Genomic DNA, 144179 nt, shown 5'->3' on the forward strand with positions numbered 1-144179 from the left:
AGGCCCGGCATGGCCAAGCGTGTTAAGGCGTGCGACTCGTAATCTGAGGGTCGCGGGTTCGCATCCCGGTCGTGCCAATCATGCTCGCCCTTTCAGCCGTGGGGGCGTTATAATGTTACGGTCAATCCCACTATTCGTTGGTAAAAGAGTAGCCCAAGAGTTGGCGGTGAGTGGTGATGACTAGTTGCCTTCCCTCTAGTCTTACACTGCTAAATTAGGGACGGCTAGCACAGATAGCCCTCGAGTAGCTTTGTGCGAAATTCCAAAACAAACAAACAAACAAACCTATTACTAAATAAAAAATATCAAAGAACGGATACTAAAACGTAAATCACTCTGTGCTGAAACAACAGAAGACATAAGTTTAGTTTCGGAAGAAATGACGCACGTAGATGAGATGGCGGCACGTGTTTTCTAAAGTAAATAACAGTACATCATGGGATAAGCTTCAGCGATTAGTTGTAATGTTTTGTTTTATTTTGCAAAAATTGTAGAAACAAACAATTTTCACATCCACAATGTCCCCTCAGATACTTTCTGCATAACCATTATTATCATAAAAGTACTACTGGAGAGAACAACCGACACCAAGATTCACTATCCATCCCAACAGTTGTATTAGAAAGAGTGGTCTCAATATTTGAACCCAGAATTAAGTTGAGTATGGTTAATGACAAAAGACATTATGGAAATTTATTAATTAGCTTAAATAAAACTTAAGTCTAGAGAAAATATTTTGTTTTGAATTTTATTGTTATCTCAAACAATACAAATATTATTCAATGATATCTGGTATATGGATTTTTGGAAAACCCTAAATAATAATTTGCTCAATACTGAAAGAAGCTCATTTAAAATGTATGTATTTATTCTTAGGAAAAAAAGAGTTGTAATTTGAGAAGAAACTATGAAAATGTATATTGTTAATGCTTGGAAGGGAATGTTATATGGTTGCCAAGTTCGGACAATAATAATGGAGTTGTATTGGAAATATTGATTAGTATCATACATTTTACTGCTATCTTGGAAGCTTGTTATTAATATGTTGACAATTGTAATATATAAAGGTTCTCGTATGTTAGAAATACATACAGGAAAATACATTAAGATTATTAGATACTTCAACCCATAATATAAGATTTAAACGAATTCGTATTTAATTACTGAATTGCTTTCTAATATAAAAGTTTTGATATTTGACACTACAAGTATTCCATTATAGTTTAGAAATAATGTAGTTTTAATACTATTTATTTATATCCAAAACACTTTGGCACCGGTTTTGGTACAGACTCTCTTCCCATCTATAAACTCCTTAAGATTCTGTTTCTAATAATACTCAATTCAAGTAACATCTGTTCTTTCCATCGACTTTCGTGCTCTATTCATCCTTATATTTCCTTCTTATTTTCTACATTCTTCTATTAGACCAGTGTGACAATAATTTAAGCTTTTCTATTTCATCAACCCGTTCTTGATTTTTTATAATTGACGACATCGTTCCAAGCCCTTTATAGACTACTCAAGAATTGTGCTCTAATAACTAGGTGTTATTCTTGGATCACTTTACGGCTACAACATTTTTGTAAATTATAAAACTTTCATTGATTTTTTGCAGTTGACCAATGTGTGTATACATTATAAATATATCGCAATACTTCGAAAAGCATTCAAAAGTAGTTGAAAGTCTTCTGCTTGCATACGTCAGTATGAGGAGAAAGTTGTTTGTTTAATATCTAGTAACCAACGTCAAAAAGGCTTTACATGATTGGACGGTTACGTTGGTGACTACAGTACAATTGTAGCAACTTTTGCTCACTTCTTGCATATCCTTTATCCTTTTCACAGCGGTCTGGCATGGATAGATGGTTAGGGTAGTCGACTAGCATAGTGAGGGTCGCGGTTACGAATTCCCATCATACTAAACATGTTCATCCTTCATTCTTTGGTGTTTTCACCAAGTATCCCAAGCATGGCGGTGAGTAGTGATGACCACTGCCATCCCTGTAATCTTACGTTGGTACATTAGGAACGAGTAGCGTACATAGCCCTCAAGTAGCTGTGGTCAAATTTCAAAACAAAGAAACAGATCTTTCCTTATGTGTATGTGAGAGGTATGCAAGAATTATAATAACAATATTACCTGTGCGTATATTGAAGAAGACAAGGCAAGACAGAATGTATTTTAAAAGTGTCAGATCTATATTTACAAAATTTCAACTTGAATTTTCGAAAATGATGGTATTATCTATACTTGGCAAAAAGAAATTTAAGAGTACCAGCGCCTTCACAGAAAAAGTAGCAGTAAAAATTAAAGGATTGGACAAAATATCAAGCTGAGGAATGTGCTGCTTATCAGTAAGGAAGGACTAAGGGCAAAGAATCAGTCACACACACCATATAAAAGTTAATGTGAGCCTTTCTTATTGCTACATTTTTTAGGAGTTTTATCAGTATATTTGTTATTTCTATTTGTATATATTATTTTACTGTGTGGTGGTCTATGAATGTGGACAGAACTGCCAGTGATCATCCATACAGTTCTTCTCCGTTATTAACATTGTTTTAGCTAACTTTGTCTCCTCTTCTCTGGAAAGAGTGTTCTGATTTTGTAACATCTCACACCATCTGGGTCTGGTGTAGAATTTCTCTTTCTTGCTTGAAGAATTCTCTCTCTTGTTCACCTGAGCTATCTGATATTTCCAAATTTATGTGTGTCAGCTCTCTCTTATAGTCTGTCATTAACTTTTAAAGAGTATTTTTCAGTTGGTTTTAAATCAGTTCATCATATCTGAAATCTGAATCTCATATAAAGGTATTGAGGAAATAATCAGTTGTTTTAAGCTTCGAATTTATCTTTGCTTACTTAATTCAGAATATCATTTTATGATTTATGGTGGTAGATTGTTACTGTTTATTGGTATGATTCAAATATTTGTTTCTCTATTTAAGAGTGAGAGAGAAAAAAGTTGATTAAAAATAGTCTGTTACGTGTAAATTAGCTTATTATCTTTTCTACCCAAACAAGTTGTGATTCCCACTTAATTATCGGGTGCCACACCAAGTAAGTTACACACGTGTGTTTATAAATTATATTTTCCTGTGATACATCAACTACGTTACATACGTCTTTTTTAACTGTATTTTCCTCTGCGCACACCAACTATGTTACATACCAGCCTGAACGTAAAAGAATCTGATTTCTTGCCATATAATTCTACGTATAGTATGTAATTCTATTCAGCGTCGGTTTATATCTATAATTTTGACTGAAGTTGTATTTACAATGTATGTGTCTAAAACAAAGGCTGTAATGTAATATTAATAAAAAACACATGACAATTAATGTTGTAACAAACTTTCACATTTTATTTTTTATGGACAAAGTTTTCGAAATTGTAATATTTAGAATGTGATTCCTGTAGTTAATGTAATTTTCGAAACGATTTTATGAATATTTCAGAATGGATAAGATAACATTTCCACTATAACGATACTGAATTTCAATAAAACATAGGATTAAGAGTAGAAATAATTTCTAATCAACTATTTAGGATCATTTAAAATATACTTTTATAGATTTTGTAAATTTGTTAGTGCCTTTCTAAGAATATTTACTATTACTTGTTGAAGATTGGTGATTCTTTGAGGCTATTTTGTACCTCTTTTTTTTAATTCCCCACATATTTTCTTATAGTTTTGTATATAAAAATTTTGTGTATAAGTATATATAGAACGAGCTTTACGTTTCCTGTACTTCATTATCCTGTAAAACAACTTCTTCCTACTCTTACCCCAATCTAATTATTCTTGGTAAAACCCTTATCCTTTTACTCATGTCAGTTTTCTAACTTAATTTTTTTTATTTTTAACCTGGTAACCAGTTAGTTCAAGAAAAATGTATTGCTTAAGGAAGATGTACTTCATTTTCAGATATGAGTTTTGAGTAATTTTAACACTCTCTCATAACATTAGTCATTCTCTTCTTAGCACCAATTGTCTACTGACCCATTTCCTCAGAAAATTCGATTTTTCAATTTTTTAAAAGAAATTTATTTGTTATTTTGCCTGAAGTTTTCTCTCTTATGTCTGATACATTCAAGATTACATCGCATAGGTTATGAGATGATACAATATTTACTAAATTTATGGTGTTTTAGGAGAAATTTCTGCGTAATTACTTACCGAAATTTCTGAATTGAATACGAGAACTTTAGACTTTATAGCTACCTCCTACTATCTGATTTTTGTTTCATTTCAGTCAGAAAGGAGAAAACTTAAAAACCTATCTGTATCAATACTAATCTTAAACATATTGTTTTCAGAATTTTTTTATTTGATCTATAAAGTCATATGTTTAAGAATTGTCATGACAGTTTCCCTTAGACAGATTACATCTGTTTTCTCTATCCCTCTGTTCAACCTTTTCTAGGATATTAATTCCGGCAACCTTTTATGCTTCTAAAGGCGCATGAATATACCCATCAAGGGGGTAAATTTTTATCCGAGTTATCTATCAACCCGATATATCCTGTCAAGTTCAAAAGATCTCAGGAAACGATTTAAGATGCTCTGTATCATTAATGTGATGTTCTTTACACAACTTTACTTTTCTAAATATGTTCTGTAAGTTATAATTTATCTAAAGTTGATATTCGGTTGTCCACTAGACATTTTTTCACACTAATTTTTTATTATCGGAAGCTCATTTGATTATTTTAGTCTCACTGTTTTTTGTTAAGTTTTACACGTTACAGTATCAATATATTATTTATTTACTTTAGAAATATTATATACAGTCAATAATCAAGTTGAAGTTAAACAGTACGTCTAAGAGCATAAATATAACATGTAAAAAAAGGCCACTAGGATACTAGACCACACATTAGTTTAGGACTTGACTAATAAGCATAAAGGATATTAGTGTAAATGTTTTCCAGTTTTGTCTATTCAATGAAAGTGCAAAATATTATGGGACCCTCGAGAAAAGTAATAAATTTAAACAAAATGTATTTGTAATAATATATGTACATTATGTTGATAAGGGTCTGAGTAAGTACGGGTTACTCTGGCACTTATGTTATATTTATACATACAGTTATGTGTACTGCAAACCAAAGCAAAGTAGGGAGAACAAGGTCAACTGAACCTGACCCTCCTGTGTATTCAAATACCCAAATAACGATAAATAGAGAATAAAACGAGTAAAGCGTCTTAACCACCTGGGCAAGCCAGACCATTAATATAAGAAACTTTTCTTAGGAACACTTATTAGTAACAGGATAAACTATAATTTTTTTCTAAAACCTTTAGAAATAAAGTCACAATTAGGTATTTTCTTCACCTTAACTTTGTTAGTTATCATGTGCGTAAAATGAAACAAAGAATTTGAAACTCCAAGTTTCAAACAACGTATTTATACTCCATATACAGGTCATTGTTTATCGTATTAAACATTTTCGTAGCAAATACTATTTTTATTGAGTAAAACAATCGGAAGAATTACCATTAACGGTTAAACCGTACATGAAATGTATTTCATAAAGTAAATAATCATCATTATAATCAGTAAAAACACTGAACGTTTGTTTGTTATTAAATACATCACTGCACGATACTGAGCTGTGTCCATCGCAAATATCTCAAAAGCGAATTTACTGATGAAAACTGTTTAGGACTATCTTCATCATATATGCAGCATCTGTTCAACGTGCATACTAATTCATTCCTATTTCAATTTTTTTCAAAATAATTTTTTGTCGTATGTTTAGAAGTCTATCTACTATTGTTTCTATGTTTCAGTAAGCGCTTGACTCGTAAAATGAGGATCACGGGTTCGGGTTCCTGTTACACCAAACATGCACGTCCTTTCAGCCGTAGGTGCATCATAATTATACGGTTAGTCCCATTATTCGTTGGTAAAATAGTGGCTCAAGAGTTGGCAGTGGGTGATGATGACCAGCTGTCTTCCCTATTACATTAGGGATGGCTAGCGCAGAGAGCCCTCGTGTAGCTTTTCGCGATAAAACACATGTTTATCGTTATGCACAATTAATTTTTCCCAGTCTCAGTGGCTACAGTTTATCAAATGAAAAACTTGTTTACTTTTGAATGTATGACATGCCACCTTGCAGCCGTAATGATTTTTTTTATTGTTTGATACGTGAGTTTACACATATAATATTTACTTTTGGCATAAATAAACGATACGTCGCATTATAACAGTATCCATTTCCAGCAGGAAAATATTAAATTAAACTGTTTTTAACGACACAGAAGGCAATATGTCTCAAAATATCCAAAAATGTAATTTGAAAACGTTTAGTAGTTAATACTCGAATAATGTTTTTTAAATTTACATGTTAAACAACAAACCTCGCAAAATCAATTATTCTTGCTTTTTTGAATGAAATGTTGAACTTTTCAAAATTGTTTCCGATTATAATAATTATCACTTTGTTTCATGTCTCTTGAGGAAATTATTTAGGACAATGAAAGTTTAACGGTTGTTGAATCAAAACGACAATAGTAGTTATGGTGGCCAAATTTTATAAAGCTTCTAAGCCTCCCACTCAGCAATTGGTATCTGTTAAATATGAATATATTAAGTGAAAATAATTTTTGGGCTTATTGTATGTGTTGCCATCTAGTGGCAATTGAAATAACATTTTGAGGAACGATATCGAAACGTCAGAATTCGATATTTCCGAAGGCGCAACATTGATATTAGCCCATAATTTAGCTTCGTGCTTTTTCAAAAAAGAAACAGATGTTTCTGGAAAAATATTACTATTTCACAAAATATATGGGTATTAATTATGTATGGTAATGTGGACAACAATTAAAATATATTTTACAACAATCATAATGGCATAAATTGATACAAATATTCAATTCGAACTTTAATCAAGTGTCGAGTCGAAATACATAAATTTCGCTAATGGGTATTAAAATTATTAGCAGTACTAATGACTATTTCTTTGAAAATGTTTTGGATTTTAGTTTTAACTTTTTGATATTTGACTTAAGACAGATAATGATGTGGTTCCTAAGAAAAAAAGTCAGGATGGTCTTTATATCTGGCTAAACTCTATCGTGTAAATCTTAAACACATTATTTAGACATTTGATAGACAATGAATAAAATACTAAATTGAAAATAATGCGAAACTTATAAATATAAGACTGCGCTGAAGACTGGATGAGGCGATTCCTTTTATTTGTTTTTGTTTGTTTTTGAATTTCGCACAAAGCTACTCGAGGGCTATCTGTGCTAGCCGTCCCTAATTTAGCAGTGTAAGACCAGAGGGAAGGCAGCTAGTCATCACCACCCACCGCCAACTCTTGGGCTACTCTTTTACCAACGAATAGTGGGATTGACCGTCACATTATAACGCCCCCACGGCTGAAAGGGCGAACATGTTTGGCGCGAAGGGGATGCGAACCAGCGACCCTCAGATTACGAGTCGCACGCCTTACGCGCTTCGCCATCTTAAACTCAAACTAACCTGGCAGGGGTTTAGTTTAGAGAGAGAGAAATCAGAAGAAATCTCTCTTCATCTGGGGTGTTCAGGAACGTTGTGGTTCCTCTTCGTCCTCTTTCGTGGAAGGTTATTTAATTTAGCTTTTCTTTTATTAAATAATTTTTTAAACTCTTTTTTGGGTGAAGGAGTAAAGTTTAGTATTATTCGTGAATGAGGCACAGGTAGCACTGGAGAAAACGGCCACATCTCGTCCCGAAAGGCAGATGCCGTTAGTTTGTTTCTGTTTTCTGCTTTTAAATAGTATTTGTGCGATATTTCCGTTAGTCTATTTCTTAGTGTTGGTAAGTTGTTGATTTGATGTATATAATTTACTGGAGTGAATGATGGTAGAATGAATGCAGATCTTAGTATTTTGTTTTGTTGAACTTGGATTTTCTGGAGTGTGTTATTTGACATATTATATGTGATTTGACATCCATACTCTATTAGTGGACGGATGTAAGCCTTGTATATTTGGATAATGGTGTTTGGTGAGCATTTCGAGTGTTTACTGGTTAGAGTCATTAAGTGTGAAATCTGTTTTCTAATTGATGAGTGTATATTGTTAACATGCTTTTTCCATGTTAGTTTTGTGTCGAAAGTGATGCCAAGGAATGTGATGTTTTTGCTCATGTTAATGGGCGTATTTCCGAGTGATAATTTTATTTTTTCTAGATTTTTTCTTTGTTTTTTTAATTTCCTATAGAAGGTGATTGCTTGTGTTTTGGTTGGATTTAAAACTACTCTCCACTTGTTACTCCAGGTCGAGACGTTGTTCAGTGATACTTGCACGCAAGTCATGGCCATCACTGGGTTTCTGGAGGTGCTCCAGATAGCGATGTCGTCTGCGTATTGTGAATTATGCGTGTATGTTAAATTGGGGAAAGGTATGTCACTGACGAAAATAATATATAGAAGTAGAGAAAGGACTGATCCTTGGGGCACTCCTGCAGTTATATTGAATGATTTTGATATAGTTTTGTTGACTTTTACTTGTGCTGTTCTATCTGTTAGAAAATTTGATACCCATTTAACTATGTTTTTGTATTTGATGGCATTGTGCCAAACGCTGTCAAATGCTTTTTGACATCTAGGAATACACCAATGGTTACTTGGTTGTTGTTAAAAGCTTTATAGACTGATTCAGTGAGTCGTGTGAGGTGATCTGTTGTTTGCCTGTTTTTCCTAGAGGCATTTTGGGATTCTGGAAGGATGTTATTTGACTCACAAAAGTGGAGAAGACGGTTGGAGATGTGATGGTTTTTTCCAAGTGTCAAGGTAATATCCAGTTGTTAGTGAAATGTTCATGATGTTTGTTAGGTGTTGTAATAGGAGAGTAGAGCTTTTTTTCAGAATAATGTTTGGAATTTGGTCATGTCCGGGGGAAGTATTTTTCAAGTTTTTAATATTAATTTTTAGTTCAGTTATGGTTACTTTTCTATTAATTGAACTTGAGTATGCTTTCAGTGTCTCGCCAGGGAACCGTGGTGAGAATGAAGCTTGGTTTGTATTTATGAAGTTGTTGACATGATGTTGGTGTTGTGTGTCAAAGTCGACTGAATTTAGGTTGCTGAAGGCGGATTCGTAGTAGTCAGCTAATAGGTCAGCTTTCTCTACGTCCGTCCTTGCGATTTTATTGTTGTGTGTGATATGTTGTAGCATGTGATTTGTGTTTTTGTCTGAAGAAATACTCTTGAATTTTTTTCAAAATTCTTTTGAATTGTTCTTGATTTTTCTAAGTTTTTACAGCAGTTTTGCCAATTAGTTTCTTTTGCTATTTTAATTTCTTGTTTAATTTTTGCATTTGTTCTATTGATCTGTGTTTTGATAGATGGATCACGTGTAATGTAGTGTGTTCGTCTTAATTGCCTGCGTTTGATTATAAGTGCATGAATTTCGGGTGTTAAAGTCCATTGATTATGTGATTGCTTTCTCCTTGTTTTAGGGATTGTATTTTTTATGGCTTTGTGTATGGCTTCTGTAACTTGATTTACATAGTTGTCTAGTTCTGTTTTGTTGTTAGCATGTTCAATTGGGTGGGGTAATTATGAGTCTAGTGTAGCATTGAAAGTGAGCCAATCTGTTTTGGTATAAGTGTATGCTGAGGGAGTCACGTACGCCACGGCAGGGTGGCGCGGGTGAATCATACAGGAAATGGGGAAGTGGTCAATCGTGATTTCATCATGTATTCTGAAATTAGAGATTCTGTTTACTGTGTCCTTGGGTGCTATGATGACATCAAGTACGTCATATGAGCCGTTGGCGGCTGAAAAGTGTATAGGTGTTTGGTCGTTTATTAGGTGCATTTTGTTACTGGAAAGAAAATTTTTTATACACAACCTTCTGCGTGTGTTTCTGTTTCCCCTTAGTTCTGTATGCGGAGAATTAAACTCCCCAATTATAATTGGTTTGGGTTTACGGTTAACACATTTTTGTCGCTTGGCCATGCCAGGCCTTATTCCTTTTATATAAAAAAAATGAATATATTATATTAAAACGATTTCGAATTAGGAATTCAGCAAGGAACGTGAGAAATACAGTAAATTGGAAGTCGCAGTGGAATGGCATGTATCACAACTACATTGTAATATTGTTTTGGCATTACATATTTGGTACGATGCTAGATAACATTCTGGATTTTTACAAAGGGAATAGAAGAGTTCTTTCAGAGGCAAGATCAGAGCATATAGATGTGTTAAGAGAGTGATTAAGTATTTTCAAGAGGAGTATATCTATTATGCTTGATGAATCAACGAGGAGAACCTGAACCAATCAGAGATCTGCAGAAAGTCGTAACCCTTTTGTGTCCAGTATCATAAAAGAATTTCATAAAACGATTTGAGATGCTCTATATAATTCATGTGATGTTCCTTTCACAACTTTACACTTCTGAATTTGATATTCTGTTGTCTACTAGATAACTGTCTACTTATCACACGAAACATTTTCTTGTTACAATCATTTTTTGAACATTATACTTCTAAAGAAATGTTACTATACTCAATTTTCCATATCTGAATATAACTATTTTTTCACATTAATTTTCCTCGTATCAGAAGCTGATTTTACTAGTTTTAATTAATCTCATTGTTTTCAGTCTTGCGCTTGAAAGTGCTGGTATATTATTTATTTATTTTAGAAATATTATAAAGAGTCAAATTTTAAGTTTGAGTATCAAAAGGTACTTCTGAGAGGATATGATGCTTAAAATCAGGTGTTGAGATATCCGCGACTGGCGTAGCACAGATAGCCAATCGTTCAGCTATGAGTTCAATTACAAAAAAAAAAACGTTCAGTGTTTTTGCTATGTATGGTAGATATTTACTTTACTTTAATAAACACCAGTTGGGTTAATAGAATTTCATTACTCATCTTTATCTAGAATCAGAATCTTCCAAATATATTCTAATTATATTGTTGAACTTCTATTTTCATTTATATACCAACTGTCTTCCTAAAATGAATCCTTAACATTATGTTTTTAGCACTGACATTACAATATTATCTTGATACGAAAATATTGCTTTAACTTAAGGGAACTGTGAATTTAATGTCGATAATTTCTTTAAGTATGAACACATAACATTGTTTGACAAAAACATATAGGAAAACTAAATATATTAATATTTAATTATATGGAATAATCACAGTATTAACCAGACTAAATTTATAATTGTTACTGTAATTTTTGAAACTCACACTCATTTTCATAGGGAACAAATGTGAAGTAATAAAAAATCCAAGCATTTGTTCATGAGCTTTTTTTTTCAGATCTCACAATTTCGTCTAATAGTAACAATTTTTTATTTTTGTAATATAATATAACTTCAGTTACTTAGGCCAGTGGTTCCCAATTTATTTTAGCCTGAGGCTTCTTTACTGTGAAGAAAGAAACGTTCGAGGTCTTTATCCTATTAAAATACGTATAAAATGTGATTTTAAAGTGTCACCCATACTACTCTAGCATAGCGATTGAGAAACTGCTGTAATAAAAAGAATACCTTCTCTTTTCGACAGAATGTATCATTTGATTAACATAACATTATTTTATCGGCTTATTGTCTATTTAGAGTTAAAATTAATTCAGCATTTTTGTTTTTGGGCCTCCTCTTTGGGCGAACCTCCAGGAAAACACGGCTTTCACTTTAAGAAACAATGTCTTTCATATTGGATAATTTGTAGCAAAATAAAAATATTTTTTCTGTCACAATTGGTCTTGTTAAAATTCTTTTAAAATGATTGGTTATTACATTTCTCAGTCATTGAAAATACTACAGTAACTTGGTTCTCGAAATAACACAGTTATTTCATTTTTGAAGCTGGTATTAAAATAAGTCAGTTAATAAATATCAATATTACTATAGACTTTTTTATTTATATTGTATCTAAGTTAAGGACTAAGTCGGCTGCTTACTAAATATACTTGATTCATACCAAGTCTAAGATTAAAATGTGATGTGAAAACTAAGCTCAGAAACTGCACATTGATAATCAAAAGCAAATTTATTGAAATTTAGCAGTGTTACCATATTTACAATTTGATATGCTTTAAGTATAAATTTCAAGTTCAATATCTTTCTCTTATCACGTTTTTTTCTTATACAAACATTTCCTTTTAGCTTTATGCTCAGCATTAGAAAATGGAATATACAGATTGGTGATATGGCGCTGCTACTTAACCAACAAAAAATAAATAATTAGGCCCTTCCATGAACAATTGTATGACATATCTTTATTAAAAAACTGAAACATATGTATGTCCTAATTCCCATGCAATTTTTTCCTTTAGTAAATCACGTTCGTGATTTACGGATGGGTGATAGCCGAGAACATTTATGCCTGTTTTTGTTGTTTACACAGGTAAATACTGTATACTGAAACCTAATTATTAATTCTGAAATAATGTGTACGTGCCAATGAACTGGTGTCTTGGAAAACATCCAATTCAAACAAGGGCGTAGAAACGTTATAAAAGTCTTGATTTCAGACTGATGTATAACTTATTGAAATATGGAAACTCTAGACTAAACTTCTTTCTTCCACACTGGTATACCAAAATTTATATTTCAGTACACCGTCTTGATCTCCACTTCTGTTCCTTTTTGGTACCCCATCACCAGAGGCAGATTACAAATACTGCCAGATAGGTAAGAGAGAGAATATATGAGAAATTAGTTAAATGTTTTATAAGATATGATATCTTGACTCTATCTCACTTTAAATGTCACACTCGACTTCTTTCAATAACGGGAAAAAATTATTACTTTCCTACTGTTTCTATTACGTACTAAGTACTGTTTAATCACACCCATTGCATTATTTTAGACATGAAACATTTGTTCGCTAGGAATAAAAGCTAAAGTAAATAACACTGGTTTACAAAAAAAATATTTTTTGTCTGAGGCAAGAATGTGAATAGGTGTTTTTTACTAATTTGGGTGTGCTGAATTCAAATTTATAAACAGTTTTGCTCTATCACCTCTAGTTTTCTGGCTTTTAAATAGCCTCATTTTAGTATATACAGAGTATATACGTGCTTATTTCAACAGTTGCAGCAGCTTATTACAGATAAAACAGGATAGATAAAGAACATTGACGGAATAAATATACTTGGATGACACAATGTACACAATTCATAGTACCGCAGACAGTTAGAAGTGTGTTTTCTTAGATGATCTGGTGTATTTTGCCTCCGGGATGTCTTGCAAGAGCATCCAGCAGAAGTCTCCCATCATGCTGGGGTTCCACTTGCCTTGGTAGTTGCTCTCCATCTTCGTAATGTCTTGGTGGAATCTTTCTCCGTGCCCATCACTCACTGCTCCAAGGTTTGGAGGGAAGAAGTTGAGGTGGGAATGGAGAAAATGAATTTTGAGTGACATTCGGCATCCCATATCCTCATAAGTCTTTAGCAACTTCTCAATACAGGCTTGGTAATTTGGTACGCGTGCGTTACCAAGGAAGCCACTACAGACTGACTTAAATGCTTCCCATGCTCTCAGTTCCTTTAAGGCAAGAAGCTCCTCAAAATCAGTATCTTTCAGCACTTCTCGGATTTGAGGTCCGACAAAGATGCCCTCTTTGAGCTTAGCAGCACTGAGACCTGGGAACACAGTAGACAAGTGTTGGAAGGCAGCACCATTTTTGTCCATGGCCTTCACGAAATTCTTCATCAAACCAAGCTTGATGTGAAGAGGAGGAAGAAGCACCTTCTTCATGTCAACCAGAGGATTCTCCTTGACGCTGTGTTCGCCAGGAATGAAAGTGCTTCTAGACCCCCCAGTCTTTCTGCTTGTAATGCTGGGATACAGCTCGACTATCCCAGAGACAGAGAAAGCAACAGTACTTTGTGAAGCCCGCTTGCATACCCATAAGAAGACCAATGACCTTGAGGTCCCCACACAGACTCCACTGGTACTGGTTGTACTTAACAGCTTCTAAAAGAAGCTCCATATTGTCATAGGACTCCTTTAGATGGACAGAGTGTGCAGTGGGAATGCTGGGATATTTATTCCCGTTGTGCAGAAGCACAGCCTTGAGACTTCGCTTGGAAGAGTTTATGAAAAGACGCCAGTCTGAAGGATTATGTGGCAAACCAAGGAAAGTGAACAAGCCAGGTACATTTGTGCAGTAGCACAACTTGTTTTCCATGTCGAAAACGAAGCAAGGTCTTTGTTCCGATTCCTGAAACTGGTGATCCTTACATCTTCCTGGACTAGGTTCCACTGTTTAAGCCGAGAAGCCAAGAGCTTTGACTGCTGTTTTGACAGATACAAATCACGAGCAAGGTCATTCATGTCTTCTTGCGTGATCCAGTGTGGCTCGTTGCCACTTGTTCCTGAATAAGAAGAGTCAATATCTTCAGAAGAGATTGACTTGGCAGAATCTTCCCTTGGAGGCATTTCTTCATCTGATGAGGAAAGAAGACAAAAATAACAATCATCTGCATGGCTTCGTGGCTCTCTCCAAACCATCGGGACTGCAAAGTTGAAAGTCGCTTTCTTGCCATTAAACCAAGCAGTTAGTCCATTGTAGCAGGGTTTACAACAGATGTGTGGAGCCCAAGATTTGTCCTGATCACCAATTTTACAGTCAAAATAATGAAAGTAGGCAGTTCTGAGGAGGGAAGTGATGGTTCGACGCTGTGCAACTGTCGTGAAGTCCCCACACACGTAGCGGAAAGAATTGGCCTTGTTGAGGCATCCTCGGTGTTTTGACGAGCTTGAAGCCATTGGAGAATCTGAAAAAAAACAAAGTAAAATTAAATCATATGTAAGGCAATAATAATTATGTGCGTCGTTGGAAATTGTAATACAAATATATACCCAAAAGATTGTGTAACACAATTGTCGAGTGACACCAACCTCCTGCGCTGACTGCCAGTGCACTACTGGCTGTTGATTGATACGTGTTGGCTACGCTTAACTGCCAAAATCCGTCTTGATATATAGCTATATATATATATAATGTAATGCTATCACTTACATTTATTGCATAATAACTAAAAAAGAAGACATAAGTCACACAATATTAGAAATTAACCCTGAATGCATATACGCCTTTATGTACAGTATGTGTACAAAATGTACAGTATGCATATCTAAAAAACTAGAGGTGATGAGTAAAAACGGATTTCAAATATGAATTCAGCATCCCCAAATTAGGTTAAAACAGCTAATTTGTGCTTGCCTCAATTTCTTTGTAAACCAGTGTAATAATTAAGAATCGTGAAAACTTTTTTGTTGATCACGGTTGTAAGATTTAAGAAATTCTTTAAACAGTATTGTTTTCAGTTAAAGTCGGAAAAGAATTATTTTTATTTTTAAATAATTATTCTCATTTAGAATTTGAATATTCATATAGTATTTTTAGTTTTACATTATTGTGGAATATCTGATGTTTATAAGTGTTTACTCTAAGTTTGGATTTATTTTGTGTATTTATCAGAAATTCATGATGCTTTTCAGTGACTAAGTGGGAATCCATAGGTTTATACGATCAAAATAATTGTTCCATAACCCATGATGGAGTCACTGATGAAACCTATTACGTAGCTTTGAGCGTAAACACACAGCACACAGAAAAAATATTGATGACAGTACTCCTCTCGTAAAATCTGATTTTTGAAAATAATGAAAGAAAACAACAAAATATCTACCCATGTGTTTTGAGAATCTAATGTTTATTGTAACTGTTTCCAGGTTGACGGTTTTTAAGTGAGGAGCGCCTGTCTTTCTTTAGCTCATGAATTGTTTGTTTGTTTTTTTGAAATTTCGCGCAAAGCTACAAGAGGACTATCTGCCCTGTCGTTCCTAATTTCGCAATGTACGACTGGAGAGAAGGCAGCTAGTCATTACCACCTACCACCAACTCTTGGGCTACTCTTTTACCAACGAATAGTGGGATAGGCCGTCACATTATAACGCTTTCACGGCTGATAGGGCGAGCATGTTTAGAGCAACGGGGATTCGATCCTGCGACTGTCAGATTATGAGTTGAACGCCATAGCCTACCTCGTCATGCCATGCCAGCTAATAAATAGGTTTAATGGATTTGGTAATGAGAAGGCTTAAATTAGCGATTTATCGCCAACAGTTTAGTATGAACTTTAGAAACCAAACCAATTGTTTTGATTTGTAGATAATCCTTTGAAATAATAGCGCTCACAAAGTTTGTTTTGGAATTTTGCACAAAGCTACTCGAGGGCTATCTGTGCTAGCCGTCCCTAATTTAGCAGTGTAAGACTAGAGTGTAAGCAGCTAGTCATCATCACCCACCGCCAACTCTTGGGCTACAATTTTACCAACGAAAAGTGGGATTGACCGTCACATTATAACGCCCCCACGGCTGAAAGGGCGAGCATGTTTGGCTCGACCGGGATGCGAACCTGCGACCCTCAGATTACGAGTCGCACGCCTTAACACGCTTGACCATGCCGGGCCCGCTCACAAAGATATGTGTGAAGTTAAATGATCTTGTTGTGTAACGTATTGATGACGCGACACTTAGAATGGATAAAATGTTCAAATACAACTAAGAATAAACATATTTACTTATCGCCTATTTCTAATCAACTAATGCCACTGATATACGATGGTTTTTATAGTAATTCCTGTACGTTTAAACCGAAAATGATAAGAATTTCACAAAACGTTATAGGTAATTTCAAATCAGGTCGCATTCTATTATTCTTAAACTGCTGACAATCACTGGTTAAATATATTCCTATACCAATCGTGACATGAAAGTTTTAATGAACGTTCTTTAACACACGAGAAATATAACAGTTTGTATATAAACGATTAACAGACCACGTGATGTGTCATTTCTGGGTTGTATTTTTTCGTACATGTACCTTATGTGTTTCGTTTTTCATTTTAACATTTTTTATTCGCCGATATGAAACAAGAGGTTGAGAAATGAGCCAATTTTTTTTGTAAAGAAACAAAGATAATACTTTAAAGAATTCTTGAAAAAGCGTTTTACGCGTATTTTGGAACGAAACTTCGGGATAAAAAATAATGGGCTCCGCCTGACTTTTGCACCGCTTGTGTTGAACAGTTGTGATAATGCATTAAAGGTAATAAAACATCGTTGCCTTTTATATGTGTATAAACGGCTGGTATGGGCTGAGAAAATTTTTTTACGTACAACAACGAACAACGTTTCGACCTTCTTCAGTCACCGCCAGGTTCACAAAGAAAGAAAGAGGTAACTGACTGCGCTAATTTAAAGAGCCTTACTTGTACAACAACTCAAGCCTAAAATGATCCAATATACGAGTATCATATGTTAATATGATATATTAATAAATATATCCAACATCTAAGCGCGCCCTCTGCATTCCTACACTAAATTTCACAACCCCCTTCAAACATGTGGTCAGCTATCGGTCAGTTATTGGAATTAGAATCTCCTAAAACTCGTGCAGATGACTACTATTTTGCTGATGTAGCATGCAAGGCTACACAACTGTTGCTCTGGACCCGATATATCCAGAGACTCTGGATACAGTTTCATCTTATTTTTATATTTAATTATATCTAAGTAAGAGTTTCCTCTTTCTATTTTGTAAAATATTCTTATGTTATAAAAAGTATTATTTTCGAAATCTGTGTAGCTGAATAATTTAAACCAAAATAAATTTTATGAAGCTTATATTGTCAGGTATTTTTAATTATGCATAATGTTTTTGTTATCTTTTTTCAGTATGTTTGTAAATCTATTTATATTTGTGGATTTCGTTCAATTTAGGCTTTTATATCTGGTTTGTTCATATTGCACATAACTCATTATATGATTATCATTATTTTTTCCATATTAGTCATAAATTTGGAAACTAGTAGAAGTTTTGCCAAATTTCAAGAATCCATTAAAAAAAAACGTGTTACTCCGATAAGGCCCTCTCTCATCATTCCTGATCAAACCCCTTCTGACCTCATTTCTCAGACTTCACTTAATAACCAATCAGATACAGGAAAACGTTTGGCCAAAGGAAGGTGTACTTTCAGCTCGCAGAATAGCTTGACATAATTTTAAATATTTTTCTTTACAATAGTTTTCTTTCTTAATTTCTTTTGTCATCCTTATCGGGCTACTGCGTTGGGGCGCTGGACTTGTAATCAGAGGGTCGCGGGTTCGATTTTCCATCAAATCAAACATTCTCGCCCTTTCAGTCGTGGTGTTGCTATTATATTACTGGAAATACCATTATTCATTGGTAAACGTGTATCCCAAGCAGGGAGATGTGGATGGTGATGACTAGGGACCTTACCTCCAGTCCTTTACTGCCAAAGTACAGAGGGCTAATGCAGTCAGTGCTCGAGTAACTTCGCGCGAAATTAAAACAAAAACAAACAAACAATACTTCTCTAAACGTCAATTGTCTCCCAATCCATATTTTTAGAAATTTTAACTTCTCCATCATTATTCAAAGAATTAAACCACTGTTTATTATTTCTGCTTCCTGTCCCATACACGGCATCTTCATGATTACTTTTAGTAAATTTTGAAGTTTATCAATACGTATTTAAACTATAATACACTCTGTAAAAAATTTCTGGGTTATTATCTCTTCGATTTTTCTAATTCTAGTATTTTTACTTTATATCTTATAGCTACTACCCTTGTATCTGAGGTAAACTTCGTGTTTTTCCCCTTTAACACGGGAAAATAGAGAACAAAAATTTATCATTACCAAAACGAATTTCAAATACAGTATTTTCATACTTGTCCACTCACTATAAAGTTTCACATTTTTAAGACTACTCATTATATTTGATGTTACACATCTATATCTGTTTCTTCTAATGCTGTCTTAAACCTTTCCCAGAATATTAACTTTGTCATCTATTTGTTTTTATATATCTGAAAAATACTTGGATATTTCCACCAAGAAAGATAAAAGAAAGGGATAAGTTGAAAAACTGTGGCCAATGCATAGCCGACCCAGGACATTTTCCTTCTTCCGATCTTGACTGAAGCAAGACGACCAATGAGCAACAAAAGGGCAGTGGAGAACTAAGGTTAAGTGATTCCGGGGTTAGTAGAGAGCTAAGCAAATCGGTATAAATAGTACAGTTCATGAAATGCATAGCTTCTATGTGATCTGGGGCAAGAGAAATGTCATAAACCTTGGTAGTGAACACATAAACTATAGAGAGGATTCTGTGTGTAATCACTGATCCACAACAAACTATGACAGAGTTCACACAGTCACCGGATTTTGAACTAGCTGTATGAATGGGAACAAAATGATAGTTCAAAAGATGTATAGAATATACAATTCAGTACTTCCAATCAGGTGTATCTACCTTTTTATATGACTCAAAGAAAGATCAAATTCGGGGATGGTAATTAGCCATGGTGGGATGAGCTGATCAGTGGACATAGCAATGCTATCCAAGGAGAGACTAAATTCATCCAACTGCACTTGGATACGAAGGTCAAAAGGAACAGAAGCATACCATCTATTCTGAAATAAAGCATGGCCCGCTGTTAAAGGAAAACAGAACTCCAGGTGGGATGCTGTGGTGTGAATCGTAGTTTTTAAGCATACAGTAAAGACAGTTGCGAACAGCAGAAGTGGAGGAGGTATAGTGTACAAACTGTGCAAAAGCCTCATGTGTAGGGCCGATGCTCCTAGTGGTAGAAAGGGTCCAAGATGATCAAGGCCGAGGTCCTGGCAGAGCCATCGAACAGAGACCTATAGTCTATAATAAATATATTTTTAGTATAGAAAATCAATCTCTCCTTAAGAAGTGGAAGAGATGACATGAAGAATGTTCATTGCCCTTGAATACTTGAAATGTAGCTGCTTGGTGTGTGGAATAAAGGTGAGCTCACAATCAAAGATAAGATTCAATAATTTCGTCTCAGCGACCACAGGAAATACAACAACCCTCGCTAGTACAGCGGTATGTCTATGGATTTACAACGCTAATATCAAGGGGTTCTATTCCCCTCGGTGGGCTCAGCAGATAGCCTGATGTGGCTTTGCTATAAGAAAAACATAAACAAAAACAAATCCCTCTCTGAAAGAATTCAAATTTTCATAGATGGATATATCCCCAATCCCCTAGTATTTCAAGAGGAATTTGGTATTTTGTGATGAAAATGTTTCTACCAACACATCTCCAGAGCATAACTTCTTTGCTGACTTGAAGGAGCTAGCAAGCCATTTGAATCTCCTTTGAAGTAAACGTAGAAACTGAAGCTGATCTTGATTTGCTTATAAAATAGAGTCGTTCATGCATGTTCGTTTTCCGATAATTGTTTTTTTTTCATTTTTATTTTATTTTTCAGGTATGGGGTATCCATAATAAAGGGTATATATTTCAGTGCCCACTGACGACATTCACCATGGATTTTTTACTGGGGTCGCTATACTGTGACAAACAAGAACAGTGCAGGAATGTCAGGGTATCGTGAGCACTATACCGATACACCAGCATCACAGAAAATATCCACAACACCCGTTGAAAACGACCAACACTGGTACTCGGTCGATCCTAGTCCAAATGTATAAGCAGATTGACCGTGTGAGGGCCATCCCAAGACTTCACGTCTAAAAAATTCAATGTCAAAGTGGTGTGTTGGTGTTTGACCCTTCAACCACCAGGATCCTCTCCTCCCCATTTACGATTCGCAACGCACAGCAAACACATGGCTGGATGTTTAGATCTCAGAGGAGGTAAACTGAAAGTTTACCACCTACAGAAATCAACCTCGAGGTGTAGTACTTATGGCAGACATTGATTTTATAAGTGCTAGTCACAAGTAAACAAACGTTAATTAGCTGTTTTAAGTTTTTAATTAAATTTGTCTAAAACGTACGCACAGTTAAGCACAGCACAGATAACCCACTGTGCAGATTAGTGATAAGTAATCCCACGTAAAGTAGTAATTTAATACTCTGTTCACTAGTTTATAATAATGTCATTGATAATGTCATTGAGACAAGCTGAACTAATACAATGTCATTATTCTGTTTGAACAAGAATCATAATTCTTCATAAGTGCCATTTGAAATCGTTTTCTTTGTTCTTGAAATCGAACTTATTAATTACTATACTTTTATATTTACACATTCGAATCCTGAAAATTAAGGTTCTTTTACTGAAATTGTAATTTTAATATTTATATAAAAATGTTGTTGGTTTCAATTAAACGCTCTTTTTGCAGGGTTGCAAATTATTAATATAGTGTTTGTGTAACTAGTTATAAATATAATTTGTTATTTCATGAAAGATTTGCTCGAGCCTGTTTGCATTATATTTTAACTGACAGACAAGCATCGAGCCTGGCATGTACCATTAAGTTCCTCTGGTAGTTACACTTGGGTTTAAGAATTCCATTGTCTCGCTTCTCTTTCGGCAGTCACTGGCGTCACATTTAAATAGAAATATGAGGTTTAAAACTTTTCGATTTCTAAATGGGAACATGTTTGTTTTTTCACCAACCGGACATATTCTGTATTTGCAAAAGAGAAATAGTACCATTTCCTTCTCGCATAAGTTTTGTTAATCAAGAGTACTAAATTGATGAAAAAAATAATGATTTATAGGATGAATCCAAAACCATCTCAGTACGTTTCAAATAGACCAAAGTCAGATGTAGACTGGATACAGTCAAGACTGTCTCACTATGTCTCGGAAATGACGTGGTCAAATGAGGAAGTCGGATTGGATTTCGGGTGCGGTTCAGGTCATGTCACTAAAGATGTTCTTTTATCATGCTGTCCACATTTGACAAAGATTATAGCACTAGACATCCAGCCAGTTGTCATAGAGTACGCCAAGCAGACATACAATCATGAAAACATTGAATACATGGCATTGGATATAATGGAAAGGTAGAGTAAAAATTATTATTGGAGTATATAACTTAAGTAGATTTACACTGATGTAAATGTTTCGTATAAACCTTGTAGATTTGTCATTGATATTTTCCGTTAGGAAATGTGGATGTATTTTATATTATATAATTTATTTACTTAAATAAAATAAACCATTCTTAAGAACCAAGAATAGAACTTTGAATATAAGAGAACAAAGTATAAAAATCAGATTGAACTATTAAACATTGCTCAAAGTGATTTTGATTCTTCGTTCTCTTAAACTCAAAGTTTTTTACTTGGTTCTCGAAAAATGCTTTATTTATATTTAAGTAACTAAACGTTTCATGTACTGTATAATAAGCAGGGATATTTATCTCTTTTGATAAAGGATATTTAAATAATTGTAATCAACAGTTGCGTATAAATTTTATAAACATCACTAGTGTTGGGTTTTAAAATAATGATCTTCAATTTGGTATAAAAGGAGATTATTGTTAATGAATAAAAAGTCAGAAATACATAATTATTTAATATTCAAATTTTCCAATTTTAACAGCGCTTTAACAAATAGCATCCACTAATAACATTTTTTAAAATACAAATAACACAACGTTTTTTACTTTATATCATGATTGATGAAACACGAAGGTTCCTTTAAGTTACACATCAATCACTTTAGAAATTTAAAAGTTCAATTCAAAGCAATTTTGAGAAACTTACTATTCAGGATAAGTTAAATATAAACTGTAGATAATGTATTATCTACTTTCAGGACTCCTCAGAAATGGGACAAAATGTTTCACAAGATATTTTCATTTTTTTCGTTTCATTTCGTCAAAGACTGTCGAAAATTTTTAAACACAGTTCATTGTTTATTGAAACCCGGAGGATATTTACTTGTACTAGGCGTGGCTTCCACTCCTCTATTTTACGTTTGGTCAGAGATGTCAACAATGGAACAATGGCAAGATTATTTTAAGGTAAAAGTTTATCGTATGATTCACAATTACAAGAAATTACGTGTTCTTTTATGTAGTTAATAGATCTCTCCTATTATTCGATAAAATCTATCAAAGAACATGGATACAAAGAAACTTAATTTGTCTATGCCCAGAAGACAAACATTTAGTTATAGTATTCAGTGACGCATGTGGATGAGATAGTGCACGTGTTTTCTGAACTAAATACCATACCATCATAGGATTACATTCACATTTACTTCTAACGTTTATGCACGAATAGTGGAAACAATCGAGAGTCAAGCCCACAACCTTATCACTATAAGTCCATGCAGAGGGTCATTAGCCCACAGTGTCTCCACAAATACTTGGTGCGTTACCTTTATTATCCTAAAGGTACTACTATCCTAGACAACTACCGACAACAAAATTCATGTAAGCAGTATATGGTATACCAGAAAATAAAGATAAATAAATTATTATTTAATATACGAAAAAAGATCAAAACAAAATATATAAATATGAATTGTAAGATTTTAAATTACTTATAATTGATATTACGCACATCATTTGTCATTATTATTTATGAGTGTGTTATTACAGATTTCGGAACTGAACCTGTTTTTGAATAACAGAACATTTCCTGAAGAGTTCTCCCAAGTTAACCCTTTTGGACTTTTATATATGGGGCATTTTGAAAATAAATGTCTACCATAAGAAAGCAAGGGATCATAATGCTGTGTTATTGATCGAAACATTTGTACAGAAAAATGTGGTCTCAGAATTTTAACACGGAATCAGATTGATTATGGCTAATGACGAAAGACGTGTAGACGTTTATTAATTACCTTATCTAAAACTTAAGACTTATATACGTCTTATTTTGTGTTTATTAAACTACTTTCCCTGAAATAATTTCATATTATATTTAAACATTAGAGAAGTTTAGCACTGGTCATCGTAGAAACGCTCTTCCCTCTTCTTATGAAGACCCATCTCAGTATTTATCAGTGTACAGCCCAGTAATGTCACTTCAATCACAATTTGTTATTCCTAACTATTTAAATTTTTATTGACTGGTATATAATAGTTTAAGGGTAATCTTGATATGCCTCTTTCTTGTTTCTGTTGACTGAGTTTATTTATTTCAGGCTACATGAAAATAGTGAAGCAGAGTATTCAGGTAAGTTGGGATGCGCCATGTGTTTCACATTCTGTAACTTAAGGAATACATTGTGAAACCGATTGTCTTAATGTTTAGATTCATCTTTGAAATAAAATGTATACAATGATGTATTGAGATGTTATTATGTACTTGTATTTAGTTATTGAAATTAAAGTGATCTACATAGCTCATTTTTTCTTTCAGACAAATACAGTTCTAAGTGTCTAAACAAATTTATTATAAATTTTATTTTAAACCTTCATGTTTAAATAGGATTATTGTTCACTATATATTATTTTCGTCCACAGAATGTCGAAAAACATATTCCGGCTACTCACATGTGGAAGAACCCTTGTGGTGAATTCGTTAAATTGGCAAAAGAGTGTGGCTTTCACCCCATTACCATTAGTTCAGGTTCTGCATTTCATGTTTACGGATCAAAAAAACAATTACTGGGTAACTGCTGTTCATTAACATGGATTTAGTGTGTTAACAGTTTTAATAACATATCAATACAAATGTTTTCATTCAATTGACTTTTTTGTACATATATATATTTGTGTTTTTATTTCTCAACATATAACCCAGCTTAAAGTACATTTGTTCTTTAATTATTATCTAATATTTTGCTGCATTATTAACTGTTTTAATTATAATTGTATTGACAAGTAGGTAAAGTACAGATATTATATATGTTATAATGTTTTCTGGTGTTGCCAACTCTTATCTTCTTGTACGTCTTGTACAGATTTTCCAAACAAGAGCAATTTACATTATAAAGCAAAAATTTATGATCATATACATAAAATGTTGTTAAAATATTTGCATAGATAATTAATCCTGTGATTTATAAAAATATATCTAGTAGTATGATGGATGATAATTTTATTGTAAGATATATCTTAAGATATTTTTGGCTAGAGAGTGTTTGATATATTATATGTAAGACACCCTAGTAAATATAGACGTTAGTAAACGTTACAGAAGAAATAATTTAATATCGTTACATGGACTGGACTTCATTTTTAGCAAATAATATAACAGAATCCCTCCACCTTATAGAATGTATTAAAATTGATGTTGAGAGTGAAAATATTTTGATGAAAAAATTTAAAAAACTCCTACTTCAAGCAATTAACAATGAAATAATTAACAGAAGATCAAGGGGCAACAGAAGAATAATTGAAACAAAGATATTTAATAGATGAAAAAGAATTAAAACAAGTAATTATGATTGGAACAATGACTAGTGAACCTATTGTAAATATACCGAAGGGTTAAAACTATAAGGTTGAAGATATAATGGGAAACTTGAGGATATACAAAGAAATCAATGATAGAATGAAACCTTTAGAAATATAAAGATAAATCCAGCTTAACGTCGGGATTTCCTTAAGATTTCCAATTTAAAAGAGCATTTAGTATTAAGCATGAAATGAGAGAACCATGTAGTATACTTATTTTTACTATTGTTCTGTCATCTATTATATCAAGACGTTTCTCAATAGCTATGGCTGCAAAAATCATGTTTCAAAATTTATTTAGACAGTACAAGAAACCTTACAAACCTAGATATCAGACTACGTATGTTAAGGAATTATTATGAAGTACATGACAGTTACTACCCTCGAAGTGTTCAGAAGAAGTGAAATTCTTATTGTAGGGCACCTGCTTTAGCGTATATAATAAGTTTTGCTGTTAAAACTCTTAAGACCACGATAAACAAACAAACTATAAAATTTGAGTTAAAAGTGGTAGAACATTTTAAGACAATTAAATGTATGATCAGTATTTTCACATCAAAGAACAAGATGTAGAAAGTCCAATGTTACACATTCATAATAATTTCTGGAAATAACCGTGGGAATGCTGAAGCATTTATCCAGAAGCCCACGTATAAATGAAATATGGAAACTCAGTGAAAAGTGGTTAAGAAACGATAATGAAGACAATTAACCTAAAGTACTAGATAGAACAGTCAATAATGATAAAGAACTAATGTGTCCAGCACTCAACTGAAAAATGAAAACGTGCATAATTACTATAATGGCAATAACACTCACTTCAAGTATCCTAGAGAGAAACGTTACTGGACACAATGGTGTTCATTATATTTGAAAGGTAACTTATATCAGAAATAGGAATATACTTGTAGACAGAATAAGGAACTGCAGGTTATATGTCTATAGTGCCCATATTCCGAAGCACATTTTAATTTCACAAACCTTTGAATGAGTGGACAGTTAGGTGTTAGAATGTTATTGATTAAAATAACTGAGTAAAAGAACCTTGGATAGCAACAAAGAAATGATAAGCACAAAGTTCCACTATAGAAACCACTATGATAATGTAAACGATATGACGTCATATATTTATCTTAACATCTACGCTTGTTTCAGCATTTATTTTGACGTATATTCTTGTCGGTGTGTTGCACAAGTCCCGCCGGTTTTTGGATTCTATAAAAGATTTTTGAGAGTAAGAATCAATAATATATGTTTTATGAAAATAAAGGCGAGTTTTCTAACATTGTTAGAATCCTCTAAAGATAAAATTTACTGTGAGAAAAAATATATCATTAGACCATTTCATCAAATGAATTGAAACATATGCTGTTCCTAACCAGGAAACAAAACCTATGAAGGAAACTCGTCGGTGAACGCTTTTCAATTTGAACTGTGCGAATGAAACTACACTCAAATCAAGGTTGGAACTTAGAATAAACCTTCTTTGTAAAAATGTGTTAATTCTTGAAATCCAAAATTACAACACAACATTCCTGCTTTGATGACATGATGCATACATGTGACTATGCACTTAACTCAATTAACCAATTATGAGATTGAACATTAGAAGATACTGAATCGAAATCTTTCAGTGATGTCTTTAACTTATTGCGTAGCAGTCACGACAACATCACTTATGTTTGTATCGAATGTAATATGCATTTGGATTTTCTGTACACGTTTCTCAGAAACGGTAGCCAGAGATCAAATTAAAGGTTTTTATGAGTTTAACGCCATTGATACTAGATTACATAGAGGTGACATGGTATGGTAAAAGTCCGACTGAAAGAAATAACAAACCCTAAAGCTAATAAAAAATTAAAAAGTTTCTTATGCCATACTGCAAATCATCATTGAAATGGTTTAGAAAATACATAAAGAGAAACAGGTAGATAAAGCTGAAAGTCATTCACCATGATTCTGTCAGGACATACATTAGTAAGAAAATAACCAACTCGATAACTTCAAAAAGGAATACATGATTTGAAACTAGACCTAATAAGATGCATACTTCTGAAGAGACAACTTCCTTGGGATCATCGAGGGTCATTACTAGCAGATTCACTGAACTATCAAACTAGAGACAACTCCCCAATGGCGAGAGTAAAAGGGACAAGAAATGGTCGTATCTGCATAATATAACTTCGTGAAAGAAAACCACTAAAAATCTTCGTGAATGTACAGTTCTGTGTATTGGTTGTGTATGAGGCATATTTAGATTTTACAATCCAAGAAGGGAAAATGTTGTAAGGTTTATAATCTAATATTTTTATTTAGATTTTTTGAGGGTCCATGACTTACTGTTCACAAATTTAGTGAAGGCAAATAATCTAGAAATTTCCTAAGTATGTAGATATATTAGAGGTTGGTATATATATGTTATTAAACATAATAAATCAGTTACTTAATGGTAATTCAGAGAGTTTATAAGTACAGTGAGAGTTATTGCATTTATTAGTGATATTCAAATAACAGACTTTGCGTGCATTCTTTTATTGCAAAACCACACTGGGCTATCTACTATTTTTAGTGTATTTAACTGAAGGATTATAGTAAAATATGTTTAGTTAGATTTAAATCAATGTAGTCTACAAAAACGTCATTTAGTAACTATTTATTAGTCATTGTTAGGTGAACTGTCCTTGATACTAGTTTTAACAAATAATCTAAATTAACTACTAACTACAAAAACTTTACAATAATATAAAGTTGGTTTCATTTTAACTTACCGTGTTTTCATATTTAATTACTTCTTTACTTCTAGAATTCTATGAAACAATTTTGCCTGAAGAAATAGTCAAACAGATACCGAACAGATTATTGGAAAAGTTCTGGGAAGATTCTTGGTTACTATTTCTTAAACATGGTGTTTATTGTGAATTTAATGGTACCGTTTTCTGCTATTACACGAACTTTGAAATGTACCTACAATCAAAAAATTAGAGTTCTTTAAAAAGAATTAATATTTAACATCCTCAACAGTATAAATAGAAAAACTGAATATTAAAATTTATGTACTAATGGATTCTATTCTAATGGATAACTTTATTACATAAAAATTAGAACATACTTAACCAGAAAAGTCATAATATTATCTAAGGTTATATATGCTTTTTTTTCTCAACTACCCAGCTAGTACAGCAGTATGTCTACGGATTTACAACGTTCGCTTCAGGCGTTCGATTACCCTCGGTGTGCTCAGCAGATACCATGATGTGGCGTTGCTATAAGAAAACACACAAACCTATGTTTTTATATATCTTTCGCTACTTGTGATTGGATGTCTGTTTCAAAACTCCTCTGAAACGAGTTTAAGGCATAATCTATATTGTACTCAAGGTTCGTGTTGAGTGATTTTGTCTACAGTGTAGAAAAGCATGGCATACTACTTCGAGTTAATTTTATTGCAGCTACCAAAATATTGAATATTTAACCAGAGATAACGAAATATTTACTTTTGTAAATGAGTCAGAAAATGATCCCCCTAAAAAAAAAAACAGCCTTTAAAATTCTTACAAACTAACCAATTGAAACGTTAAAATCGATTAAATTCTTATGTACTGTTATGTATATAAAAGATTGAATGTTTTAAGCACATTCATAATTTCGAAATTAAAAACAAACACAATATAAAATAATATAAAACTTGTATAAAACTAAATGTCATGAAACACTGTCTGAACAAGGATCGATAATATTCGGAAGTATTTATTCGAGTATTATTTAGTTGTAAATGTAATTTACTAAATAAGGTTTTGATACCCGTGATTAACAGAGAACAGATAGTTCATTGTTTAACTTGGTGCTTAACAAAAAGAGAAGCCTTCTTTCTAAAATGATGAAAAATAGTTTTGGAGACATTCTCCATAATACCAGTATAGCAATATTCACTAGTAAACAGTCAAATAAAAACAATGCGTTTAAAGAAGGATCACACAGTATTGTTAAAATTTCCAAATAGCTATTTATAAATAGAATAAAATATTGTTATTGTTTGTGTGTTCGTAAATAAGCAGAAAACTACAAATTGGAGTACCTATTCTGTGCCTACAAGAGATGTTGAAACACGATTAGAAGCGTTGAAAGACCGCGGATTTTCCGCTGTGCAACTAGCAGGCTAAAATAATGTAAAGAGCTATGGAAAAACGATCTTAGTAATAAGAAGCAAACACAGTAAACAAGATAACAAGATATCCTAAAACAGTTTTACCGGAGTACTTTTTAAATGAAATAACTGTACTGCACGAATTTAGAATGTTATATTTCTTATATATTTATATCCTGTTAAAATCAATCAAGAGAGATAGAATTATAAAGTAAATTTATTACTGAGTGCACCAAGTATTCTACAAAGTATATTTCACTTATGTGAAATGTTTATTGTGTAATTTCTCTCGCAATATCTTCACGTTTATCTTCATAACGAAAATTTTAGTAACAGCTATCTTCTGTTGCAATGTTAGGAAGTAATTTTGAATCTGTAATAGAGTTTGAAAATATTCTCAACAAACATTTGGTGTATAACATATTTTAATAAAATGAGAATATCAAAATATTAGTATTAAAATATTAGAATATTAGTAGGGCTAATTTGTTTTATTAAAATAAATGCATAAACTTATCCCAGTACCTGTTAATGAAGGTAAACAAATGAGAAAAGTTAAATTCGAAACACAAGACATACTTGAGATATGAAATGTGGCTTTATATTTTATCTACTGTTATTAATATTTTCTTCATACTTGGGCTTTATATTAGTGATTACTCTTAGAATTAAAACACAGGCACTAATTGGCTACATCGCTGGGAGGGAAGAGTCTATGCAGTAGTAGAGCTATGAAGTAGAACCACAAGACCTGTTGTTTGACTGCCATGATGATTGACAGACGAAAGTTATCTACTGCCAAAGAGCGTCTTACAAATAGATGTCACATGATATTACTGCTAGGTAGATGGTGTTTCTATAAACACAATTTAATAGTATAGTGGGTTCGACATCAAAAGTTTCAACATGTCTCAGCATGTGATTATCTCTTCAACATTATTGTGTATATTTATTTGTACGCATTAAACATTTACAAGTGAAACCATTGTTTTAATGTGATCACAATTATAGTATGGTGTATTACATATGAAGGTTTTATCAAACCTAAAATCTTAATTTATCCATTATTGGAATAAGGAAAGTATCATATTCAATAATGTACATCATATAATGATACAATTTCCCACTAAAGTATGTATAAAAACTTCACTTATTTATTAGTTCTATAGCTTCATTACATCTTTGTAGTTCATTTGTTCTACAGTTTATTTCTATGATCAATATGTAATATTTGTTCTTCATTAAAAGGACAATCAAGTAAATTTCATATTTAGCTTTATTTGTTGAATTGTTTCGCAAAAGTTTAAATAAGCTTCGCAAATAACTATGTTTAATCATTACTACTGTAGAAAAAGAGAACTTCTTTCCTTTCTGAAGATATTTTAGCAATATCTGTTTAAATCTTCCTTTTTGCCGACATAAAGCTTATATGTACACTTGGAGCCCAATACACTAATTATCGAATATGTTTACACACCACTAGATAAGTAGTATTCTGCTATATGTTTGTCATTAAATAATTACTAAATATTTAATGACTAGTGTCATTAACACTTAAATACTCCGGACCCCTTCAACCCATTGCTGACAGGTCCCGGTTGATTTCATGTTAACTAAAGCTTGGTTCTTGTGCACGACCTAGTGACTCAATGGCCGAAGGCGAAAACAAGCAATATTTAATTTTTATAAAACTGACAGACAAAAAGAAAAATTCGAATATGTTAGAATTATTGTTTAAGATATTTTAATTTAGTTGTATGAGTAACATCGAAAATTTTAACATGCAATTCAAGTGGTATTAATGTCGTTACTGCAGGATTTTCTAGAGTTCTCTGGTAGCTGTTAAGTTATCTGACCTAGACTTCTGAGACAAGATATAATAAATTATATAAAACTCTAAAAATTAATTTTATTTGTGTGCTTTTATCAGTAAATCCTTCCTAAAATGACTTGATACACTATTTTGGCCCTATGTTGTTAATTTTGTCGAATTATTCGTGGGAAACACTTAACAAACACTTACCAAATTATTTATAAATTAGTAGTGGAGTTACCCATCTTTGCCTGAGTTATCGAAAAGCAACAACCTATTTCTCTATTTCCCCGTTTCATATCTTGATAGGTAAGAAAATATTTTATGAATTTGCGAAAAGAAAAACAAACCAAAAACAACAACCTTAGGTTTCATATTTGAAAATAAGCTAAGAAACTGTTTTAATTCATGGCTTCCTTATGAAATATGTTTTTATTCTTTCTTCCCTTGTAATGATAAATAGGCACTTATGGAAAATATTTCTATTATCTTATAGTTATACATGAATGTGTACCAGTTCTGACGAACAGGAAAAGTGTAGCTCTGTTACCTCTAACATTCTCATCTTACCTCCTCAAATATTGAAACTTCAAACCAAAACATATATGTAATATTATGTTAAATTTGCACTAACGTAATCTTAATACTGCACTTTATAATGTATCAAAAAAAAATCCATTTTCAGAAGAAACGTTTCTTATATTAATGACCTGGCTTGTCCAGGTGATTAGGGTGCTTGACGCGTAATCTGAAGGTCAAGGGTTTAAATTCCCGCTACATTAAACATGCACTTTCTTTCAGCTGTGAGGGCGTTGTAAGTGGACGGTCAATCCCACTATTCATTGGGAAATGAGTACACCAAAAGTTGGCGGTGGGTGATGATGACTAGCTTCCTTCCCTCCAGTCTAACACTCTTAAGTTGGGGATGGCTTGCGCAAGCAACCTTCGTGTAGCTTTGAGCGAAATTAAAAAAAAACAAACGAAGAAACTTATATTAATCTTTATGCATAATTCCTTTTTGCTAGTTTCAGTGGCTACAACTGATTAAAAAATATGTTTACTTTTGACTTTATAATTTTGAACTTTAGAGCCGTTACAATTACTTTTCATTATATGATATACCAGTTTCCAGCTGTAATGATTTTTGTTGTTGTTTGATATGTCAGTTTACAGATTTAATTTTTACTTTTGACTTAAATAAACGATACATCACTTTATAATAGTCTCCATTTTTATCAGTAAGATATAGAATTGAATTGCTCCTTACGACACACTCGGTAATATGTCTCATAATCTCCAAAACTAATTTGAAAACGTTTAGTAGTTAATATTCACATAATGTTTTTAGCTTTAGATGTTAAAGAACAAACCACACAGTATCAGTAGTTTGGTTACTTCTTTTGATTCATTCGGAAACAGAAATTAACGTCCAAGAATGTTATTAATCATGCTGTTTTGAATTAAATGTTGCATTTCCAATAACTTTTTAGATTATAATAATTGTTACTTTGTTTCATGTCTTTTGATTAAATGAAGTATTATAATGTAAAAGTCGGGTGTCGATATTTGCGATGGCGCAATATAGATAGTAGTGGCCGATAATGTAGTTTCATGCTTTACGCAAAAACAAACCTTACTAGAAGAACATTAGTATGACGTAAAATATATGGGAATTAATTATGTATTGTACTAGTGTTGTCAACAATTAAAATATATTTTACAACGATCACAATGGAATAAATTTATACAAGTATTAGACACGCACTTTATTAAGTGTCGAGTCGAAATAGTTAAATTTCCCTTTTTGGTATTAAAATCATCTGGTGTACTAATGATTATTTCTTTGAAAATATTTTGAAATTTCCTTTTAAAGATACATACACATTCATGCAATTTTTACCTCAGAAACCTAGTGATGTTGTTCCGAAGAGACAAGTCAGGATGACATTTAGTTCTAGCTAAACTGTATCGTATAAATCATAAACCATTGTTTAGACCTAGTCATTATCCACCGCTTGTACAGAGGTGGGTTTACGGATTTACAACGATAAAATCAGGGTTTCGATTCCCTTCGTAAAGAGTTGTGAAATAGTTTACGGTGGGTACTAATGACTAGCTGGCTTCCGTCTTTTGTTACACTGCTAAAGTATTTTTTATATATTTTTTATATTTTAACGATTATATAATCTAGACAGAAACCAACTCATTAAAGAAAATAGTAACTTCAAAACTTTACTACGAGTTGTTGAAATTCCTGGAACAAAGAATTGTTATGTCGTTATGTTTTGATCAGTTTATTACAACAAGTAATATTTTCCATGTGAATGCTCACAGAATGTTTTCAGTTATCTAACTGAAGTTTCCATACGTTTACCATGAGCTCTGAGTTAGGCTTTTTATCTGTATCAAATTAAAGAAATTTTCGAGTGGTTCACTGATAAGTCTGAAGGCTCATGCGCAAAAACCCAGTGTTTGGTACTTAAATAAAAGAAATAAATACACTGATGAAAATATGGATGTTAAAAGTAAACTGATGCTTTTAATTTAGTTTTAACGATAACGAAAAACATTAGATACTCATGTGTTTCAGATTTTGTTTTCTTTACTATTGACTATTTTCATTCCTCGATGGTTGGACAACAGAGAGTACATATAATACATATAAATACACCAGGATTAATTTGATGTGTGTTTTAGTAACTGCTGATTTTTCAACAAGGTATTCTGATTTCTTTTTTGTTTGTGCATGGAGTTTTTCTCCTGCTACGTAACATAGTTTAGTGTTATCTGATTTTAAGAAAACAAATAATAATGTCTTGTCTCCAGCATATTAACAAGCAATATGAAATAGTTTGATACATATGATTTTGTACGCTTTTTCATATAATAGAGTAACAGGTTAATATAAACTTTAAAAAATCAAATGTTTTTCAATCCGCTTTTGTCCGTGTGGTATACAATTTTCTTCACCTTCGGATTATTTCTATATCCGACTAAATACAAAGGTTCCAATGCAATATAAAAAAACAACAACAGAAAATAATTTATGTTGTAATTAGGGTTAACATTATATTATATAGACAAAATTTTCGAAATAATGGTATAAAAATATGAAACATGTAGTGAAACTATCTTGTTGCTGTAATGCAATTTTTCAAACGATTTTTGTAATTTTTAAGAATGGATAAAATAAGATTTCCACTATAACGATACTCATTTCCAATAAAACATAGGGTTAAAAGTAGAAGTATTCCAATCATTTGATATTTACTTTTATAGGTTTTGTAGCCGTTTTTTTAATAAATTTGTAATAATATTTACTCTTAGTTGATGAAGGTTGGGTGATTCTTTTACGTTATTTGCAATTGTTTTTAATTACTCACATAATTTCTCATAGAACTGTAGTTTTGTATGCATATTATAGTGAAATTAAATAATTATATATAAATGAAGATAAATAAACAAACAAATCATGAGGAAGGACTTCATTAAAAACAGTATAACCATAAAATTTTCAAGCCACAAAAGAAAATCATTAACATGAATATTTTTAAAAATAGGCTGCACATTTAAAAAAAAAAAGCTACAACGTGGGATTATAAAATGTATCCTAGATTTTGGTGGTGACTGCGGATGTAGGAACCACATTGCTGTGGGAATATGTATCATTAATGCTATTAATATTGGATAATTATTATTTTTCTGGTGATTTATTATACAATCGTTACCTTAATGGGTCACCTTGTTAAGACAGATTAGTTGCTATCATGAAACCAAAAATTTTTATTTAGTAAAACTAAAGTTTTAGTATATACATTACTGGTATTTATTCTGATAAAAATTTGATTATTTATCAACGTAAACAAATAATTTGTGTACATGTGGTTTTAGTAAGATTCTTAAAGTAGTGTTATTGACTATTTGACAGAATCTAGCAAAGTTTCAGTCAAGATAGTTATAAATTGATTATTTTGTTTAGATCAGGCGCTGACTCTAAAACTTCATACTTTTTGTAAATAGTAATACGTTTCTGCATTATTTCTGTAAATTATATTAGAGGCTGTCCTTTACTTGTTGATTACACTAAAGATTCTAACATCTGTTACTGTTTTAGCTCATTTTTTCTCAGTGCCTGATATTGTCTGCAAAGATTAATTTGTATTGTATTTACACGTGCATCTATCATATGGGCAACTATACAATTAACAGAAATTAGCAAATGATAACATTTCTCTTACAGGCATGGGAAAATTTGATGTAAAGGAGTTTTGTAGTACCGTAAAGAAAAATCTAGTACGATGCCGCTTGGTTGTTTCCTTTCAATTCAAAATAGGTGTAATACCAAAAGAAATACATTGTAAGACTTGCCAAAATATTGACCTTAGGTACTGTTTCAAAACGAAAACCCCTATTAGCTTGACCTAGAAAGTAAAGTAACACAAGCTTATCACACACATAAAAAACAACCAATTAACAGTTACACTGAGTTATTTTGCCATCTTTTCAAAAGTAGATCGCAAAATGAATATATATTACTCACTTCTAATTAGACATACATAATTTAAACAAGTTTAACAACATGCTATTGTTGAACAGCTAGTAAAACAACATTATTACGTTGTCAACCAGTATACCCTTTTGAAAATATTACTCTTTTATTCACTAATCCCAATACGACAGTAAGAAATCACTGATTAACAATCGTTTAAATTCATAGCATGGCTTACTATTATTAAATAAATGAAATGAATATTCGCTGTGTTTTTTTAATAGATATGATTATTAACTCGCCTCTTCTATCAGTTTCACAGAGGGGGCTTACAATCCTAATATCGGGATTTCTATTCTTACGTAGCACACAAAGAGCCTAATGTGACTTTACTCTAAAAGAGATTTTTCTCCAAAAATATACATATATATTGTTTTAAATCAGTTCATTAAATTGTGAATATATAAAAATTATCTGACATTTATAGTAAAATAATGCTTTTATTTGTATTTATTCCCCTAATATTTGTTGGGCTGGCCTAGCCAGGATGGTTAAAGCGTAAGGCGAGGGTCGCGAGTTCGAAACTTACTCGCACCAAATATCCTCGCCATTTAAGCTGTGCAGGCGTTATAATGTGATATTCAATCCGAATATTCAGTGGTAAAAGAGTAACACAAGCGTTGGCGGTGGGTGGTGATGACTATCTGCCTTCCCTTTAGTCTTACACTGCTAACTTAGGGAGAGCTAGCGCAGATTGCCCTAGTGTAGCTTTGTGCGAAATTCAAAACAATCAAACATAATTTTCATTTGTTTTTAATTCTATGCTATACTTTTACATACATTTTAGGTTGCTATTTTTTCGATCTCGATCCTGGTTGATGTTGAAATATTTTGTAATGTTCCTGTATTTTTCTTGTAACTTTTCCTTCTATGATACCATTATAAAATAAATATTTCTCTCGTGTAGCCTGGATTTCTTTCGTCTAATGGTAAATAGGCTTAAAAATAAAATTGTTGACTTGTATTATCAGCGAAAAATAATTATAATAATTTTATGTCAAATTTCTGAAGTAAACTTTCTGTTACTTTAACGCTTTCATGTAGAAAGACAACTTATTAAAAAATATGCCCAGTTAATAAATATAATTTTGATAACATTCTTTGTGAACTAGATCAAAGCCTATTCTCAACACAAAGTGAATTACAGTTCCAGGAAGCTGGTTAGAAATTTTAAAAATCGATTTGTTAAATTACAAAGATTTTGTTTGGGAATTTCGCACAAAGCTACTCGAGGGCTATCTGTGCTAGCCGTCCCTAATTTAGCAGTGTAAGACTCGAGGGAAGGCACCTAGTCATCACCACCCACCGCCAACTCTTGGGCTACTCTTTACCAACGAATAGGGGGATTGACCGTCACCTTATACACCCCCACGGCTGGGAGGGCGAGCATGTTTAGCGCGTCGCGGGCTCGAACCCGCGACCCTCGGATTACGAGTCGCACGCCTTACGCGTTAGGCCATGCCGGGCCAAATTACAAAGAGAAAAAAAACATACTAGTATTTTTATGTGATATTGTATTTTTCAGGACTGCGTACTTTTACCTTTTTTTTTGCTGTTGAAGGCCCGGCATGGTCAAGCGTGTTAAGGCGTGCGACTCGTAATCTGAGGGTCACGGGTTCGCATCCGCGTCGCCCCAAACATGCTCGCCTTCCCAGCCGTGGGGGCGTTATAATGTGACGGTCAATCCCACTATTCGTTGGTAAAAGAGTAGCCCAAGAGTTGGCGGTGGGTGGTGATGACTAGTTGCCTTCCCTCTAGTCTTACACTGCTAAATTAGGGACGGCTAGCACAGATAGCTCTCGAGTAGCTTTGTGCGAAATTCCAAAACAAACAAACAAACAAACAAAAATGTTACTGTTGAAATTCTGGTTGCATTCAGAGTTATTTTCCATATAAATGAGTTTTTAAAATGTCAAAGTATTTATGCTAAAAAATATTTGATTATTAGTTGATGCGTTAGAGGTATGAGAAAACAGAATTTGTTATCTATGTTTTTGACGAATATTTTCCATGAAATGAAAATAAACCAACTAATAATATACTGTAATGTTCAAAATAAACATGCTAAAACTACATCAAAATCAACTTATTCAAGTATAACAATACTTAGCAATAGATTCAACATTTAACAAAACACAAATAATAAGCACGAGCATAACCAGATCCAAGTTTAAAACTTACCTTGTAGCGAAGTTAATAACCTCAAGAAACAAGCCAGTCCCTACCCTATTTAAATGTGAACCATCTATTTATAAACGCTCTCTTTTTCTATTAAACTGATCCCACAAGTACAACCGGCCAATATGTTAATCCTTAAATACTAACCTAAGCCTAGTATTTATGCTTAGTGATCTACTTATAACTTCATCCCCATAGTTAATTCTGGACAGCATCTTTAACAAAATTACGTTAAAACATTTTACTTGAAAAACTGATTAATTAAAAAAAACAACTGAAAAACTTGTATCGATTATTTAGCTCCTCTGACCGACGTTTCTCCAAATCGTATCTTTGATAGGCCCCTTTATTATATCTTCTGTTTTGTCAGTTATATCCTCCCTGTGTAACACATTGTGATTCTTTTCTTCCAATTTACCCCACATATTATTCTATCCACATCACCTATCAAAGAAACACCTGTAACTTTCTTATGATCCTTTCCTCCAATAGTTCGTGATCAAGGGCTGAAACTTATAACTTAACAGAATAGGCTTAGCTATTATCGATTTGCTACAACTAAAATTCATAGTTATAGTAAACAATAAAATGAATTATTAAATAAACGACAAACACAACCTCAAAAAATGAAACGCTGTCTCGCAATAACTTTAAAGAAACTGTTTTAAACATTCTTTTCTGTATTTTACTTATCTTCTGAACACTCAAAACTTCCCATTCTATGTTTAGTTTTTAATATATTTCTTTCTGGAATAATTTTGAAAATACAATCAAGAGTTTATAGTTACTATTCCTTAGCGCTAAACTTCTAACTTATGGATCGTTTTTTCATCTAAAGGCTGAAAACTACAAATTGTGAACTTTAAGAACGTATACCACTCTTCTCAGGAACCTCATACGTTTTTTAAATTAAAAACACCAGTTTTTCATCACGTATTTCAACATCATTTTAATATTGCCCACCCTCTGATACCTTTATGTAGTCTATTGTTTTCTAAATATAAACAAACGACAAATAATATTTTTTCATGCTGCATGCGTATATGAATATTTTGGCATACACATTCTCAGAAAATTATAAGAAATTAAACTTTTGTCGGAAAGAAAGCTACAATAATATTACTCTAAACTCCATTCGGACAGCTGAATCAATTTCGTAATGCCAATACTTACCTTAAAATCTCTGTAATCTTTTCGTCAGATCAAGCCAAAAGCAGGCCATCCAAATACTCAAAGTATGTTGACGTAATCTGATTTATTGTTGATTTTATTTCTTTTGAATAGTCTCACAAAACGATTCAAGAGCTATTGGCATTTTTGAACGGACAATCTACAATGAGAGCAGTCAATAAACAGCATTTACTGCCAATTTTGGTTTACTGTTGTTTGAGTACATAATGAAATTTGTCCTTATTGTTATATCATACCCAGGACCCAAAAGTGTGGACCACAATGTTTTTATTTTTTTTTACGTTGGTAGAAGAAGGCAGACTAGAAAAGATCCACGAGAATCACTCGTCCCTCTTATGTTGTCCCAAATATTCAACACCTTGGTGGTGGATTCAGGATTACAGGTATCGTTTCATGATATATGCTTGAATTTTCGTTCCTTTAGATGAATATCTCAGCATAATTTATGATTAATTGTATCGAGCGATCGGGACGGCTTATTTTTGTAGAGAATGTAATATGCCTTTGAATTTTCTGTACACGAATCTGAGAAAGGGTAGCTAGAGATCAAATCAAAGGTTTCTTAACGCTATTAATACTGGATTTCAAAGAGATGAGATGATATGGTAAAATTTTTGCTCCAAGAAAAGACAAACTCCAAAGCTAAGAAAAAATTGGAAAGTTTCTTGTGTTGTACTGAAAATAATCATTTAAATAGTTTAGAAAATACAGAAGCACAGAAGGTAGATAAAGCCAAAGTTTATCCACGATGATTCTGTTAGGAAACATTTTAGTGAGAAAATAGCAAACTGGATAACTTCAAAAAAGAATATATCATTGCAAACTTTACCTGCTAAAGTGCCCGGAGTTCTGTAGAGACTACTTCCTGTGGATCATCAAGGGTCAGTACTTGCAGATTCACTGAGTTATGAAACTAGAGAGAACTCCCTAATGGCGAGAGCAAATGATGAAAAGGGACAAGAATTCGTCACATCTGCATTACATAACTTCACGAAACAACAGTACTAAAAACTTCATGAATGGACAGTTCTGTGTATTGTTTGTAAATTCGGCATATTTAGATTTTACAATCCAGGAATGGAAAATGTTGTAAGGTTATGAAGTTAATATTTTTATTTAGACGTGTGGTGGGTACATGACGTGCTATTTACAAATATAATGGAAGTCAATAATCTAAAAATTGTCTATGTATGTAGATGTATTAGAGGTTGGTATAAATATGTTGTTAGAAATAATAAATCAATTCCTTAATGATAATTCAGCGATTTTATCAGTACAATGGGAGTTTTTTTGCATTTATTAGTCATATTCAAATTACAGACTTAGCGTGAGTTTTCTTATGGCAAAACCACATCGGGCTATCTGGTTTTTTAGCGTATTTAACTGAAGGATTATGTACAAGTAAGTTTATAAGTAGGTTAGACTTAAGTCAATGTAGTCTATGTAAACGTTATTGAATGAGAATTTATTTTTCATTGTTACGTAAACTGGCATTGATATTAGTTTTAACAAACAATCTAAATTAACTACTAACTACGAAAAACGTTACAATAATAGAAAGTTGGATTCTTTTTAACTTAACGTATTTCTATATGTAAGTACTACTTTACTTCTACATTTCTATGAAACAATTTTGCCTGAAGAAATAATCAAACATACTAAATAGATTATTTGGGATATTCTGGGGAGATTTTTGGTTACTATTTCTGAAATATGGTGTTTATTAGGAATCTAATGGTACCGTTTTCTGCAATTTCACAAACTTTGAAATTTATTTATGATAAAAAATTCGAGTGCTTTAAAAAGAGTGTGTATTTAACATTCACAATAGTGTAAATAGAAATACTGAATATTAAACTTTATATTCTAATGGATAACTTTATTACATAAAAATTATTATACACTTAACCATAAAATTGATAATAGTATTTTAGTTTGTGCATGTTATTTTATATATTTTTCGCTACATGTATTTGGACGACTGTTTTAAAACTTTTCTAAAAGGAGTTTAAGGCATAATCTATACTGTACTTGGCGTTTATATTGACTGCATTTGACTGCAGTGTAGGAAAGCATGGCATACTGCATTGAGTAAACTTTATTGGAATTAACAAAATATTGAAGACTAAACCACATATCATAAAATATTTGTTTTGGTGTTTAAGTCAGAAAATGAATCCCCCTAAAAAACAAAAAATCTTTAAAACTCTTATTACAAACTCACCTACTAAAAATTTAAAATCGGGTAAATCATTATGCACTTTTATGTATGTAAAGAGTTTGATGTTTTTAAGCACTTTCATAACTTCGAAATTAAAAACGAATACATAACACACCTGCAACAGGAAACGTGCATAAAACAATATGTTATGACATATTGACTAAGGACGCAAATATTTAGATGCGTTTATTCTCGTAATATTTAGTTGTAAGTATAATTTTCAAAGTAAAGTTTCGATACCCGTGATTAACAAAGAACAGATAGTCCATTGTTTAACTTTGTGCTTAACAAAAAGACAAGTCTCTCTTTCTAAAATGAACATAAATAACTTCAGGAACATTCTCCATAATACTAGTAATGCAATGTTCAGTAATAAATAATCAGATGAAAACAATGTGTTTAAAGAAGGGTCACACAGTGTACTGAGATATAAATTTACCAAATTTTCCAAATAACTATTTGTAAATAGAATAAAATACTCTTTTTGTTTGTGTGTTTGTAAATAAGAAGAACTCTACAATATGGAGTATCTATGCTGTGCCAACTGGAGACAATGAAACAAGATTACTAACGTTGAAAGTCCGCTGATATACCGCTGTGCAACTAGCAGGTTAAAATAATGTAAAGAGCTATGGAAAAACGATCTTAGTAATAAGAAGCAAACAAAGTAAACAAGAAAACAAGATATCCTAAAACAGTTTCACTGGAGTACTTTTTAAATGAAATAACTGTACTGCACGAATTTAGAATGTTATATTTCTTATATGTTTATATCTTGTTAAAATTATGTCAAAAGATACAAAATTATAAAGTAAATTTATTACTGAGTGCACCAAGTATTCTACAAAGTACATTTCATATGTGAAATGTTTATTGTGTAATTTTTCTAGCAATATCTTCATGTTTATCATCATCTCAAAAATTTTATTAACAGCTATCTTCTGTTAGAAAATAATTTTTAATTTACATAATAGTGTTTTAAAATATTTCCAAGAAACGTTTGGTGTACGGTATATTTTAATTAAATAAAATTATCAAAATATATTAGTAAGGGTAATTTATTTTACTAAAAGGGTAATTTTTTTAAAAATAAAAACACAAAATTTTCCGACTCCTGTTAATTAAGGGAAAGAAAAGAAAAAAGTATATTTGAAACATAATACATACTTCAGATATGAAATGTGGCTTTATATTTTATCTACTATTATTAATATGTGTTTCATGTTTCGGTTCTACATTGGTAAATACTTTTATAATTCAGACACAGGCACTACTTGGCTACATCACTGAGAGGGAAGAGCCTCTGACATAGTAGAGCTATTAAGTGGAACCACAAGACCTGTTGCTTGACAGCCATGATGATTGACAGAGGGAAGTTATCTACTGCCAAAGAGCGTCTTACAAATAGATGTCACAAGATATTACTTCTAGGTAGATGGTGTTTCTATAAACAGAATTTAATAGTATAGTGGGCTCGACATTAAAAGTTTCAACATGTCTCAGCATGTGATTATCTCATCAACATTGTAGTGTATGTTTAATTGTATGGCCTAAAACGTTACAAGTAAAACTGTTATTTAATGTGATCACTTTTATAGTATGGTGCATTACATATATAAGTTTTACACACCTAATATTAATTTGAACTGTTCTGCAAAATATTAAATAGCTACGCTAATAACTATGTTTAATCATAACAACTTTTTATTTTTCTGTGGGTATTTTAAATATCTTTCCAAAGCTTCTTTCTTGCCGATTTAAATTTTACATGTACACTAAAAGCTCAATAAACTAATCATCAAAAATAATTATACATCACTAGATAAGGGCTATTCTGGTATATGTTTGTCATTAAATGGTTACTTAATACTTAATACTGTGGACCCTTTCAACCTGTTTCTGACACATCCCAATTGATGTCATGTTAATTAAGCTTAGATCTTGTGCACGACTATGTGACCTACCGACAAACATAAAAAATTTTATGTGTTAAAATATTAATTCTATGTACACTATAATACTTAAAATAACAGTTTAAAGAATCAAATACATTTCTCTCAAAAAAGTTGACAATAATTCTTTTAAAAGAACCTTTAGTTATAAGTCAAGATATTATTTCATGTTTTATCTATTGATTCTGTTCAGTGTTTAGCATTAGTAAACATACCTTACAATAACAATGCAATGTTACAGACTTGATAAAGATACCAAAATATTCATTAACAAACTTTTAAGATTTACTACTACACTATAAAAATTTCAGCATATGAGATACTGGAATATTTTTCATACAGCTTTTCTATACCATGTTCATATTACTACTGAAACATATATTAATAAAATTTCAAAATATCGTAATATAGTACTCACGCAAAACTAAGGTATATATCTTTCTACGATGTCATTAGTTAAATAGATAAATAAATCTCTGTGAGATGAACATTACTTTGCACAAATTGTATTGAGCTAATATGATCATAAAAAATTTATTTACAAATTCTACACTCGGCATACTATATATTAGATCCTTTGTCTCTCACCCCTCATCACATAAAACTGATGGGTTTCAAAGTTTAATATGCTATTATCAATATATGCAACACGTTTATCAAGTATCACACATACTGAAACACCTAACAAATTTTCAACTTAGGAAATGAACTTCATCAAAGATATTGTATTTACTATAATTAGGGACAAAGGTATGTGTAAGTTTGTTGTTCTTTAAATTTCACGTTTCGCTACACGAGGGCTATCTGCGCTAATATTCCCTTATTTAGCAGTGAATGACTAATGGGAAGGCAACCATCATCACTAACTCATGGGCTGCTATTTTACCAACGAATATTGAGATTGACCGTTACATTATAACACCACCACGGCTGAAAGAAGAGTTGTTTGGTGTGAGAGGAATTCGAACCCGCCTAACTAACATTGCGAGTCAAGCGCCCTAACCACTCGGTCATGCCGGGTCTTACTTTTTTAAATATTTTAATTTACCTATATGAGTTAAATCTGTTAAAGTAGAAAAGTTTGACATGCATTCAAATACTAGTAAAATAGTATTTTCTGTTCGCTCCTCTACGTAAAATATTTTTTCAACCCAAACGAGCCGTTTTTACATATATAAATTCTGTATTGTAGGGTATCTTAAAGTTCTCTGGTAGCTGTAAAGTTATCAGATTTATACCACTGAGACAAGGTGTAATAAAATACATGAAACTTTAAAAATGAATTTTATTTGTGTGCTTTTGTCAGTTAATCCTTCCTAAAATGACTTGATACACTATTTTGGCCTGTTAATTTTGTCGAATGATTCGTGGGAAACACTTAATAAACACTTATCAAATTATTTATAAATTACTAGTGGCGTTACCCATCTTTGCCTGAGTTTTCAAAAAGCAACAACCTATTTCTCTGCTTTTCTGTTTTAAGACTTGTTAGATAAAAAAATATTTTATGAATTTGCAAAAAGAAAAACCACCCAAAAGATGACAACCTTATTTGAAAATAAACTATGAGCGTGTCTTGATTCAGGTCTTCCTTATGAATGATGTCTTTATTATTCCTTCACTGGCAATGATAAATAGGTTCTTATGAAAAATATTTACAGTAGAACCCCTCTAAAGCGGCCACTGATAGACAATGAATAAAATATCAAATTGGAAATAATATGAAACTTAAAAATGTTAAATTAAGCTCAAGACTTGATGATGCGATTGATATTATATAAAATGAATGAGCAAATTATATTAAAACGATTTCAAGTAAAAAATTCACCAAGGGACGTGGTACATACAGCAGATTCAAAATCACGGTGGAATGACACTGTATCAGAACTACATTGTGACATTGTTTTGGCATTACGTTGGTTGTACGATGGTAGATAGAATTCTATTTTTTTTTCAAACGGTGTATAAAAGTACTTTTTGAGGGAAAATACCAATAAGATCACAACATATAGATGTGTTAAGAGGGCGACTAAGTATTTTCAAGAGGAGTATATCTATTATGTTTGATGAATCAACCTGTAGCACTTGGAGCGCCAAGAGATCCGCAGAAAATCGTAACCCTACTGTGTCGGGCAACCAGTGTAAATCTACGGACATGAATAGGCCAAAGGCACTAGGAATCGTAATCAATAAGGATGTCTTGAAAGAGTGACATTATGATTTAATAGTCAATCCCACTATTCGTTCGTAAAGAGTAGCCGAATAGTTGACGGTAGTGCTAATGACTGGTTGGCTTCCGTGTAGTGTTACACTGCTAGATTAGGGACCGCAAGCGCAAATAGCCTTTGTGTAGCTTTGCGAAAAATTTAAAAATAAACAAAAAATAATTTTTTATTATTTTGAAATAAGTTATCCATATTTGAAATTTTTATCTTATGTAGAGGTGTAGAGAAAATTATCAGTTGTTTTAAGCTTCGTATTTATTTTCGCTTACTTAATTCAGAACGTGATTTTATGATTTACGATAGTTCTGGCTACTGTTCATTGGTACGATTGAAATATATATTTCTCCATTTAAAAATGAGAGAGAAAAAGGTTTAGTAAAATCAGTCTGTTACGTATAAATTAGCTGAAATAGCTTTTCCACCCAAACAAGTTGTTATTTCCACTTTTAATGTATTAGATAATATTTTTATTAACTGTATTTTCTTGTGCCGCACCTACTACGTTACATACGTGCATGCAACTAACACCTTTTCACGCTCTTTAATTACAAAAAAAAAGACATTTTACAAATTTCTGTAAAAGTTATAACGTCCCCAATGGCACAGTGGCGTGTGTTTGAGTGCACAACGCTAAAAACTGGGTATCTGTACTTGTGGTGGGCAAAGCACAGATAGGCTTTTGCATAGTTTTGTTCTCAGTCTCCCAGATGGGGGTTACAGTGCTAATATTCGGTTTTCGATTGTTACGTTGCACAGAGGTAGTGTAATATGATTTTAAAATAGATTTATCTTAAAAAAATATACATATATATTGTTTTAAATTAGTTCATTTAATTCTGAAGACATAAAAATTATATAAAATGTTATAGTAAAACTATGCTTTTATGCCTATTTATTCCCTTAGTATTCGTTTTAATTTTAAACGAAGGTGTATACTTTGCTTTTAAATCTCTGCTATACTTTCACTTAAATTTTAGGTTGCTATTTGTTCGATTTCGATCCTGGTTGATTTTGAAATATTTCAAAATATCTCATCATAATTTATGATTAACTGTATCCAGCTATGCAGACAGCTACTTTTGAGACGACAATCCCTAATATTTGAAGAAACTTCTGACATCTCCTTAGTCATCAATTTCTGTGATATCAATTCTTTTGGATTTTGTGCATAACATGGTTGTTATTCCGGGAAAAGATGACTGAATCCGTTGTTGGATTAACAACTTCGCTAGCCAGTACATATTAAGAAATAACTAGAAGTTGATAGTAGTTTTAATGAAAGCTAAAACTATGAATGCATGTTATTTGCTGAAACATGTAAACCATTATACTAAGTTACGCACCTGCATGTATGTGTACCAGAATAAGAAATTGCGAGCGCATTTACCAATTTACCAGTTTAGCGCGCGTGTACAAAAATAAGCAACTACGCACGCATCTACTAATTGACGTACCTTCGTGAATATGTGCGAAAACAAGTTGTTTGTCTTGAATTTCGCGAAAAGATACTTATGTAATTGGCAAAATTAAATAATTTTCGAAGAACCTCTAGAAGGTTCCAATTTGTGATTAATTTATTGATTTTCTCGTTTTGTTTCAAGCGTATAGAGATACAAATATTTTTAATGAGTTTGGTTATGAGAACGTTTCAAGTAGCGATCAATCACGATCGACCAGTCCGAATGATTCCAAACTTATACTTACAAAGATATGTGTGTCTTGTATATGGGGTTGGGCTCGTGATTTTGCATTTGTTAGAATGCCAACGAAAAATTGAATGTGAAATTATATACTCTTCAAAACAAAAAACGCAAAAGGGATATTTTTGTTATTTTAAAGAGAAATATATGTAATAACGTTACAAGCTCAGAGTATGTGTTGTTACAAGTGTTAAGGCACTGATTGTCAAACCAAAATTACAATTAAAGTTGTGCACTTTGAAAACGGAGGAAAACATCGGATTTTTCGCCAAAACGCATGCGTGTCCAATAAATTTGTTTGAGAGATCTGCAGGTACTGCAAGTGCAACATGTGCAAAATCCCTATAAAAGTGACGGGTTCTCGGTTTCCATAGCTCAGTGTTAAGCCACCGATACGCAATACAGTTACGCCAAGACTGACTGAAGCACAACGCAACAACGCCATTGGTCGCTTGGAAGCAGGCGAATCTCGATCAGATGTTGCCAGAGCTGTGAATGTCCACCATCACAAGGCTATGGAATCGTCACCAACAACATGGATCAACTCGTGACCGTCCACGATCTGGCAGACCTCGTGTGACCACACCCGCACAAGATCGCAACATCCGGTTACGTCGCCTTCGGGATAGGACCACCACTGCGACGTCTACTGCCTAAACCATATCAGGGCTGCGTAGGATTTCCGATCAGACCATACGCAACCGTCTACGAGATTCTTAGGCCCCATGTGCAACCCATCATGGTGAACGTCAACGACGTTTTTCAACACGACAACGCCCGTCCTCACACAGACCGACTCACCGCTGTCTTCTTGAGAAACCACAACATCAACGTTCTTCCCTGGCCCTCCAGGTCACCAGATTTAAACCCCATCGAACATCTTTGGGACGAGTTGGACCGACGTCTGCGACGGCGACAACCTCAACCGCAGACTCTACCTCATCTTGCAGCAGCTTTGCAGGCTGAGTGGACAGCCATTCCACAGGATGTGATTCGTCATCTCATCGCTTCCATGGGCAGGAGATGCCAAGTAGTTATTGATGCTCACGGGGGGCATACTCGTTATTGACGTTGAGTGACGTTAAATATCACCTAATGAGCGTGGACTTTGCCTTTGCAGACTTTGGATGTTCAGCAGTGAATGTGCAAAGTTTCACACAGGTCATACACAATTGAGGTTCGATTCCCCTCGGTGGGCTGAGCAGATAGCTTGCTGTGGCTTTGCTATAAGAAAAACACACATACAGAATTACCCGGAATAAACTTGTTAACAATTTGTCTCATATTTTGCCTTTTGCGTTTCTTTTTTTCAAGAGTATATTATAAGGAGATTTGTAATGTTAAATGATTTTGTCGTGCAGGGTATTAATAAGGTGAATTATAGGATGGATAAAATAGCATTTCCTCTCCACAATCTTTCAGAAACTACTAAGAAGACACATATTTTCTCATTGGCTATTTTTGTTCAACTAATACTACAGGCCTACAATCGTTTTGGTATCTTGAAACTTTTGCATTTTTAACAGTAATTCCTGCTCGTTGTATCTGAAAATGATATAAATTTCACAAAACATCGAATATACTTTTGAAATCAGGTCACATTCTGTTATCCTTAAACTGCTGACAACCACTGGTTAAATATTTTCCTACACAAATCGTGACGTGAAAGTTTTATATCGTTCTCGAACCCACGACAAATACCACCACTAGTATTTAAAAAGTTAACAGACCGCATGATGTGTCATTTCTGGTTAGTATTTCTTTGCGCATGTAGTTTATTTATTTATGTTTTCTTTTCAATAGCATTTATTCGCCAATATTAAACAAGAGGTTCAAAAAATAGCCTAAACATATTCTTTTCTATGTTGTGATGGGAAATTTGTCACTTGAAAAAGGCTTCCCTGATTGATGTTTCAAGTCGAATTAGGTGGTCCACCGTGTAGCATTGTCGTCGCAGCCCACACTGGGTGACGAGATGAGGTTGTTTGAATCAAAGAAGCAAACGATACAAAAAATAACGTCTAAGAGTTTACAGAAGCAGCTAGTCAAAAGAATTAAACTGTAGTTTGAAGGAATCTTGGGAACCTTCGCAGGTTTAGGAGAATTAAGGACAATAGCAATGCTCCATGCATTAGGAAAATCATTGTTCTGTAAGATCCCGTTAAATTAACCAGAAAAATAGCAAGTAGGGCAGTAGAGAGAGGACGCTGCATCTTGTAGTGAGTATCGTTAGGTCCGACTGATGTGCTGCGAATCCATTAAGAGCAAGCTTGAGTTCCACCAGCATAAAGGAGCGATTATAATCATAGAGACAATCAGCCCAAAAATGAAAGAGGCAATCGCTCTGCTAAGAAGTTGAGGATGAAGCAGTAATGCTAGATGCACGAGAAAAGTTTCGTCGAGAGAATCTGATATGCTTTCAGAATCTTAAACTTACTGGTCACTAATTGAAATAGGGTAGAAGTATACTGCCCACTGACCTTTCGAATCTTGTCTCACTTGACATTAGAACTGGTAGTAAAAAGAGATTGTATGGTAGATATGTATTTAATCCACGTTTCTTTCCAGCTTAAACACTCGACTTACCAAGCATTTGCACAGGTTTGCTGAAAAGCAATGCTGTTTAAAAGCATGGGATACCTCTTAAAAGTAACCCAGGCATATTTTTAAACGTTCTGTGCTATGCCACACTGATGAGAAAACTGTGGAAAACGTGTCAGAGTTTTAGGAAGACAATACAGTAATTCACTACTGCTACACAGTCATCAATCGATAGCTTACAGACAACGGCAGGATCAAGATCCGACAGAGCAATTAAATAGGACCAGTTGGCTTGGTCCAAGTTTAATAGATGCACGCAGGTCGGGTGGTATCGACCACAGCCAGTCTCTTTCAAAATGAGAGGAAAATGATCATTGCTGCATGGATTTTTTTCAACTCCTCAAGAGAAGTAAGAGAAATGTGAAGGAGAAAAGAGAGAGATAATTAACAGTAAAAGACTGACAGGGTGCATGAAAATAACTTTAAAAAATGGTATTGAAGATAGAAGGTTTATGATGTCATCGACTGTTCCATTTTATCAAAATGGCCATTTTTACTTATGTGAAGGAGAATTGAGTGAAATGCCCTTCTTTTCTCGAGTGTGTTATTTCTCTTTATTAGAAGGTATATTGACCTTTATCGATCCTGCCCTGGGTCGATTGGGGAAATTTCTATCGATACATGAAGGTTTCAGTGATTGAGGGGATGAACGATGAGGAAACACCTGAACCCAAAGTCAAAGGAAGTAGACTTAAGCAGTTATAATAACTCAAGGAGTTATTTTTTATAGTCCTCAAGCTTTGCACGAGAGGACGCACTACAATGCCAAACAAGAAACTGCAGCAATGTTAGGGTTTCGTGAGCACTGTACCCAAACATCAGCATCAGACACAATGTCCACGATACCCGTTAAGAACATCCAATAATGGTACTTGGATGATCCTAGCACAAGTGGAACAGCCGACAGACCCTGTGAGGGCCATCCAAAGACTTCAAGACTTCCCATTTCCAAAAATTTAAGGCAAAAGTGGTGTGTTGGGGTTGGAACCTTCAACCAGCAGGATCCTCTCCTCTTCTTTACGAGTCTCCACGCACGGCAAACACATGGCTGGATGTTTAGATCTCAGAGGAGGTAAATTGAAAGTACAGAACATTCTCTGGTAGGTCTATTTACCATCTACAGGAATTAACCTCAAGGGGTAGTAGGTGTTACAACTATTGACTTTATAAGTGCTAGCCACGAGTAAACAAAGGTTAATTAGCTATTTTAAGTTTTAAAATTAAATTTTAAAATTTTAAACTTAGGCACAGCACAGATAGCCCATTGTGCAGTTTAGCAATAAGTAATCCCACATATCGTAGTGTTTTTATTCTGTATGACACTGGTTTATAGTAATTTCATTGACGCATGTTGAACTAATACAATGTCATTATTCTGTTTGAACCAGAATTAGATCCTTTTTGAATGCCATTTGATTTCGTTCTCTTTGTTCTTTGTGTCGAACTTGTTAATTACTATATTTTTATATTTGAATTGAACGCTCTTGTTGCAGGGTTGTAAATTAATAATATAGTGTTTGTTTTATAAATATGTATAGATGTTTCACGAAAAATTCGCTTGAGCGTGTTTACATTATCTTACAACTGACATACAAGTTTCGAGCCTGGCATGTACCATTAAGTTTCTCTGGTGCTTACACGTGGGTTTGAGGATGCCGCTCTCTCGCTTGTGTTTTTAGTCACTGACGTCACAGGTAAACACAAATATGAGGTTTAAAACTCTTAGATATCTTTGTGTAAAAAATTTGTTTATTTTCTTCACTAATTGTATATATGTTTTATTTTCAAAAGTAAAATGGTATCCTTAACTTCTCATGTAATTTTTGTGAATCAAAAGAACAATAAATTGATAAAAAAATAATAATTTATTAAATGAATCCAAAAACAATCACAGTATGTTTCAAATGGACCAAATGCTGATACAAACCGGATACAATTAAAATTGCCTCATTATGTCTCGCAAATGACATGGTCAAATGAGAAAGTCGTATTGGATTTTGGCTGCCGGAAGATCATGTCACAAAATATATACTTTTATTATGCTGTCCAAAGTTGGCTAAGATTAAAACACTTGAAGTTCAGCCAGCTGTTGTGGACTACACCAAGCAGACATTCAATCTTGAGAAGATTGAATACATGGCAATAAATATAATAGAAATGTAGAGTAAGAATTATCAATGGAGTATATAATTTAAGTAGATTCATACTGAGAGAAATGTTTCGTACAAACCCTTGCGGATTTGACATGGATATTTTACGTTATATATTATGGTTTTTGTTGTTTTAAATCAAGCACAATGGGCTGTCTGTGCTCTGCCCACCACGGGTATCGAAACCCGGATTTTAGGGTTTAAGTCCGGAGACATGCCGCTGAGCCACTGGGGGGCATATATATATTATGGAAGACATCCAGATTTCCTAACTAGAGAAAATTAATGGGTTGGGTATTTTTGGGAGTTCAAACTGATTTTAATACTTTATTCTATTAGATTCAAAATTTTATTCTTGATTGATTTAAAATAGTTTATAGATATTTAAGTAACAACATGTTTCACGTCTGTATAGAATAAACTGTATTTCGTTTTCTAGATATGATGCTGCTCAGGAATTATAATAGGAACACCCCAAAATTTGTGATAGATTTTGGATATTTAAAATTATATATCGTATAACTGATACAGGCAGGAGTATTATAGAATAAGCAAGGATATTTACCTGTTTTGATGAAGGTTATCTATATTTAGGTTCACAAATCTATGTTTAGGAAACGGAATTTATTCTATATGAAAATTGCAATAATTGTTATCAACAGTTGTGTAGAAATTTCATCAACATTACTAGTCTTGGACTTTGTAAAGGAGATAATTGTAAATAAATAAAATCTGGCCTGTGTATATGAGATACACGTGGTTATCGAATCTTGAACTTTTCTAATTTTACCCAGTGGATTTGCAAATAATATTCACAAATAATTATTTTGAAATAAAAACTATATAATGTTTTTACTTCATATTATTATTGGTAAAGCACGAAGTTTTCATTATACTTCAATCACTTTAGAAATTTGAAAGTAAAATTCAAAGCAGTTTTAAGCAACATACTATCTGAGGCGACTTGAGTGTAAACTATAGATTAATGTATTTACTTTCAGGACTCCTCAGAAATGAGACAAAATGTATAACAAAATATTTTTCTTTTGTCGTTTCGTTTAATGAAAGATTGTCGAAAGTGTTTAAACATAGTTCATCGTTTATTTGAACCACGGAGCATATTTACTTGTACTGGGCATGACTTCCGTTCCTATATTTTACGTTTGGTTAGAGATGCCATCAATAGAACAATGAAAAGATTATTTCAAGGTAAATGTTTATCTTAGGATTCCTAATTACAACAAATAATAGGTTTTTCTTTCTAATAGTATGATTGTCCTATTACTAAATAAAAAATATCAAAGATCATAGATAAAAAACGTTAATCCCTCTGTGCTGAAAGCACAGAAGACATGTTTACTAACGGAATGAATGACGCACGTGGATGAGATGGTGGCAGGTGTTTTCTAAAGTAAATAACAGTCCCTCATGGGATAACCCTCAGCGATTAGTTGTAACATTGTTTTTTGTACAAATTGTTGAAATATAGAAGTTTCACACCCACAATCTTATCATTATAGGTTCAGAGTGTGAGTCATTAGCCCACAATTTCTGCCCAAACACTTAGTGCATTACCATCATTATCCTTAAAGTATTACTGTAGAGAACTACCGACCCCAAAATTCATCATCTATCCCAACAGATGTACTAGAAAATGTGGTCTCAGAATTTAAACACAGAATTAGATTTATGATGGCTTATGATGAAAGCCATGTAGAAGTTTATTAATTAGCTTAAGTAAAAGTTAAGTCTTCTGAAGGTATTTTCTTTTCAATTTTGTTGTTATCTCAAACAATACAAATATTATTCAATGATATCTGGCATATGCAATTTGAGGACACCCTGAATTATAACTTGCTCAAGATAGAAAGAAGCTTATTAAAAAATATTGATTCTAAGAGAAAAAGTGTTGTAATTTAATAAGACAGTATGAAAGTGTGTACTCTTAATGCTTGGATTGTGCATTATACGATTGCCAAGTTCGGGCAATAATAATGGAGTTGTGTTGAAAATACTGATAAGTATCATACAATTTTCTGCTATCTTGAAAGCTTGCTATAATATGTTGATTATTAATATCGTGAATCATACGTTGTATTTTCTACTTATTAATCTATTTTTACTGAAAACATTTCATTATCTAATATTTATTTAAACATTAGAGAAGTTTAGCTTTGGCCAACGTAGTGACAGTCTTCTCTCTATTTGTGGAGTCATATCTCAGTAATGATCAGTGAATAGCCACACTAATATCACTTCAACCCCAATTCTCAGCCAGTTACCACGAGGAATAAACCAGTAAGGAACAATTTTCTTTTCCATCAGACAAGTGTGATAATTGTTTCAGATGTTTTCTCTTTTATTTCCCCATTTTTGATTTTTTAATTGACGACATCGTTCAAAGGACTTAATACAGTACTCAAAAACTGTGACCTAATAATTAGGTGTTATTCTTGGATGACTTGCTGCAACGGCTTCAACATTTTTGTAAATTATAAAATTTTCACTGATTTTTTCAGATGATTTATGTGTACACATTATCATTTTATCGTAATACTTCGAAATGCATTCAAAAGTGTTTGAAATTCTTCTATTCGCATAGGTCAGTATGAAAAGAAAGTTGTTTGTGTGATATCTGGTAACTAACTTCAAAAAAGGCTTTAAATGATTAGCTAATTAATTTATCTACAGTAAAATTGTAAAAGCTTTCGTTCACTTCTTGTAGACCCTTTATACTTTCCATAGGGGCCCAGCATGGACAGGTGGTTAGGGTGTTCATTCGCAATATGAAGGTCGCAGTTTCGAATCCCAGCAAGTTCACCCTTTCATCCATTGGTAATAAGAGTAGCATAAGCATTGGTAATGAGTAGTAATAATTATTACTATTGCCATCCTTCTAGTCTTACACTGGTACATTAGGAACGACTAGCACAGATAGCCCTCGTGTAGCTATGCGCACAATTCAAAACAAACAAACACACCTTTCCATATGTATGTGTGGGACGCATGGAAGAATTATATTAACATGATTAGCTGTGCATATGTTGAAGAGGATTAGGCAAGAGAGAATATATTTTTAAAATATCAGAATTTTTATATTTACAAAATTTCAAATTGAATTTCCTCAAATGACAGCTATTTTGAATACTTGACGCCAAGAAATGTAAGAGTAGCAGGGCTTTGACGAAAAAATGGCAATAAAAACTTAAGGGTTGGAAGGACTAATGGCAAAGAGTCAGTCACACAAGCCATCTAAAAGTGAATGTGGGCCTTTCTTACTGCTACATTTATCAGGAGTTTTATCCAGATATTTGACATTCCTGTTTGTATATATCCTTTTAGTTTATGGTGATCTGTGAATATAGACATCACTGTCATTGGTCATCCCTACAGTCCTTCCCTGTTTTTCCCATCCGTCATTGACCTTGTTTCAGCTTACTTTGTCTCTTCCTCTATCGAGAAACAGTTCTGATTTTGTAACATCTCACACCATCTGGGCCTGGTGTAGAATTTATCTTTCTTGCTTGAAGAATTCTCTCTCTTGTTCACCTATACTATCTGATATTTCCAGCTATGTGTGTGTCAGCTCTCTCTCATAGTCTATTATTAACTTTCCGCTATCCTCATTTCACAGAAGTATGTCAGGTTTCTTACAGCTGGATATTATTCTTCTGATTGAAACAAAACCTTTTTTTATGTCATTCACCATTCTAGATATTCTTTTAAAACGTTTTCCAAATTTTTCGAAAAAAATAGTTGGAATACTGAGATCTGGTGAATCACATAACTCATGTTTTGGTTAGTATTCCCCACGAGTTATCTTGTTATTTACTGGAATATCATAGTTTAAGAGGAATTTTGATATATGTTTTTCTTATTTCAATGGAAAGAGTTTATTAATTTCAGATGGCAGGAAAACAATGAGTATTGCCTACAGTATTCAGGCAATTTAGAATGTGCCAGGATTTTTACAATGTGTAACTCAAAGAATACTTTGTGAAACTGATTGTTTTAATGTTTAGATATATCTTTGAGAATAAAATGTACTCTTTGATGGATTGAGATGTTATGATGTAACTGGATTTTTCTATTGAAATTAAAGTAATCTACATAGCTCAATTTCCTTTCAGACAAATAATGTTCTAAGTGTCTGAGCAAAGTTATTGCAAATTTTATTTTAAATGTGAATGTTCACTATATTATTTTCGACCAAAGAACGTCGATAAACATATTCCGACTACCCATTTGTGGGATAAACATTATGGTGCATTCGCAAAATTGGCGAAAGAATGTGGCTTTCACCCTATTAAAACTACTTTAGTTCTGCATTAAATGTTTACGGATCAAAAAAGAATTCTGTGTGAGAGAGATGTTCAATAATATGGAGAGAGTTTTTTAACACATACTGAATAACTTACATAAGGCACTTACATAATGATAACCACTTTGGGTTCAGTTTTTCATCAACAGTTGTCGTTGTTATTTTTTTAATTAAGCACAAAGCTACACAATGGGCTATCTGTGCTCTGCCCACCACGGGTATCGAAACTCGGTTTTTAGCGTTGTAAGTCCGCAGACATACCGCTTAGTTACTGGGGGGCTCTCTCAACACGAAACGTCAATGAAATTAATTTTGTGTACGGTTTGACCCTTAGTAGTCATTCCTCAGATTGTTTTATTCCATGAAAATAGTAATTGGTAAGAAAATTATGAGGATGATAAACACTGACCGGTATGTCCAGTATAAATACGTTATTTGAAACCGGTAATTTTAAATTCTTCGTTTTATTTTACGCACATAATAATGAATAAAGTCGTGGTGAAGAAGTACTTAATTATAACTTTGTTACTAAAGCTTATTGAGAAAATTACAGTCTATCCTATTACTAGTAAGTGCTCCTAAGAATCGTTTCGTATATGTATGACCTGGCTTTTCAAGATCAGTAGGGTGCTTGATCTGTAATGTGAATGTCGTGGGCTCGAATTCCTGCCACATCAAACATGCACGAAAACCGAAAATAATGTCCTAAAACGTTATTGTTCCCACTGGTTTGATTTAAATTTTGCACTTTCCATAGTTTCTTTTCGATTACGATAATTATTACTTTGTTTCAAGCCCCTTGGTGAAATGATGCAAGTCTATGAAAGTTTTATAGTTCTTGTATCAAAACGACAAGACTATTTCAAGTTGGCCAAAGTTTATTACGCCTTTTTCTCCCCATAGTATTTGGTGTCTGTTAATATTAATATATTGTGTGCACTTAATGGTTTTATATATTTCTATGTGTTGCCATCTAGTGGCGATTGAGATAATATTTTGAAGGGGTTATAACGATATTTGCGATGGCGCAACATAGATAGAAGTAGCCCATAATATAGGTTTATGTTTTACAAAAAAACAAATAAACCTTTCTGGAAGAATATTAGTATGACGTAAAATATATGGGAATTAATTATGTATACTAGTGTTGTCAACAATTAAAATATATTTTACAACAACCATTATGGTATAAAGTAAAATAAGTATTAGAACCGCACTTTAATTGAGTATCGAGTCGAAATAGTTAAATTCAAATTTTGGGTATTAAAATTATCAGTGTATTTCTTTAATTATTTTTTTACTTTTGAAAGATGCATGCAACTTTGATCTCAAAAACCTACTGATATGGTTTCTAATAAACAAGTCAGGATGACGTTTAGATCTAACTAAACTATATCTTAAAAATCTTCAATACATTATTTAGATACATTGATAAACAATGAATAAAATATAAAATTGGCAATAATACGACACTTAGAAATGTTAGGTCGCGCTCAAGATGATGTGATTCATATTATATAAAATGAGTATTATATAATAAAACGATTTCGAATAAAGAATTCAAGAAGGAACGTAAGAAATAAAGCAGATTTGAAGTCACGGTGGAACGAGCCACTATAATTCAAAATACTTTCAAAAGTAACAAAATTAAATAATTTCCGAAGACATTCTAAACACTTCATATTTGTAATTATTTTATAAATTTTCTCGTTTTGGTTATAAAAACGCTTAAAGTAGGGGTTTTTTACCACCAGGTCTGTATGAGCTTTAGATACTAAACGTTTTCACTCCGTTTTTCTTGTTGTTTTCATCTATATTCGAGCAGTCCGAATAGTTTTAAAGTTATACTAACAACAAAATGCATGTCATGTATATGGGGTTAGGTTAACGTTTTTGCATGTGTTGAAATAGGAACGAAAAATTGAATGTGATATTATTGTAACTGAGGTTAATATATTTTTCGTATTAGTCATAAATTTAAAAACCAGTAGAAGTTTTGCTAAATTTTAAGAATCTATTAAAAAAACGTCTTCCTACGATAAGGCACTCTCTCATCACTCATGGTCAAACCTTTTTCACCTCATTTCTCAGCCTTTGCCTCGTAACCAGTCAGATGCAAAAAAGCGCATTGTCTATGGGAGGTGTTCGTGTAGCTCGTAGACTAGCTTGACGTAATTTTAAATATTTTTTCTTCACAATAGTTTTCTTTGTTAAGTTTTCTTGTCATACTTCTTGGGCCAGTGAAGTGTCATACGTCTTGCAAACAGATGGTAGCGGATTTGATTCTCCGTCAAATCAAACATGCTCGTCTTTTCTGGCCCACTGAAGAGGGTAAACACAACTCCACGTGGAATGCTGTAGTGAGGATTGAAGTTGTGAAGCGTACAGTAAAGATAGTTGAAAAAGGCAGAGGCGTAATAAAGGTTCATTGGAGTCGGTGGACAAACTAGAGAACTACAGAAAACCCCTGGGTAGAGCCAAAGCTCCTGATGATGAGAAGCGTCCAACATCTTCAAGGCTAAGATTCTGGCAGAGCCATACACCAGAGACCCATAGTCAAGTTTCGATCAAATGAGGAAATGATAGATTTTTCTATAGAACATCAATTCCTCTCCAAGAACTGGAAGAAAGGACATGGAGAATGTTCATTGCTCTTGAACACTTGACAAGTAGCTGCATGGTATGTGGAATAAAGATCATCTTAAAGATAAGACCCAAATGTTTTGTTTCAGTAAACACAGGAAGTACGGTTTCTCTGAGACAGAGCTCAGGATCAGACAGAATACCCCATTGCAGTGCATGGAAACGATTTTAGAGCGATTAAAGGTAAAACCGTTTACTGTAGTCCATTTCAGTAAACAATAGAGGGCACTCTGTAACTGTCGTACATTAAACCTCATGCTTCATGACTGACACAAGATTTGGAAGTCGTCGACACAGAGATCGTTTGCAAATGTAGGTGATAATTGTCAACTGATAGCATTAACTTTTTATAATGAAAAGTGTGACACCCAAGAGACAGGTCTGAGGGACTCAAGTTCGTGTTAGAAAGAACGGGAAAGTGTCGAACACACACGGACATGGAATCGACAGAAAATACCACACTGACTTGCCTCTCAAAACAACACAGTTATTACATTTTTGAAGCTAGTATTAAAATAAGTCAGTTAATAAATATCAATATTACTATAAATTTATCACTTATGTCATGTCTGACTTAAGGTATAAGTCGGCTGCTTACCAACTGAATTAGATATAATTCATTCGAAGTCTAATATGTGATATACAAACTTTGCTCAAAAATAGCTCGGTCATAATCAAAAACAGATTTATTCGAATTCAATAGTGTACCATATTTACAATTTGATACGCTTTAAGTATGAATTTTAAGCTCAGTAAAATTCACTTGTCACGTTTTTTCCTTATTCAAACATTTCCTTTTAGCTTAATGTTGAGTATTATAAAATGAAATATATAGATTCATGACATGGCGCTGCTACTTAACCGACAAAAATAATATTTAATTATGACCTTCGATGAATACTGTATGACATATATTTACTCAAAAATTGAAATAAACGTATATCCTAATTCCCAAGAAGTTTATTCATGCAGTAAGTCACGTTCGTGTTTTACGGATGTGTGATCGTTTAGAACATGTATGTGTTTGTTATGTTGTTTACACAGGTAAATATTACATACTCAACCCTCATTATTAATTCTGAACTAATGTGTACGTGTTAATGATTGGATTTCTTGGAAAACATCCAATTTAAACAAAGAAGTAGAAACTTTATAAAAGTTTTGATAAAACTTTGACTGACGAAAAACATTTGTTGAAATATGCAAACTGTGGACTTAAGGGAAATCTAAATTGCTGTGTTTCGCACTGGTATACGAAAAATATACTTCAGTATATCATATTGTTCTTCACTTCTGTTGCTTTTCCATACTCCAGCACCAGAGCCGTATTACAAACCATGCCAGTTAGGTAAGAAAGAGAAAATTTGAGAATTTGATTTAATTTGTTATAAGATATGATATCTTGACTCATTCCTTCTTCTAATGTTACACTCGACGTCTTTCAATCACGGGAAAAAATAATTACTTTTGTTCTGTTTCTGTTGCGTACTAAATAGAGTCTAATTACACTAATTACATTGTTTTAGATATAAAATATTTGTTCACTAATAATAATAACTCTAGTAAATAATAATGAAAAATTGTAAATATCTTTCTTGGTTTATCACGGTTATGAGTTTTAAAAATTATTTTAATAATATTGTTTTCTGTTAAAATTAGGAAATTATTATTTTTATGGAAGTATATCTAAGACAAACATTGCTCGAAAAACGTTGGAGTATTACGTTTGAAAAAGGTTTTAAAGATGAATAAAGATGAATCGAACTCAGAATATAGTTATGTAAAACCTCAGATTTAACTTTTCGTATATGGCCTAAAAAATATGAAATCTACCACATTTCTGTTTTTTACAAACTGCATTTGCAGAATAAAACAAAGCACGAATTATAATTTTTACTACTTTTTACACAATATAACTTATTTTGGTGTTAGCTTTCATGACTTTATTTCTTTCATTGTTATCAAATTAAATTTCAATTAATTTCTGAAAAACTGAAATCTATAAATGGTTTTATACAAAACAAAATATAGTATTTATGAAATAGTTAAGGTACATTGAATGTAACATTAATTATTTTAATAAGAGTTTTAAAAATGTTCAAGATTCTTTAAGCTTAAATGAAAAACAGTTAATTTTCTAAAATAGGAATGTCAAAACGTTTTGTTTAGTTAAATAAAAAGAAGAAAGGTACATCAAAGTTATCGAGTAAGTGTTTCATTATTGTTTTTTATGACTAGTTGTTGTAATTTCTGGAACGAAGAATTAAAATGTTACGTTTTGACTTGTTTATTTAAATACTTTATATTTGACATTTGAATATTCACATGATATTTTTGGTTTTCTAATAACATGAAACATCTGAAGGTTCTCTATGTTTACTGTATGTTTGGATTTATTTTGCATATTTATCAGAGATTAATGAAATTCCTCAGTGACTGAGTGAAAAACTGGAGGTTTATTCGGTCAAAATAATTGATCCATAAGCCATGGTGGACTCAATGCTGATACCTATTACGTAGCTTTGTGCGTAAACACACAGCACATAGAAAAATCTATTGATGACAGTAATGCTCTAATAAAAATTGATTAATTGAGAATAATGGTTGATTGGTTGATTTACTGTTTTATGGTACAAAGCAGCAAGGCTATCTGCACAAAACGTCCGGTAAAATGGTAAAAATAAAGTAAATGTAGTAAAATTCATAAAAGGAAATGAAGGTAAAACAAAACAACATTGAAAAACAGAAAAAAACATAAAACCAATGTTGACACCTAGTCTACAATGTTATGAGAGAAAGCAGAGTAAGAGAAGTTGTAAAGAACTTTATGAAGCACAATGGTAATGATTATAACCCATCAGGAAAACTAACAGGTAAGCACAAGAACCACCGTCAGTCACCTGAAGTTGGCCTTTCCTGTCCTGGTTCCGGGTTATGTGTCATTTCAGCCATCATCAAAAGGTAAATTAATAAAAGTGTTAAAAGACTTTTAGCAGAAAAATTGTAATAATAACTCGCCAGGACGACTAACGGGTAATTCAAACAGCAGCGTTAGTCACCTGAAGTTGGCCTTTCCTTTGGTTGAGTTATTTAATGTCATGGCCATTTTCGAATTTTAAATCGAACAAGAGAGATTGAGACTTTTAAAAGGGAACCACAGCTTAAAAGGTGTAATGAATAAATATCAAACACTTAAATGGCATTAAAAAAATTAATGACCATTAAAAAACTAAAAGCTTTATCAAGGTGGACAGTGTCACCGTCACCAATAACATTGTATAATGTTATGGACAAACCTTGGGACAAAACATGTTTAAAATAGTGGCGTCGTTTAGAGTCGTAACGATGGCAAGAAAGTAAAATGTGGATTACAGTGATTTGAGTGTTATACAAACTACACACCGGTGCATCATTTCCAGATAAAAGAAAACGATGAGTTAAAGAACCGTGACCAATGTGTTGTCTCGTTAGAACAACTTCCTCCTTTCGAACCTTACGAAAGCTGGACGGCCAAAGTCCAATATACGGTTTTATTTGTAAAAGCTTGTTGTCGCGTTGCTCACTCCAAGTTGACTGCCAGCCGGCACGGAGTCGAGCTCTGAATACAGGACCATAGTCCATGTAGGGAATAGGCAAAGTGGTGATAGTGCCAGAGCAGATAGATTTAGCTGCCGTGTCTGGAAGCTCGTTCCTGCGTATACCAACGTAACGTGGTAGCCAAAAAAACTGGATAGAAGTAGATGTTAATGAGAAATGGGCCAGTCGGTTTTGAATATCAGCAAAAACAGGGTGTGAACCAATGTGAAGTGATTCCAAGGTCAGTAGAGAACTAAGCGAGTCAGTATAAATAGTGCATTTGGAGTACTGCTTAGCTTCAGTACGCGTATGATCCAGGGCAGGATATATAGCGTACAGTTCAGCAGTGAACACAGAAGCTGTAGAGGAGATTCTGCGTTCAACCACCGAACCGCAACAAACCATGGCAGAGCCCACAGAGTTACCTGATTTTGAACCATCCGTATAAATTAGAATGGAAAGATTGTTCAAAAGATGTTCAGTAAATAAAAGACGGTACTTCCAATCGGAAGTATCTGCCTTTCTCAGATGACTTAAAGAAAGATCACACTTGGAAACTGTAATAAACCATGGTGGGATGGGCTGACCAGTGGATTCTGCAATTGTATCCAAGGGCAGACCCAATTCATCCAACTACGTCTGGACGCGAAGGCCAAAAGGAGCAATGACAGATCGTCTGTTCTTAAAAAGTATGGCCCACCGAGAAAGGAAAACACATCCCCAGGTGGGATGCTTTGGTAAGGAACGAAGTTTCGAAGAATATAGTAAAGACAGTTGCAAACGGCGAAGGTGCAGAAAAGGTTCATGAGATTCTACGTATAAGCTCTGAACTGGAGAGGTGCGAAAAGCCCCAGTGCAGAGTCGAAGTCCTTGATGATGAATGGGGTCCAGCATCTTTAAGGCCGAGGGTCTGGCACAGCCATAGACCATTGATCCATAGTCGAGTTTTGATCGAATAAGACCACGATATATCTTTAACATAGAACATCGATCCCCTCCCCAACTGGTGGTGGAAAGGACACGGAGGATGTTCAGTGTTCTTGTGCATTTGTTCCGTAGCTGCTTTAAGTGTGGTATAAAGGTCAGCTTACGTTCAAAGATAAGCTCCAAGAACTTGGTCTTAGGGACCACTGACAGCGAAACTTCACCGATACGGCGTTCAGGATCAGGGTGAATACTTCGTTGGCGACAAAAGTGCATGCAAACTATTTTAGAGAGAGAGAAATTAAAGCCGTTCGCCGTGGTCCACTTCAATACACGATTGAGGGCAGTTTGTAGTTGCCGCTTAATATATCTCATGTTCGACGACTGATACGAGATGTGAAAGTCGTTGACATAGAGCCCGTTTGCAACAGTAAGAGGGAGTTGTTCATTGATGGCATTAATCATTTTGCTGAAAAGTGTGACACTCAAAACACAGCCCTGAGGGACCCCAAGTTCCTGTAGAAAAGAACGGGAAAGTGTCGAACCCACACGAACTTGGAATCTCCTGTCCATTAAATATATTTTAATAAACATGGGTAAATGGCCACGTAACCCATATATATAGAGGTCTCGCAAAATGCCATACCTCCATGTTGTGTCATAAGCCTTCTCAAATGTCAAAGAATATTGATACAAGATGTTGGCATTTGAAAAAAGGCTTCTCTGATCGATGTTTAAAGTCAAATTAGGTGGTCCATGGTGGAGTGCTGTCGTCGGAACCCACACTGAGTGAGCGAGAGGAGGTTGTTTGATTTGAGGAACCAAACAAGACGAGCATTAACCATCCTCTCTAAGGTTTTACAGAGACAGCTCGTCAAAGCAATTGGACGGTATTTTGAAGGAATCTTGAGATCTTTCCTAGGCTTAGAGAAAGGTATGATAATAACCTGGTGCCAGGCATCCGGAAAAACATTCTCCTGCCAGATCCGGTTAAAGCAATTAGAAGAATATCAAAAGAAGCAGGAGTGTGATAGCGTAGCATGTCATAGTGTACATCATCAGGTCAATCAGATGTACTGCCAGACCGATGAAGGGCCATTTTCAGTTTTACCAGTGTAAAGGGACGATTATAGAGAATGTCAGTTTGAAAGGAAAGAGATGAACGCTCTGCCCGAGTCTTGATGACCAAGAAGGTGGAGGAACAAGCAGAAGTGCTAGATACCCGGCAAAAGCTTTCACCTAGAGCATTGGCGATGCTCCGGACATCAGCTACCTCTTGGCTATCTTTCAGAGAGAAAGATCGAGAGGGAGACAGAATTGTAGTGCCCACTGACCTTTCTAACCCTGTCCCATATGACCTTGGAACTGGTGGTAGAAGATATACTAGTTGTGAAATTAATCCAAGATTCCTTCTGGCTTTGACGTCTTACCTACTTAGCATGTGCACGGGCTCTTTGGAAAGCGATGCGGTTTGAAAGTGTGGGATATCTACGGAAAATATCCTAGGCCCGTTTTTTGAGCCTTCCGTGCCATGCGGCAGGCAGGATTCCACCACGGACGAGGATATCGTGGAAAACGTGTCGAGGTTTTAGGAATACACTGAACAGCTGCTTGTATAATACAGTCAGTTACCGCTGCCATACAGTCGTCTACTAATGGCTGACTGATGATGGCAGGATCAAATTCTGCGAGAGCAGTGAAAGTGGTCTAGTCTGCCTGATCCAGCTTCACCGGGGAACGCGGGTAAGGGTGGCATGGACCACGGTCAGTGTCTCTCATTAGCGGGATAGGACTGACTAGGTGAGTGAAAATAAGTAAAAGAACCAGTATTTAAAAGAGAAAGGTTGTAATCAGAGAGCATACGCTCTACAGAGCGACCCTTCCTATCAATAACAGCACTTCCCCAGAGGGGATGATGTCCATTAAAATCCTCCAGGATTAGAAAGGGAGACGGCAACTGTTCAATGAGAGCATCAAGGTCTGATTGATCATATGTCTCTCCAGGTGACAGGTAGAGAAATCAAACAGTGATGGTATGACCCAAGGAAACACGAATGGCTACGGCCTCCAAGAATGTGTTGAGTGACAAAGACATGGTAGGCACATGCTGATCAACCAATAGTGCCACCCCTCCATGTACTCGTACATCACACAGCCTGTGATTTCTGTACAGAGAAAACTGCCGAAAAGTGACTGTATAGGCATGTTTCAGAAATGTTTCTTGTAAGGAAAGACATACAGGATGGTAGGAAGCAATCAGTGTTTTGATGTCATCCAGATTAGAACGTAAACCTCGACAGTTCCATTGTGTCAAGGTGCCCATTTTTTAATGACGGGTAGGCGAAGTGGCTGGAGAACCTTTCTGTTTACAACCACGTCTTTTTTCCTTACTGTCCTTATTCGGAAAAGGTCTATCGACCTCCATGGATCCTGTCCTGGGTCGATTACGCAGGTTTTTGTTGTTGGAAGGGGATTCCAGTGACTTAGGACGCAAACGAATGATTGTTTTGTATATTGGGGTGGGAGATAAAGATGTATCTGAAGAAATGCCTGTACTTGAAACCAAAGGATGTGGATCTTGGGGTTTGTTGAAATGTATGGGTGTAAGAGAGATGGGTGTAGAATTGATTCACCAACCTTTTTAACCATGGAGGTCAAAAGGCTTTTCATTTGTTTTGAAAAAGATTCTTTTGGAGGCACAGAGAGATCTGTCTACACTCCAACTGTAGTTGTGGAACGAAGTGCAGCAGCATATGTCCGAGATGGAGTGGCGGACAGCAATTTCCGAGCCTTAAAATAACTAATGTTATGAGTTGTTTTCAAACGCTGCACCTATTTTTCCTCCAATCATTTAGAGCAAGAACGAAAGTAGGAAGGGTGAGAACCATTGCAGTTGATACAATGTGGGTCCGTGTCACACTCATATGCATCGTGGTCCTTGCCACCATTGAAAATAATGAAAGAAAACAACGAAATAGCTACGCATATGTTTTGAAAATTTAATGTTTATTGTAACTGTTCCCAAGTTGGAGGTTTTTAAGTGAGAAGCGTCTTTCGTTCTCTACCCTCACTAGTAGAGCGGTAAGTTTACGGATTTACAATGCTACAATCAGGGGTTCGATTCTCGTCAGTGGGCGTAGCAGATAGCTTGAAGTAGCTATGTTATAAGGACATTCTCACTTTCTTTCTTTAGGTAAGAAATATAATTATACAAGAACTAATTTAAGAGATGGAGATTTAGAGTTTTGTTTTTCTTGCATTGACTGCTAAATGTCTTCTCTTTTAATGATTTGTGTATGGTGAGTGAAATTCTTTACGTACGTAGTAAAGGTTGATTTTATATATATATGTAAGAATGTATTGTTAATTTCGTTTCAGTTAGTTTATGAGCAACTAAAACAGGTCTCTAACTATAATTTAAAATACTTATGTAAGTAACAAATTTAAAAAATTTCGAAAACATTCTAGAAACTTCTTATTTGTAATTATTTTATTAATTTTCTCGTTTTGTGCCAAGCGTATCGAGATACAAGTATTTTTAAATATTGGTAAAAAGGCTTAAGTTAGGGATTTATCACCAATAGATCAGTATGAACTTTAGAAACCAAATCAATTTTTTTTTTTTATTTTATAGATAGTCTTTTCGAAATAATTGTACTCACAAACTGATTTGTAAAGTTAAATGATCTTGTTGTGCAAGTTATTGATGAGGCGACAATTTGGATGGATAGAATAACATTTTCTCTCCAAAGTTCTTCAAATACAACTAAGAATAGACAGATTTTCTAATTTACTACTTGTGATCAACTGATATGGCAGATCTATGTTGGTTTTACTGTCTTGAAGGTTTCACACGTTGCACAGTAATTCCTGTAGGTTGAATACGAAAATGACATAAATTTCACTAAACGTCGTAAGAATATTTGAAATAAGATCAAATTCTGTTATTCTTAAACTGCTGACAATCATATACCATAAATTTCCATAAACCCATCGCTACATGAAAGTTTTATCGATTGTTCTAAAATCATGAGAAATACAAACATTAGTATATAAACGGTTAACAGACCACATAATGTGTTATTTACGGATAGTATTTGTTTGTGTATGTACTTTATTGATCTATTTTTGTTTTCAACATTTTTTATTCGCCGATATGGAAAAAGAGGTTAAATGAATGTACTAAACTTGTTCTTTTATATTTTATGTTTTTTGGGGATCAAGAAAAATTATGGGCTCCACCCAAATTTGCACCGCTTGTATTGAACAGTTGCAATAATGGATTAAAGGTAAGAAAATATCTTTGACTTTTGGAATTAGAAACTCCTAGAACTCAAAAAGATGACTGTTATTTTGTTGATGTAACGTGCTAGGCTACAACACTTTAAATAGAAAGGAACTTTCTTATCCGAACTTTCAAACTGTTATAAGACCTGTTGCTCTGGACCTGATTAGTATCTGTATATATTCCATCAGAAACTCTGGATACAATTTCATCTTATTTTTATTCTGATGTCAATAGAAATGATGCTACGGATTGTTTTCAATCTGAAATGTCTGGTAAATAAAACTTTTCACATGATGAACTAAAATTTTTGGTGAGAGATTTGGGCCTCCAAATGATTATTCAGTAATTTTGGGGTAAATAAAATAATAAATATATCTAAGTAAGAGAATTTTTCCATTTTGTGAAATATGCTAAGGTGATAAAAATAATATTTTCGAAATCTGTGTAGCTGAACTGTTGAAATCAAAATCAATTTATGATGTTTAAATTCTCAGCCCTGTTTAATTATTTTAATATTTTTGTTTCCATTTTTTTCATTATGCTTATAATTCTGTTTAGTGTTATTCATTACGTTTGCGCATTTCTTTTAATTTAGACTTTTAGGTCTGAGTTGTTCATATTGCACGTTACTCATAATATGATTATCATTATATTTTTCACATGAGTCATAAATTTGTAAATCAGTAGAAGTTTTGCTAAATTTCAAGAATCTATTAAGAAAACGTCTTCATTCGGAAAGGATCTTTCTCATCATTGATGATCAAACCCTTACTGACGTTATTTCTCAGCCTTAACGTGGTAACCAGCCAGATGTAGAAAAGCGTATTGCCTGAGGAAGGTGTACGTCTGGCTCACAGACTAGCGGGCCTGGCATGGCCAAGCGCGTTAAGGCGTGCGCTTCGTAATCTGAGGGTCGCGGGTTCGCGCCCAAGTCGCGCCAAACATGCTCGCCCTCCCAGCCGTGGGGGCGTTATAATGTGACGGTCAATCCCACTTTTCGTTGGTAGAAGAGTAGCCCAAAAGTTGGCGGTGGGTGGTGATGACTAGCTGCCTTCTCTCTAGTCTTACACTGCTAAATTAGGGACGGCTAGCACAAATAGCCCTCGAGTAGCTTTGTGCGAAATTCCGAAAACAAACAAACAAACACAGACTAGCTTGACGTAATTATAAATATTTTCTTCACAATAGTCTTTCTTCTTAAGTTATTTTGTAAATCTTCTCTGGCCACTGGGTTAAGGAGCTGGACTTGCATTCATAGGGTCGCTGGTTCGATCTTCCGTCAAATAAAAATTTTTCACCTTTTCGGCTGTGGTGTTGCTATAATATTACGGGAAATGTACATGTACTTTATGTGTTACTTTTTGTCATTTTACCATTTTTTATTCGCCGATATGAAACAAGAGGTTGAGTAAATGGCCCAAACATATTATTTTACAATTGTGGTAATTTTTTGTAAAGAAACAAAGGTAATACTTTACAGAATTTTTGAAAAAGCGTTTTACGTGCATTTTAGAACGAAACTTCAGGAGAAAAAACAAAACATGGGCTCCGCCTGAAGTTTGCAGCGCTTGTGTTGAACAGTTGTGATAGCGCATTAAAGATAATAAAACATCGTTGCCTGTTATATGTGTAACAACGGCTCGTATGGGCTGAAAAATTTTTTTTACGTACAACAGCGAACAACGTTTCGACCTTCTTCAGTCACCGTTAGGTTCACAAAGAAAGAAAGAGATAACTGACCGCGCTAATTTAGAGAGCCTTACTTGTGCAACAACTCAAGCCTAAAATAAACCAATACAAAGAGACACATTTATACCTATATTAATAAATATATCCAACATCTAAGCACGCCCTCTACACTCCTACACAAAATTACACAACCCCCTTTAAACACGTGGTCACCTATCAGTCAGTTACATCTTTTCTCTTTGTGAACCTGACAATGACAGAAAAGGTCGAACGTTGTTCTCACCTCTGTATAAAAATTTTTTCAACCAATACCAGCCGTTTTTACATATATATTTTTATCTACAAGTGGATTTTCTCGTCATTACGAATTGTTGCCTATTGGAATTAGAAACTCCTAGAACTCATGGCGATTACTGCTATTTTGTTTATGTAACATGCAAGCCTACACAATAATTGCTTTGGGAACCGATATATCCAGAGACTCTAAATACAGTCTTATCTGATTTTTACATTTAATTACATCTAAGTAAGAGTTTCCTTTTTCCATTTCGTAAAATATTCTTATGTGATAAAAAATATTATTCTTAAAATCTGTGTAGCTGAATAATTGAAACCAAAGTAAATTTTATGAAGCTTATATTATCAGGTATTTTTAATTATGCATAATGTTTTTATCTTTTTTTCAGTATTTAGTATTATTCATTACATTTGTGGATTTCGTTCAGTTTAGGCTTTTATATCTGTTTTGTTCATATTGCACTTAACTCATTATATGGTTATCGTTATATTTTCCATATTAGTCGTAAATTTGGAAAGTAGTAGAAGTGTTGCTAAATTTCAAGAATTCATTAAGAAAAAGTCTTCCTACGATAAGGCCCTCTATTGTCATTCATGGTCAAACCTTTTCTGACCTCATTTCTCAGCCTTCACCTCATAACTAGTCAGATGCAGAAAAACGTTTTGCCTAAGGAAGGTGTACATTCAGTTCTCAGAATAGCTTGATATAATTTTAAATATTTTTCTTTACAATAGTCTTCTTTCTTAAGTACTCTTATCATCCTTATCGGGCCACTGTGTTGGGGTGCTGGAATTGTAATCAGATGGTCGTGAGTTCGATTTTTCATCAAATCAAACATTCTCGCTCTTTCAGCCGTGGTGTTGCTATTATATTACTGGAAATCCCATTTTTCATTGGTAAACGTGTTTCCCAAGTAGAGACCCGTGAATGATGATGACTAGGGGCCGGCCAACGTGTTAAGGCATGCGACTCGTAATCTGAGGGTCGCGAGTTCGTATCCCCGTTGCATCAAACATGCTCGCCCTTTCAGCCGTGGAGGCGTTATAATGTAATGGTCAATCTCACTATTCGTTGGTAAAAGAGTAGCCAAAGAGTTAGCGGTGAGTGGTGATGACTAGCTGCCTTCCCTCTAGTCTTACACTGCTAAATTAGGAACGGCTAGCACAGATAGCCCTCGAGTAGCTTTGTGCGAAATTCAAAACACAAACAAACAGACTAGGGACCTTACCTCCAACCCTTCACTGCCAACTTACAGACGGTTAATGCAGTCAGTGCTCGCGTAACTTTGCGCGAAATTAAAACAAAAACAAACAAACAATATTTCTCTAAACGTCAATTGTCTCCTAATCCATATTTTTAGAAATTTTAACTTCTCCATCATTATTCAAAGAATTAAACCACTGTTTATTATTTCTGCTTCCTGTCCCATACACGGCATCTTCATGATTACTTTTAATACATTTTGAAGTTTATCAATACGTATTTAAACTATAATACACTCTGTAAAAAATTTCTGGGTATTATCTCTTCGATTTTTATAATTATAATATTCTTACTTTATATCTTATAGCTACTACCCTTGTATCTGAGGTAAACTTCGTTTTTACCCCTTTAACACGTAACAAACCGAGAACAAAAATTTATCTTTACCATAACGAATTTCAAATACAGTATTTTCATACTTGTCCACTCATAATAAAGTTTCACATTTTTAAGGCTAATCATTATATTTGATGCTACACAGCTATATCTGTTTTTTTTAATGGTGTCTTAAACCTTTCCCAGAATATTAACTTTGTCATCTATTTGTTTTTATATATCTGAAAAAATACTGGGATATTTCCATCAAGAAAGATAAAAGAAAGGGATAAGTTGAAAAACTGTGGCCAATGCATAGCCAACCCAGGACATTTTCCTTCTTCCGTACTTGACTGAAGAAAGACGACCAAAGGGCAACAAAAGGGCAGTGGAGAACTAAGGTTAAGTGATTTCAGGGTTAGTAGAGAGCTAAGTAATTCGGTATAAATAGTGCAGTTCATGAACTGCGTAGCTTCTATGTGATCTGGGACAAGAGAAATGTCATAAACTTCGGTATTGAACACATAAACTACAGAGAGGATTCTGTGTGTAAAATCTGATCCATAACCAACCATGTCAGTGACCGGATTTTGAACCAGCTGTATAGATGGATAAGAAATGATAGTTCCAAAGATGTATAGAATATACAATATTGTACTTCCAATAAGATGTATCCACCTTTTTATATAACTCAAAGAAAGGTCAAATTTGGGGATGGCAATTAGCCACAGTGAGATGGGCTGATAAGTGAACATAGTATTGCTATCGAAAGAAAGAATCAATTCATCCAACTGCACCTGGATACGAAGGTCAAAAGGAACAGACGCAGACCATCTATTCTGAAATAAAGCACGGCCCTCTGTTAAAGGAAAACAGAACTCCAGGTGGGATGCTGTGGTGTGAATCGAAGTTTTTAAGCATACAGTAAAGACAGTTGCAAACGGCAGAAGTGGAGGAGGTATAGTGTACAAACTGTGCAAAAGCCACATGTGTAGGGCCGATGCTCCTAATGGTAAAAAGGGTCCAAGATCATCAAGGTCTAGGTCCTGGCAGAGCCATCGAACAGAGACCTATAGTCTAGTTTCGATCGAATGAAGGCACGATAGCTTTTAAGTATAGAAAATCAATCCCTCCTTAAGAGGTGGAAGAGGTGAATGGAGAAGGTTCGTTTCCCTTGAACACTTGAATCGTAGCTGCTTGGTGTATGGAATAAGGGTGAGCTTACAATCAAAGAAAAGATCCAATAACTTCTTCTCAGCGACCACAGGAAACACAATTTCTCTGAGACAAAGCTTGGAATCAGTTAAAATACCCCATTGAACCTCATGCTGAATGACTGGCGTGAAACCTGAAAGTCGTCGACACATAGACCTCTCACATGTGTTGGAGGAGTTGTCCAATGATGGCATTAATCTTTATAATCAAAAGTGTAACGCTCAATAAACAGACCTGAGGGACCGAAGTTCCTATGTAAAAGAACTGAAAAGGTTCGAACTCGGAATCGACAGTCCAAGAAAATGTATAATAAAAATGTGCAAATGGCTACCCAACGACTATGAGTGGAGATCGCATAGGATGCTATACTTCCACGTAGCATTATACACTTTCTCTATCTCAAGAAATATAGAAACAAGATGTTGTCGCATGAGAAAGGCTTCCCCCATTGACACTTGAAGTGGAAATAGGTGGTCCACTGTGTAGTACTGTCGTTAAAACCCACAATGGATGGACAAAAGAAGGTTGTGTGATTCCAGGAAGCAATCAAAACAAGCATTAATTATCCTTTCCAAGATATTACGGAGGCAGCTTGTCAAAGCAATTGGACGATTGTTTGAAGGAATGTTGGGATCCTTCCGAGTATTAGGAAAAAGGAAGACAATAGCTTCGTGCGAAGCATCAGGAAAACATTCTCCTATCAGATCCAGTTAAAAACATTCAGAATTATAACAAGAAAGGCAAGAGAAAAATGGCACAGTATCTTATTGTGAATATCATTAGGTCTGACTGATGTGGTATTAGACCAATGAAGATCAAGATTTAGCTTCACCAGCATAAAGAGGCGATTATACTTATAGATCAGCGCAAAAGAAAAGAAGTGATTGCTCTGCCTGTGACATGATAGCAAAGAAGGTAGAGGATGAAGGAGAAGTGCTAGCTCGACTAAAAAAGCTTTCGTTGGAGAGTATAGGCGTTGCTATGGGCATAAGGAAGTTCATGGTCATTAGAAAGCAAGATTGAAATATGGAAGAAAAACATTCTTCACTGACCTTTCGAATCTTGACTCATATGACTTTAGAACTTATGGTAGAAGAGATACTAGCTATGAATTTAATCCAAGATTCCTTATGACTTAAACGTCCTACCACCAAAGCATGTGCACAGGTTTGCTGAAGAGCAATGGGGGTAATTTCTCAGAAAAGTATACCAGACCCGTTTATGAGCCTTCCATGACGTGTTGTAGGTTGGAAAATATTTTAGGGTTTAAGAAAAACACTGGACAATACACTCAGTCATTGCTGTTACACAGTAATTTATCGATAGGTTACAGACGACTGCAAGATAATGTTCAGAAAGTGCAGAGAAAGAGGATTAGTTCGCCTGGTCTACCTTTCATTGATGCACACTGGTCAGGTGGCTTCAGCCATATTTAGTCTATCTCATAAATATAGGAAAAAGATCACTGCCTCATAGGTATCTGTCAACTCTCCAAGAAAAGTAAGAGAAACGCGAAGGAGAGCTGATAGCAAGATCAATAGCAGTAAATCACTGACTAGGTGCATGAAAATAAGTTTAAGAACCAGTATTGTTTTGTTTTCGACTATATTACTTCTGTTTATTACAAGGTCTATCGACCTCATTAGATCCTGGCCTGGGTCGAATGGACAGGTCTCTTTTGACAGGTGAAGCCAGTGACTGAAGAGTCAAAGAAGAAGATGAACCGAGGAAACACCCAAACATGAAGTCACAGGGATAGGACCCAAGCAGTCTCTGGAGGAATTAACGGTGATAGAAATGGAAGTAGACGTAAGTTCGTCAACCCTTTTAACCATGGAGGGCAAATGACTCTTCACATTTTTGCATACGACTCTGCTGGAGGCACAGAGAGATATGTCTGCACTCCCACTGCAGCAATGGATATGTCTTAGATGGAGTGGAGCCAATAACCACAGAGCATTTGGATAAGAGATATTGTTTATGGTCTTGAAGTGTTGCACATCTTTCTCTTCTACTCACCCAAGGCAAGTAATAGCGTATGAGGAATGGTAAGCACTACAGTTAACACAGTGTTGTTCTAGTTGACGCTTGTATGCTACCGTATTTGCATGTGGAGATTCGGCTTATCATAGAAACGCCCTGGAGATACCAGCTAGGATCTCCGTCTCATGGATGTTCTTTAAATCCCTCTCTGAAAGAATTCAAAATTTTCATAGGGAATAATCGAGAGGGGTATATCCCCAATCCCCTAATATTTCAAGAGAAATTTGGTATTTTGTGATGAAAATGTTTCTACCAACACATCTCCAGAGCGTAACTTCTTTGCTGACTTGAAGGAGCTAGCAAGCCATTTGAATCTCCTTTGAAGTAAACGTAGAAACTGAAGCTGATCTTAATTTACTTATAAAATAGAGTCGTCCATGCATGTTCGTTTACCGATAATTGTTTTGAATTGTTTTCATTTTTATTTATTTTTTCAGGTTTGGGGTATCCATAATAAAGAGTGTACATTTCAGTGCCCACTGACGACACTCACCATGGAGTTCTACTAAAGGAAGCTCTACTGTGACAAACAAGAATATTGCAGGAATTTCAGGGTATCGTGAGCATTATACCGAAACAACAGGATCACAGACAATATCCACAACACCCGTTGAGAACGTCCAAAACACTCATACTCGGTTGATTGTTGCCCAAATGGATAAGACGTTTGACCCTGTGAGGGTCATCCCAGATTTCCCGTTAAAAAATTCAAAGTCAAAGTGGTGTGTTGGGTTTGGACCCTTCAACCACCAGGATCCTCTTCTCCCCATTTACGATTCGCAACGCACAGCAAACACATGGCTGGATGTTTAGATCTTAGAGGAGGTAAACTTTCAGGATGTCGAAAGGATAAAGAACAAACTAATAATCGTATATTATTCCAATAAATAACTGTACTCAGTATTTATCAGTGTACAGCCCAGTAATGTCACTTCAATCACAATTTGTTATTCCTAACTATTTAATTTTTTATTGACTGAAATACAATAGTTTAAGAGTAATCTTGATATGCCTCTTTCTTGTTTCTGTTGACTGAGTTTATTTATTTCATGAAAACAATGAAGCACAGTATTCAGGTAAGTTGGGATGCGCCATGTGTTTCACATTCTGTAACTTAAACAATACGTTGTGAAACTCATTGTCTTAATGTTTAGATTCATCTTTGAAATAAAATGTATACAATGATGTATTGAGATGTTATTATGTACTTGTATTTAGTTATTGAAATTAAAGTGATCTACATAGCTCACTTTTTCTTTCAGACAAATGAAGTTCTAAGTGTCTAAACAAATTTATTATAAATTTTATTTTAAACGTAAATGTTTAAATAGGATTATTGTTCACTATATATTATTTTCGTCCACAGGACGTCGAAAAACATATTCCGGCTATTCACATGTGGAAGAACCCTTATGGTGAATTCGTAAAATTGGCAAAAGAGTGTGGCTTTCACCCCATTACCATTACTTCAGGTTCTGCATTTCATGTTTACGGTAAAAAACAAGTACTGGGTAATTGCTGTTCATTAACATTGAATTGAACTTTTTGTATATATATATATTTTTTTTATTTCTCAACATATAACCCAGCTTAAAGTATATTTGTTCTTTATCTAATATTTTGCTGCATTATTAACTGTTTTAATTATAATTGTATTGACAAGTAGGTAAAGTACAGATATTATATATGTTATAATGTTTTCTGGTGTTGCCAACTCTTATCTTTTTGTACATTTTGTACAGATTTTCCAAACAAGAGCAATTTACATTATAAAGCAAAAATTTATGATCATATACATAAAATGTTGTTAAAATATTTGCATAGATACTTGATCCTGTGATTTATAGAAATATATCTAGTAGTATGATGGATGATAATTTTATTGTAAGATATATCTTAAGATATTTTTGGCTACAAAGTGTTTGATATATTATATGTTAGGCCCACTAGTAAATATAGAGTTTAGTAAACGTTACAGAAGAAATAATTTAATATTGTTACATGGACTGGACTTCATTTTTAGAAAATAATATAACAGAATTCTTGAACCTTATGGAATGTATTAAAATTGATGTTGGAAGTTGAAATATTTTGATAGAAAATTTAAAAATCTCCTACTTCAAGCAATTAGCGAATTAAATAATTAACAGAAGTTCAAGAGGCAACAGAAGAAACTTGAAAGAATAATTAAAACAAAGGTATTGCATAGATAAAAAAATTATTAAAACAAATAACGATGATTGGTGCAATGACTAGTGAACCTATTGTAAATATACAGAAGGGTTAAAAGTATAAGGTTGAAGATATAACAGGAAACTTGAGGATGTACAAAGAAATCAATGACAGAATGAAACCTTTAGAAATATAAAGATAAATCGAGCCAATCGTCAGCATTTCCCTACGATTTCCAATTTAAAAGAGCATTTAGTATTAAGCATGAAATGAGAGAACCATGTAGTATACTTATTTTTACTATTGTTCTGTCATCTATTATATCAAGACGTTTCTCAATAGCTATGGCTGCAAAAATCATGTTTCAAAATTTATTTAGACAGTACAAGAAACCTTACAAACCTAGATATCAGACTACGTATGTTAAGGAATTATTATGAAGTACATGACAGTTACTACCCTCGAAGTGTTCAGAAGAAGTGAAATTCTTATTGTAGGGCACCTGCTTTAGCGTATATAATAAGTTTTGCTGTTAAAACTCTTAAGACCACGATAAACAAACAAACTATAAAATTTGAGTTAAAAGTGGTAGAACATTTTAAGACAATTAAATGTATGATCAGTATTTTCACATCAAAGAACAAGATGTAGAAAGCCCAATGTCACACATTCATAAAAAATTTCTGGGAATGCTGAAGCATTTATCCAAAAGACCATGTATTAATTAAATATGGAAACACAATGTAAAAAGGTTAACAAAAGATAATGAAGATAATTAACCTAAACTACTAGATAGAACAATTAATAATGATAAAAAACTAATGTGTCCAAAACTCAACTGAAAAATGAAAACGTGCAGAATTGCTATAATGGCAATACCACTCACTTCATGTATCCTAAAGGCAAACGTTACTGGACACAATGGTGTTCATTATACGTCAAAGGGAACTTATATCAGAAATAAGAATATACTAGGAGACAGAATAAGTGACTATAGTTTATATGTCTACAGTTCCCATATTCCGAAGCACATTTTAATCTCAACAACCTATAAATGAGTGGACAGTCAGGTGTTAGGATCTTATTGAATAAAATAACTAAGTAAAAGAACCTTGGATATCTACAAAGAAATGTTGAGCACAAAGTTCCACTATAGAAACCGCATTGACAATGTAAAAGATATGCCGTTATACGTTAATCTTAATATCTACGCTTGTTTCAGCATTTATTCTGACATATATTGTTGTCGGTGTTTTGCGCAAGTCCTGCCGGTTCTTGGATTCTATGGAAGATTTTTGAGAGTAAGAATCAACAATATATATTTCATGAAAATTATGGCGAGTTTTTCAACATTGTTAAAACCTTCTAAAGATAAAATTTACCGTGAGAAAAAATATATCATAAGACTATTTCATCAAATGAACTGAAACATATGCTGTTCCTAACCAGGAAACAAAACCTATGAAGGAAACTCGTCAATGAACGCTTTTCAATTTGTACTGTGCGAATGAAACTACACTCAACTCAAGGTTGGAACTTGCAAGGTTGGAATAAAGCAATGGCGAGAGTAAAAGGGACAAGAAATGGTCGCATCTGCATAATACAACTTCATGAAAGAAAACCACTAAAAAACTTCGTAAATGGACAGTTCTGTGTATTGGTTGTGTATTAGGCATATCTATATTTTACAATCCAAGAAGGGAAAATGTTGTAAGGTTTATAATTTAATAATTTTATTTAGATTTTTTGAGGGTGCATGACTTACTATTCACAAATTTAGTGAAGGCGAATAATCTAGAAAGTTCCTAAGTATGTAGATATATTAGAGGTTTATATATATATATATATATGTTACTAAACATAATAAATCAGTTACTTAATGGTAATTCAAATAGTTTATAAGTACAGTGAGAGTTATTGCATTTATTAGAGACATTCAAATAACAGACTTTGCGTGCATTCATTTATAGCAAAACCACACTGGGCTATCTGCTATTTTTAGTGTATTTAACTGAAGGATTATAGTCAAATATGTTTAGGTAGATTTAAATCAATGTAGTCTATAAAAACGTCATTCAATAAAAATGTATTAGTCATTGTTAGGTAAACTGTCCTTGATATTAGTTTTAACAAATAATCTAAATTAACTACTAACTACAAAAAATACAATGATATAAAGTTAGTTTCTTTTTAACTTAACGTGTTTTCATATTTAATAACTTCTTTACTTCTAGAATTCTATGAAACAATTTTGTCTAAAGAAATAGACAAACAGTTACAGTTTGGTTGGCAAAACACAGATAGCCCGTTGTGTAGCTTTGTGCTTAATTCAGATGAATAACAGGTAAGTTATAAAGCAAATAACTAAACAGCAATGTTACAAGTGAATTAAAGGTTTGATGATGCTGTGACAATTATATAACAATACAAGAAAATAACAAAAGATCCGGACGATTCAAAGTTGGGTACGCAGTAATTATAGGAATATTCTTAACTTAAAAATCGTAAAGTTCCTGAAGAACTCACAAAAATATTCAGTAAATAATTTAGTATGAAATGATTTGGATATTGACTATTTTGATAAGAACTTTGGATATTTTAACGATTATATACTCTTCAAAAAAAGAAACGCAAAAGGTAAAATATGGGACAAATAGTTAACAAGTTTATTCTGGGTAGTTCTGTATGACATGTGTGAAACTTTGCACATTCACTGCTGAACATCCAAAGTCTGCAAAGGCAAAGTCCACGCTCACTAGGTGATATTTAACGTCACTCAACGTCAATAACGAGTATGCCCCCCATGAGCATCAATAACTGCTTGATATCTCCTGCCCATAGAAGCGATGAGATGACGAATCACATCCCGTGGAATGGCTATCCATTCAGCCTGCAAAGCTGCTGCAAGCTGAGGTAGAGTCTGCGGTTGAGGTTGTCGCCGTCGCAAACGTCGGTCCAACTTGTCCCAAAGATGTTCGATGGGGTTTAAATCTGGTAATCTGGAGGGCCAGAGTAAAACGTTGATGTTGTGGTGTCTCAAGAAGACAGTGGTGAGTCGGGCTGTGTGAGGACGGGCGTTGTCATGTTTAAAAACGTCGTTGACGTTCACCATGATGACTGGCACATGGGGGCTTAGAATCTCGTCGGTTGCGTACGGTCTGATCGGAAATCCTACGCAGCCCTGGTATGGTTGAGGCAGTAGATCTGCAGTGGTGGTCCTATCCCGAAGGTGACGTAACCGGATGTTGCGATCTTGTGCGGGCGTGGTCACACGAGGTCTGCCAGATCGTGGACGGTCACGAGTTGATCCATGTTGTTGGTGACGATTCCATAGCCTTGTGATGGTGCTTTGGTGGACATTCACAGCTCTGGCAACATCTGATCGAGATTCGCCTGCTTCCAAGCGACCAATGGCGTTGTTGCCTTGTGCTTCAGTCAGTCTTGGCGTAACTGTATTGCGTGTCGATGGCTTAACACTGAGCTATGGAAATCGAGAACCCGTCACTTTTATATGAATTTTTCACAAGTTGCACTTGCAGAACATGCAGATCTCTCAAACAAATTTATTGGACACGCATGCGTTTTGGCGAAAAATCCGATGTTTTCCTCCGTTTTCAAAGTTCACAACTTTTATTGTTATTTTGGTCTGACAATCAGTGCCTTAACACGTGTAACATCACATACTCTGAGCTTGTAATGTTATTACATATATTTCTCTTTAAAATAACAAAAATATCCCTTTTGCGTTTCTTTTTTTGAAGAGTATATAATCTAGACAGAAATCCAACTCATTAAAGGAAATAGTAACTTCAAAATCATTTGTCTAAGTTGAGGAAAAGAGACAGTATACGAGTAAGATATATAGAATTTAACGTCAAATAGTTTTTACGACTATTTATTTTGCAACATGTTGTTGACATTCCTGGAACAAAGAATTGTTATGTCGTTACGTTTTGATCAGTTTACTCCAACAAGTCATATTTTCCATGTGAATGCTCACAGAATGTTTTCAGTTATCTAACTGACGTTTCCATACGTTTACCCTAAGCTCTGAGTTAGGCTTTTTATCTGTATCAAATTAATGAAATTTTCGAGTGGTTCACTGACAAGTCTGAAGGCTCATGCGCAAAAACCCAGTGTTTGGTACTTAAATAAAAGAAATAAATTCACTGATGAAAATATGATGTTAAAAGTAAACTGATGCTTTTAATTTATTTTTAATGATAACAAAAAATTAGATACTCATGTGTTTCAGATTTTGTTTTTTTTACTATTGACTATTTTCATTCGTCGATGGTTGGACAACAGATAATAATTTATTTTTTCAGTCAATACATATAAATACACCAGGATTAATTTGACGTGTGTTTAAGTAACTGCTGTTTTTGCAACAATATATTCTGATTTATTTGATTGTTTGTGCACGGAGTTTTTCTCCTGCTACGTAACACAGTTTAGTGTTATCTGATTTTAAGAAAACAAATAATAATGTCTTGTCTCCAGTGTATTAACAAGCAATGTGAAATAGTTTGATAAATATGATTCTGTACGTTTTTTCCATATAACAAACTAACAGGTTAATATAAACTTTAAAAAAATCAAATGTTTTTCAATCCGCTTTTGTCCGTGTGGAAAATAATTTTTTTCACCTTCGGATTATTCCTGTATCCGACTAAAGTTTTAGTTACGATGTATGTGTCTTATACAAAGGTTCTAATGCAATATAAAAAAACAGAAAATAATTTATGTTGCAACTAGAGTTAACATCTTATTTTATACACAAAATTTTCGAAATAATGGTATTGGCATATGAATCATGTAGTGAAACTATCTTGTTGCTGTAATACAATTTTTCAAACGATTTTTGTAATTTTTAAGAATGGATTACATAAGATTTCCACTATAAGGATACTCATTTCCAATAAAACATGGGATTAAGAGAAGAAGTATTCCAATCATTTGATATTTACTTTTATAGGTTTTGTAGCCGTTTCTTTAATATATTTGTAATAATATTTACTTTTAGTTGATGAAGGTTGGGTTATTCTTTTACGTTATTTTGCACTTGTTTTCTTTTTTAATTACTCACATAATTTCTTATAGAACTGTGGTTTTATATACATATTATAGTGAAATTAAATAATTATATGTAAATGAAGTGAAATGAACAAACAAATCATAAGGAAGGTCTTCATTAAAAACAGTATAACCATAAAATTTTCAAGCCATAAACCGAAAACATTAGCATGAATATTTTTAAGAATAGACTGCACATTTTTAAAAAGGATCCTGGGGTACAAGCTACAACGTGCAATTACAAAATGTATCATAGGTTTTGGAGGTGACTGCGGATGTAGGAACTACATTGCGGTGGGGATACATGTATCATTAATGTTATTAATATTGGATTATTATTATTTTTCTGGATATTTATTATACAATCGTTACCTTGGGCCACCTTGTGAAGACAGATTAGTTGCTATCATGAAACCAAAAATTCTTATTTAGTAAAACTAAAGTTTTAGTATATACATTACTGGTACTTATTCTCAGAAAAATATGATTATTTATCAACGTAAACAAATAATTTGTGTACATGTGGTTTTAGTAAGATTCTTAAAGGAGTTTTAATGACTATTTGACAGAATCTAGCAAAGTTTCAGTAAAAGTAGTTATAAATTGATTATTTTGTTTAGATCAGGCGCTGACTCTAAAACTTCATGCTTTTTGTAAATAATAATAAGTTTTCTCATAGTTTCTATAAATTATATTATAGGCAGTATTTTTAGTTGTCGATTACACTAAAGATTCTAACATCTGTTACCGTTTTAGCTGATCTTTTGTCAGTGCCTGATATCGTCTGCAAACATTAATTTGTTTTATATTCACACGTATATCTATCATATGTGCAATCCTACAAGTGAAAGAAATTGGCGAATCTGGCAACTCTTGTATGATAACATTTTTCTTATTGGCATGGCAAAATTTGATGGAAAGAGGTTTAATAGTATCGTAAAAAAAATCTAGTACGATGCTGCTTGGTTGTTTCTTTTCAATTCAAAATAGGTGTAATACCACAAAAAATACATTGTAAGACTTGCCAAAATATTGATCTTAGGTAGTGTTTCAAAAGAAAAACCTGTGTTAGCTTGACCTAAAAAATAAAGTAACACAAGCTTATCACACACATAAAAGACAACCAATTAACAGTTACACTGAGTTATTTTGCCATCTTTTAAAAAGTAGATCGCAAAATGAATATATATTACTCACTTCTAATTAGACATACATAATTTAAACAAGTTTAACAACATGATATTGTTGAACAGCTAGTAAAACAATATTATTACGTTGTCAACCAGTATACCCTTTTGAAAATAGTACTCTTTTATTCCGTAATCCCAATACGACAGTAAAACATCACTGATTAACAATCGTTTAAATTCATAGCATGGCTTACTATTATTAAATAAATGAAATAAATATTCGCTGTGTTTTTTTAATAGATATGTTTATTAACTCGCCTCTTCTATCAGTTTCACAGAAGGGGCTCACAACCCTAATATCCGGATTTCTATTCTTACGTAGCACACAAAGAGCCTAATGTTACTTTACTCTGAAAAAGATTTTTCTCCAAAAATATACATATATATTGTTTTAAAACAGTTCATTAAATTGTGAATATATAAAAATTATCTAACTATTCTTCCAACCTTAAATCTACCTATGGCACCATTACAGTGTTGAACGGTCGTGAATTACTTATAGGTTAAATATGTAAATTCTCATTACGCCAAAGTAATAGGGTTCCTGGGCCTGGCATGGCCTAGCGCGTAAGGCGTGCGACTCGTAATCCGAGGGTCGCGGGCCCGCGTCGCGCCAAACATGCTCGCCCTCCCAGTCGTGGGGCGTTATAATTTTACGGTCAATCCCACTATTCGTTGGTAAAAGAGTAGTCCAAGAGTTGGCGGTGTGTGGTGATGACTAGCTGCCTTCCCTCTAGTCTTACAGTACTAAATTAGGGACGGCTCGGTGCAGTGGGCTGACAACTTACTTACTTAAATACCTCTTGAAGACTCCGCAAGCAATTGCGGCCCTATGTTCCTTGATGGAATCTAATGGTGATAACTAACTATTGTAAAATGGTGATAGTAAAAGAGTAGCCCAAACGTTCGCGGTGGGTGGTGATGACTATCTGTCTTCCCTAAATTAGGAACAGCTAGCGCAGATTGCCCTCGTGTAGCTTTGTGCGAAATTCAAAACAACCAAACATAATTTTCATTGGTTTTTAATTCTCTGCTATACTTTTACATACATTTTAGGTTGCTATTTTTTCGATCTCGCTCCTGGTTGATGTTGAAATATTTTGTTATGTTCCTGTATTTTTCTTGTAACTTTTCCTTCTATGATACCATTATAAAATAAATATTTCTCTCGTGTAGCCTGGATTTCTTTCGTCTAATGGTAAATAGGCTTAAAAATAAAATTGTTGACTTGTTTTATCAGTGAAAAATAATTATAATAATTTTATGTCAAATTTCTGAAGTAAGCTTTCTGTTACTTTAACGCTTTCATGTAGAAAGACAACTTGTTAAAAACATGCCCAGTTCATAAATATAATTTTGATAACATTTTTTGTGAATTAGATCAAAACCTATTCTCAACACAAAGTGAATTACGGTTCCAGGAAGCTGGTTAGAAATTTTAAAAATCGATTTCTTAAATTACAAAGAGAGAAAAACATACTAGTATTTTTATGTGATATTGTATTTTTCAGGACTGCGTACTTTTTCCTTCTTTGTTCCTATTGAAATTCTGGTTGTATTCAGAGTTATTTTTCGTATGAATGAATTTTTACCATGTCAAAGTATTTATGCTAAAAATATTTGATTATTAGTTGATGCGTTAGAGGTATGAGAAAACAGAATTTGAGGAATTTTTTTGACGAATATTTTCCATGAAATGAAAATAAACCAAGTAATAACATATTGTAATGTTCAAAATACACATGCCGCTAAAATTAGGATTCAACTACAGCAAAATCAACTTATTCAAGTATAACAATACTTAGCAATAGATTCAGCATTTAACAAAATACAGTTAATAAGCACGAGCCTGACCAGATCCAAGTTTAAAACTTACCTTGTAGCTAAGTTAATAACCTCAAGAAACAAGCCAGTCCCTACCCTATTTAAATGTGAACCATCTATTTCTAAACGCTCTCTTTTTCTATTGAACTGATCCCACAAGTACAACCAGCCAATATGTTAATCCTTAAATACTAACCTAAGCCTAGTATTTATGATTAGTGATCTACTTATAACTTCATTTCCATAGTTAATTCTGGACAGCATCCTTAACAAAATTGCGTTAAGACCTTTTACTTGAAGAACTGATTAATTAAAAAAAATTAAAAACTGAAAAACTTGTACTGATTAATTAGCTCCTCTGACCGACGTTCCTCTAAATCGTTAGTTCCAGTACGCATTTCAAAAATTGCATTTTTAATAGACCCCTTTATTATATCTTCTGTTTTGTCAGTTATATCCTCCCTGTGTAACACATTTTGATTCTTTTCTTCTAATTTATCTCACATATTATTCTATCCACATCACCTATCAAAGAAACACCTGTAACTTTCTTATGATCCTTTTCTCCAATAGTTCTTGATCAAGGGCTGAAACTTATTACTTAACAGAATAGCCTTAGCTATTATCAATTTGGTACAACTAAAATTCATAGTTATAGTAAACAATAAAATGAATTATTAAATAAACGACAAACACAACCTCAAAAAATGAAACGCTGTCTCGCAATAACTTTAAAGAAACTGTTTTAAACATTCTTTTCTGTATTTTACTTATCTTCTGAACACTCAAAACTTCCCATTCTATGTTTAGTTTTTAATATATTTCTTTTTGGAATAATTTTGAAAATACAATCAAGAGTTTATAGTTACTATTCCTTAGCGCTAAACTTCTAACTTATGGATCGTTTTTTCATCTAAAGGCTGAAAACTATAAATTGTGAACTTTAAGAACGTATACCACTCTTCTCATGAATCACATACGTTTTTTAAATTAAAAACACCAGTTTTTCATCACGTATTTCAACGTCATTTTAACGTTGCCTACCCTCTGACACCTTTATGTGGTCTATTGTTTTCTAAGTATAAACAAACGACAAATAATATTATTTCATGCTGCATGCGTATATGAATCTTCTGGCATACACATTCTCAGAAAATTATACGAAATTAAACTTTTGTCGGAAAGAAAGCTACAATAATATTGTTCTAAAATCCATTCGGACAGTGAATCAATTTCGTAATGCCAATACTTACTTTAAAATCTCTGTAATCTTTACGTCAGATCAAGCCAAAAGCAGGCCATCCAAATACTCAAAGTATGTTGACGTAATCAACATACTTGACGTTTATTGTTGATTTTATTTCTTTTGAATAGTCTCACAAAACGATTCAAGAGCTATTGGCGCCTTTGAACGGATAAACTATAATGAGAGCAGTCAATAAACAGCATTTACTGCCAATTTTGGTTTACTGTTGTTTGAGTACATAATGAAATTTGTCCTTATTGTTATATCATACCCAGGACCCAAAAGTGTGGACCACAATGTTTTTATTTTTTTTTACGTTGGTAGAAGAAGACAGACTAGAAAAGATCCACGAGAATCACTGTCCCTCTTATGTTGTCCCAAATATTCAACACCTTGGTGGTGGATTCAGGATTACAGGTATCGTTTCCTGTGTATTCGGCATGCTTAGATTTTACAATCCAGGAATGGAAAATGCTGTAAGGTTATCAATTTAATTTTTTTATTTAAATGTTTGGAGGGTACATGACGTACTATTTATAAATATAATGGAAGCCAATAATCTTAAAATTCCGATGTATGTAGATGTATTAGAGGTTGGTATAAATATGTTGTTAGAAATAATAAATCAATTCCTTAATGATAATTCAGCGAGTTTTACAGAACAATAGGAGTTTTTTGCATTTATTAATCATATTCCAATTACAGACTTAGCGTCAGCTATCTGCTTTTTTTAGCGTAATTTAACTGAAGGATTATGTACAAGTAAGTTTATAAGTAGGTTAGACTTAAATCAATGTAGTCTATGAAAACGTTATTGAATGAGAATTTATTTTTCATTGTTACGTGAACTGGTATTGATATTAGTTGTAACATATAATCTAAATTAACTAATTTATTGAGAATCTAATGGTACCATTTTCTGCAGTTACACAAATTTTGAAATTTATTTATGATAACAAATTCGAGTGTGTATTGAAATTAACCATATATTGAAGACTAAACCGCAGATCATGAAATATTTATCTTGGAGTTTGAGTCAGAAAATTAATCCCCTTAAAAAAACAAAAAAATCAATAAAACTCTTACAAACTCACCTACTGAAAATTTAAACTCGGGTAAATTCTTATGTTGTGTATATAAAGAGTTTGATGTTTTTACGCATTTTTATAACTTCGAAATTAAAAACGAACATATAAAACATCTGCAACAGGAAACTTGCATAAAATAATGTGTTATGACATATTGACTAGGGACGCAAATATTCAGATGCGTTTATTTTCGTAATATTTAGTTGTAAATATATTTTTCTAAGCAGCGTTTCGATACCCATGATTAACAAAGAACAGATAGTCCATTGTTTAGCTTTGTGCTTAACGTAAAAACAAGTCTCTCTTTCTAAAATGAACATAAATAACTTTAGGAACATTATCCATAATATTAGTAATGCAATGTTCACTAATAAATAATCAGATGAAAACAATGTGTTTAAAGAAGGGTCACACAGTGTACTGAGATATAAATTTACTAAAATTTTCAAATAACTATTTGTAAATAGAGTAAAATACTCTTTTTGTTTGTGTGTTTGTAAATAAGAAGAAAACTACAATATGGAGTATCTATGCTGTGTCAACTAGAGATAATGAAACAAGATTACTAGCGTTGAAAGTCCGCTGATATACCGCTGTGCAACTAGCAGGTTAAAATAATATAAAGAGCTATGGAAAAACGATCTTAGTAATAAGAAGCAAACAAAGTAAACAAGATAACAAGATAGCCTAAAACAGTTTCACCGGAGTACTCTTTAAATGAAATAACTGTACTGCACGAATTTAGAATGTTATATTTCTTATATGTTTATATCTTGTTAAAATTATGTCAAAAGATACAAAATTATAAAGTAAATTTATTACTGAGTGCACTAAGTATTCTACAAAGTATATTTCATATGTGAAAAGTTTATTGTGTAATTTCTCAATATCTTCATGTTTATCTTCATTACGAAAATTTTATTAACAGCTATCTTCTGTTAGAAAATAATTTTTAATTTACATAATAGTGTTTTAAAATATTTCCAAGAAACGTTTGGTGTACGGTATATTTTAATGAAATAAAATTATCAAAATATATTAGTAAAGGTAATTTATTTTACTAAAAGAGTAAATTTTTCTAAAATAAAAACACAAAATTTTCCGACTCCTGTTAATTTAGGGAAAGAAAAGAGAAAAAATATATTTGAAGCATAATACATACTTCAGATATGAAATGTGGCTTTATATTTTATCTACTATTATTAATATGTGTTTCATGTTTCGGTTCTGCATTGGTAAATACTCTTAAAATTCAGACACAGGCACTACTTGGCTACATCACTGTGAGGGAAGAGCCTCTGACATAGTAGAGCTATTAAGTAGAACCACAAGACCTGTTGTTTGACTGCCATGATGATGGACAGACGGAAGTTATCTACTGCCAAAGAGCGTCTTACAAATAGATGTCACATGATATTACTGCTAGGAAGATTATGTTTCTATAGAAACAATATAATAGTATAGTGGGCTCGAAATCAAAAGTTTCAACATGTTCCAACTTGTGAATATTTCATCAACATTGTAGTGTATGTTTAATTGTATGGCCTAAAACGTTACAAGTAAAACCGTTATTTAATGTGATCACTTTTATAGTATGGTGCATTACATATGTAAGTTTTACGACACCTAATATTAATTTGAACTGTTCTGGAAAAGATTAACTAAACTACGCTAATAACTATGTTTAATCATAACAACTTTTTATTTTTCTGTGGGCATTTCAGAAATATCTTTCCAAAGCTTCTTTCTTGCCGATTTAAATTTTACATGTGCACTAAAAGCTCAATAAACTAATCATCAAAAATAATTATACATCACTATATAAGGGCTATTCTGGTATATGTTTGTCATTAAATGGTTACTTAATACTTAATACTGTGGACCCTTTCAACCTATTTCTGACACATCCCAATTGATGTCATGTTAACTAAGCTTAGCTCTTGTGCACGATTATGTGACCTACAGACAAACATAAAAATTCTCATGTGTTAAAATATTAATTCTATGTACACTATAATACTTAAAATAACAGTTTAAAGAACCAAATACATTTTTCTCAAAAAGTTGACAATAAAAAGAACCTATAGTTATAAGTCAAGATATTATTTCATGTTTTATCTATTGATTCTGTTCAGTGTTTAGCATCAGTAAACATACCTTACAATAACAATGCAATGTTACAGACTTGATAAAGATACCAAAAGATTCATTAACAAACTTTTAAGATTTACTACTACACTATAAAAATCTCAGCATATGAGATACTGGAATATTTTTCATACAGCTTTTCTACACTATGTTCATATTACGACTTCACTTATTCCCTTGTACCTTTGTGCAATACTATGAGAACATTTTTTTAATACATCATATTAAATCTATATAAATATATGAATAAATGGCGAAAGGGTTTAATGCAAACTAAATGTGCAAGATTTTACTCATAGCTTTCGAACCAATATTACTGTGATAAGTGGTGCGTTATCTTTAACACAGTAGAAATAACATAAAGTGTATTAGCCGTCATTCTTCTTTCAGTCAACACATATAAATATACCAGGATTAATTTGACGTGTGTTTTAGTAACTGCTGATTATTCAACAAGATATTCTGATTGTTTTTTCTTTGTGCATAGAGTTTTTCTCCTGCTACGTAGCATAGTTTAGTGTGTATCTGATTTAAAAAAAAAAATAATAATATCTTTTCTCCAGTATATTAACAAGCAATATGAAATAGTTTTATATATACAACACTGTACGCTTTTTTGTATAAAAAAGTAACAGGTTAATACGAACTTTATAAATCAAATGTTCTTCAATCAGCTTTTGTTGGTGTGGTATATAATTTTCTTCAGCGTCGATTTATTCCTGTATCCGACTGAAGTTTTATTTACGATGTATCATTTTTATACAAATGTTTGAATACAATATGAAAAAAAGAACACACGTAAATTTATGTTGTAACTAGGATTAACATTTTCTTATTCTAGAGACAATTTTTTCGAAATAATAGTATTTAGAATGTGATTCATATAATGAAATTTTGTTGTAGCTGTAATGTAATTTTTGAAACAATTATATATTTAAAAACCGTTTTCTTTTTTAATGCCTCATATATTTTTCATAGGACGACTGTTTTGTATAAATATTAGTGAAATTAAATAATTATATCTTAATGAAGTTAAATTAATAAACAACTCATGAGAAAGGACTGCGTTAAAAAACATCATAACCATAAAATTTTCAAGCCATAAACTTGAATTTCGCGAAAAGCTACTTAGGTAATTGGCAAAATTAAATAATTTTCGAAGAACCTCTAGAAGGTTCCAATTTGTGATTAATTTATTGATTTTCTCGTTTTGTTTGAAGCGTATAGAGATACAAATATTTCTAATGAGTTTGGTTATAAGAACGCTTCAAGTAGCGATCAATCACGATCGACCAGTCCGAATGATTCCAAACTTATACTTACAAAGATATGTGTGTCTTGTATATGGGGTTGGGCTCGCATTTTTGCATTTGTTAAAATGTCAACGAAAAATGAATGTGAAATTATACTATAAGGAGATTTGTAATGTTAAATGATTTTGTCGTGCAAGGTATTAATAAGGTGAATTATGGGATGGATAAAATAGCATTTCCTCTCCAAAGTCTTTTAGAAACGACTAAGAAGATACATATTTTCTCATTGGCTATTTTTGTTCAACTAATACTACAGGCCTACAATTGTTCTGATATCTTGAAAGTTTTGCATCTTCTACAGTAATTCCTGCTCGTAGTATCTGCAAATGATATAAATTTCACAAAACATCGAATATACTTTTGAAATCAGGTCGCATTCTATTGTCCTTAAACTGCTAACAACCACTGGTTAAATATTTTCCAACACAAATCATAACGTGAAAGTTTTATATCGTTCTAGAACCCACGACAAATACCACCGCTAGTATTTAAAAAGTTAACAGACCGCATGATGTGTCATTTCTGGTTAGTATTTCTTTGCGAATGTACTTTATTTATTATGTTTTCTTTTCAACAGCATTTATTCGCCAATATTAAACAAAAGGTTCAGAAAATAGCCTAAACATATTCTTTTTTATGTTGTGATGGGAAATTTGTCACTTGAAAAGGCTTCCCTGATTGATGTTTCAAGTCGAATTAGGTGGTCCACCGTGTAGCATTGTCGTCGCAACCCACACTGGGTGATGAGATGAGGGAGTTTGAATCAAAGAAGCAAACAATACAAAAAATAACGTCTAAGAGTTTACAGAAGCAGCTAGTAAAAAGAATTAGACTGTAGTTTGAAGGAATCTTGGGAACCTTCCCAAGCTTAGGAAAATTAAGGACATTAGCAATGCTCCAAGCATTAGGAAAATCATTGTTCTGCAAGATCCCGTTAAAATAACCAGAGAAATAGCAAGTAGGGCAGTAGAGAGAGGACGCTGCATCTTGTAGTGAGTATCGTTAGGTCCGACTGATGTGCTGCCAATCTAATTAAAAGCAAGCTTGAGTTCCACCAGCATAAAGGGGCGATTATAATAATAGAGACAATCAGCCCAAAAATAAAAGAGGCGATCGCTTTGCTAAGAAGGTGAGAATGAAGCAGTAATGCTAGATGCACGAGAAAAGTTTCGTCGAGAGTATCTGCAATGCTTTCAGAATCTTAAACTTACTAATCACTAAAGAGCAAGATTGAAATAGGGTAGAAGTATACTGCCCACTGACCTTTCGAATCTTGTCTCACTTGACATTAGAACTGGTAGTAAAAAGAGATGGTATGGTAGATATGTATTTAATCCACGTTTCTTTCCAGCTTAAACACTCGACTTACCAAGCATTTGCACAGGTTTGCTGAAAAGCAATGCTGTTTAAAAGCTTGGGATGCCTCTTAAAAGTAACCCAGGCATATTTTTAAACGTTCTGTGCTCTGTCGCACTGAACAACTGCGTCGACAATACAGTAATTCACTACTGCTACACAGTCATCAATCGATAGCTTACAGACAACGGCAGGATCAAGATCCGACAGAGTAATTAAAGAGGACCAGTTGGCTTGGTCCAAGTTTAATAGATGCACGCAGGTCGGGTGGTATCGACCACAGCCAGTCTCTTTCAAAATGAGAGGAAAATGATCATTGCTGCATGGGTTTTTCTCAACTCCTCAAGAGAAGTAAGAGAAATGTGAAGGAGAAAAGAGAGAGATCATTAATAGTAAAAGACTGACTAGGTGCATGAAAATAACTTTAAGAAATAGTATTGAAGATAGAAGGTTCATAATGTAATCAAAAGTTCCATTTTATCAAAATGGCCATTTTTACCTATGTGAAGGAGAATTGAGTGGAATGCCCTTCTTTTTTCGAGTGTGTTGTTTCTCTTTATTAGAAGGTATATTGACCTTTATAGATCCTGCCCTGGGTCGATTGCGGAAATTTCTATCGATACATGAAGGTTCCAGTGACTGAGGAGATGAACGCATAATAGTTCTGTATCTCGGGGCCGACGAAGAAGAAAGGAAACACCTGAACCCAAAGTCATAGGAAGTGGACCCAAGCAGTCACTGGAGGGAGTGGCGACAATTACTTCCGAGCCTCTGCGTAAAATATATTTTTCATAATCTTCAAGCATTGCACCTCTTTGTATTCCATCCAATTAGGGCAAGGAAAAGAATAAGAGAAGTCTTAACTTCTGGACATGATGTTTTTGAGTGATCAATCTCATAACGATGGAATGTACACATGAGCTTTACAGTTCACATTAACTGCTTTGACTGTAGCAGGAGGACATGGTGTTGTAAAAGTCATTATCAGAACATCAATAGGTATCATAATTCCGTATTTGCGAGTGGAGATTCGGCTTACCTTAGAAACGCCTTTGCTGGAGAAACCAGCGAGGATTTCCGATTCAGGAAAGTTCTTAAAATCCCACTCAACTTTAACTCCTCTTGACGAATTCAAATTTGTCAAGTAAGTAACTCAATGGGTATGTCCCCAATGGACTTCAATTTGAAGAAGAATTTAGTGTGTTGTAATGAAGATGTTTCCACTAAAATATCCCCAGAGCGTAACTTCGTTACTGACTTGGGGGAGTCAGAAAGCCCTTGTCATCCATTTTGAATGATAAAGATAAATAATTCATAATTAAAAATCCTCGTACGGTAGCTAACTTTGATTGTGACTGTACAACATAGTTGTTCATGGGTGTTTGTTTTCCGATAATATATTCTTCATTTTTCAACTTTATTTATTTCTCTCGGGTATGGGGGTTTCCATAATAAAGGCAATACATTTCAGTGTCTACTGACACCACTCATCATGGAACCCTACGAGAGGACGAACTACAATGCCAAACAAGAAATTGCAGCAATTTTAGGGTTTCGTGAGCACTGTACCCAAACATCAGCATCAGACACAATGTCCACAATACCCGTTAAGAAGATCTAGTAATGGTATTTGGATGATCCTAACACAAGTGGAACAGCCGACAGACCCTGTGAGGGTCATCCCAAGACTTCCCATCTGCAAATATTTAAGGCAAAAGTGGTGTGTTGGGGTTGGAACCTTCAACCACCAGGATCCTCTCCTCTTCTTTACGAGTCGCCACGCACGGCAAACACATGGCTGGATTTTTAGATCTCAGAGGAGGTAAATTAAAAGTACAGATCATTCTCTGGTAGGTCTCTTTACGATCTACAGAAATTAACCTCAAGGGGTAGTAGGTATTACAACCACTGAATTTATAAATGCTAGCTACGAGTAAACGAAGGTTAATTAGCTGTTTTAAGTTTTAAAATTAAATTTGTCTAAAAGATACTCACAGTTAGACACAGCACAGATAGCCCATTGTGCAGATTAGTAATAAGTAATCCCACATATCGTAGTGTTTTCATTCTGTATGACACTGGTTTATAGTAATGTCATTGACGCATGTTGAACTGATACAATGTCATTATTCTGTTTGAACCAGAATTAGATCCTTTTTGAATGCCATTTGATTTCGTTCTCTTTGTTCTTTGTATCGAACCTGTTAATTACTATATTTTTATATTTTAATTGAACCCTCTTTTTGCAGGGTTGTAAATTAATAATTTAGTGTTTGTTTTATAAATATGTATAGATATTTCACGAAAAATTCGCTTTAGCCTGTTTGCATTCTCTTATAACTGACAGGCAAAGTTCGAGCGTGGCATGCACCATTAGGTTTCTCTTTCAATAATCACTGACGTCACATTTAAATAGAAATACGAGATAAAAATTCTTACATTTCTAAGTGTGAAAATGTTTTTATTTTCACTAACTGTATATATCCTATATTCTCAACAGTGAAATAGTATAATTTCCTTCTCATGTACTTTTTAATCAAAAGAGTACTAAATTGATGAAAAAATAATGTTATATTGGATGAAGAAAAAACCATCTCAGTGTGCTTCAAATCAACCAAATACTAAATACAATCAAGATTTTCTCATTATTTGTTTTTCGCAAATGACGTAGTCAAATGAGGAAGTAAGATTGGGTTTTGGGTGTGGTTCAGGTTACGTCACAAAAGATCTACTTTTATCTTGCTCTCCAAATTTGGCTAAGATTAAAACACTTGAAGTCCAGCCAGCTGTTGTGGACTGCGCCAAGCAAACATTCAACCATAAAAAGATTGAATACATGGCAATAAATATAATAAAAATGTAGAGTAAGAATTATCACTGGAGTATATAATTTAAGTAGATTTATACTGACAGAAATGTTTCGTACAAGCCCTTGCGGATTTGACATGGATATTTTACGTTATATCTTATGGTTGTTTTAAACTGAGCACAATGGGCTGTTTGTATATATGCGGGGCATATATACGTATATTATGGAAGACATCCAGATTTCCTAACTAGAGAAAATTAATGGGTTGGCTATGTTTGGGAGTTCAAACTGATTTTGATACTTCGTTTTATTAGATTCAAAATTTTATTCTTGGTTGATTTAGAATGACTTATAGATATTTAAGTAACAACATGTTTCACGTCTGTATAGAATAAACTGTAATTCGTTTTCGAGATGTGATGCTGCTCAGGAATTATAACAGAAACACCCCAAAATTTGCGACAGATTTTGGATATTTAAAATTAAATATCGCATAACTGATACAGGCAGGAGTATTATAGAATGAGCAAGGATATTTACCTGTTTTGATGAATGTTATCTATATTTAGGTTCACAAATCTATGTTTAGGAAACGGAATTTATTCTATATAAAAATTTCAATAATTGTTATCAACAGTTGTGTAGAAATTTCATCAACATTACTAGTCTTGGACTTTGTAAAGGAGATAATTGTAAATAAATAAATTCTGGCCTGTGTATATGAGATACACGTGGTTATTGAATCTTGAACTTTTCTAATTTTACCCAGTGGATTTGCAAATAACATTCACAAATAATTATTTTGAAATAAAAACGATATAATGTTTTTTCTTCATATTATGATTCATAAAGCACGAAGTTTTCTTTACGTTACACTTTAATCACTTTAGAAATTTGAAAATAAAATTCAAAGCAGTTTTGAGCAACATATTATCTCAGGCGACTTGAGTGTAAATATAGATTAATGTATTTACTTTCAGGACTCCTCAGAAATGAGACAAAAAGTATGACAAAATATTTTTTTCTTTTCTCGTTTCGTTTAATAAAAGATTGTCGAAAATATTTAAACATAGTTCATCGTTTATTTGAACCACGGAGCATATTTACTTGTACTGGGCATGACTTCCGTTCCTATATTTTACGTTTGGTTAGAGATGCCATCAATAGAACAAAGAAAAGATTATTTCAAGGTAAATGTTTATCTTAGGATTCCTAATTACAACAAATAATAGGTTTTTTTTTCTAGTAGTATGACTGTCCTATTACTAAACAAAAAATATCAAAGATCATAGATAAAAAACGTTAATCCCTCTGTTTTGAAAGCACAGAAGACATGTTTACTAACGGAATAAATGACGCACGTGGATGAGATGGGGGTACGTGTTTTCTAAAGTAACTAAGAGTCCATCTGAGGGATAATCCTCAGCGATTAGTTGTAACATTTATTTTGTACAAATTGTTGAAAGAAAGAAGTTTCACACCAACAATCTTATCATTATACATTCAGAGTGTGAATCATTAGCCTACAATTCCCCCCCCCCAAACACTTAGTGCATTGCCATTATTATCCTTAAAGTATTACTGTAGAGAACTACCGACCCCAAAATTCACCATTTATCCCAACAGCTGTACTGGAAAATATGTTCTCAGAATTTAAACATAGAATTAGATTTATTATGGCTTATGATGAATTATTATTATTATACATTATTAATTAGCTTAAGTAAAAGTTAAGTCTTCTGAAGTAATTTTCTTTTCAATTTTGTTGTTATCCAAAACAACACAAATATTATTCAACGAGATCTGGCATATGCACTTGAAGAACACCCTGAATCATAACTTGCTCAAAATAGAAAGAAGCTTATTAAATGAAATATGTTGATTCTAAGAGAAAAAAGTGTTGTAATTTAAGAAGAAAGTTTAAAAGTGTATGCTGTTAATGTTTGGATTGTGCATTATACGATTGCCAAGTTCGGGCAATAATAATGGAGTTAGGCCCGGCATGGCCAAGCGTGTTAAGGCTTGCGACTCGTAATCTGAGGGTCGCGGGTTCGCATCCCCGTCGCGCCAAACATGCTCGCCCTTTCAGCCGTGGGGGCGTTATCATGTGACGGTCAATCCCACTATTTGTTGTTAAAAGAGTAGCCCAAGAGTTGGCGGCTGGTGATGATAACTTGCCACCTTCTCTCCTGTCTTGCACTATTAAATCAGGGACAACTAACGCAGATAGCTATCGTGTAGCTTTGCGCGAAATTTTAAAAACAAAAAACTTACACATATCTTCATCCTAAATATCTTTAATACAGTGATAAAAGCGAATGTGGAGGGATGAAAATGTAACTCCTCTACTTTTAAGGGATATTACTTGATTCCCGGAATTCAAATTTAATCCATTAGTTTTCCACATTTTCCGGGTAAATAGTATATTAGGATATATGTAAGTTTTGTTAATATTTTCTTTTAGTATACGTGACTCTTTTAAAGCATGTAATTGTGCTTACACTTTTTAATTATAGATTATTGGGTTGTGATGAAACATTATTTTTATATAATAAGTGTAAATAAGTACTTCTATTAGTTGTTTGAACAAACTTATAAGAAACTGACATTAATTAGGTGTAATTGATGTCAAAAAGACTAAACTAAACACATAGGAATCTGACATGTGATCTATAGTGTGAATGGATTGAATATTCAATGAAAGTTATGTGTTTTTTTATTATAGCAAAGTGTTTCTAGAAACACCCTCTACCTAGCAGTAACAATCATAGTAACACAAGTTACCAAGTTATGTTAACCGTCTATATAAGCTTAGGAACACCAAGTAACGACATAAAGACAGTAACGACTTGCTCTCCGGAAATAAAACTTTCATGTTGAATTTTATATGCAGTTCTTTGGGATAATGGTAATATTCTCTGCCGGTAAATCTCATAGTACATGAAACCTATAAAATATTGTTTACACCATCTGGTGAGTGTCACTCGAACTAAATCATGTGGCATCTCTCAGTAAGACACTCTAAGGTACCACACAACTTTCGCCTGTGCAGTCTAGCAACTTACAGCTCTACTGCCATACACCAAACGTTTCTTCATAATATTTCCAAACGCTTTTTCATAAATTCAAAATTAGATGTTACTCAAAACTTTCCAAATAAAAACATAGACATGAAGATATTGCTAGAGAAATTACACAATAAACATTTCACATAAATTGAAATATAATTTGTAAAATGCTTGGTGCAATCAGTAGTAGATTTACTTTATAATTCTATCTTTTTTCACATAATTTTAACAATATATAAATATATAAGAGATTTAACGTATAAATTCGTGCAGTACGGTCGGTTCACCCTAAAACTACTCTGGTTAAACTCTCTCAGGCTATCTTGTTTTCTTCTTCACTGTGGTTGCTTTCTATTACTAATAATTTTTTCTCCGTAGCCTCTTATGTTATTTTAGACAATTATTTTACATGCATATCGAAATGTCCGCGCAATTGAACCTTAGAAACTGGTTTTCAATACCTCTAGTGGACACAACATAGATAGTCCATTGTGTAGTTTTCTGCTTATTTACAAGCACACAAACAATAACAGTATTTTATTCTATTTATAAATAGCTATTTGAAATTTTAGTAGCTTGGTACGCTTTATAACCATTCCTTCAACAACTTATTTTCATCTGACTATTTACTAGTAAATATCGAATCACTAGTATTATGGAGAATGTTTCTTTTTTATCCACATCAGTTATTTTTGTCCACATCAGAAAGAGAAACTTGTCTTATCGTTAAGTACAAAGCTAAACAATGGACTATCTGTTCTTTGTTAATCACAGGTATGTGCAAATTACACATGCAACTAAATATTATTAGAATAAACACATTTGAATATTCCGTTCCTTTGTGTAATCTTTAGATGTCATGAAATATTAGTTTATGTAATTTTCTTCTTTCATATGTGTTGTGAACGTTTTCAATTTTAAATGTATATATGTACTTAAAAACATATGTGATAGTACATAAAGATTTACTGGATTATAAGGTTTCAGTAGGCCATTTTGAACGAATTTGACTGGTTTCTTTTTTAAGGGGTATTTTCTGCCTCAAACACAAAAGTAAATGATATTTCATGATCTGTGTTTGATTCTTCAGTAATTTGGTAACTGCGGTAAAGTTGACATAAAAAGTGGTATGCCATGGTTTTTTCTTACATTATAGACAAAAGCAGTCAGTATAAACGTAAAGTACAGTATAGATAATGCCTTAAACTCCGTTTAGAAAAGTTTTAAACGTTCATCCAATCACATGTAGCGAAATATGTATAAGATAGCATGATAATTACTATTATCACTTTTCTGGGTAAGTGTATAATAATATTTATGTAACAAAGTTATCCTTTAGAATACAAATAGTTTCATATTCAATACTACCATTTACACATTTTTTGAAACGCTATAATTTTTAGACTGTAAGTAGATTTCAAAGCTTGTGTAAAGAAAGAAAGTGGAACCATTAGATTTACAATAAACACCATGTTTAAGAAATAGTAACCAACAATCTTCCTGGAATTCATAGTAACCTGTAAGTGAAGAAGTAATTACCTATGAAACTACGTTAAATTAAAATAGAACTAATTTTATACTGTTGTAACGTTTTTTTGTAATTGGTAGTTCTTTTATATTATTTGCTAAAACTAACGTCAAGGGCAATTAACACACACCAATGAAGAATAAATTTATTTATTCAATGACGTTTAATATAGGTTATATTCATTTAAGTGTAACCTATTTATAAACTTATTTATTTATAATCCTTGAATTAAATACACTAAAAAGAGCATATAGCCCAATGTGGCTTCGCTACAAGAAACCACACTCACGCTAAGTCATGGTTATTTCAAACTCAGACCAATTGATACCATAACTTTCATTGTACTAATAAACTCGTTGAATATTCATTAAGTAAATCAGTTCATTAATGACAATCATGTCTAATAACTATATACCGAACTCTAATACATCAAATACTTAGGAAACTTCTAGATTAGTTGTCATTGAATTTTTAGATAGGTATTTATAAATATTCTAAAAACAATTATAAATAAAAGTATTAAATTATATTTCTAAATAGAACCGTGGTGGATAACCTTAAGTTTTAACAACATGTTTACCCTTCTGGATTTCTGAAACATTTAATTGATCCTTTTCAGTAGAACATATGGTACTTCGCAACTTTTGCTTAGCTTTCGCGTTTGTCCTTTTTTGAAGCTAAAATTTTACCATACCGTGTTACCTAGATAAAATCTAGTATAATTAGCGTTAAAACTGAAGAAATTCTTACTGAAATACAAGTACAGAAAATCCACAGGCATGTCACACTCTCTATAAACAACAGTTATGGTGTTGTAACTTCTGCTCAATAACTCAGAGCCATCAGTGAAAGATTTTGATTCAATATTTTTTATGCTCATTCGCATTCTAGGTTAACATAGTTAAAAGTGTATAGTCGCATTATCTACTATGCCATCGAAAGAAGAACGTTGGGTTGTTATCTTGGATTTCAAGAATTGACAAATTTTCACATACAAGGTTTAATCAAAGTTCTAACATTGATTTGAGTATAGTCTCAGAAGTATCCTATATCTTGAAATGATTTCACTGACGAATTTCCTTCATAGACTTTCTTTCCTCGTTAGGAACAACATATACACTGCTTGCCAAAATCTTAAGGTCAATCAACATAAAGAAAAAATATGCATTTGGCGTTGCTAGAATCAACCACTTATTTGAGTAGAGCTTCGAAAGACGATAATAAGAAAAGAGAAAATAAAAATATTAGCATTTAATAGGGAAAATGTGAACACTATGAAAGTAGCCTAAATACTAGCTGGTCAAAAAGTTTATGACCATACTGAAACGAAGCGTCAATCGAAAAACATGTAACGAAATTTAGTCATTTGTGTTCAAGCATTAGCATTAGCAACATCTCTTACTGACATATCCTGCGTTACATTGGGTAAAAACATGGCAAAGGCTAAAAAGTTGACAGACTTTGAACGTGGCAGAATTATCGAGCTGCAAAAGCAAGGTCTCTCTCAAACTGCCATCGCTGGTGAGATTGGGCGTAGTAAAACTGCTGTTACAAATTTCTTAAAAGTCCCTGAAATATACGAAACGAGAATTTCAATAAGTCGGCCCAAGAAAACTTCGCCGGCGTTGAGCAGGAGCATTCGAAGGGTTGTCCAGCAAGACACCAGCAGATCGTTGAACCAGATTAAGGCCCTTACGGACGCATAATCCAGCTCAAAAACAATAAAATGGCATCCACGAAACGTCTTCAAAGGCCACGTCTTCTTCCACACCACGAAACAGCTTGGTTAACTTGGCTGAAAAGCACCAAATATGGGACGTAGAATAGTGGAAGAAGGTTTTGTTTTCTGATGAGAAAAAAGTTAACCTGGATGGTCCAGATGGCTTCCACCATTACTGGCACTATAAGTAAATCCCACCGGAAACATTTTCTACACGAGACAGAGGAGAAGGTTCCATCGTGATCTGGGGTGCTTTCTCCTTACATGGAACAATGAAGCCTTAGGTTATACAGGGGTGTCAAACAGCAGCTGGCTTCATTGGCTTGTTGGAGAGAGCATCCTTATTGACTGAAGGCCCTCGCTTGTGTGAAAATGACTGAATCTTTTAGCAGGACAACGCTGCAATCCACAATTCCCGCAGGACAAAGGACTTTTTCATGGCGAATTACGTGATTCTTTTGGACCATCCAGCGTGTTCGCACGAACTGAACCCTATTGAAAATGTTTGGGGGTGGATGGCAAGGGAAGTCTATAGAAATGGACGACAAATTCAAACAGTGTATGATCTTTGTGAAGCCATCTTGACAACTTGGAATAACATTTCAGCGAGCCTTCTGCAAACGCTTATATCGACCATGCCAAGCGTATATTTGCAGTTATTCGCAATGACGGCCGTGCAACTCACTACTAAGACTTCTTGTTGGGCATTTCCTACCCTGTTTAGGACTTGTTTTTGGTATGGTCTCAAACTTTTGACCAGCTAGTATTTATGCTAATTTCATAGTGTTCACATTTTCCTTATTAAATGCTAAAATCGTTTTTTTTTTAATTTTCCCTTTCCCTATTTTCATCTTTCGAAGTTCTTCTCAAATAAGTAGTTGAGTCTAACAACGCAAAATGCACATTTTTCTTTATGTTCATTGGCCTTAAGATTCTGGCCAGCAGCGTATTTCAATCCACTTGGTGAAATTTTTGACTGTTTGTGTTTTGATTCAAGCACAAAACTACACAATGGGCTATCTGTGCTCTGCCCACCACGGGTATCGAAACGCGGTTTTTAGGGTTGTAAGTCCGCAGACATACCGCTGAACCACTGTGGGGCTTATTGGTGAAATAATCTTATGATATATTTATTTTTACAGTACTGTTTGTTTTGAATTTCGCACAAAGCTACTCGAGGGCTATCTGTGCTCGCCGTCCCTAATTTAGCAATGTAAGACTAGAGGGAAGGCACTTTTTTAAATTTACATAACCATAAACATATTGGATTTATTGTTTTCCTCAATATAAAAAAGTCAAGGAAATTAATTTAATTTATTGTTCATTCTTCATATTGTTTTGTTCCGTATAAAATAGTATTTCGTAGGAAAATTATAAGTACGATAAACAATGAACTGTATGTTGAGCAAAATACGCTATTTGAAAGTTGTAATTTTAAATTATTTGTTTCATTTTACGCACAGAACAACAAACAAACTCATTGTGAAGAAGATACTTTAATTACGACTTTCTTACTAAGTCTTCTGAGAAAATTACAGTTTATCCTATTACTAATAAGTAATAAGTGCTCCTAAGATTGTCAGGGTGATTGACTTGCAGTCTGAGGGTCGCGGGTTTTAATCTTCGTCAAACCAAACATGCTTGCCCTTTCAGACGTGAGAGCATTATGATGTGATGTTCAATCCCACTATTCGTTCGTAAAAGGTAGCCCAAGAGTTGACGGTGGGTGCTGATGACTAGCTGTCTTTCCTCTAGCGTTATACTGCTAAATCAAGAAAGATTAGCGCAGATAGCTCTAGTGTGGCTTTGCGAGAAATTCAAAAACAAACAAACAGTAAAAAATGTTATTTTAAAGTGTTACTCCCACTGGTATAGCATGGTGATTGACAAAGTGCCGTAGCAAAAACGGTAACTTCTGTTTTCGATAGAATGTATCGTTTGATTAACTTAACATTATTTTATCAACTCACTGTATGTTTAGAATTAAAATTATGTCAGCATTTTTGTTTTCAGGCCTTTCATCTTAGGCGGCTCTCCAGGAGGCCACTGCTCCACTGAGAGAAACACTGTCGTAAATATTGCCTAATATATTGCAAACTAAAAATGTTTCTTTTTGTTCTAATTGGTCTTTCCAAAATACTTTAAAAATAATTGATTATTACTTTTCTCAGTTATGTTATTGAACATACTATAAAACTTGCCTCTCAAAATAACACAGTTATTAAATTATTGAAGTTAGTATTAAAATAAGTCAGTTAATAATTATCAATATTACGATAGGTTATTTCATTTATGTCGCGTCTGAGTTACGGAACAAGTCGGCTGCTTAATAACTATATGTAATGCAGTCGAGGTCTGAGCCTAAAGTGTGATCCACGGACTATACTCACAAATAGTACGGTGATAATCAAAAGCAGATTTACTCGAATTCAGCAGTGTCACCATATTTACAACATGATGCGCTTTTAGTATGAATTTTAAGCTCGGTATCTTTCTCTTGTCACGTTTTTTCCTTATAAAAACATTTTTTTTTTAGCTAACTGCTGACTATTATATAAAGGAATATACAGTTTGATGACATGGTGCTGCAAAGTAACCGAAGAAAATGATAACTAATCATCCTTTTTCATTAATGCTGTAGAGCATATCTCTATTTAAAATATGAATTAAATGTATATTCTAATCACTATGAAATTTCTTTATGTAGTAAATCACCTTCTTGTTTTACGGATGATTGATAGCCTGGAACACGTATGTGCTGTTTTGTTGTTTACACAGGTACATATTACATACTCTACCCTTATAAATCCTGAAACTAGTGTCTACTCGTTTGCACGGATGTCTTGGAAAACAACCAATTCATTGGAAGTAGAAACTTTATAAAACCCTTGGTTTGAGACTGATGTATAATATTCGTTGAAACACGTAAACTGTGGACTCAAGGGAAATCTAAATTGCTTTCTTCTTCACAGGTTTACGAAAAATATCTTGATCTTCATTTCTGTTGGTTTTCCATACCCCAGCAAACAAGGCGGATTACAAACCCGGCCAGATAGGTAACAAAGAAAAAATCTGATAATTTAGTTTAATTTTTGATAAGATATGATGTCTTGACTCTGTCCTATTTGAAATGTTACACTCGACTTCTATCAAAAACGGAAATAATAATTACTTTCGTTCTGTTTTTATTACGTAGATATAAATAATTACGATTTAAGTACATAAGTTACATTATTTTATACATAAAACTTTTTTTCACTAATAATAAAATCTTTAGTAAATTATAATAAAGAATCGTGAAAATATTCTTTTTATGTCACGTTATAAGTTTTAATAATTCTTTTAACACTATTGATTTCTGTTAAAATTGGGAAATAATTACTTCTATGTAAGTATATACTGGATAAACATTGTTCAAATAAACGTTTCAGTATCACGTGTTTGAGAAAGGTTCTAAAAATGAATGAAAATGAGGGATCGAACTCAGAATTATTGCTATGTAAAACATAAAGATTTTACTTTTGCTACAGTGCCTAAAAAATGAAATCTACGATTTTGCTGTAAATTGTAATATATATTTGGAGAAAAAAACAAAGCACGAGTTACCATTTTTTTGCTGAAATTTTATCACAATAAAACTCACGTTATTGTTGGCTTTCGTGACTTATTTTTCTTGCAGTATTATTAACTTAAATTGATATTCAATTTCCAAGAAGCTAGAAGCTTTAAAATGTCTTGAAATAGACATACTGTAGTATTTATCAAATGGTTAGGGTAAATTGAATGTGATGTTGATTATTTTAGTAAGAGTTCTAAAAGTTTTCAAGATTCTATGAGCTTAAAAGAAAAAAAAACAGTTAATTATATAAAATAGGAATGTCAAAAGTTTTAGCTTAGTTCAATGAAAGGAGTAATGTATATCGAGTTATCGACCAAGTAGTTTCATTCTGGTTTATTTCGTGACCAGTTTTTGCAGTTTCTGGAACTATGGATGAGAATGTTACTTTTTGACCAGTTTACTTGAATATATAATATTTTCCGTTTGAATATTTACATAGTATTTATAGTTTTCTAATAAGGTGAAACATCTGAGGTTACTATATGCTTACCGTAAGTTTGGATTTATTTTGTGTATTTATCAAAAATTAATCAAACTCCACAGTGATTGAGTGGTAAACTGGAGGTTCGTTCGATCAAAATAGTTGTTCCATAACCCATTGTGGAGTTAGAGCTGATACCTATTGCATAGCTTTGTGCGTAATCACACAGAAACATTCATTGATGAAAATACTGTTCTTATAAAAACTGATTCTTTAAATATAATGAAAAAACCTAACCAAATAGCTAAATATGTGTTTAAGAATTTATTGTTTATTGTTATTATGTGTTTTCGGGTTTGACAGTATTTCAGTGAGGAGCGTCTTTCATTCTTTAGGTAAGAAATATAATTATTCAAGAATTAATTTACATTAGATGTGTTTTTTTTCGTGTGACTGCTAAAAGGTGGTAAAAGTAAACATGTTGTTTTTTTTTACATATAAGAACGTATTATCAAATTCGTTTCGATATGTTCACAAGCAACTAAAACAGGTCTTTTTAACTATAATTCGGAAAAGTTATGTAAGTAGGAAAATTAAATAATTTTCGAAGATACTTTAGAAGCTTCCAATTTATAATTATTTTATTAATTTTCTTGTTTTGTTTCAAGCGTATAGAGATACAAATATTTTAAATAATTTTAGTTATGAGAACGCTTTGGGCAGCAATTGATCACGGTCTCACTCCGTTTCTTTTGTCGTTTTCGTCAGTGTAGGGCGTGTTTATCCCTTATATCATATTATCCCTTATTCGAACAGTCCGAGTAGTTCCAGTCCCCCGCTAGTACAGCGGTATGTCTCCGGATTTACAACCCTAAAATCAGGCGTTCGATTCCCCTTGGTGGGCTGAGCAGATAGCTCTTTGTGGCTTTGCTATAAGAAACACACTCTCTCACACACGCCCGAGTAGTTCCACAGTAAAACTTGAGACACAGACATTGTTGTAAGTATGACTGTGGAACAGTATTGGAAAGAAACATTAAAGGTGAAGTTATATTATAACTGAATTTATTTTTCTTTATTTTATGGTTAATATTTTCGAAATAATAGGATTCACAAAGAAATTTGTAAAGTTAAACGATCTTGTTGTGCAAGGTATTGATGAGGCGGTTTTTAGGATGGATAAAATAACATTTCCTCTCAAAAATTTTTCAAATACGACTAAGAATAGACATATTCTTATCAACTTATTCTGATCAACTTATACCACAAACCTGTGATGGTTTCATTGTCTTGAAAGATTTACACCTTCTACAGTAATACCTGCAAATTTCATAGAACTGTATGTACTTTTGAAATCAAGTTATATTCTGTTATTCTTAAAGTGCTGACAATCACTGGAAATAGATTTCCCTAGACCAATGACGACGTGAGAGATTTTTCTAACATTATTGAACCCACGAGAAAGACAACCGTTAGTATATAAACGGTTAAAAGAACCCATGATGTGTTATTTCTGGATAATATTTGTTTGTGCGTGTACTTTATTTATTTATTTTTCTTTTCAACATTCTTTATTCGCCGCTATGAAACAAGCCGTTGAGTAAATGTCCCAAAGTTATTCTTTTATATTTGTGGTAAATTTGTTGTAAAGAGAGAAAGGTAATGCATTATAGAATTCTTCAAAAAAGCGTATTACGCTTATTTTGAAATGAAACTTGGGGACAAAGAGAAATCATGGGCTCCACCCAAAGCTTCCTAAGCTTGCGTTGAACAACCCCGATAATTGATTAAATGTAAGAAAACATCTTTGCCTTTTGGAATTACAAAAACCTTGAACTCACGGAGTCGACTGCTATTTTGTTCATGTAATGTGCAATGCTACAACACTCGAAATAGAAAGGAGTTTTTTTTATCTAAACTTTCTAACTACTAAAAAATCTGTTGCTCGTGGACCTGATTGGTACCTGTTTATATTCCACCAGGGATTCTTCATACAGTTTTATTTTATTTCAAATCTGATGTCAAAAGAAATGATGGTATGGATTGTTTACAATCTGAAATGTTTTGTGAATTATAACTTTTCACACAAGGTAAACTTAATGATTTAGAGAGATTGTTCAGCGATTATGCGGTAAATGAAGTAACAATTTGACCTAAGTAAGAGTTTTATTGTTGTTTTTTTTCAATTTGTAAAGTATCTTACGCCATAAAAACAAATATTGTTTTCGAAATCTGTGTAGCTGAATCATGGAAAATCGGTTATTGAAACCGAAATAACCTTTATGAAGTTTATATTCGCACGCTTGTTGAATTTAATGTTTTTGTAATCTTTTTTTCAGTATGGTTATTAATCTATTTAGTATTATTCATTATGTTTGTGCCTTTACTTTAATTAAGAAAGTGAGATCTGTTTACTTCGTATAGCACATGAGTTCTTATATGATTATTGTTATATATTACACTTAAGTCATAAATTTGGAAACCAGTATAAGTTTTGCTAAATGTCTAGAATTTATTGAAAAAACGTAATCCTAAGGTAACACCCTCTCTAATCATTTATGGTCAAACCCTTTCTTACCTCATTTCTAAGCCTTATCCTCGTAACCAGTCAGCTGCAGAAAAGCGTATTTGTAACTCACACACGTAATTTAAATATTTTTTCATCACAATAATCTCCTTTCAGAATTTTCTCTTATCATATTTCTCGGGCCGGGCGGTTAGGGCTCTCGACTTGCAATCTTGAGGTTCGAGGGTTCGATTTTCCGTCACATCAACATTCTTGCCCTTTCAGCTGTGTGGTGCTATGATATCACAGCCATTCCAATTATTCGTTGGTGAAAAGAGTAGTCCAAGAAGTGGACAGTAGGTAGTGATGACTATCAGCCTTTCCTATAGTCTTTCACTGCTAAATTAAGGAAGGCTAATGCAGTTAGTCCTCGCGTAGCTTTGTGCGAAATTCAAAAACAATATGCATTTTATCTCTAAACGTCCTCTTAAGTTCAAAGATCTCGTCATGTGATTGAAGATGCTTTATATCATTCATGTAATATTCTTTGTACAACTTTACACTTCACATATCTTCGTATGAGATGTAATGTTAATGTTCTGTTGTGCACTAGATAGTGTTTATCTATCTTAGCGAACTTTTTCTATTTACCTATTCTTGTCCAGCCTAATACTAGTAAATAAATGTTACAATAGGGAGTCGTTTTTTGTTGATCATTTGTGATTTTTCGTATTCATTTTCACTTATCTCATGGTAATTTCATTATTATAATTCTCATTTTTAAATTTTGATTGTTTCAATTTCATTTTATTCTTTGATTTTGTACTGGTGGTATAATGAGACGAGTGAGAATATATGGCTGGTTGGCTCTTTGGCGTTTATTGGCGCAAAGCAACTAGGATATCTTCGCCAAACAACCGGTAAAAAAGTAAAAATAAAATTATTAAAATACGTAAAAAAGGAATCATGTTAAAACAAAATAAAGTTGAATTTTCAAAGTTGAAATTTAAGTAGTGTTAAAAAGGCCACTGGCTTTAAAACTTTAAATTACATCTAAGGTGAACAGTGTAACTATCGTCAATGGCACCGTTCAACGTCAAGGGAAAACCCATGGTAAAAATATTTCTAACTGTGCCACACTCATGGTCGTAACGACAGCGGGAGAGTAATATCTGGGTTATAGTGACTTGAGTGTTACACAGATCACACATTGGTGCAACAGTCCTTGATAAAAGAAAAGGATAAGTTGAAAAACTGTAACTAATACATAGCTTAGCCAAGACAACTTCCTTCTTCCGATCCTTACGGAAGTATAACGGCAGAAGAACAACAGAAGGTTTAAACTAGAAAAGCTTGTTATCTCGTTACTTACTCCAAGTCGACTGCGAACTGACACGGAGCTGATCCTTGAATACAGGACCATAGTCCATTTATTGAGCAGATACGGCCTTGATAACACCAGAGCAGACAGACTAAGCTGCAATGTCAGCGAGCTCTTTTCTGAAAATACCTACGTGACCAGGAAACTGGATATAAGTAGATAATACATAAAAATGGGAGAGTCGATTTTGAATATCGACGAGAACAGGGTGAGAACTAAAGTTACGCGATTCTAGGGCTACTAGAGAGCTAAGCAAGTCTCTTTAAATAGCACATGGATAACTTCCATGTGATCCAGGGCAATAGATGGCGTACAATTTGGTAATGAACACATAAACTGTAGAAATATTCTATTTGTAATCACTGAACCATACTAATGATAGTAGACACACAATAGTCACCTAATGTTCAACCACTCATGGAAGTGGAAATAGAAAGATGGTTCAAAAGACGTTTAGCAAATACAAGGCAGTACTTTTAATTGGGAGTATCCATCTTCTTCAGATAACTCAAAGAAAATTTGCGTTCGGAATGTTAATAAGTGACGACAAGTACGGCTGAACTGGTGATACAGGAATTTTATTCAAGGACATACCCAATTCATCCATCAGCAACTGGATACAAAGGCTAAAAGGAACAATAGCAGAACGTCTATTCTGAAAAGAGCATGGCTTACTGAAGAAGGAAAACACAACTCCAGGTGGGATGCTGTAGTGTGGATTGAAGTTTTGAAGCATATGGTAAAGACATTTGCAAATGGAAAAGGCGTAATATAGCACATGAGCACTAATGTACAAACTGGAGAAGTGTAGAAAAACCCTGTCCAGGATCGAAACCCCTGATGGTGAACAGGGTCCAACATTTTCATAGCCGAGGTCCTGGCAGAGCCATAGACTAGAGACCCATGGTTCAGTTTCGATGAAATGAGGGTAATATTGATTTTTAGCATAGAACCTCTTCAAGAGGTGAAAGAGAGGACACAGAGGAGGTTCACTGCCCTTGAACACTTTACACTAGCTTCTGGATATGTGGAATAAATGTCAGCTTACAACCAAAGGTAAACCTAAGTACTTTGCCACAGCGACTTTGGGAAGCACAACTTGTCTGCGACGAAGCTCAGGATCTTTTGGCAGTAGAATTGTATGCAAACGATTTCAGGGCGAGAAAAGGTAAAACTTATTCAAATGATTGCGGGCAGTCTGTAACTGCCATTCAATAAACCTCATGCTTAACGACTGATACGAAGTGTGGAAGTCGTCTACATAGAAAACATTTGCAACTGTAGGGGAATGTTGTCCACTGATGGCATTAATCTTTATAATGAAAAGTGTGAGAAATAACAGGAAAGTGTTGAACCCATACGAACATGGAATCGTATGGCCATTATAAATGTTTAATAAAAATTAGAAAACGGCCATAAAACCCATTTGAGTGGAGATCTTACAGGATATCATACCTCCATACATTATCATAAGCTTTCTCTTTGTCCAAAGATATAAAAACAGGATGCTGCCGCTTGAGAATGGCTTCTCTAAGTGACGTCTTATATCGAAGTATGTGGCTCGCAATGTAGCACTGTCGTCTGAACCAACACTGACGGGGGTAGCGAGAGGAGATTGCTTGATTCAAGGAACCAAACACGACGAGCTTTAAACATTTTCTCTAAGATTTTACAGAGGCAGCTCGTCAAAGTAATTGGAAGATATTTTGAAGAAATCTTGGGATCTGTCCCATGCAAGTTTCGAACCTGGCATGTACCATGTGTTTCGACAATCAGTGGAGTCACATGTAAATACAAATATGAGGTATAGAACTCTTACATTTCTAAATGTGTAAATGGTTTAATTTTTCACTAATTGTATATATACTATATTTTAAGAAGTAAAATAGTATCTTTTCCTTCTCATGTAATTTTTCTTAATCAAAAGAGTACTAAATTAATAAAAAATAATATTTATAGGATGAATTCAAAACCGTCCCAGTATGTTTCAAATAGATCAAAAGCAGATGTAGACTGGATACAGTCAAGATTGTCTCATTATGTGTCGCAAATGACGTGGTCAAATGAGGAAGTCGTATTGGATTTTGGTTGCGGTTCAGGCCACGTCACTAAAGATGTGCTTTTATCACACTGTACAAATTTGGCCAAGATTATAGCATTAGACGTCCAGCCAGCGACTGTGGACTACGCCAAGCAGACATTTCACCATGAAAAGATTGAATACATGACACTAAATATAATGGAAAGGTAGAGTGCAGTTATTATTGGAGTATATAATTTAAGGAGATTTACACCGACAGAAATATTTCTTACAAACCTTTGAAGATTTGTAATATATATTTAACGTTATATGTTATGGAAGGCCCACATTTCCTAATAACGGAAAACTAATCGGTCGGCTATGTTTAGATTTCGAACTGATTTTGATACTTTGTTCCATTAGATTTAAGTTTCATTTTTGATTCAGTTAGAAATGGATTATTTATATTTAAGTAACGGAATGTTTCACGTCTATATAGAATAAACTGTATTATTATTAAAAAGTCTTAAAATTTTTGTTGTTTATCTGAGATGGATGTGATTATTTAATCTTGAAATTTTTCAATTTTACCAGTGGATTTGCAAATAGCATTCACTAACAATATTTTTTCAAATACAAACTCTATAATGTTTTACTTGATATTATGTCTGATTAGGCACAGAGCTTCCTTTAAGTTACACTTTAGTCACTTTAGAATTTGAAAGTAGAATTCAAAGCAGTCTTGAGAAACTTACTATACAGGGCGAGTTGAATATAAACTGTAGATAATGTATTATCTTCTTTCAGGACTCCTCAGAATTGGGAAAAAATGTTTGACAAGATATTTTCTTTTTTTTCGTTTCATTTTGTCAAAGACTGTCGAAAATTTTTAAACACAGTTCATTGTTTATTGAAACGCGGAGGATATTTTCTTGTACTGGGCGTGGCTTCCATTCCTCCATTTTATGTTTGGTCAGAGATGTCAACAATGGAACAATGGAAAGATTATTTTAAGGTAAAAATTTATCTTATGATTCATAATTACAATAAATATTATGTTCTTCTATGTGTCTAGTAAATCTGTCTTGTTACTTAATAAAAACTATCAAAGAATATGGATAGAAAAAACGTTAATCCGTCTATGCTGAAAGTACACAAGACATAAGTTTAATTATGGACTCACATGGATAAAATGGCACACGTGTTTTCTGAACTAACTACCAGTCCATCATCGGGTAACATTCAACATTTACTTGTAAAGTGTTTTTACGAATAGTAGAAACATCCGAGTGTCAAGCCCACAACCTTATCATTATAAGTCCATACTGCGAGTCATTAGCCCAGAGTATTCCCACAAATACTTGGTTCATTACCTTTATTATCCTAAAAGTACTACCAGAGAAAACTACTGATTCCAAAAGTCACTTGAGAAGTATAAGGTATACCAAAATGAATATACAAGAAAATAACTTATTATTTTAGATAAAAACTAAACATCTTCAGATGAGTTGAAACTTTTTAAGCTAATTATTATTCATATTACGTTCATCATTTATTATTATTGATATTACGTTCATCATTTATTATTATTCATATTACGTTCATCATTTATTATTATTCATATTACGTTCATCATTTATTATTATTCATATTACGTTCATCATTTATTATTATTCATATTACGTTCATCATTTATTATTATTATTTGTGAATATGTTATTACAGATTTTAGAACTGAACCAGCTTTTGAACAAAATGACAACTCCCGAAGAGTTGCCTCGAGTTAACACATTGAACTTTTATCTATGGAACAGCTTTTAAAACAAATGTCTGGCATAACAAACCAAGGGGTCTTGATGCTGTATTTTATTTCCCAATAGCTGTAATGGAAAATGTTAAAAATTTTAACACAGAATTAAATTTATTATGGCTAATGACGAAATTCATGTAGAAGTTTATTAATTAGCTTAACTAAAACTTAAGTCTTCAGAAGATATTTTGTTTTGAAATTTATTGTTATTTGAAGTAATACAAATGTTATTCAACGCTCTCTGGTATATGCATTTGTTGGAAACCGTGTATGTGGATTTGCCTAAGATAGAAGCTTATTTACAAAAATATATTGATTCTAATAGAAAGTGTTATAAATTGAGAAGAAAGTTTAAAAGCGTATATTATTAATATTTGGAAGAATGTGTTTATATGCTTGCCTAGTTTGGGAAATAGATATGGAGTTGTGTTGGAAATATTGACAAGTTTCAAACATTTTGCAACTATCTTGAAAGATTGCTGTTAATATGTTGACTAGTGTTATGTATAAGGTTTTTCTAATGATATAAATACAAATAGATACATATATTTACATCATTAGATATTTCAATCCATAATATAAGATTAAAGTAATTAGAAAAGGTATTAAACCCAAATAGCAGAATAGATAAGTTTACTAAACGGTCAGTTCGAAGACTCTCAGGATTCTAGTATAGCAACCTTTAATTTTAGCTACTGGTGAGCATCTGTCTTACTAAACAGAAATGTTAAACTGATTGTCACATTTATAATTCACTTGCATCTGAAAGTGCCAAAAAATAAGTGCTTTCATATCACAAAACGTCAACTTTCTAATTCACATTCTGATGTGCTAATCGCCAAGCCATCTATCCATAGAGAATTATCATTACACTTATAGAAGGATTAGTCAGATTAGATATTGGGAATAATACGTCTTATTTTCTGTTTATTAATTTATCTTGTCTAAAAACATTTAATATTATACTTTAATATTTATTTACAAAATAGAGAAGTTTAGCATGGCCAACGTATAAACGCTCTTCCCTCTACTTTTGTAGTTCCTTCTTAATATTTAACAGGGTACAGCCACATTAATGTCACATCAACCAAAATTTTAAGCCAATAACCACGGGAAGTAAATCTGTAAAGGAAAAGTATCTTTACTTTGCACCTTAGTACTATTAATTATTAAATTGCCTTCTAAAAAACCCCAGTTGCTCAGCGATATGCCTGCGGACTTACAACGCTAACATCCTCGTTTTAATACTCGTGGTGGTCAGAGCACAGATAGCCCATTGTGTCGCTTTGTGCTTAATTCAAAACAACAACAACAACAGCCTTCTAATATAACAGTTTTGATATTTATCACTGAGCGTTATATTATAGTGTAGGAATAATGCAGTTTTAATACTATTTATTTATATTTAAGACTTTGGTACCGGCTTTGGCACAGACTCTTTTAAAATTTATAAACTTCTTAAAATTATGTTTGTAATAATGCTTAATTCAACTTAATTCAAGTAACATATGTCCTATCCATCGATTTAATGCTTTATTCACCTCTATATTTCCTTCTCCTTTTCTACACTCTTCCATTAGACCAGTGTGACAAACGTTTGTGCTTTTTCTCATTCAGTTCCCCATTCTTTATGTTTTAAATGACGACATCGTTCAAAGATCTTAATACACTAATCGAGATTTGCTGCTTATCAGGAAGAAAGGGCTAAGAGCAAAGAGTCAGTCACACAAAGCATGTAGCAGTACCCATACATTTGCCATGGTTATTTGCAAATATCCTTTCCCTGTATGGTGGTCTTACGAATGTGGACAGCCCTGCCAGTAATCATCTGTCTGATTCACCTAAACTATCTGATATTTCCAACTATGTGTGTGTGTGTCAGCTCCCTCTTGCAGTCTGTCATTAAATTTCCACTATCCTCATCTCACAGAACCATGTCAGGTTTCTTACAGTTGGATAATATTCCTCTGATAGAAACAAAACATTTTTTTCTGAGGCATTTCTAAGACATTCACCATTCTGACTTTTGATTTTATATTATCCAACCAACCATCTAGATTATCTTTACATACGTTTTTCAAATTTTCGAAAATTTATTTGGCATACTGAGATCTGATGAATCGTATTACTCTCATTTAAGTTGATATTCTTGGCATGTCTCTTCTTGTTTCTATGCACAGACTTTATTAATTTCCTACTGCATGAAAAGAATGAGGCACAATATTGTCCACAGTATTCACGTAATTTAGTTGTAAAACTGATTGTGGTAATGTTTAGATTCAATTTTGAAAATCAAATGTCTACACTGATATATTGAGATGTTGTTATTTACTTGTATTTATCTATTGAAACGAAAATAAGCTCGTTTTCTCCGTCAGAAAATAAAGTTCCAAGTGTCTAAGCAAATTCGTTATAAATTTTATTTTAAATGTACATGTTCGTAAAGTGTTATAATTCACTACATTATTTCTATACACAGGACATCGATAAACATATTCCGGCTACTCATTTGTGGAATAATCCTTGTGGTGAATTTATAAAATTGGCAAAAGAGTGTGGCTTTCACCCCATTACCATTACTTCAGGTTCTGCAGTAAGTTTTTACGGATCAAAAAAAGGATTCTTGGGTAAGGGAGCTGTTCAATAATATGGATATTGTGTGTTAAGATATTTAATAAGGAATTAATTTATTAATGTTTTCACTCAATTGACCATTTTGTATATATATTTGTGTTTTTATTTGTCAAGATATAACCCAGCGTAAAGTACATTTGTTTTTTAATTTTTATCTAATATTTTGCTGAATTATTAACTGTTTTAATCATATTTATATTGGCAACAAGGTAAAGTACAGGTGCCATATATATTATAATGATTTTTTTGTGTTACAACTGACATCTACTTGTACTGACTTTACTAACAAAACATTTCACGACATCATAAAGCTAGAATTTACGATCGTGTACACAAAATGTTATTATAATATTTTGAGAGATAATTAATTCTGAGATCAAATAGCAATACATCTAGATTGATGAATATATAGTTGTACGCTATATCTTGAATTTGATATTTTTGGTTAGTTGTTGTTATTGTTGTTTTGAATTAAGCACAAAGCTACACAATGGGCTATCTGTGCTCTGCCCACCACTGGTATGAAAATCCGGTTTTAGGGTTGTAAATCAGTAGTCTTACCGCTGTTCTAGCGGGGGACGAGACACATGAAACTCGAAGATAAGTAACTTCTTAAATTATTATTCATTTATCAATTACACTTTAACCAAAAAGTCCCCAGTGACTCAGCGGTATGTAAATACAGTCATTAATTTGAAATCACTAAGTATTTGTTAAGTTCATGATTTCAGTGCGATTAACTGTATATATTTTTCTGTGATTTAGTTAATAAAGAGTTGGTTGGCGTCCTAAGCCAAGAAGTATAAAAATATTTTAGACCAACTAGTGAATATAGGCTTTAGTAAACGTTACAGAAACAATAATTTATTATCGTTACATGGACTGATTGTTTTAAACAAATAATCCAAGAGATTCTCCCACGCCTAATAGAATATATTACAACTGATGTTGAAAGTAGAATAATTCCTATGAAGATAAAATAGAGTTTTAGAAACACCAACTTCAAGATGACAACAACGCGAACAAGTAGCGAGGAAATAATTAAAATAATATAAATAGGTAAGATAAGAAATTTAAGAGAATAGTTAAAACAAAGACATTTAATATTTGAAGAAGAATGAAAAGAAACAACTTGGATTGGTGATAAGACCAGTGAACTTATTGTAGATATACAGAAGATTTATAAGAATAAGGTTTGAAATGTACAGAAAGGCTGTAATGACAAACAGCAGGAAATACAAAAAAATAACAAAATGAAAACTTTGGATATACAAAGATAAAGCCAATCATTCCTTAATCTGCATCTGCTTGAGATTTCAGTATAAACGAATAAATTAGTATTAAGCAAGAAACGGGAGAACTATCTGGTATACATCTTATTACAACTTTTGTGCCATCTATAACACCAAACATTTCTGAACAGCTATGGCCACATCTCTCCCAATTAATGTTCCAGAATTTACTTAGACAGTTAAACAACCCTTAGAAGTCTAAAAATCAGACTATGATCAAAGAATTATTATGAATTATATGACAGTTATTGCACTCGAAGCAGAACTTCGCGAGATAACATGCAGGAAAATCATTGTACACAAGAAGAGAAATCCTCATTCTAGAGATTTATGAATAAAGTTACAAAGTAGAACTAATTGCTTCAGCGTGTCATATGAGATGTATTGTTGGTGAAACTCTCATCATTCTGAAGCATAATGATGTAATCATTAGGCCACGATGAACAAACAAACCATGAAATTCGAGTCAATTATGGTAGACCTTTACAGGATTACTAGATGTATGATTATTATTTTTACATTTAAGATAATTAAAAGTATTACCTTGAAGCCAATATATAAAAAGTCCAAAGTAAATTATACATAAAATTTCGATAATAACGAAGATTAACCTAAAGTACAAGATGGAACAATCTATAATTGAAAAAAACAACTAACGTGGTCCAACACTCAACTGAAAGAATGAAAGAGTTCACAATAACTATCGTTGCAAAAGCACTCACTTCATGTACCATAAAGACAAACGTTACTGGATACAGTAGAGTTCATTATGCGTCTTAGAGAGCTTATATTAGAAATAGGAATATACTAGTAGATAGAATAAATGACTACAGTTCGTATGTCTACAGTGTCCATATTTTGAAGCTCATTTCAATCCCAACAACCTTCAAATGTTAAGATCTTACTGAGTAAAATAGCTGAGTAAAACACTCTTCCATACAGTTGGATTTTGGAAATCTACAGAAAAATGATGAGTACAAGTTACACTTAAGACAATGTAACAGATTTACCGTTTTACGTTTATATTAATACCTACGGTTTTTCATTATATTTTGTTGTTGTTTTTTCATGTATATTCTTGACAGTGTACTGCGCAAGACTCGCCTGTTCTCAAATTTTATAGATTTTTGAGAGTAAGAATGAACAATATTGTTTTTACGAAAATGCTGGTAAATTTTCTAACATTCTTAAAAACGTCTAATTAAAATTTAGAGTAATAATAAATATATGATAAGATTATTTGCCAAATGAATTGAAATATATGGAGTTCCTAGCCAGGAAATAAAGTCTAAGAAGAAAATTCTTCTGTGAAATCATTTCATGATGTAGGGTACGTATGAGACTATATAAAAATCAAGGTTGGAAGTTTGAATAAACCTTATTTGCGAAAATGTATCAATTTTTGAAATCCAAAATAACAACCCAATATTCCTTTTTCGATCACATGGTGGAGATATGCTACTATACACTCAATTAACCAGTTGTGCGAACGAGCATTAGAAAATACTGAATCAGTTATTGAGCAGCAATCACAACAACAAAACTGATGTTTGTATAGAATATAACATGGCTTTAGATTTTCTGCACTCGTATCCGAGAAAGAGCAACTAGTGATCAAATCAAAGGTTTTTTTTGTATGTTTAAGGCTGTTAGTGCAATATTTCATCGCGGTTACACGGTATGTTAAATTCCAACTTTAAAAAAGGACAAACCCGAAAGCTAAGCAAAGATTAGGAAGTGAGATATATTGTACTGAAAAGGATCATTTAAATGATTTAAAAAATCTAAAAGGATAAGAAGGGAGATAAATCCAAAGGGCATCCATCATGATTCTATGTGGAAATATAATTAAATAATTTTATTAATATTTGTTTTTAAACGGTGCATGGATTACTATCTACAAATTAAATAAAGCTAATAATCTAGTAATTTCCTGTGTATAGAGATATATTCGTGTTCGGTATATAGTTGTTAAACAAAGTTCTCATAAAGTAACTGATTTACTAAATGATTATTCAGCGAGTTTATCAGTACAGTGAAAACTATTGTATCTATTAGTTTGAGTTTCAAATAACGCTGATTTTGCCTGAGTGTGCTTTCTTATAGCACAGCCGCATCAGGCTATACGCTCTTTTTAGAGTATTTATGTGAAAGATTATATACAAGTAAGTTTATAAATATGTTAGACTGAATATAACCTATAGTAAACGTCATTGAATAAATATATTTATTAGTCATTGTCACGTGAACTGTCCTTAAAAATTAGTTTTAACAAATAATATAAAAGAACTAACAAATACAAAAACGTTACAACAATATAAAGTTGGTTTCATTATAAGTTAACGTAGTTTTAAATGCAATTACTTCTTTACTTCTAGATTTCTATGAATCAACTTTGCCTGAAGAAATTATCAAACAAATCCCAAAGAGATTATTGGAGAAATTCTGGGAAGATACGTGGTTACTATTTCTTAAACATGGTGTTTATTGTGAATCTGATGGTACCGTTTTCTCTCCTTACACAAACTTTGAAATGTACTTACAGTCAAAAAATTAGAGTGCTTTACAAAGAGTGTATATTTAACATTCTTAATAGGGTAAAAGGAAGTACTGAATATAAAAACCTTTATATTCTTATGGATAAAAGTTTATTACATAAATAATTATTATACATTTATCGAGGAGAGTGATAATAATATCTTAGACTATGCATGCCATTTTATATATCTTTCGCTACATGTGTTTGGATGGCCGTTTTACAACTTTTTTAAATGGAGTTTAAGGCATAATCTATGTTGGACTTAAGGTTTATACTGACTGTTTTTGGTTATAAAGTAGAAAAGCATGGCACCTCTTTTTGAGTTAACTTTATAACAGATACCAAAATATTGAATATTTAATCACAGATCATGAACTGTCATTTACTTTAATGTGTGAGGCAAAAAATGACTCTCCCTAGGTGAAAACCTGTCAATCTCGTACAAACTATGAAACTTTAAAAATCTAGTAAATTCTTATGTTCTCTTTTATGTGTTAACATTTAGACGTTTTGAAGCCCATTAATACTTTTGAAATTAAAAACGTACACAACACATTTGCAACAAGATACTTAGATACAATAATATGTCATGACAAGGGAATAGAATATTCGGATGTATTTATTTTAGAAATATTTAGTTGTAAGTGTAATTTAATATAGAGTTTCGATACCCGTAATTTACAAAGAACAAATACTCCATTGCTTAGCAAATAGTCAAATGAAAACAGTGTACCGAGTTACAAATTTATTAAAAGTTCAAAAAACTATTTATATATAGAATAAAACACTGCTTATGTTTTGTATGTTCGTGAAAAAGGAGAAATCTTCACGACGAACTACGGAAAAAAAAGGTACAGTAATAGAAAGCAAACACAGTAAAGAAGAAAACGAGATAGCCTAAGATAGTTTTAGCAGAGTAATTTTTAGACGAAACGACTGTACTGCTGTAATTTAGTAGGCTAAACCTCTTACATATTTATATATTATTAAAATTATGTCAAGAATGATAGAATTATAAAAAAAAAAATATATTACCGATCCCACCAAGTATTCCAGAAAGCATATTTCAATTTTTGTGAAATGTTTATCGTGGAATTTTTCTTGCACGACCTTCATGTTTATGTTTATTTTGAAAAACTTTGAGTAAGAGTTACATTTTGTTACAAAGTTAGAAACTAATTTTGAATGTGTGTATTTGTGTTTGAAAATATTCCCAAGAAACGCTTGGTGTACGGAATACTTTAATAAAATGAGATTATCAAAATATTTTAGTAAGGCTTATTTACTTTACTAAAATAAATACATACATTTAACACAACAGCTGTTAATTAGGTTAAATAAAAGATAAAAAGTATATTTGAAACATAAGACATACTTAAGATATAAAATGAGGCTTTATATTTTATCTACTGCTATTAATGGTTGTTTCATGTTTCGGCTTTACATTAGTAATTACTCTTACAATTCAGATACAGGCCCTAAATGCCTACATCACTGGAAGTGAAGAGACGATGACACGACAGAGCGATGAAGTAGAACCACAGAACCTGTTGCTAGACTACTCTGATGCTTGACAGGCAGAAATTATATGCTGCGAATAAGGGTCTTATTAAGAGATGTCACACAATAAAGTTCAAGTGACACTCACCAGATGATGTTGACAAGGTTTAATAGGTTTTATGTAGTGTAAGATTTTATAGGGAGACAGTGTTACTATTCTCCCATAGAACTGCATACAGAATTCAATTTGTATAAATTTATTTCTATTGTTTCCATATACACACAGCAAATCGTTACTGTCTTTATCTTATCACTTACTGTTCCCAAACTTATAAGACGGTTGGTGTTACTTAGGAAATTATATTACTAAGGATATTACTGCTAGGTAGATAGTGTTTCTATGAACATAATTTAATAGCATTGCGAGCTCAGCATCAAATGTTTTAACATGTTCCTACGTGTGATTACTTCTGCAAACAATGTAGTTTATATTAAATTATATGCAGTAAAAAGTTACAAGCAAAACAATTATTTAAATGTGACAATTATTATAGTGAGGTGTATTACACACGTGAGAAAGTAAGAAAAGCTCCCCATTGGCACAGCGGCAGATCTGCAGGCTCACACCGTTGAAAACCAGATTATAATACCAGTTGTGGGCACATCACAGATAACCCGTTATCTAGCTTTGTGCTTAATGTGAAAGAAACAAGTAAGGAAAGTTCTTCTTGAAAACGAGAAACCCTTTTGAAATAAAAGTGTGTCTCAAAACGGCTGGTATGAGTATTAACACTTTTATTGAGATCGAAACGTTCTTCTCTCCTTGACAGTAAAAGTGTTAATACTTAAACAGGTCGTTCTGAGATACAAGTAATGAAGCTATTATATCAATTAACTTACATCACACAATTTTACAATTACACCGTAATTTAGTTATAAAAACTTCACTAATTTATTATTTCTATTACTTCATGATAGTTCATTTATTCTGGCCCGGTATGGCCAGTGGGGTTTAAGCATGCGACTTGTAATATGAGGGTCACGGGTTCGAATCCACGTTGTACCAAATACGCTCGCACTTTCAGCCATAGGGGCGTTATAATGTGACGGTCAATCCCACTATTCGTTGGTAAAAGAGTAGCCCAAGAGTTGGCGGTGGGTTATGATGAATCGCTGCCTTCCCTATAGTCTTACACTGATAAATTAGGGACGGCTAGCGCAGAAAGCCCTCGAGTAGCTTTGCGCGAAATTGAAAAAAACAAAAATAATCATTTGCTTGTTTCTATAATCAATATGTAATATCTGCTCTTTATGAAAAGAACAATCAATTAAATTTTATGTTTAACTTTATAAGCCGAATTGTTCTGCTAAAGTTTAAATAAATTACTCAAATAACTATTTTTAATCATTAATACTGTAGAAAGCAGAACTTCTTTCCTTTCTCAAGATATTTCAGGAATATCTTTCTAAATCTTGTTTCTTGCCGACTTAAAATTTACATATACATAAGACGTTCAATAAAGTAATTATCAAAAATGATCGTACACCACTAGGTATGTGGTATTATGCTATATGTTTGTTATTAAATGATTACTGAGCATGACAAGTGTCATTAACGCTTAAATACTTTGAACCCTTTCAACTGTTGCTTACGCATCCCAGCTGATGGCATATTAACTGAGCTTGGCTATTGTGCACGACTAACTGAAATATTTGCCCTTTGCAAAAATAAGTAATATTCAATTTTTATAAAACTAACAGACATAAAAATCAGTATCTATTGAAATTTCAATTTTATGTACATCACATTAATTAAAATAATGATTAAAAATCAAATAAATTGTTCACAAAAAATCGATAATCATAATTTTCGAAGAAGCTTCAATTATAAATGAAGATATTCTTTCATGTTTTATGTATCGATTCTGTTTACTGTTTATCTTTAACGAACAAATCTTACAATAACAATATAAGGTTACAAAACTTTAAGATACACTATTATACTATAAAACTCTTAGCTCATAAAACACTAGATTAGCTTTCCCATGGCTTTTCTATTCTGTGTTCATATTGCTACTTCAGTTAAAGTCTATTTTACATTCGTGTAACACGATGAGAAAGCATATTAATACATCATATTAAAGACGTCATTAAATGAACAAATGACTAAAAGGCTCAATGTAAATTAAACATGTAAGATTTCACATTGTAGGTTCAGAAAGCCTATATTACCTTCTAAGTTCTTTCTTCACATAGCATTCGAACCAATGTTACTGTGATATGTGATGCATTATCTTTCACTTTATAGAAAGATCATAAGGTATATCAGACGTTAGTTACAAATGAGTGTCCTGCAATTATGTCATAAATACACATGTTTCATCATAGAACAATATGTTATCACTAATATCTGCAAAAAAAAACAACAGCAAACGTAACAAGGATCACACATAGTGATACTTTTAGCAACAAAACTTTAGGATAATGCGCTATTTACAAAAACATCTTAATTTAAGATACTGGATTAGCTTTGAAATTTTTTTATCCATTTTGTTTTTATTACTACTTTTAATATCACTCATTGGTAATATTTTACCTAGTTTATAAACGGAAAAAATTAGTGCACATTTTTTGTAATTTACAGAATTTATTGTGCTTTACAATGAAAGCATTTTACATTCACTATCTAATTTGCCCCTAAAGAAGAAAAATCCACCTTTCCGAAGCGCTTGGGTTATAGGGTTATTTATTCCTATGAAAACTTCTTGAACCTTCGTGTTTTTTTGTTTTTGTTTTTTTTTCTAACATCAACACTCAAAAAGATTAAACAGCCTGACATACAGCAACAGATTAAAATTTCAGACAGGTTCAGTCAGAAAATACAACTTTTACTTATTTTACTTAAATATTCACTCTGTTCACATATTGATCAAATGACAATTCCTACGTGCCTAGTTTAGTATTTTTTGTAATGAATTACCTCTCATGAATGCCAGTTTCTAATAATTATGCTTAATCAACAAATGCGAGTATTAATTTATACTTATTATATAAATCTCACGCTTCATCACAGCCCAGTAATATATAATTAATAAGTGAAGCAAAACCACATGCTTTACAAGAGTCACACATTCTAAAACATTTGTTAACAAAGCTTTCAAATATCATATTATACTATTTACGCAAACCTGAGGTATATTCCTGTTCTAAGATGTTATTATTTAAAAAAGAATAAAATCCAAGTGAGTTGAACATAACTAACCACAAAGTGATTTGAGTTTATATGATCATCAAAAAATCTATTTAGAAATTCTATACCCGTAACTCTATATTTTAGAGCTTTCACCATCGTTTTCATGGGTTTCAACTTTTAATATGCTATCATCAATCATGATGTCTGCCTGCAAGTTAACATGAAGAATTGAAATAACGGTATGCGGAAAATGAAAATCAGGGTAAAAATAAAATATGGTAATTTTGACTTAGACCCAAATTAAACAAACTAAAATTACCAGAAAAATTTGAAAACTAATAGATTACATTTGAATTCCGAGAAGTAAGTGATATCTCTTACGAACAATGAGTTACGTTTGCATCCTTTCATATCCGTTTTTTAACTGTATTTAAGATAATTAGGGACAAAAGTGTGTGCAAGTTTGTTTGGTTTTTTAATTACGCGAAAAGGTCAGCGAGGACTATCTGTTCTAGTCATGTAGTTCTTTGTATTTCGTGTTCAACATGGCTATAAGTAGTTTTTATCTGTAAATTTTGGATAATGTTTGTGTATGTATTAAAATTTTTTGATAGTTTTACCTTCACAAAATTAGGGGTTAGTTGTTCCTTTCTACAGTGTTGAATGAAATGGATGTCATTTCTTTTATTGACAATTCTTTGGTTTAATTTTCTTAGTTTCTTAACGATCTTATGAGCGTAGACTGTTAATAGTGTTGTAAGGTATGCTGGTTCAGACACAATGGTAACAGGTAAGTACAAAAAACACAAAGAAAACACAAAGATTTACACTTCTCGTACAATCGTCGTGATGAAATAATAGTCAGTGATGTCGAGAAAACCCACTTGTAGAGAAATATATATGTAAAAACGGCTCGTTTGGGTTGAGAAAATTTTTTATACAACGAAACATAAACCAAATCAACACTAGGAATGACAGAGACAAAAAGATCTGCCACAACAAACAACTAGAAATACTAAGATGCAAACAACAGAAAAGACATCAATATGACAAACCGTTGACTAACCTCATAATTAACAGATACGACCGACAATTAAACAGATGAAATACATCTACTTAACAAAGGACTCAACTTCGCAATAGCACCTAGGTACATTCCAACCTCAGAAATAAAAACATGTTTAGAAGATCTAGCCAGCAGACTTGTCATACTTTCCACAGAAAACAAAAACAAGAAAACAACCGAAAACAACCAACAGAAAGAAGACAACTTAGACAATTTTATTGACATCCAACAGTCAAACTTCCCAGGTAAAATTAAAAATTTATATTTTCCAGAAACACCTAAAAACATCTTTTAGAATTTTCTCACAAGACCACCAACATAATTTCACAAAACAGAAAGTTAAAATATAATCTTATAAAAAGAGACATTAATTCCATTAAAAACCTAAAACAAGACAAAAATTTAAAATTCTAAAAACAGATAAAGGAAACGCTATAGTCATAATGAACACAAATGAATACATCCAAAAAATGAAGAACATCCTATCAGACACTAACAAATTTAAACCAATACACACAAATCTAACAAAGACACACGAAACGCAACTAAACAAAATACTGCTAAAAATGAAAAAAGCCAACACAATTTCACAAACACTTTATTCCTACCTACGCAAAACCGACTCACGCACACCACAAATATACGGCGTCCCCAAACCTCCTAAACCAGATTGTCCATTACGACCAATAATGTTCACATATGAATCGTTTAATTACAATCTTGGTAAATACATAGCATGGGCATTCTCCAAATATGTAACATCAGCCAGCTCATTCATCAAAGACTCTTTTAATTTCAAGTCTAATCTTAATCAACTTAATCATAAAGGCTTAATGGCCAGTTTCGATGTTATATCCCTCTTTACAGAAGTTCCAACCGCTGAAGCCTGCAAGATAGCCTTAGAACTCTATATCCGAGACCATAACCCATCTATAGACATTTCCTGCAACCAAGTGGCAACCCTCATAGAATTCACCACGATGAAGACAAACTTCATGTTCAACAACCACAACTATATAGAAACAAATGGCCTAAGCATGGGCAACCCAGTATCACCAGTTCTAGCCAATATTTTTATGACACAAGTTGAAACACAAGCAATTAACACAGCATTACATCCACCACTATACTGGTACAGATATGTAGACGACACGGTTGCGGGATTCACATCTACAGAACACACACTTAATTTTTTCAATCACATTATCGCTATACATACCAACACCAACTTCACCTATGAACAAAAAGGAAGTAATCAAATATCATTTCTTAACCTCAAAATTACAAGAACCGATACACAATTTAAAACAGAAATCCACCGAAAAATCACCCATACTGGACTATACCTTCCTTGGGACTCAGCACATAAAACAAAACAAAAACTCAACATAATACGAACTCAAATAAACACAGCCATAAAACTATGCTCACCAGATAAAATTAACGACGAATTAGACAAAATAAAACAATACTTCATCAACATCAATAAGTTTCCTCCACAAACCGTAGAAAACGTTATACGCACACACCTAGAAAGAAAGCAAAATTAACCAACAAAAGTAAATATATTTCACGGATCAAAAAATCACGAAACCATGTACTGCTGCATACCATATATTCCCTACATCAACAGACAAAAAACCAACATTTGGCAAAAACTAGTAACAAAATATGACATTCCAGTTAATACCAAATGTATTCAAAAACCAGGCATAAAACTGAGGTCTATACTATGTAAAAACTACACTGACAAACATCACACTAACATTATTTATAAAATACAATGTGATAACTGCCACGACTTCTATATTGGAGAAACAAGTAGAAAAGTGAAAATCAGATTTAAAGAACATAAAAAGTCACCTTCACACGTTTTTAAATACTGCAAGTCAAATGAGCGCAACATAACCATGGAAAACACTCAAATACTAAATAAAGAAACAAACATAAACAAACGCAAAATTAAAGAAGCCTTACTTATACAACAACTTAAGCCCAAAATAAACCAATACAAAGGAACACCTTTATATCTATATTAAAAAATAATATAATAAATAATAATAATAAAGTAAATAATATAAAATTATATATTCCAACCTTTAAGCCCGCCCTCTACATTCCGACACTCAGTTACACAACCCCTTTCAAACATGTGGTCAGCTTCTGTTCAGTTACCTCTCTCTTTCTTTGTGAACCTGACGATGACCGAAGAAGGTCGAAACGTTGTTCACTCCTCTACGTAAAAAATTTTCTCAACCCAAACGATCCGTTTTTACATATATATTCAACATTTCTTTTGTTTCAGATACTTCTTATAACATTTCTACGAATGATCAATTATCTCTACATTCCAATAAATTTTAATATCCTCCCCAATGCTACATTGGTTTCGATACCCGTGATAGATAAACGCAAATAACTCATTGTGAAGCTTCGTGTTTACATTCAAACAACAATAAAATTTTATTTTACCTCTGTTTATTTGTTCATTTTCATACGTCCTTGGAACGGAAACAACGTTTATAAACTTTCCGTATAGTCATAACCATGATTACTATAACTTATAAAAGAATTATACCTACAATCAGAAAATTATCAAATGTAATACTTACTTTGGCCTACATATAAATGTATAAAGTTGTCAAAGAAGAAATTAAATATTTTAATTTTGTGATAGTAGTGCATAGATTGTTTGCTTTTAGTGTTATTTCTTTAATAAAATGTATAATTCACATTTACAAACTATCACGTCTGTGGTAATTGATTTATAAAACATATGTTGGGTTGAATTTGGTTTAAAATATATTTAAATACGGACGTATTAAGTTCACCATTTGTGTACATACTTATTGAAACACGAAAAGCAGATACCCACAGACCAGCCATGTCAGCTGCAGAAATTTTGTAGCAATAGTCCGAGTCTTCTAGAGACTAGACCCGCTGACGTTATCAAGTAGGTAGTAGAAGAAAGAGTTGTTGTTTTATAAATTTTCGAATTGTTATACCGAAAATCTTAGCGATCTTTTGAGCGCATTAATGGTACATATACGTATAATATATCGTAACCAAAATTTTACTTGATTTGTTTTTCGCTGATAAATTTAATAGGGTGGTTTTTCGTCTCCTGAATTATTTGGAAACCTTGTTGATCCTACTATTAAGTATTACAGTACTTAATAATGAGTGTGCTTACATACTTTCCCTTTTCATGTTAAAAGTAATTATATAACCATAAACATTTTCGATTGAGTTTTTTTTAAATAGGAAAATTAATTACATGTACGGTTTAACACTAGGTAGTCATTCCTCAGATTCTTTTACTCCAGAAAAATAATATCTGGTAGAAAAAAAATTAATACGATGAATATTTCCGGTATGTCGAGTATAAATACATTGGTTTTGATACAGGTACTTTTGGATTCTTTGTTTCATTTTGCCCACATAATAATTAACAAGTTTATGGTGAAGAAGATACTTAATTACGACTTTGTTACGCAAACTTATTGAGAAAATTACAGTTTTTCCTAATAAGGGTTCCTAAGAAATATTTCTTACATGTTTGGCCTAGCTTGTCTAGATGAGTAGTGTTTTTGATTTGGAATGTGAGTGTCGCGAGTTCGAATTCTGCCACATCAAACATCCTCGAAAACTGAAAATAATGTGTAAGAACTTTATAGTTCATACTGTTTTGAATTAAATGTTGCACTTTCCATAACTTTTCCCGATTACAATAATTATCACTTTGTTTCATGTCTCTTGGTGAAATGATTTAGTTAATGAAAGTTTAATGGTTGTTGTATCAAAACAGCAAGAGTATTTCAAGTTTGTCTGATACGTTTTTTCCCCTCATAGTACTTGGTGTCTGTTACATATGAATATATTGTATGTTTTTAATTATTTTGTATATTGCTATGTGTTGCTATCTAGAGGCAATTGAGATAATGTTTTGAGGGGTTAAAACGAAAATGTCGGGTTGCGATATTCGCGATGGCGCAACACAATTAATAGCCCATAATGTAGTTTTATATTTTACAAAAACAAATAAACATTTCTGGAAAAATTATTAATATGATGTAAAATCAACCGGAATTAATTATGTATATTAACGTGATCATCAATTAAAATATAATTGACAATAATCATAACGGTATAAATTAATATAAGTATTAAACACGCTCTTTAATTCAGTGTCGAATCGAAATAGTTAAATTTCGCTTTCTGGTATTAAAATAATTTAGTGTACTAATGATTATTTCATTAAATTTTTTAACTTTTTGTTTAAAAGATGGATACTATTTTTTTCCTTTTGATCTCAGAAACCTACCGATATGGTTCCTAAGAGACAAGTCAGGATGATATTTAGATCTGGCTATACTCCTCCATTGTCTAAATCTTAAAAACGTTATTTAGATATATTAAAATACAATGAATAAAATATAAAATTGGCAATAACACTATGTAACAGAAATTTTGTTTCTGGATAGCATGTGTTATTTCTTAATTCCTTATGTTATAAAAATACAGAAAATGACCATTATTCCCTTCAAACTTTGCTTTTGTGACCTGGATAATGAAATTTAGAAGATAACCTATTTTCTATGTAAAAACGGGCAAATTTGCACGTTTTCATTCACAATATGTCTGAATAAAACAACATATGAATCAAAATTTTCATGTATTTACACTAAAGTTATACAAAAGTGAACAAAATTGTTTAGAAGTGAGTAGTTTTTAGAGATTTGCGACTGTAATGTAAATCACTGCACATATCAGCCCCCAAATATAATCTCCCATCACGTTTTTGTTATGCGCCGCGTTCAAAGTCCAATATATCTTGGTGGAAGCGCTCGCCTTGCTCCTCTGAGTATGTTTCCATGTACTCCTTGAATTTATCAGGATGAGCATCAAGAATATGGACTTTCAGGGACATCCTGCAGCCCATTTAGCCGTAGTTCTTCACCAGAGTCTCAACCAGTTCCACATAATTTTCGGCCTTTTCATTGCCCAAGAAGCTCCGAACCACTGCGATAAAGCTGACACAAGCTTTTTTAACTTTTTGACCCAAGTTTTTTTCCTTCCTACTGTGTTTCTTGAGAAAGTCTGTGCACTCCAGGATCTTCTTTATTTGTGGTCCAACGAAGACACCTAATTGACCTTTGTCTCAGACAGCTTAGGAAAGAAGTCTCGAAGGTAATTTAAGGCTGCAGACTCCTTATCAAGAGTTGTGACAAATTGTTTCATAAGAGCCAATTTTATGTGCAATGGTGGAAACAACACCTTCTGGACGTCCACTAGTGGCTCTCATTTGACATTGTGTTTTCTCACAATAAACTCGGTCCGTTGTGGCCAGTGCTTCCTGTTGTAGTGCGCTGCGGTGTTCCTGCTGCTCCAAAGGCTAAGATAACAGGGGAACTTGATAAAGTCTCCTTGGAGACTCATCAGGAATATCACCATTTTGATGTCTCCGATAACCTCCCAGTCACACTCATCATATATCAAGGCTTCTAGCAAGGTCTTAACGCTATTGTTCTCCGCTTAGACGTGCACCGAATAAGAATAGACGCATATTTATTCTTGTTATGGAGCAACACAGCTTTGAGGCTTCTACAACATTCTAGAAATTTCTTGAAAATTCTTATAAGTTCGAGAAAATTCTCTATAGGCTACTCAGCACTGAATCTACCTGAAATATTCTGGAAAATGGGTAAATTTGAAAATTTCATTATCCAGGTCACAAAAGCAAAGTTTAAAGAGAAAAAATAGGTATTTCCCATTTACTTTAGGCATAAGCAATTGGGAAATAACACTTTCTGCCCAGGAACAAGAAAAAGTAAAACTTTTATTCCATAGTATAATGCGAAACTTACAAATATAAAGTTGCACTCAAGACTGAATGAGGCGATTCATATTATATAAAATTAATAAGCATATTATATTAAAATGATTTTGAATAAAGAATTCAGCAAGTAACGTGATAAATACAACAATTTAAAGTCACGTTGGAATGGCATGTATTAAAACTTCATTATTTCAATGTTTTGACATTACGTAGGTAATGCGATACAAGATAACATTCAGGGTTATTTCAAAGGGAATACAAGAGTCCATTTTTATGTCAAATACTATTGAGATCAGAGCATAAAGATGTGTTAATACGGTGATTAATTATTTCTGGACCACCCAGAGACCTACAGAAAATCGTAATCCTGTTGTGTTCGGTAGAAAGTGAAAATTTATGAACACAAAGAGGCCATAGGCATTAAAAATAGTAATCCAGAAGGTTCTCTTGATAGAATGACATGTTTACACATCTTACTCCCGTGACATATCTGTTCACCTATCATATATTTCAAACAGCTGAAGAATGAAATAGGTATTCTTGTTATACCATAAAAAGATATGCCTGTCAAGTCACCGTGAAAGACTTTTGAAAGAGAACTAGAATAGATTCGTCTAAATACACCAGATGAAATATAGAAAGCTAAATAGGAATAGTGATGTTCTTTGGACTCATAGTTACGATAAAGCCTCTTACTATTTAATTAATATTGATGTGCTATTGTCAAGCTTCCCAGTAATAAGGTAGAGCATGACCAGATGTTGTGGCGTGAACTGTGTCGATGCAGCGAGTCTCCAAAATCGTTTCAAAATAACATCGTAAAAAAATTATTAGAGAACAAACAAGCAAACATTAATCTATAAATACTACTAAAATAGTTTGGGATCTCAATGTAAGTTATATCCCACCAAACCAAAAGATCACTATCAATAGGTGTATTTTCAGAAACATAATAAATGTGATGGTCAATAGATTTCTTGCTCTGTGCTTTCCTTTGACTTATTTTTTATATTTTAGTAAACTAATGTGGTTGTTGTATTAAAAGTCTGTAGTATAATTTGTGACTATTTTTGTATTCGTGTTTAGGAAGAGAGTTTGTGTGGAGCGTGTTTGTTACATCTAAAGTTCAGTAATAGAAATAGGTGAAAGTAAAAATAATATTCGAATGTTTAAAAGCAAATTAATACAACTCGTTTTTCTTTTTATCAGAATTAATTTAAGTATAAGATTACATTAGAATAATGAAAGTTCATTGTATATAAGTATTTAATTTTTCTGCTTTGAAAACATCGTTTAATATGTTTAGGGTAATTTATATTACATGGCAGAAAACGAAATAATCATTGACCCAACACTTTTCACGAATTATAATCTTGGATACAATTTTATTCAACGTATGAACATCTTTTATTTAAATGTCAGTGATTAAAACAGATCTGACGTGGCCAAATGTTTAGTGCGCTCGACTTGTAGTCTGATTGTCGCAGGTTGGAATCTCCGTCACACCAAACATGCTCGCCCTTTCATTCGTTGGAACATTATGATATTGTGGTCAATCCTACTATTCATTAGTAAAAGAGTAGATCAAGAGTTTACGATGGATTCTGATAACTACGCGGCTTCCCTTTGTTTTTACACTGTTAAATTAAAGACGGGTACCAGATAACCCTCGTGTAGCTTTGCTACACTATCTTATATAGTGGTGTAGGGAGAAAAATCAGTTGTTTTAACCCTCGTGTTTACTTTTGCTTCCTTAATTCAGAATATGATTTTACGATTTCCAGTAATGCATGTTAATGTTCTTTTGTACAATTCAAATACATATTTCTCCAGTTAAGAGCAAGAGAGGAAAAGGTTTAGTACCAAAACAAATTGTGATTCCGACTTTTAATGTATGTGATCGTCTTTTCATTAACGGTAATTTCCTGTGAAACACCAGCTATGTTACATACAAATTTTCATTAATGATACTTTTCTATGCCACATCAACTATGTTACATACATCAGTTGATTACGCAGGTACAAAAATTAAGTCCAATGCAAAACTGAGTGAATCCGAGGTTTGATGATACTATCACAATAATATAATAATCCAAGATAACTATTTAGTGACTGAAATATTCATAGTTGGGTACGCAGTAATTATAGTAATATTATTACCTTAAAAAACGTAAGTCTGCTGAAGTACTCACAAACAATATTTAGGATATAATTTAATATAAAATTAACGTGATATTGACTATTTTGATTAGAACCTTGAATATTTTAGCAATTATACCATCTTGACAAAAATCAACACTTTAAGAAAAATAGAAAGTTCAAAATCATTTTTTAATTTGAGGAAAAGAGACAGTATGTGAGTAAGATGTATAGAGGTTAACATCAAATGGTTCTTATAATTATTTATTTCACTACGAGTTGTTGAAATTCTTGGAACAAGAATTGTGATATCGTTAGGTTTTGATCAGTTTATTGCAACATGTAATATTTTCCACATCAATGCTCCAGAATGTTTTCCGTTTTCCATTCGCTTACCACAAGCTCTGTGTTACACTTATTATCCGCATTAAATAATGAAGCTCACCAATGGTAAGTTTCCCAAAAACCTAATGTTTCATATTTAAAACATAAAAGTTACAATAGGACTATCTGCATTAGCCATACCTACTTTAGCAGAGTAAGACTAGAGAGGGAAGGCAGTTTGTCATAACCACTCACCGTCAACTCTGGGGCTGTTCTTTTAACAAAAAATAGTGAGATTAACCGTTATATTATAACGCACCCAGTGTTGAAAAGATAACATGATAGATGTGACGGAGATTCGAACCTGCGACACTCGGATTACGAGTCGAGTGCCTTAACCACCTGACCATGCAGGGCGTTGTTTTTGAAGTAAAGAGATACATTAAATTCATTCTTTAACGATAACGTAAAAAAATCATTAGAATAGGTACGCATGCGTATAAGAATTTGTTTAATTTACTGTTAAGTATTTTCAGGTGTTGATGGTTGCAGTACGGATAGTGATTTCATTTTTCAGTCAACACATTTAAATATGCCAGGACTAATTTGACGTGTGTTTCATTAACTGGTGATTTTACAATTTCGCACAAAGCTACTCGAGGGCTATCTGTGCTAGCCGTCCCTAATTTAGGAGTGTAAGACTGGAGGGGAAAGCAGTAATAATTTTTCACATTTGTAAAATGATGTAACTTCAGTTATTTAGGTCACTAGTTCTCAAACTCTTTTGGGCCCGGCATGGCCAAGCGTGTTAAGGCGAGCGATTCGTAATCTGAGGGTCGCGGGTTCGCAACCCCTTCGCGCTAAACATGCTCGCCCTTTCAGCCGTGGGGCGTTATAATGTGACGGTCAATCCCACTATTCGTTGGTAAAAGAGTAGCCCAAGAGTTGGCGGTGGGTGGTGATGACTAGCTGCCTTCCCTCTAGTCTTACGCTGCTAAATTAAGGACGGCTAGCACAGATAGCCCTCGAGTAGCTTTGTGCGAAATTAAAAAAAACAACAACAAACAAATCAAACTCTTTTAGCCTAGGGGTTTCTTGTGATTAAAACATTCGAGGCTTCCAACCTATAAAAATACTTAAAATGTGGTTTTAAAGTGTTTCCTGCCACTACTTTAGCATGGTGATTGCAAAAGTGCCGTAGTAAAAAGGATAAATTCTCTATTCGACATAATATATAATATGATTTAAAAAAGCTTATTGTATCGGCTTACTTTATATTTCAAATTAACTCAACATTTTTGTTTTTCGGGCTCCAACTTTGAGAAACACTGTCATAATTTATAGCAAACTATTTTTTTCCTGTTCCGATTGGTCTTGTTAAGAAACGCTAAAAAATAATTGGTTAGTACATTGCTCAATTATGTTATTGAACATACTTCATAAACTTGTTTTTCAAAATAACGCAGTTATTACAATTTTGAAGCTAGTGCTAAAATACATCAGTTAATAAATATCAATACCACAATAGATTTTTTTTATTTATTTTGCGTCTAAGTTAAGTACTAAGTCGGCTGCGTAGTAACTATATCTAAGTCTAATCCTAAGATTGTATGTACACACCAAGCTCAGAAAAAGCACATTGATAATCAAAAACAGATTTACTTGAATTCACCAGTGTTACAGTATGTATGATCCTCGGATTACGAGTCGAACGCCTTAACACACTTGGCCATGCCGGGCCCGGAACAAAGAATTAGAATGTTACGTTTTGACTAGTTTATTTAAATACTTAATGTTTTTCATTTGAATATTTACATTGCATTTTTAGTTGTATAATAAGTTGAAACATCTGAGAGTTCCATATGTTTGCTGTAAGTTTGGATTTATTTTGTGCATTTTTCAGAAATTAATGAAACTCCATGATAGACTTATCGTTGATATCTATTACGTCGCATTGGGTGTAAATGCAGCATAAACAAAAAAGTTTGATGAAACTACTGGTCACATAAAGACTGATTTTTGAAAATAATGAAAGAAAACAACCATATTCCTACCCCTGTGTTTAAGAATTTAATGTTTATTGTTATTATTTACAGATTCACGGTTTTTCAATGAGAAACGTCTATCTTTCTTTATCTAACAAACATAAGTACAAAAGAATTAATATAAAATGTGATTAAGAGATGAAGGTTGAGGTCTTTTTTTAGTTAGTTTGTTTTACTGCTAGAAAGTCTCCTCTTCTAGTGATTTATGTATGGTCAGTGAAATTCTCCAAGTACGTAGTAGAGGTAAGTAAATGTTGTTTATATATATATATATATATAAGAATGTATTCTAAATTTCGTTTCGGTAGTTCATAAGGAATTAAAACAGATCTCGTTAACTATAATTCAAAATATTTTCGTAAGTAACAAAGTTAAATAATTTTCCAAGAAACTCAAGAACCTTCATATTTGTAATTACTTTGTAAATCTTCTCGTTTTGTGCCAAGCGTATAAGAGATACAAATATTTTTAATAAGTTTGGTTGTGAGAAGCCAATTTATCTCCAACAAGTCAGTATGAACTTTAGAAAGTAAAGGTTTACACTCCGTTTTTCTTGTTGTTTTCGTCATACTATTTTTATATTTGTGTTGTCCGAGAAGTTCCAAAGTTATAACAAAATGTGTCTTATATATGGGGTTACGTTCACGTTTTTGTATGTGTTGAAATGCAAACAAAAAATTGAATGTGAAGTTATTATAAGTGAGGTTAATATTTTTTTTAATAAATAATATTTTCGAAATAATAGCGCTCACAAAAAGATTTCTAATGTTAAATGATCTTGTTGTCCATAGTATTAATGAGGCGACTTTTAGGATGGATGAAATAACATTTCCTGTCCAACATTTTTTTTTCAAATGCAATTAAGAATAGACATATTTTATAATCAGCTATTTCTGATCAATTAATGCTGCAGGCCTTCGATGGTTTTATTGTCCTGAAATTTTGCGTATTTTACAGTAATTTCTGTAGTTGGAATCCGAAAATGATATCAATTTTACGAAACGCTCCATTGTCCTCGGAAATCAGGTGATATCCTTTTATCCCTAAACTGTTGAAAATCTCTGGCTCAATATTTCCCTAGACAATTCCCGGCGTTCGAATTTTATCGATCGTTCAAGAACCCACGTAAAATACAACCACATGATGTGTCATTTCTGGATAGTATTTGTTTATGCGTGTACTTTATTTATTTATTTTTTTCTTTTCCATAATTTTTATTCGCCGCTGTGAAACAACAGGTTCAATAAATGACCCAACAAAATATTTCATATTTGTGGTAAATTTGTAAAGTAATAAAGGCAATATTTTTCAGAATTCTACAAAAAAAAAGCGTTTTACGCGTATTTTGGATTGAAGCTTGGGGATCAAGAGAAATCATGGGTTCGACCTAAAGTTTGCACTGCTTATGTTGAACAGTTGGGATAATGTATTAAAGAGAAGAAAACATCTTCGCCTTTGGAATTAGATACTCCTAGAACTCACGGAGATGACGACTATTTTTTTAATCTAGCGTGCAAGGCTACAGCACTCGAAGTAGAAAGGAAATTTTTTATCCGAACTTTCAAACTACTATAAGACATGTTGCTGTGGACCTGATTAGTACCTGTGCAATTGAATCATTGAAACCAAAATAGCTTTTAAGAAGTTTAAATTTTCAAGCTAGTTAAATTATTTTTAATGTTTTTGTTACATTTTTCAGTGTGCTTGAAACTCTATTTAGTATTATTCATTACTTTTAATTTAGAATTTTAGATTTGTTTTATTCATGTTACACATAACTTCTTATATGATTATCGTTATATTTTTCACATTAGTCATAAATTTGGAAACCAGTATAATTTTTCCTAAATTTCAAGAATATATTTTAAAAAAATGTCTTCATACGGCAACAACATCTCTAATAAGTCGTGGTTAAGCCCTTACTAACCTAATTTATCAGCATTAATCTAGTAACCAGCCATGTGCAGAAAAGCGTATTTTTTAAAGAAGATGTGCTTCTAGCTCACAGAGAAGCTTCACATAATTTTAAATATTTTTTTCATCAGTATAGTCTTCTTTCTTAAGTTCTCTTTTCATTCTTCTTGGACCAGTGGGTTAAAGCGCTCGACTTGCAATCTGAGGGTAGCTGGTTTGATTCTCTGTGAAATCAAACATATTCGCCCTTTATAGCACACTAAAAAAGGAAAAGAAAACTCCAAGTGAGATGCTGTAGTGAGGATCGAATTTTTCAAGCGTACAGTTAAGACAGTTACAAACGGCAGAGACGAAATAAAGGTTTATGAGATTCAATGTACAAACCAGAGAAGTGCAAAAAACTCTGGGTAGGCCGAAGCTCCTGATGATGAAAAGGGTCCTACATCTTCAAGGCTGATATCCTGGCAGAGCCATAGACCAGAGACCTATAGACAAGTTTCGATCCAATGAGGGAATAATAGAACATCAATCCCTCTCCAAGAGGTGGAAGAGAGGACATGGAGAATGTTCATTGCCCTTGAACTCTTGACACGTAGCTGCTTGGTGTGTGGAATAAAGGTTATCTTACAGTCAAAGATAAGCCCAAATATTTTGTCTCAGTGAACACGAAAAGTACCGCTTCTCTGAAACAGAGCGAGGGATAAGAGAGAATACCCCATTGGTGGTAGGAGTGCAACACTGAAACGATTTTTAAGCGAGTAAAGGTAAAACCGTTCGCCGTGGTCCACTTCAGTAAACAGTAGAGAACACTCTGTAACTGCCGTTCATTGAACCTCATGATGTGGAAGTCGTCGATCGTCAACATAGAGACTGTTTGCAATCGTAGGGAAGTTGACCACTGATAGCATTAATCTTTATAACAAAAAGTGTGACACTCAAGAGACAGCTCTGATAGACCCAAGTTCCTGTAGGTAAGAACGGAAAAGTGTCAAACACACACGGACATGTAATTGACAGTCTATTAAAAATGTAAAATAAAAATGGGCAAATGGCCACGCAGTCCTTATGAATGGAGGTGTCACAAGATGCCATACCTTCAAGTGCTATTATAAGCTCACATTATCTCAAAAAATATGGATACAAGATGCTGTCGCTTGAGAAAGGCTTCATTCATTGACATTTCATGTCGAACTAGGTGGTCCACTGTATATCACTGTCATCGGAGCCCACAATGTGTGAGGGAGAGGAGGTTGTATGATTCAAGAGAACAAACAAGACGAGCATTAACCATTATTTCTAAGATCTTACAGAGGCATCTCGTCAAAGCAATTGGACGATACTTTGAAGAAATATTGGAAAGTTTCCCAGGCTTAGAAAAAAGAGGACAATAGAATGGTGCCAAGAATCAGAAAAAACATTTTCCTGACAGATCCGATTAATAACAACCAGAAGAATAGCAAGAGACGGCACAGCATCCTGTGGTTGATATCATCGGATTGGACAGATGTAGTACCAGGCCAATGAAGAGCAAGTTTGAGTTCCACTAACTTAAAGGAGATATTGCAGGCATAGATCAGCCCAAAAGGAAAGAGGCAATCGTTCTGCCTGTGTCTTGATGGCTAAGAAGGTGGGGATGAAGCAAAAGTACTAGCTACACGAGAAAAGCTTTCAGCGAGAATACCAGTATTGCTTTGGGCAGCTGCAAATTCCTGGTTATTAGAAAGAAAGATTTAAATGGGGCATAAGATTATTCTCCACTGATCTCTCGGATCTTGTCTCATATGTTTTTGGAACTGTTGGTTTAAGAGATGTTAGATGTGAATTTTATCCAAGATTTCATCTGGCTTAAAAGTCCAACCTTCCAATCATGTGTATATATTTGCTGAGGAGGATTGCAGTTTCATATTGTGGGTGGCATCAGAAAAGTATCCCAGATTCGTTTAGGAACCTTTCGTGCCATGACAGAATTCCACCACGGACGAAAATATCTTGAAAATGTTCTAGGGTTTCAGGAATACACTGAGGATTTTCCTGGACAATAGTGTCAGTCACTGGTGCTACACAGTTATTTATCGATAGCTTACAGACGACAACAAGATCAAGTTCCGAGAGAACAGTGAAAGAGTATCTGTTGGCCTGGTCCACCTTCCATCGATGCACGCCTGTCAGGTGACAACAAACATAGTCAGCCATCTCATAATTATAGGAAAATGATTAATGCCCCTTGGTTTACTATTAACTTTCCAAAAAGTAAGATAAAAGTGAAGGAGAGGAGACAGAAAGATCAATAACAGTAAAAGACTAACTAGGTGCATGAAAATAAGTTTCGTAACCCGTATTAAAGAGTGAAGGATTATGAAGTTATTCAAATTAGAGCGCAAACTTCAACAGTTACATTGCATTAAAGTGACCATTTTGATTTATGTGAAGGATAATCGTGAGAAGAGCCCTTCTGTTTTCGACAACGTTCTTTCTATTTACTAGAAGGTCTATAGACCTCTATGGATCCTGCCCTGGATCGAGTGGGCAGGTCTCTGTCAATATATGAAGATTCTAGTGACTGAAGGGCCGAAGAAGAAGATGGGCCCGAGAAATCATCCAACTCCGAAGTCAAAGTAAAATAACCCATGCAGTCACTGGAAGAAATGACGCAGATAGATATGCAAGTAGACGTAGATTCGTCAACTCTTTTAACCATGGAGGGCAAATGACCCTTCACATGTTTTGCATTCCCATTGTGACAATGAATGGAAGTTATTTTCCACACTCCCTCTGAGCATCTGTGTAGGAGGTATTGTTTATAGTCTTCAAACGTTGCACCTATTTCTCTTCCATCATCCTATGGCAAAAATAGAGTAAGAGTAAAGTTAATCACTAAGTTAATACAGTGTGGTTCCAGTTCAAACTTGTAATCGTCGTGTTCTTTCCCACCAAAATGAACACATGTTAAAGGACCACGAAATGGTGTTTTCGAGTGACCAATCCGCTGACACTGAAAAAACCTAAGAGAATTGAGAATGTACGACCATACCTTACAGTTCAGATAACCTGCTTTGACTGCATCTGGAGGACGTGGTATTGTAAACGTCAATATCAGAACATCAGTAGGCATCATAATTCCGTACTTGTGAATGGAGATTCGGCTTATCGTATAAACGCCTTGACTGGAGAAACCAGCAAGGATCTACGACTCGGGGATGTTCTTTAAATCTCTCTCAACTGTAACTCCTTTTGAATAATTCAAATTTGCTTAGGGAGTAACCTCGATTGGTATATCCCCAATGCCCTTCGATTTCAAAAAGAAATTTGTATTTTGTGATGAAGATGCTTTAATCAAAATGTCTCCAGAGTGTAGCTTCTTTACTGACTTGTGGGAGTTAGCAAGCCCTTCAAATATCTTTTCAATTAAAAATAGAGACCTATTCTCTACTGTTTTCTCATGTAAAAATGCATAGTCAGAAATCGATGTACAGAAGCTGACATTGATTGTGTGTGAAAAACAGTCATTCACGCGTGTTTGTTTTCCGATAATTTGGTTTTTTTTATTTTCTGAGGTATCTATAAAAAACACAATATATTTCAGGGCTTACTGACGCCACTCACCATTGAACCCTACAAGGGTTCGCACTACAATGCCAAACAAGGACATTGCAGCAATAGCAGGGTTTCGAGAACACATGTATCCGAATCTGGTAAAGGACACAGTGTCCACAACACCTGTTGAGAATGTCCAGCACTGGTACTCGGTTGGTCTTACCCCAGTTGACTAGACGATTGATCCTGGGAGAGCCACCCCAAGGCCGCAGGTCTACAGAAATTGAAGGCCAAAGTGGTGTTTAAGGGTTGGATGTTTTAACCACCAGAATTCTTCCTTCCCATTCACGTGTCGTCACGCACGCTAAACACATTAGTGGATGTTTATGCTCCAGATGAGGTAAACTGAAAGTACAGAACATTCTCTGGGTTATCCCCTCATCACGTACAGGAATTAACCTCGAGGATGTAGTATGTATGACAATAATTGACTTTGTTAGTACTTGCCATGAGTAAACAAACTATAATTAGCTGTTTCAAGCTGTTTTTACTTAAATTTTTCTAAAACGTACGCACAGTTAGGTGCAACACAGATAACCTCTTGTGCAGATTAGTAATATATAATCCCACGTACTGGGAAAAAATCACTGTTTTACTTATATGTGACTCATGTTTATAACAATGTCTTTGACAGATGTTGAACTAATACAATGTCATTATTCTTAATAAGAGCCATTTGATTTCGTTCTAATTGTTCTTCGTACGAAATATTCTGGTTTATATATGGATGTTGTTGATTAATATACTTTTACACTTACAAATTCGAATCCTAAAAATAAAGACTATGTGACTGATATCGTAATTTTAATGTTTGTATACTAACTTTGTTGATTTATACAGAACGCTCTCTTTGCAGGATTGCAACTTAGTTATATATATATTATTATTTCAGGAAAAATTAGCTTGAGCGTGTTTACATTATCTTAAAACTGACATACAAGTTTCGAGCCTGGCGTGTACCATTAAGTTTCTCTGGTGCTTACACGTGGGTTTGAGGATGCCGCTCTCTCGCTTGTGTTTCCAGTCACTGGCGTCACAGGTAAACACAAATATGAGGTTTAAAACTCTTAGATATCTTTGTGTAAAAAATTTGTTTATTTTCTTCACTAATTGTATATATGTTTTATTTTCAAAAGTAAAATGGTATCCTTAACTTCTCGTGTAATTTTTGTGAATCAAAAGAACAATAAATTGATAAAAAAATAATAATTTATTAAATGAATCCAAAAACAATCACAGTATGTTTCAAATGGACCAAATGCTGATACAGACCAGATACAATTAAAATTGCCTCATTATGTCTCGCAAATGACATGGTCAAATGAGAAAGTCGTATTGGATTTTGGCTGCCGGAAGATCATGTCACAAAATATATACTTTTACCATGCTGTACAAATTTGGCCAAGATTATAGTATTTGTTATTCAGCCAGATTTGGTGGACTACGCCAAGCAGACATTCAATAATGAAAAGATTGAATACATGACATTCGATATAATGGATAGGTAAGAATTATTATTGGAGTATATAATTTAAGTAGGTTTAAACTGACTGGAATGTTTCGTATAAGTTTGGTTTGGTTTGTTTTGAGGTTCGCGCAAAGCTACCTGCGCTAGTCGTCCCTAAGTTAGCAGTGTACGGCTAAAAAAAGGAAAACAGCTAGTCATCAACACCCGTCGCCATCTCTTGAGCTACTTTTTTACCAACGAATAGTGGTAAAACTAAGACCGTCACTTATAACGCCCTCAGGCTGAAAGGGCGAACATGTTTGGTGTAACGGAAATTAAGAGTCGAGTGTCTTAACCGCCTGGCCATGCCGGACCGTTTCGTATAAACCTTTGCAGATTCGTCATAGATATTTTTACGTTATGTATTATGGAAGGCATCCACATTTCCTAATTAGAAAAACTAATCGGTCGGCCAGGTTTAAGAGTCCATACTACTTTTGATACTTCGTTCTCTTAGATTCAAAGTTTTATTTTTGGTTAATTTAGGAATGGCTTATTTTAATTTAAGTAACTGAATGTTTCACGTTTGTATAGAGAACAGTATTATGTTCTGTAAGCATGATGCTCCTCCGGAGTGATTACAGAAACACCCCAAAATTAGCGATAGATTTGGGGTACTTAAAATTAAATATTTTATAACTGATACATGCAGAAGTATTGTACAATAAGCAGAGATATTTACTTCTTTTGATGACGGCTATCTATATTCAGGTTTGAAAACCTATGTTTGGTGAGAGGAATTTATTCTTTCTGCAAATTTGAGTATTATAATCAACAGTTGTGTAGAAATTTTATAAAACTTATTAGTCCAGGGCTTCAAGATGATGATCTTTAATTTGATATAAAAGGAAAATGTTGTTAATAAATAAAAAGTCTTAGAATTGTCGCCTGTTTATCGGAGATACACGTGATTGTTGAATCTTGAAATTTTCCAGTTTTACCACTAGTTTTATAAATAGTATTCATAAACGATATTTTTTTTAAATACAAACTCCATAACGTTTATACTTTATATTATGATTGATTAAGCACGAAACCTTTTTTAACTTACACATCAATTACTTCACAAATTTGAAAGTAGAATTCAAATTAGTTTTTAGAAGCTTACTATTTGGGTCGACTTGAATATAAACTATAGATTAATGTATTGTCTTCTTTCAGGACTCCACAGAGACGGAACAAAATGTTTGACAGGATATTTTCTGTTTTTCCGTTTGATTTCATGAAAACTGTCGAAAATTTTCAAGCATAGCTCATCGTTTATTTGAACCCCGAGGATATTTACTTGTACTGGGCGTGGCTTCCATTCCTTCATTTTACGATTGGTCAAAGATGTCATCAATGGAACAATGGAAAGATTATTTTAAGGTAAATGTTTATACTTCATACTTACAAGAAATGATATGATATTTTATGGAATTAATACATTTTTCCTAATACTCAATAAAAACAATCAATAAACATCGATAAAAATAGTTAATCCGTCTGTGCGCGGAAAACATAGTTTAGTTATGGATTCAGTGACGCACGTGAATGAGATGGTGCACGTGTTTTCTGAATTAAATACCGGTACATCATCGGATAACGTTCAGCAATTAGATGAAAAGTTTTTGCACAAATGGCAGAGACAACCAAGTGTCCAACCTACAATTTTATCATAATAATTCTATAGTGCAAGTCATTCATCCACAGTGTCCTTACAAATAACTAGTGCATTATCTTTATTACCCTAAAAGTACTACCGTAGAAAACTACCAACATCAAAACTAAT

At 33.2% G+C, this 144179-nt stretch overlaps 2 protein-coding genes across 10 annotated transcripts; both read left to right on the plus strand.

Moving 5' to 3' along the window:
- Positions 1-8651: 8651 nt before the first annotated feature.
- On the plus strand, positions 8652-42804 carry LOC143236999 (juvenile hormone acid O-methyltransferase-like). Of its 4 annotated transcripts, XM_076475787.1 has the most exons (7): positions 12434-12669; positions 20324-20751; positions 21585-21872; positions 22630-22837; positions 24290-24437; positions 28032-28154; positions 42586-42804. In XM_076475787.1, exons 2-7 carry the CDS (start codon positions 20684-20686, stop codon positions 42612-42614), a joined length of 864 nt encoding a protein of 287 aa, XP_076331902.1. In that variant the 5' UTR covers positions 12434-12669; positions 20324-20683; the 3' UTR covers positions 42615-42804. The 4 variants fall into 4 exon arrangements, with proteins under 4 accessions (XP_076331904.1, XP_076331902.1, XP_076331901.1 ...); XM_076475786.1 differs by lacking the exon at positions 42586-42804 and having other exon boundaries at positions 12435-12669; positions 28032-34479; XM_076475789.1 differs by lacking the exons at positions 12434-12669; positions 20324-20751; positions 42586-42804 and adding an exon at positions 8652-8800 and having other exon boundaries at positions 28032-34479.
- On the plus strand, positions 39350-120542 carry LOC143236998 (juvenile hormone acid O-methyltransferase-like). Of its 6 annotated transcripts, none has more exons than XM_076475785.1 (9): positions 60085-60264; positions 67641-67705; positions 74965-75352; positions 75894-76038; positions 104038-104121; positions 110952-111239; positions 111820-112027; positions 115302-115449; positions 119127-120542. In XM_076475785.1, exons 6-9 carry the CDS (start codon positions 110953-110955, stop codon positions 119303-119305), a joined length of 822 nt encoding a protein of 273 aa, XP_076331900.1. In that variant the 5' UTR covers positions 60085-60264; positions 67641-67705; positions 74965-75352; positions 75894-76038; positions 104038-104121; position 110952; the 3' UTR covers positions 119306-120542. The 6 variants fall into 6 exon arrangements, with proteins under 6 accessions (XP_076331894.1, XP_076331900.1, XP_076331899.1 ...); XM_076475784.1 differs by having other exon boundaries at positions 75894-76020; XM_076475781.1 differs by lacking the exons at positions 60085-60264; positions 67641-67705; positions 74965-75352; positions 75894-76038 and adding exons at positions 78934-79043; positions 86360-86452.
- Positions 120543-144179: the final 23637 nt, after the last annotated feature.

The sequence above is a fragment of the Tachypleus tridentatus genome, chromosome 13 (assembly GCF_004210375.1).
Source record: "Tachypleus tridentatus isolate NWPU-2018 chromosome 13, ASM421037v1, whole genome shotgun sequence".
NCBI classification, from domain to species: Eukaryota; Metazoa; Arthropoda; class Merostomata; order Xiphosura; family Limulidae; genus Tachypleus; species Tachypleus tridentatus.

Bases quoted from the DNA above. Each gene is read 5' to 3' on its own strand.
- LOC143236998 (XM_076475779.1), top strand. From the start codon at position 39,365: ATGTTTTTATTTTTTTTTACGTTGGTAGAAGAAGGCAGACTAGAAAAG. The intron at 39,487-104,037 runs GTATCGTTTCAT...TCTTCTTCACAG, and splicing joins TGGTGGATTCAGGATTACAG to GTTTACGAAAAATATCTTGA. The intron at 111,240-111,819 runs GTAGAGTGCAGT...ATCTTCTTTCAG, and splicing joins ACACTAAATATAATGGAAAG to GACTCCTCAGAATTGGGAAA.
- LOC143236999 (XM_076475786.1), top strand. From the start codon at position 20,684: ATGGCTGGATGTTTAGATCTCAGAGGAGGTAAACTGAAAGTTTACCAC. The intron at 21,873-22,629 runs GTAGAGTAAAAA...ATCTACTTTCAG, and splicing joins GCATTGGATATAATGGAAAG to GACTCCTCAGAAATGGGACA. The intron at 22,838-24,289 runs GTAAAAGTTTAT...TTTCGTCCACAG, and splicing joins AATGGCAAGATTATTTTAAG to AATGTCGAAAAACATATTCC.